The 129,228-nt window shown below is 36.1% G+C and overlaps 1 protein-coding gene, 1 long non-coding RNA gene and 1 pseudogene across 3 annotated transcripts; 1 reads left to right on the forward strand and 2 right to left on the reverse strand.

Moving 5' to 3' along the window:
- Nucleotides 1-24,216: 24,216 nt before the first annotated feature.
- Nucleotides 24,217-100,054, reverse strand: Pdcd6ip (programmed cell death 6 interacting protein). Of its 2 annotated transcripts, none has more exons than XM_005317339.4 (18): nucleotides 99,702-100,054; nucleotides 88,862-88,916; nucleotides 87,064-87,133; nucleotides 79,198-79,325; nucleotides 77,721-77,874; nucleotides 76,520-76,620; nucleotides 74,181-74,297; nucleotides 64,717-64,939; nucleotides 62,886-63,009; nucleotides 57,454-57,631; nucleotides 48,864-48,975; nucleotides 47,710-47,879; nucleotides 39,047-39,295; nucleotides 38,144-38,278; nucleotides 36,623-36,717; nucleotides 30,583-30,706; nucleotides 29,255-29,448; nucleotides 24,217-27,828 (listed from the first exon to the last, which is right to left on the reverse strand). In XM_005317339.4, exons 1-18 carry the CDS (start codon nucleotides 99,908-99,910, stop codon nucleotides 27,654-27,656), a joined length of 2,613 nt encoding a protein of 870 aa, XP_005317396.1. In that variant the 5' UTR covers nucleotides 99,911-100,054; the 3' UTR covers nucleotides 24,217-27,653. The 2 variants fall into 2 exon arrangements, with proteins under 2 accessions (XP_005317396.1, XP_005317395.1); XM_005317338.4 differs by having other exon boundaries at nucleotides 74,181-74,312.
- Nucleotides 100,055-100,090: 36 nt separating this feature from the next.
- LOC120891447 (uncharacterized) lies at nucleotides 100,091-103,720 on the forward strand. The gene is made up of 2 exons (XR_013434362.1): nucleotides 100,091-100,451; nucleotides 101,159-103,720. It is a non-coding gene; the product is annotated as an uncharacterized LOC120891447 (long non-coding RNA).
- A 20,043-nt stretch (nucleotides 103,721-123,763) lies between these two features.
- Nucleotides 123,764-123,952, reverse strand: LOC101970003 (mitochondrial import receptor subunit TOM5 homolog pseudogene; annotated as a pseudogene).
- Between the last annotated feature and the right edge of the window lie 5,276 nt (nucleotides 123,953-129,228).

Genomic DNA, 129,228 nt, shown 5'->3' on the forward strand with positions numbered 1-129,228 from the left:
CAGCAACACAGCTTGAGCAAGAGAGGAGCAACAGAAATGACTCCACATACTAGAAAGATACAGTAGAGTGAGGAAATTGAACAAATCACCCAGGAAGGCACTGGGGATATGATAATCTAGATCGCCTGGCACACAGCAGAGCAGTTCTTAAACATATGGGTCCATTCCTTGTCCATCTATTGATGATAGTCACTGCAAGAGAAGGCAAAGAGCAAGATGAATCCTCAGGGGAATTCACCATCCCCTGGAAGACGTTCAGTTGAGTTTAAGTAACCTCAGTGGCAGAGCAGGGAGGCTGGGACTTCAAACTCAATGGTCCTGGATGGGGAGAGGCCACTTTAATTTCCATCCTAAAGGCAAGATGCACGTAGGACAGCCTTCCAAACTCTGGAGACTTCTTAATCCCAAAGAGTCTTTACAGCTTCCATACCTACAGCTAAAAAATTAATTTGAGGAAGTGCCTGAAGTATTCCATCACCCTTTCCATCAGGCAGATAGTCTTCCAATGGGTCTGATGAGGAAAGAGGGCAACTCATCATTCCTTCCTTCAATAGATATTGAATGCCTACCATGTACCATGAAATGCAACAGGAGTTGATCAGTAAGCAAGACAAATGCATGCCTTCAAGCTACAGACATTTACCAGTCTTCATGTTAAGAACTTTTCAGCATTTGACAATTGACCACCCTCTTCTTGGATCATATCCCAAGGCTTCTACAGACAAAGCTCTCCTTGTTTTCTACCTACCTCTTGGGCCTCTCTTCTGCCCTGTTGCAACCTTGTTCTCCTCTTTTGGGTCCAAAACTCCATGCTATCATCTTACATTCTCTCTTGCTCTTCCTCTAGTCCAGGGGTCTGACCCTGGGGTAGGATTCTCAGAGGGAGGAGCCTTAATGAACTTGGGTGAAAAACAAGCTATATCTGCATTTTCATTTACCCTTTAGTGAAATTTAGCAATTTCTTCAATTATGAATGAAGACCAAAAAAAAGCACATAGGTATTAGCAGGAAGTATGACTTTGTCCCCAACAAAAATGCATGGTATCCTCATTCCACACAAGAGTTGTAGCAGAGGTCTAAAAATATACTTTCACCCTATTTTGAATGTAATTATTAGAACTGCTGCTGGGTATTAATGAATTAAGAAAGAATCATATATACTTTTATATCACAAATTAATTTTAATTTGGATGACTAAATTTCAGTGTAACCAGTTTCCACTGCTATCTCATGCGTTTTATTGTTCATAAGCCAGGGAATATTCTGTTTTCTCTGCCTTGATTCTTTGCATTCTCATAACCAGGCTTAAGATATAAGAACTATTATCAACCCATTTCACAGTTCAGGCTAATAATAGACACATCTGGGCTCCCAGAGCCCAGCACATACCCTGAAGCACAGTAGAGATCAGTAAATATAAGGCTGAACCAATCCGGCAAGAGCACATTCTTGATTCATAAAAGGGCTATAGCTGCAGAGTATACAACTCCTCAGATATGGGTCCCTGAAAAAGGGAGGAGACCCTGAGACTTCAGGAGGTAGTACCTGTGCCATTGTCTTCTCCCCTCCAGCCCACCTACCCTCTTTCCTTGAGCCATTTTGGGGAGCCACTCCAAATACATGCACCTGTAAGTCCTAATGCACCACTGGGATCTGAAAGATCACTGTAGTCTGGCGTGGTAGTGTCATGACTCGTGACTCGGGCTTTTCCCTCATTCAGATAACAAGGCATGGCCCGAGGAGTAGGCAGCACCCAGAGGAGTTGAGCTACACTCACCTATTCCTTTGTAATCCTACCCCTTGCCTTCTTCCCAATAAAAGGGTTCAGCACGTGCTCCTCGCTCTCTTTCCGTGGACCTCTAAAGTCAGAGGAGCCATCACAGGACCCAAAGAAAAAAGGTATTTCTCTGTCTCTGTGTGATTATTTCATGCCAGCCCTGTTCACCTGGAGTGACCTTAGTGTTTAGTCATGGAAGTGACAAGCCTCCTCTGTACCACTACCCAAAGAGAGCAAGAGGGAAGCCACAAAGAAGCAAGATGAGGAAATGTCTTCAGGCCTTTCCAACTAAGTGGCCTCTGTTTGCAGATTTTCTGAGACTCCAGACCAATCCTTAATGAGTTGGCAAGAAAAGATTTCTCATCCCAGCTTGCAGCTCCTGCCTGAATCAAAAAATGCTAAATGGCATCTCTCTGCTCCAAAGGGAAGGAGGGTCACGCTGGGCCTGCTGTGTTAGATAACACTTCAGCAAGCTGGGATTTGTGTGAACCTGGGTGTACCTTGCTGTCACTTGCTCTCATGGTAATTGGCCAAGATTCTCCAAGCCCTGTTCCTTGTGCTAATATCCTCACAGCGTGGCAGTACCAACAGCTTTATGCACTTTACCCAGTGTTGCCCACACATGTTCTTAGGGCTCTCCTCAACCATTAATTCAAAGTTCCTCCTGTCCACACAGACCACAGGGGGTAGGCCTGTCCTATTAACTGTCTCTCAGGCAAAACTGCTGTGTAGAAGTGATGGGTAGGCCATGCAGGAAAGGGCAGAAAGGTCTTCTCTGTTTTCTTTTAAAAAACTTACACAAAACAGTAATTTATCATTTATTCATTTATTGTTTAAAAATTTACTGAGCCATCCACTATGTGAAGTGCTTATAAGTGGTAGATCCACAGTGGTGAACAAATCAGATCTGGTCCCTGTTTGTTCCTGTGAAACTTACACACAAGTGGCATGTAATCAAGGAAAGACAAGCTGAAAGTAAAAGGATAAAGACTGATATTCTGTATATAGGGTAAAAATGGAAGTTCATAATCCGCTTGAATCAAATGTATGAAATATGATATGTCAAGAACTTTGTAATGTTTTGAACAACTAATAATTTTTAAAAGACTGATATTCTATTCAAATGAGTCTGAAAGCAAGTAGGAGTAACTACTCTCATATCTGACAAAGCAGACTTCAGTAAAAATTAACCAGAAGAGACAAAAATCACTTCATACTAGTAAAGAGAACAATCCAACAAGAAGATATAACAATAGTAAATATTTGTGTCTCAAAAGTTGGTGCACATATTTACATAAAACAAACCCTACTCAACATAAAGACTCAGAGAGATCCCAATACAATAATACCTGGCGATTTCAACACACCTCTCTCACCATTAGATAGGTCATCCAGACATAAAATCAACAAAGACTCTTCAGGCCTAAAAAAACTAATATTAAATGAAATGGGATATAGAATATTTTCATCGAATAACAGCTGAATTCATTTTCTCTTCAGCTGTTCATAGAACCCTCTGTTTTTGTTTTTTTGGGGCGGGGGGGGTTCAGTTTACATATGGTTGTTTCTGCAATGTGGGTGTTTTTAATTTGTTTTTGCTTTATGTGGTCAAATGCATCAATCTCATTTACTATGTCATCTGGGTTTATATAATTCTTAGAAAAGTCTTGCCCAAAAGTTAATAAATGGGTTGGCATCAAAATAAAAAGCTTCTGCACAGCAAAGGAAACAATTAAGAATATGAGTAGAGAACCTACAGGATGGAAAAAAATATTTGCTGGCTACTCTTTTGACACAGGAGTAATATCCAAAATATATAAAGAACTCAAAAAACTTAACACCACCCCCTACACACACACACACACACAAAATAACCAAATTAATAAATGGACAAATGAACTAAACAGACACTTCTCAAAAGAAAAAAATATAAATGGCCAACAAATATATTAAAAACTGTTCAACATAATTTGCAAGTAGGAAAATGTAAATCAAAATTACACTGAGATTTCATCTTACTTCAGTCAAAATCACTGAAATTAATTGTTTAAAATTAATTTTAAAGAGAGTAGCCACAAAAAAGCAAGATGGTTTGTATTCTTGTTGGAGAGAATATGGAGGGAAAAAGCATACTTTTACACTGTTGAGTTGTAAGTTAGTACAACTGCTGTGGAAATCATAGTGGAGGTTCCTCAAAAGACCAGGCATGGAGCAGTAATATACTGCTCCTCAGTATTTATCCTAAAGAATTAAAGACATCTGACTACAGTCATACATGCATACCCATATTTATAGCAGCACAATTTATAATAGTCAAACTATGGAACTAGCCTAGTTGTTCATCAATGGATGAACAGATAAAGAAAATGTGATATGTATACAAAATGAAGCTTTATTCATCCATAAAGATAAATGAAATGATGTCATTTGCAGGGAAATGGGTAGAACTTGAGAGCATTATGTTAAGCAAAATAAGACAAACTCAGAAGGTCAAGGGTGATATGTTTTCTCTCATATGTGGAAGCTAGAGATAAAAAAAAAAGTAAAGAAATGTGAGGGGGCAGGTCCTATGAAAATCAAAAGGATATCAGTACAGTCAAGGAAAGGGACCAGGAGAAAGGAGGAAGAGAGAGAAAGAAAAAATATTCAGGAATGCTATTATACAAATTACATCGTTATCTTGTGTGCCCATGTGAATACATAAGGAATCTCAATATTATGTACAACTGTAGTGCACCAATAAAAAAAAATAGAAAAATATTCAAAAAACAAAAAGTCTTGCCCAATTTGAGATTAAAGTAATTCCCTCATTTTCTACTATTTTATGACTCCATTTTTAACACTTAAATCTTTGGTCTATCTGGAAATTATTTTGGTGAAAGAAAAGAAATACAACCAAGTTTACTTCTTGTTTACTGTGAAATAAGTGAACCAGAGTTGTGTTCAGAAAAAAAAGCAACCCCCACCTCTGATTCTAGGACAAGAACCTGCTCCTGACTACAAGAAACAAACAGTCCACACTGGTCAGTACCCCTCTCTTCAGTACCAACCTTGAGAACCTACACACAAACTGTGAGTCTCAGTGCTTCTCCCACTGCGTTTAAGATAAAGGCCCAAAGCATGGGGCTGGGGTTATGGCTCAGTGGTAGAGCACTTGCCTAGCATGTGTGAGGCACTGGGTTCGATTCTCAGTACCACATATAAATAAATGAATAAAATAAATGTCCATCAACGTCTAAAAAATTTTTTTAAAAAAAAGATAAAGGCCCAAAGCAGACTGAAGATCCTGCCCTGATTTTCATCCCAGTCTGGCTGGGACCCCAGAGCATCCTAATAATAAGGATAAAATGCCTTATGGTTACTGAAATTCACTTTTTACCAGATTTTTGCATGTATTACTCATTTTTCAAAACTAAACCTTTCTATTAGCCCTAGAAAGCTTGCCTTACACAAGACACACACACACACATATACACACACACTACTATACATTTATGCATGTTCCCAGACCCCTTTTTCACACATTATACCACCAAAGCAGGAACCACACTCCACATTATGTAATTCACTTTTGCATAATTTCCCTGCTAGTCTACGAACAGATGTGCCTGATGCTTCTGCTATCCCTCCACTTAGAGCAGAGGGGCGTTGCATGAATGATTCCTGAGTAAGTGAAGAACTCCAACCCTTCTCCGTTAGTACTTTTCCAGTGCCAAGAATGGTAAAGTCCCCAAGAAGAATGTGATGTTCATAGCAGTGCTAAATGCAATGTCCAAAAAAAGAAAAATGCAAGTTATGAATGCTTAATTTGCAACAGAGCTTATATTCAGCCAGCCATTCTGGTATGCCATGGCATGGCAGATTTCTTACCAAAATGGAGTTCAAATTATTATCCTCCCTGTATGCATACTTCTTGTCAATGTGACTTTGCAGCTTCTCCCAACCAGAAGTGGAGTCCATGCTCTGACCCTTGGATATGACTTTAGGACTTTCTTTATCCATAAGAGTAGCAAAAGAAGCCACGTGGGGAAGTACACACTGGTAAGCCCAGTTACTCAGGAGACTGAGGCAGGAGAATCTCAAATTTGAGGCCAGCCTGGGCAATTTAGTGAGACCCTATCTCCTGCAGATGTAGTTCAGTGAGAACCCATTCCTGGATTCAATTCAGTACCACAGGGGAGGAAAAAGAAAACAAGAGTAGCCGGAGAGAGATTATGACAAATTCAAGCCCATACCTCAAGAATCCTTCTATGTTTTCTTGGAACTATATTCCACCATGTGAAAAGTCCAAGCTAGCCTTCTAGAGAATGGAAACACATGACCAAGGCACTCCCACTCTCCAGCTGACCCTTCAGGAAGCTTACAGCTTAAATGGCCAGCATCAGACTACAAAAAAAAAAAAAAAAAACAGAAGAATCACCCAGCTGATCCCAGTACAAATTGCCAACCCACAGAATTATGGTTTAAATACATTGAATTGGTTTTATTATGTTTTTGTTTTAAATCACTAAGTTACACAGCAAAAAACAATTGATAAAACTTATTATATTACATGGTTATACTTCCTCCTTATCAGAAAATATTCACTCCCCAGACCCTTACCACTATAATCTGCCCTACAATTCAGCAACAAGAAAGTTACTGTCAGGTCCAGCAGGGGTCTCCAGGACACGCTCTGTTTCTGTTGCCTAGCCTGTTTTGATTGATAAATGTCAGTAAAATATCATTTATTAAGTATTTTTGAAATCACCTCTGATCAAAGGGAGATGGCTAAGCCAATTATAGTGTATCAAAATATCATGAGGGGCTGAAGTTGTGGCTCAGTGGTAGAGCACTTGCCTAGCATGTGTGAGGCACTGGGTTTGATTCTCAGCACCACATATAAATAAATAAATAAAGGTTCATCAACAACTAAAAATTTTTAAAAATATATCATATGGATACTAAAAATAATTATATGAACTGTCAGTCCATAGAATCATGCCTACAAAATAAGCTAAAGGGAAAAGAATAGATCCCTGCAAAATGATAAGCACTTATTATAATGAAATGCCTATGTGAACATTGACAAAGATGAGGACTAAAATTATAATATCAAGAGCTTGGTGGGATTTTTTTTCTTGCATTTATTTTATTTTAATTCACAAAAAAAAAGAAAAACAACTATAATTTTTCCCAAGTAGAATGTAGTTGGAATTTTTCTTCTTGGAATTGAGATTACTTCAGAGTAAAGCCTTGATCTTGGGTATAAGGTATTACAAAAAAAAACGTGTTCCATTTCCTATAGGCAATATGTCCTAAATGTCAATATAAATTTCTATTTTTAAAGGCTAAAAAGTTGCAGAGTAAAAACAAACCGATGTGTTCTAGAATTGATCCTACTCATTTAAGCTAATATTCATTCACTTATGAATAATTTTGTTCAATCAGCTTTTCTCCCTCACCCCAGCATGGAAGAGGGTACTGTTTTGGTTTTTTGGTTTTTTGGTTTTTGGTTTTTTGTTGTTGTTGTTGTTGTTTTTGCTATATCAGCTCCCTTCAAATCAGCTAGATTCTGAAGCATAATCTAGCAGACAAGTATGGCAGACATAGATAACTACCCAATATCTGTTCTTCCCTTCTCTAGTCAGAGGACCCTGGCTTTTTTGTCTCAAGGTTGCAAGATGATAAGTTATATTTACCTTCCCAGGCTCCCTTGCAGCTAGTAATTTCATTTCCAGCCAATGAAACATAAGTGGAAATCTACTAGGTGGAAATCTACTCGGTGAGGCTTCCAGGAAAGCAATTGGTTGTCTGACAGAAAGAGACCAATCAGCAGACATGTGCCTATTACATTTGTCCATTCCCCTTCTTTTGGCCTGGAAGGAAAACAGATGCCTAATGGTGCCATGGCCAACTATGGGAATAAAAAGGTTAGCCACCACAAAACCAGAGGAACTGCTGGATCGGCCATGGAGCACTTTCCTATGGACTTCTTCTTTGGGGAGATAAACCTTTTACTTGTGTTAATCACAATATTGAGGCTTCTGTAACTTGAAACCAGACACTACTGTGATTGACCTAGCCAGGAGATGTGTCCTGAGAAACAAGGAATCAGGTAGGGAGAGTATGGGCAGAGAGACCAGGTCCATCTATTTATTGAAGAACTAGAAGAGAGGAAAGAAAGGCCAGAGAAAACTTGGCCCCAGATTATGGTTAGAGAAGCCACTTGGATATTCACATGAGAGAATATTGGGAGTGGCTGAGAGTAGAGCGGAGGAAAGGGTCTTTGAAAAGTATTAACTACAGTTCATGAGTCCTATTCCCTTACAGTTTAACAGAGTCATGAAATGAATGGAATTCTCAATGACTTCCAGCAGCTGGATTTTGCTCTCAAGTATGGGGGTCTCTGCAGAGACTGAACCTCGTGGAGACTCAAGACATACCACGGTCATGTAAGAATTAATTTGGGAAAGGTAGAAAGAACAGGTACAGGGGTTGCTGTAGTGCAAAGAGCAGAGACAAGGAGGACATCTGAGTTCAAGTGCTCATTCTTTCACAATCTACTGTGGAACACGAAGCAGGTACTTAGTGCTTTTCAAGGCCCCCTTTGTGAAAGGACAGAGAAGAGACAAACCAAATGTGCAGTAAGAACCCCAGGATTACAGTATTCCAAGAGTTACTGTTAAGAGAAGGATATCTGGATTCCTAGAAGAATATCACTCCCTTGCGTAGCTTTTACTTTTGACTTTGATTGGGAGGAATGTACAAGGAAAATTAGGTCCAATTCAATAAACAGTATTTTAATTCAACAAATATTGGTTGATAAGCTACTCTGAGTTAAGTGTTCAGATAAGCATGGATAAATACAGCCAAGAAATTCAGCCAAAACTCCTTAGCCAGACTCCTAAGCCCTTCAACATCTGGCCCTGTCTGGCTCCTTGGCCTTGCACCCCCTGGCTGCCCCCACACACTACCCACACACACCCTTGCTCTCGGCATCCAGAGCCACTCACAGTGGCCACAACCTCCTGGGATACTCAGTGCCTCCCTTGATCTGCTCCAGCTATACCCTCTGCCTGTTTGAGATGCTTTCCCTGCTTGATCTTGAAAACTCCTACACATTCCTCAGTACCCAAGCCAAGCATTTTCACAGGGTTAAAAAAAAAAAAAAAAGCAACCCTGAGACCTTTCCATTGGTAGTCAGCCTAGTTGCCTCCTGCTAAACTGTGATGCTCCCCTCATGGACGGGAATAATTTCACAGAATTTCAACATCAGTTGAGAACTCCCGTAAGTCAAAAACAAGGACACTCCAGAGCCACGCCTGAAGAGAGATCGAAACAAAGACACTATACAACAAGAGGCACCAAACCTCCCCCTCCACATCTCATGTGAGTCACTATTGCCTCTTTCTGGGGTATCTCTCTCCTACTCCATCCTCCCAGTCCCTGATCTACAGTGTTCAACTGGATACTATGACTATATAAGATGCTCACTTACTGAATTGCCCTACTTTATGAAGAAGCACAATCCAGAAGGAGCCCCATTTCATTATACACCCCCAACCACCAAACATGTGCCCCATCTTCTGATAAGCTCCTCCCAATTCCCTCTTGCCCAGATGCTCCATGGTTCTCAGTGGGGTGCATTATCCTTTGGTGCAGCAAGTTCAGAACCAGAACCCCACCCTTACTACAGGTAAATATTCCTGGTGGCCTTCAGTGGGTGGTCCGTGACAATCTCTTCCTCCTCCAAGTCAGCAGACCACAATCTACCTCTTACACATGTCCACAGTACTTGTGCAGAGGTCCAGCTTCCTCAGAACATTTTTGGAACAAAATTCTGCAGCAACACTTCCTACTCCGTCCTGCACTTTCTTTCACACTTAACCACTGAGCCACATCCCCAGCCCTTCTTATTTTTTATTTTGACAGGGTCTCATTAAGTTGCTTAGAGGCTCACTAAGTTGCTGAAGCTGGCCTTGAACTTGTGATCCTCCTGCTTCAGCCTCCCAAGCTGCTGGGATTACAGACAGGTGCCACCATGCTCGGCCCTCATATTGCACTTCCTAGGACACATATGTCTCCACCTCTCTCCCCTAAAACTGTTTACTCCCTGATGACAGAGTCCATGTCCTCTTGTCCTTGTAGCTCCAGCATCCAGCCTAGGGATCAGCACAGAGCAGGCCCACAAGATGTCTCTGTTAAATAAACACCCCAAGATACTACACCACAAAGTAGCATGGACAGTCTCTTGAGAATCTCAATGCCAAGCACCAAATGGCTCATCCCTCTTCCTCCTCCACAGCCTACATTCATGTGGATGTATTCTCAGCTACAGGATGGGAACATTAGAAAGTTGCCCTCCATCAGCACTTCATATGGCTTCTCAGTTTTGCCTTATGTGCTGTTCTTAAATTTGCAAAGTTGCCATTACCATTGATCAACCACTGAGGCCACCTCTGTGACTTGGACATCCCCTGGTGGTGCTCTGCCCCTTTATTGAAAGCAGAGGATTGCAACTACAGGCAAATAATGGGAACACGAGTTAATGAGCTGATAACACCAAGATCCTTCACCAGAGGGAAGAAAGGGAGAGCCCCAAGGTTTAAATCACCTCCATAAAACATCTACAAATAGGACACAGTGAGGCTGCTGGGAGCCCGTGGTTGCTGTTTAACATGCACAATTAGCATTTTTTTAGGAAGCAGCCTTTTGGAAATCAGTATGTCCTAAAGAGCACCATTTTATTCATTTTTCAGTTTAAACACATTGGCTCAAAGGCACACTCCATTTGTCCTGGCTCCTGCACCAACAAAACACTGTCTAGGACAGGAACGGTGGCAGCAAATGCAAAAGGCATTCTAGAAGAAACTGCAGCTGCTTTTACCAAGGAAAATGTGGTTTTTCTCAGCTTTACTGAATGAGAAGCAAATGGGTTTTGGGTTTTTTTTTTTTTTTTTGAGTGGTCATAAAAAAATAGAAGTTTTTTGGTTTGGGTTTGGGTTTTGTTTTTCCCCTACTTTCCAAGATGCTTCCCAAGGGTGGTGAGGGCAATACAAACGCCCCTCACTCACCAAAGCTTCACACTCCACTCACATGCTCTGCAGCGCCAACCCCACTGACTCCTGCTCCTGTCAGCAAGGAAACAAGGTCACAGACACATGCATAGGGAGGAAGGCACCCAACCTGGCTCTCTATAAAAAGAGAAAAGAGGCAGCCTTTCTTGTCATCTGCCTCTCCATAGTAGAGGGGAAGTTGAAATGTAACAAAATGTCCTTTTTTCCCAACGAAAATTAATTCTGCCAGCCACGGGAAGGGTCTTAAAACCAGATGCCACCTCTCAATGGTTTAAGGAACATGTGACCTGGAGAAACACCTCAATTTTGTTACCTGTAAAGTGAGGTTCTTTTAGCTGACCCCAACATCAAAGGGATGTTATAAGAAATATTTGTAAAATATCTTTTTAAATGCCTGTGGTTTCTCAGAGAAAAAGCTGGGGCATGAGATGAAACTAAAATAAAGTACGGGCACGTCCATAAATGAATGAAGCAAATTCTAGGACCACAAGCAGAAAACAGTCTTGCTGCTTAGAATTCCAGCACAGCCGGAACTGACCCTGGCTGAGGAAGCACTGGGGCCATTTGAAAAAAGAGTTGGAACCAAGCACTCACCCAGGCCTGAAATTTCCTACTTTGATAGTCACAGCAAGGACGGCCTCCAAGTTTCCTCCAAAAACCAGGAATGGAACTCCCAAATGGCCCAGCTCTCCCACTCTTGGGTATTTAACTAAAAGAACTAAAATCAGCACACTAAAGTAATAAAAGCCACTTCAATGTTTACAGCAGAACAATTCACAACAGCCAAATTATGGAACCAGCCCAGATGAATGGATTAAGAAATTGTGATACATATACATGATGGAGTTCTACACAGCCATAAAGAATGAAATTATGGCATTTGCTGGCAATTGGATGGAAATAGAGAACCGATTGCTAAATAAAATAAGCCAAACTCAGAAAATAAGGGGTCTAATATTTTCTCTCACATAAGGAAGCTAGAATAAAATAAGGGAAATAAGGCAGAGAGGGGGGATACACTATTATAAAGATATAGGGATGATCAGTAGAATAGAAGAAAGAGATAGGGAGGGAGGAGGGATTGGAAATGGGAGAAAACGTGGAATGACTTTAATAAAATAACTCACTGCATGTATAAATATACCACGTGAGCTGGGAATGTACATCTGTAATCCCAGCCACTCGGGATGCTGAGGCAGAAGACAGCCTCAGCAAAAGTGAGGCACTAAGCAACTCCGTGAGACCCTGTCTCTAAATAAAATACAAAATAGGGCTGGGGATGTGGCTCAGTGGTTGAGTACCCCTGAGTTCAATTCCCAATACCAAAAAAAAGTATATATATAATGTGAATTTCACCTTTATGTATATGTATAAAGCACCAATCAAAGATACATAAATAAATTAGTAAAAAAAAAAAAAAAGAAAGGAGAATAAGGAGGAGGAGAAGGGGAAGGGACTAAAATGATATAAATCAAATTCCACACATGTATGATTTTTTCAAAATGAACCAACAATTGTGTCTAACTATAATTATTTTTTTTTTGTACTAAGGATGCAGTTCTGGGTTCCAACTTACCAGTGGCTCCAACTTACCAGTGGCTCAATGGTTAAGCACTCCTGGTGCTTAACCATTGAACCACATCCCCAGCCATTTTATATTTTTCACTTTGAGACAGGGTCTCACTAAGTTACTTAGGGCTTCACTAAGTTGCTGAGGCTGGCTTTGAACTCATGATCCTCCTGCTTCAGCCTCCCGAGCCACTAGGATTCCAAGTGTGTACCACCATACCTGGCTCTGTGATACTCTTAAAAAAAAAACTGCCTCTTTAAAAGAAAACAAAACAAAAGGTGTACAGAAAAGGGCCAGTCCTCCTACCTCACTGCCACTGCCAGGACCCACACCCCACAGTGTTGCCCCACAGCTCCATCACGTACCACCATCTACTCCATTATCACTCTCCACTGCACCACTGCCACATTATCACTCCACCAACACCCACTATCATTCCATCAACCACACCAGCCTCACCTGACCATCACTTCATAACAAACAACAGCCACCCCACCACCCCACATCACCCCATCAACCCAGCAGCGACTCTCCACCACCACCCCACAACATTCCATCAACAACAACCATACCCACAACACTGCCCACCACCATCACCACCCATCTTCCCAACACTATGAGAACCAACCCTAACAGCACATCAACAACTCCACTGCCACCCCTGGCCATCATCACCACCACCACCACCCTGCCTATCACTCCACCTTCATCCCACCACCATCCCACGATATCCCACAACAACTTCAGGTATGCTGGTATCCCACCCCAGATGCCTGATCCCCAGTCCACCCCCAATCCCACCAGCACTCCACTACCGCCCCTACCACCACACCACAACTGTTCATCCACTATCCCATCCTCACCCCATCACCTGAGCACGGTCTCCTTGGACATAAGATCACTAGCCTACACTGACCAGTAAAGTCATGCAACCCTAATTTGTCATCAGAGAACACTTAACAAGTTGCCTAGGCCAATAACAGCAACAATAACAGCTCATAATTTTGAGTCACCACAATACACCAGGGATAAAGTGCTTTTTATGTACTAACTCATAATAATTTGATGCAGTGACATTATTGCACTTATTTTAAAAGTTGGAAACTGAAGCACAGAGAAACTAAGTAACTTGCTCAAGGCCTTGCAGCTAATACCTGTCCTCCCTGGGACTGAGCCCAGGCCATTCAGCTCCAGAGTCCATGCTCTTAACCAATTTGTCAAACTGTCATCTCACAAAATCAATCCTGGGCACCTTAATAAAGAGCATGTATTAAGATCAGCAGCCACTGGGGTGCTGGTGCCTGCAGTGAAGCAGATGCAGCAGCAACTCGTGCTCTTGGCTGCTAGCATTTGCCTGGCCCAGGCACACCACAGGCTCTAGGGACAAAGAAGCTCTTTCTCATAAGAAAAACTAGGCACCCTGCTAACTATGTATACTATCTGTTTTCTTAACTCACAATAATCTTGTGAGGTAGATTGTTCCCATTTCACATCTGAGCGAACAGAGGCTCAGAGAAAATCCACAATGTGCCTGGTAGGTTTGGCTGAAGGGACCCCACTCAGAGGAATCACATTTACCTAACACGTGCCCTGCATCCTGAGCAGCACAGATCCACAGCCTTTACAGCTGCTTCTCTCCTAGGGCCCCAGCATCCAGGATGGAGTCTATAAAAGAGCAGCTGTCAGTAGCAAGTTGTTGAATGAATGAGTCAATGAATGAATGAAACAACAATGCTCATAATTAAAATTGGAGGGAAAAAAATCCTTAAAGTTCAGAGAAATGGACAGTGTAACAAATGTTTATTTTAGAGCCACTGATAAGGTAGAACCCAGAACTGCATTTGGTGATAGGGACTCTGCCCCCATAAGCATTTTGCTGCATTTTCTCTAGCCTGACCTACTTCAGGGCAAGTGAGGGTGTGCAGAGCTATTCCTCCAAACAAATGATGCTGACTTGTAAAAGTGGCTGCTGCCCTTTGCAATTAGACACTCTTAAGACCTCTATTTTGTGCCCTGAAATATATCCAGTGACCTAAGTGCTGATGTGGCCAAAGGACTACAGAATGCATAAAGTCATTCCCATTAAAATCAACCCTAGGGGCAATGGCTCCATAACCCAAGAGGAAGGCCTGGCTAGGTCCTCAGAATTTTGTTATATGATCACAGTTTCTCTCCACCTAGAAAGTTCTGAACTCCCTCCTTCCTGCACCCACTGTACCTCTGCACACTACCCCCCTATTCACACACACAAACACAACATATCAGCTATGCTTCTATCTTGACAGAAGATCTATTCCTATCAGAATTACAGAGCAGGTGACCTTTCTGCTCTACAAGGTTTTGGACAAGATGGGGTAACAACAGCAAACAAACAGTGGACAGTAAACCCAGTGTTCTCCTCCAGTGCCTGGAGACTCCCTTTTTCATATCACGCCTTTTTGGATTCACAAGACAAGGATATTTCAGCTCCTGGCTGGGTATCAGCTACAGAGCCTCATCACTGGCCCCAATTACACTGCTAACAGTAAAGAAAACTTCAACAAATTTTAAAAGAGCTAAGAGAGAATAACAAAAATGCTGCTGTGCTCTTTTAAAACGTAAGTTGTGAAATACTTCCCTCTTGTGGTTAAGATTGAAATTGCGGTTCTTAATGGTAGGCTTTCCAATGTCCAGAGATTAATAATCGTTTCTGGGTCAAGAACCATATTGAGGGCTGGGGATGTGGCTCAAGCGGTAGCGCGCTCGCCTGGAATGCGTGCGGCCCGGGTTCGATCCTCAGCACCACATACCAACAAAGATGTTGTGTCCGCCAAGAACTAAAAAATAAATATTAAAAATTCTCTCTCTCTCTGACTCTCTCTCCTCTCTCACTCTCTCTTTAAAAAAAAAAAAAAAAAGAACCATATTGAGAGAGGATAGGAAAGGTAGCAGAATACAACAGTTACTAATATGGCATTATGTAAAAATGTGGATGTGTAACCGATGTGATTCTGCAATCTGTATTTGGGGTAAAAATGGGAGTTCATAACCCACTTGAATCTAATGTATGAAATATGATATGTCAAGAGCTTTGTAATGTTTTGAACAACCAATAAAAAAAAAGAACCATATTGAGGGGCTGGAGTTGTGGCTCAGTGGTAGAGCGCTTGCCTAACATGGTTCAATTCTCAGCACCACATATAAATAAATAAAGGGCCACTGACAACAAAAAAATTTTTTAAGTACCACAATGATAATAAGGAAAAGCATGTGAACCTTTTCCCTTATTTATAAGGTAAAACATAGAATTATAAATAATTTCAATTATATTTCAATTTGTGTATCCAGTTATTAAGTGAGGGCCATACAAATATGTAGTGGGTGTGGGTGTGAGAGTGTGGAAGGGGTTGTTTTTTGTTTTTGTTTTCTTGATTTGGTTTTGTTTTTTGTTTGTTTTGTTTTTTGCAGTGCTGAGAATGGAAGCAAGGACCTTGCACATGGTAGGAAAGTGCTCTACCACAGAGCTACACACACCCCCATCCCAGTATTTGCTTTTGTTGTTGTTGTTGTTGTTGTTGTTGAGGGACATGACACCTTTATTTATTTTTATGTGGTGCTGAGGAGCAAACTCAGTGCCTTACACATGCTAGGCAAGTGCTCTGCCACTGAGCTACACCCTCGACCCTAGTGTTTGCTTTTTTAATATAGCAAATAGCAAGACCTAGAGGCAAGTCTAATTACCATAAATTCAATGTATTGAGGAAGATAAATGAAATTTTAAGAAATGAGCGTCAATTATAATGTGATATGCAAATAGCTGGGAATCCTAGAAGTGATAAAGTCACAGGTTCTGGTAATACTACAAAAGTTAGTTCAGTGCCATGTATAACTGAAGGAAATTCTAAGTTTCAGTTAGAAATGAAGTGATCAGCCAGGTACAGTTGCTCCCTGCGGCTGGGGAGGCTGAGGCAGGAAGATCGCGAGTTCAAAGCCAGCCTCAGCAAAAGCGAGACATTAAACAACTCAGTGAGACCCTGTCTCTAAATAAAATACAAAATAGGGCTGGGGATGTGGCTCAGTGGTCAAGTGCCCCTGTGTTCAATCCCTGGTGCCAAAAAGAAATGAAGCACTCATCGTTTCCACTGATCTCCTGATTTCTGTCTGTGGGTCCCTTGGGGTTCGTGGAATCCAACTATTCTAATCCAGCTTCATCTGTGCATTGAGCCGTCTCTCCTCAGGAGGCAAGGATGTCATCAACTTCACAATATTTCACGGGGGGAAGTACCTTTGTTCTCTGCAGGGTGTGTGAGTCCAGTACACTGACTAAGGGGTCCCACCTCAGAAGACGCCACCGACAGCCAGCATGGGCGCTGACAAGTTGAAGGAGAAGCCGGTCCACAGAGCAAACCTCCGTCCTCTCACAGCCTCTGTGACAGGCGTGTCAGCAGGACTGAGGGAGCCACCGAAGGCTCCTCAGCCACGGACAAAGACCTTCACAGCGTGACAACCCAGGACCCTGGGCTGGAGGGCCTGGCCCCCTGTCCACAGGCTCTGAACTGCCACGCGGTTCTGCCTCCCTAAGGAGCGAAATCTGCCTCATCCCACCACATGGCTGCCCCGCTTAGAAGCTTCTGTCTTTTTATTGTGCACTGAGGTCTCCTACCTGCACTCCTTTCCCACCTCTGCAATACCCTGTATTTATTTGTCTGAAACACTCCGCGTCCAACCAGCACCCCCACCACCTTGCCCACTTCACGGCGCACGCGCACACCCCATCCACGGCAGGCACGGGAGGGGGCAGGCTCCTCATCCGAGGGGTCAATCTGGGAAGGTACGCTGCTACCCCACCCCAGATCCCACCCCAGATCCCACCCACAAACCCCCTCAGCCATTATCACCAACTGCAGATTCTCCCATGACTGAAAACTTAGCGAAGCTCTACCATGTCCGCCCCCCCATGCTCACAGTGGCCTCCTCAGGACCACCCCCCTCTGAGGCGGTGTACACCTGGCTCACCTAGCTGCCTCTCCAAGCAGGTCGCTCCACCAAGGGCAGCTGAGGGTGGGCCTTTACTGATTCAGGATCCATAACCCACCTCCCAGGAGTTTAGGAGACTCCTTCAGGACATGTGTGTTGAAATGTCTGCAGTTGTTGGCCTGAGTGGCAAGACCTAGGCTGGAGCTACCCAAAAAAAAAAAAAAAAATCAGCTGTTTTCTAGCTTCAGCTTCTAGTATCCATTCTTTACAGTGACAGGTTAGAAGTTGTAGGGAGGAGAGAGCGTCTGTCAGAGCTTGTCGTGAGGCTAGCCACCTGGCTTGTCAACACCTGTGCTGAAGCCCAGGTCTTGCTTGTGAAGTCCAGAGCACTCTGATGAAGAACTCTGAGCATCTCTCTCCATGCAGGCTAAGTGGAGACACCTTGCTGCAGCCCGCTGTGTGCTCATGGTGGCTGCAGCTCCCTGAAAGTCTGCCCTGGAGCACTGAGGAGCTGGGCTCAGCTAAGATGCCTCCTTCTGTCTTTGCACCTTGAAACCTCTTGGGCTTAACCTTTAGGATGTTACTGAGTTCTGCAATATCTCATCCACTAATCTGCTGCATCCCAGGAACAGGCCACAACAAGACTCAAATGCTCTTATCTAAGGATCAAATGAGAGTTTCATTTCCATCAAAACAGTTTCTTGTGTGTTCATTTCCACCATGTGAAAAATAGCTGTGACTTGAATGTGTTCCCCCAAAAGTTTACATGTTGGAAATCATCCCCAAATGCATGTTAATGGTATTTGGAAGTGGGGCCTTTGGGACATAATTAGAATTAGATGAAGTCATGAGGGTGGAGCCTCCAACATGGCACTAACAGCGTTAGAATGAGAGACACCCAATCTAGCACATTTGCTCTGTCTCACTATCTAATGCCCTCACGTTACAATCTAATGAATAAGCTTTCAGTCCTTTGGACTTCCCAGACTCTGAAAACATGAGGTACATAAATCTCTATTCCTTATAATACCCAGTCTGTAGTATTCAGTAATAGCAACTGAAGATGGTCTATACAACTGCCTCCCAATAACTGAGGCAACCCATTTACCTAGGTCTTATGTGGCATGACCAGGCCAGGGCCTTTGTAGCAATATTCTTGAATGCCACAATCCAGGCACTTCTCTCCCAAATATGTGGTACTTTTTGATGGAAATAAAAAGTGAATTGCTTCAGCATTGTGGAATAAGTGATTCACCTCCTCTCCATTCTGGTGACCCTCCCATCTGACCAGTGGGTGGAAACATTCAGACTATTCATTCAAACTCAATCTCTTTCCACAACCAACAGAAGCTTCTGAGAGACTGTGACTTCTACTCACCAGTTCTCAAGCAGGGTATGAATCCATCAGAATGAATGCAACTGCAGCAGCAGTAGACCACAAGTGCATATTCGCACAACATAAACATCTCTGCCATTCCAGAGATGGCCCAAATGCAATGGGTGGCATGACTTGAACCTCACCAATCTAGAGACCTTCTGTCAGAAGCAACAGGATGCAGAAACCTGAGCCCCAGCCCAACTGTTTGACAGCCATGTGACCTTGAAGGAGTAGCTCTTCTCTTTAAAATGAGTATGAATACAAGTAATACCAACTTTGTAAAGTTCTTGTCAAACCTAAACATTTTATTATTCAAAGACTTGCCACAGTGCTGACAATTAGTGCACGGTCAAGGTTGATCAAGTCATATGAACACAGTGGCTACCAGGATATCAATGAAATAGAGCAGCAGTTAACTACAGGGGAGAATTAGAGGTCAATAAAGATTGCAAAATATTACAGTCACATTTTTAAAATGCTCTAGAGACATTGAGTGGCAGACTGAACACTGCAGGACTATGAATCTGAATTAGAAGATTATTTCAAGATACTCCTCAGAATCAAGAAAAAGATTAAAATAATAGGTAAAGGTGCTGGGGTTGTGGCTTGGTGGCAGAGCACTTGCCTGGCACATGTGAGGCACTAGGTTCAATTCTCAGCATCACATAAATAAATAAATGAAGGTATTGTGTCCATCTACAACTAAAAATTTTTTTAAATAATAGGTGAATAGCTAACATTATGGAATGATTATTATACACTATCTACCCGATAATCTATGTCTCTACATAGAAAACTTAGAAAGATCTAGTATCTATAACAATAGAGATTCCAGAATCAAGAACACATTAGAGCTGGAATAAATTCTCCAAGCTTAATAAAAAGTTTCAGTATTTCTACCAAAACGTTTATCTGGACTTCTGATTTTACTGACCTGTGAAAAGCTTGGATGTCATCACTCCATTTTTCTCACAAGAAAAAAAGTTAAACAAATTGAAAATCAACAACTCTTAGATCCATCAGAAAACTGAAGTCACAGGTTAACAGACACAAAACTAAAGGAACATGAACGACCAACAATAAAAAAAATAAAAAAAAAAACTAAAGGAACAAGAAAATATGGAACTACTGAATTCTGGGAGCAAGAGCTACTGGAACCAAGATTGCGTCGGGGGGAGAGCTATAATGGATGAACTACTAAAAATTCACTGTGGACCACCTTAAGGGTGAAAAAACTCCAGCATCTGGATCTTAGGGAGTCCCTCACATTTTTATGATATTTACCCCCAGACAGCTTACCAGGTTCTCCTGATGAAGATTTGAAAAAAATTCTCTGAGCTTCCAATAGGGGAAGGTGAAAGTGACCACCTAAGTTGCTGCTATCTGCCTCAAAGGAAACTACCAGAGCCTCAATCAAGCATCAGGGAAGGGAAATCCAACTCCAGCCCTCTCCAGCCTTGCTGTCAACCTAAGCAGAAGACTTAATGCTAGGAAGCACTTTTGAAGGTCACAGCCCCTTTAAAGACTAAGACCTTGTCAAAAGATTATAGAACATTTCTGCCAACCCCACACCTCACTACCACAACAGAGCTTCTGAAAACGAAGGACTACATCTGGAATAACTGGAAGGTGCTTACAGAGTGTCCAGGGGAAACAAAGACACTACAGGAAACTGAAGTCTCAAACCCCATAGTTACACTGAACAGTAAACATAGAACACAGAATTTATGTACGTGATCCTAAAGACTTATCTGAGCTCCTTTTACCCAATATATCATATCTGTCTTTCAACAAAAAATAATGACAAGACATGCCAAAAGGCAAGAAGAGACAATGCAGGCAACAGAACAAAACCCACATACAGCAGAGACTGGAGAAATAATCAACCCAGAACTTCAAATAACTGTAATTAATGTGCTAAAAGTTCTAATATAAAAGTGAACATGCGGGGCTGGATTTGTGGCTCAGCGGTAGAGCGCTTGCCTAGCACATTCGAGGTCCTGGGTTCGACCCTCAGCATCACATAAAAAATAAATAAATAAAATACGGATATTATGACCAACTACAACTAAAAAATAAATTTAAAAAAAAGTAAAAGTGAACACGCAAGAACAGATGAGCAAATGTAAGCAGAGAGACAAAATTCCAAAAAAAATTAAAAATAAAACGGAAATGCCAGAAATCAAACACCCTTTTATAGAAATGAAGAATGCCTTTGATGGGCTCACTAGTAGAATAAATATGAATAAGGAAAACTCAGTGAGCTTTACGATAAGTCAATAGAAACTTTCCAAACTGAAACACAAAGAGGAAAAACTATGAAAAATTGGAATAAATTGTTTAAGAACCATGAAACAACAGCATTAACAAGTAAAATATGAAACACCAAAGGTAAAGAAAAAGAAGAAGAAATATTTTAAATAATAATGCATTAGAATTTATGGCAGACATAAAATCATAGATTCAGGAAGCTCAGAGAACACTAATCAAAATAAATACAGAATCAAAGGAAGATGAATAGAAGAAAGGGAATAGGAGTGGGAGGTGGGGAAGAAAAAGAAATTGATATTGACCAAAGTGTACTGTATGCCGTGTGCATGTATGAATATGTAACAAATGCCATCATTATGTATAATAATAATGCACCAATAAAAATGTGGAAAGTGAAAAATAAATAGAGAATTGGACAGGGTGGCACACCTGTAGTTCCAGCTATGTAGGAGACTGAGGCAGGAGGCCCACTTGAGCCCAGGAGTTCAAGTCCAAACTGGGTAACATAGCAAGACCAAAATAATCAAAATAAATATAGAAAAATCTATGTTTCAATGTTTTATAATCAAACTTAAAAAAAACTAAAGAGAAAAAAATTAAGGTTTTTTAGTTACAGATGGATACAATATCTTTATTTATTTTTACATGGTGCTGAAGATTGAACCCAGCGCCCCACACATATGAGGCAAGTGCTCTATCACTGAGCTACAGCCTCAGCCCTAAAGAGAAAATTACGAAAGAAGGCAGAGAAAATCCCACCCTACAGAGAAACAAGAATAAGAATTACATTGAAATTTTTTTCACAAGCCATACAAGCAAGAACAATGTGGAGTGAAATATTTAAGGTGCTGAAAGACAATAAACACAACCTAGAATTCTGCATTTGGTGAGATTATTCTTCACAATGAAGAAGAGGATCATAGACATAAATGTAAAACACAAAATTATAAAACTTCTAGAGGATAAAATAGGAGAAAACCTAGCATTAACAAGTTATTAATTATGTCCACACAAATTCGCTCAAGAATGTTAACAATTGTCAAAAACTGGAAGCAACCAAGATGAATGGATAATCAAACTGTGGTATACCCCATATACCCATAAAATGAAATATTAGCATCAAAAAAGAAATAGGCTATATCAAGCCATGAAAAGACAAGGAAGAAACTTCAAAACTAGAAACAATTAAAAAATCAACGGTTGAAAGAGTTGAGGAGGAGGAGGGAGGGCTGAATAGGTAAACACAGGGTTTTTTAGAACAATAAAACTATTCTGTATAATATTGAAATATTATATATTTGGCAAAACTCCATACAATGTACATCTTATAGAATGAATCTTAATGAGAACTATAGAGTCCAGTTAATAAAAATTAACTGTGTATTTGTTTATTAGTTGTAATCAATGAAATACACTAATGCAAGATGTTAACAAGAAAAACTGTAAAGGGGTGTGGCAGGAATATATGGGAATTCTGTGCTTTCTGCTCAATTTTCCTACAATTGCTCTAAGAAAAAGTCTGTTGATGTTTTAAAAGTTCATATATCATCAGGTAATTTTACTAGATTAAAATATTAATGTTAATGGTTAAAATTTCTGTTCATTACCTATATGGGGGAAAAAAAGATTTAGCAACAGACAACTCTTATACAACACCAGATCTACAAAATACCTGCCTTGTGCAGAGTCCCTCATTTCTACATGGTATTTCCATTCTGAAAATTCCAATAGTGAAGAAATGGATAAAAACCTTCTTTGAGAAGACAAAATATGAAGGAAGTGAATCTTCCTTTAGGAAGCAAATACTATTTCATTAAAGAGAATGATGAAGCTGATAGTTGGGCCTGTGTGTCCTTCCAGGAGTCACCACTGCAATGTAAATCTCTACACTTCTGTTGATGAGAAACCAGAGGATACATCCTATTCAGCACAACCCAGGGAGCAAAATGAGAAAACTATTTGTAAATATGGTTACATGGCAAAGGGAAATTAAGGTTCCAAATAGATTTAAAATTGCAAATTAGCTGACCTTAAAATAAGCAGATTGTTTTTGATTATGTAGCTGAGTCCAAGTGATCAAAAGTTCCCTTCTAAGTAGGAGAAAGAAAAAGGAGAAATAGAAAGATAGCAGCATGAGAAGGAAGGATATTAGGTGCTACAGAACTGATAGAAATACGATCCCTTACAGGCAGGAGTGCCAATGAGCAGAAAAGGTGGACAACTTGAATTTGCCTTGGATTACTGCATACAAAGGCAACACCAGGCAAGTAGGCAGGGACACTGGGAGGCAGTAGTCTGTGTCCTGTGGCTCATGGCCTGCAGCACGCTAGGGCCCTAGTTAAATTCAGTCTGCTCACAGGTAGTTCCTAAACCAATCCTGCCCTGCAGTAGTAAACACTGGTAAATTCTAAAGCAGCCCCACCTTGCAGGCTTCTTGGCCACTTTTGTTGGGGGCACAGCAGAACTCAAGTTCCAGGGAAGGTTCCTTGGGCGCCCACTATTCCTTCACCTCACTCCGAGTTCCAAAACCCCTCAGTGTGAACTCTCTATATTGTCCAAACTATATGCTAAACAAGTGAAAAGAAAAACTGATTTAACAATGCTCAATTGTTATATGTTAGAACAGACATAATAGGAACATCAGAATATTGATTCATTCCTAGAGATAGTTTGTTCAACAGATTTTAAAGATAAACATCATCAACACATATTTCTGATAAAAATTGTGTATACTTAACTACATAAGTTTTGTAATGTTGTGAACAACCAATAAAAAAATAAAATAAATAAAATAACTACATAATAATATATTTTCAAATATGACATTAAGATATGGGAGAAGGAAGAAAGAAAATGTTTTTTAAAATGAGTACATTTCACCATTTACCCCTTCCAATCAACTGAATATTATGGTAATTTTGCTGATCATTTCCAAAAATTAGACTAAAAAATGGCTCTTAAATACCTATCTGAAAGAATTGGGGTAAATTATAAGTAATAAAAAACATGGTCCACCCATGACAGTTAAATTATAGAGTTCACAACAATTAAAAAAAAAATTAAACAACATTGTCTTTGTTTTGAAGTCTCAAGTTTTAGTCAAAGTGGGTGTTTTTATTTCCCAGCCCAGCATTTATCAAAGAAACTATGGAACTATAAAGCTGAAGGATAAACACTTTAAATAAGAATTCATACTCCAAGGAAGTAAGAATCTTTCAACTTTTATTTCTACGATACATTCATCTGGAACCTTTTTGTTTCTTTACAATTTTCGCCCTAAGAGAAATGAATACAATAAAAATATAATCCAACCACCAGCAATGTTTTTAACCAGAAAAGAATCTGAAATCTCTGGTGTGATAATATAAGATTTTTTAAAAAATATAAACTTCATACCAGAAATAAAGCCTGAATATTCTCTTTCTTGAAAAATATAATTTCCTTCTTTGCTTTTCCATGTAAATCTTATAATCAACCACTTAGTTCTAAAGTCTATATTTAACCAGCAATTGTAACACTATAGCAGGTTTTTCCTGCCTTGTATCCTCCCTTATACTGAGAATCAACTAATTGCAGAAGTCTAAAAAAATGAGATGCCACTGGGCTTTAGCAAGACTATTCAAGGTATACCAATCATTTAAAAAAAAAAAAAATTTCATAGCAAACTGAAGCCTACTTAACAAATTATATTTTATCCTGTTTATGAAATTAGAAAATGTATACAAAGCACTTTTGCAAACTGTAAAGCTTTAATGGAAAACGTGTTTTAAAATTGGTTTTGATTAGAAAGGCTGCTGACTGGGATACAACATTAGGGACACCAGGCTCTGTGAAATCTGTTCTTTTTTTTGTTGTTGTTACTCCTCAGATTTGTCAGGGGTGGGGCCAATTATAAATTGCAAAGGTGATGGGGCATGGGTTCAGGGATAGCTTACAAAAATACTGCTTTGCAGTGATAAATGATATTTTTCTTGACTGAGTATAAAGACCAAGGGGCATAAGAATTAGATCTCTTTAAACCAATGTTTTGCACCAGACTGAAAAGTCAGGCCATCTGTCTCCAACCAGGAACAGGAAATAGAAGGAAGACAGTTTTACCCCTACTAGTTTCTCTGTGCAGAGCTTCACTGTTACAAGTATAATCCATTTTAAAACAGAATCCCAAAGCTAAACATAAATGGCTTGGGAATCACTCCTTTAGTTTAAGAATATAACAAAAAAGCCAAACTATTTACATGGGAACAACATACCTGAGCCACAGAGTGAAGCCCCCCCTACCTGTAAATATACAGCATTATCCATTGCTTTTTAGGGTATTTTGTGGAACACAGGAAGCTAAGCAGCAAATTTAAAAGTTTCATAATAAAAACCAATCTGAGTGAGGGCTTTCTTTATGTTTGCTAGAATGTAAAATACATATAAGAGAAGGCTTCTTTTCACATCACTTCAATGCAACTATATCAGCCTATGAAGACAAACCCAGCACTCAAGGGCTACAAAGACAGTTTTTTGAACCTAAACATGGGTGACAAAAAGAAAGTATATTTAAAAACCTAAAAGATGAGTGAACTGACAAGACAATGAGTTTGGGTCACTATATAAAAGAGGCTTTACTAACACAGCTGAGGAGTCAGGTGAGCAGAGAGAAGCGGCCACAAGGAGCCATGGAGGCTTCTTTCCTAGGGTTCCTACATCATCTTTCTGTGGCTATCTGGGAGCAGGCCCAGCTTTGCATACAGAATGGGCTAACTGCCCTTATATTCCTTGTGGCCCTCTGATGCATTTACCCTTTCCTTTAGTGCCCTCTTTCCCCAAGAGAATATTCAGGCCAATTTTGTTTTTTCCTTGTTTCTACATTATTAAGAATTATAAACTAGCAATTTGGGATATCACTAACTCTCACTGGGTGTCTTATGTTAGTATAAGATACCTCAAGTGGTAAAAATGTAGAACTTAAAAGCCATTTACAGAGGAGTAAAAAAAAAAAAAAACCCATCTCACACTTTGGCAAACCCATAAAATTTAAAGATCCATTATTAAAAAAAAAAAAAAAGCTATTTTTGCCAATGTTTAACTACTGGACTTTAACCCAATTTCAATATTCCATGTAATTGAAGGTCATTGAATTAACATGTCTTTCTGTTTTCTACATACAACAAAGATTCTTTAAAATACACATATATTTTTAAGCCAGTATACTCCCTTTTACAATCATACCTTCAGTCTAACATTCAAAATATAAACCTAAATAGTCAATGAAAACAACAGTGGACCAAGTGACAGTATCATTAAATGAAACAATAATGCAAGAAAAAGTCAGCATTAAAACTCAGAAAATAAACACAAATTTGCTGGAATTCTGTTTGTAACCTAGTGTGTTCAGAACAGCCCCCACTGTGATGTTGCCCAACTCACACCTTTCTTCTTTTCTCTTTCCATGGTGCATCTTCATTATTTTACTGAGGTTTATACAATGACTATCCTAACAGCAGAGGCTAATGCTAAATATATAGCCTATTTCAGAACTGGTACATGTTCCCAACAATTGTTTTGTGTTCCCTCCATATTATAAAATGGTCCAATCCTTCGGGAGAAGGGAGAAAAAAAAAAGGAAAGGGCTAAGTAAAATATATCCATACACACTGTGCATTAAATATTACTAGGTTAAGACACTAAGGTGGAAAAAAGCAATAGAGGGGTACAGTAAATTTTCTCCAAACAATTCTATTACATTTGACAGAACTGTCCATGACTTGTATTTATTTTAACCATGTTAAGGAAAAAAACTAAAAGAATTATTACCAGAATTTGCATCAATTTCTTGGAGAAGCTAACAATAAAACATTAAATAGATTTTTATATATAATACTTGTATATTTATTTGAAGAATCTTTGGTAACAATTGTGTTTCTTCCACATTATAGGACTTTTTAAACAAACGTCAAAAGTAATTTAATAATCAGTATATGAAAGATAAATTATGATACTATTCTTTCAGACTTCCTATAAAAACATCCTTGAACCTGACTAGTAATCTGCACTACTTGTGCACTTAAACACAGCATCTGTTTTAACTTGTGAACATACAAAATGAGAGACTAATACCAGAAAGAAATTAGACAATAATAAGAATCAATGACAAAACATAACAATGACAACTGTTCTTAAGTAATTTATTTTTAAATTATAAGATTTACAATGCCTTGATTACGTAAAATATCATAATGGAAATTAAACCAAATCAACAAACCAAAAGAGAAAGGAGATTTCCTTGAATATCAGTACTTAAACCATCTTTATAAGTATCTGATGTCCCAACTGCATCTTATGTAGAAAGTATACTAACTTCAAACGTTTCATTTGCAGGTTTAATTTCTCATTTTCAACTTTTATGAACTGTAATGTAACTTATTTCAAATCCTATTATACCTATTATTTATACTGCAATAGCAGCAAAATCTCACGTGTGCAATCAAATGTGGAACTGGGGCACAGCTTTTAGCTTTCAGCCACAGACAGAAATTATACACTGCATTCAGTACAGTAACATTATATTAACCGGAGCATAGAGTTTAGTATACTTATTGCAGGGTTGGTATTTCTCTCCCTCTGAACTGAACCAGCTGAGCTTCTGAGCAGACATTACTGCTGTGGATAGTAAGACTGCTGTGGGGGCTGAGGAAAGGGGTATGAAGGCTGCTGGGGTCCTGGGTATGGAGCCTGTCCAGGGCTCTGGTGATACACTGGTGGATATGGCATATTATACTGGCCGTATGCGTAAGGATTATAGCCCATGGGCATGGGCATTTGGCAATACCTGATGGGGAGAGGAAACAAAAAAAATGGGTTGGTAAATAAAACACTAGAAAATGAAACACACAATAATTATTCTAAGCCCACTTTTTTTTCATTTCCTTTTTTTTTTTTTAAGAAAGCCATTTTTTTCTATTTTTTTTTCCTGTATATTAGAGAACAACAGAAATAAAAAGGAATTGTTTCAAGGTACATGTTAAAGAAAAGCATTCTTGGGCTGGAGTTGTGGCTCAGTGGAAGAGTGCTTGCCTGGCATGTGTGAGGCCCTGGGTTTAATCCTCAGCACCGCATACATGCACATACATACATACATACATACATACATACATAAAAATAAAGGATCCATTGACAACTAAAAAATATTTTTAAAAAATAAAAGCAGGGCTGGGGTTGTGGCTCAGCAGTTGAGTGCTTGCCTAGCATGTGTGAGGAACTGGGTTCAAACCTCAGCACCACATAAAAATAAACAAAGGTGTTTGTAAAAGAGTTAAAATAAAATAAAATTTTTAAAAAAAGAAAAGCATTTTTATCCTGTTATTAAATAAAAGAATATCAAATATTTAATACTATTCAGAAAATAATACCATTAAAGGAAATAAGATCAAACATTCAACTATTATAAAAGGAATAAAAACAGAGTCCTTTCATTTTGATGTGGCAAAACTAATACTTTAACACATTTCTGGAGGATGGAGATGTAGCTCAGCAGTAGAAGCACTTGCCTAGAACACACAAAGTCCTGGGATCAGTCCCCAGTACCAGAAAAATATACATTCTTGTTCAACAAGAATCAATATTTACTATAATGGACAAATATTTACTATTTATAGTTTTTATAGTTTGAAGAGAGTGTACTTATTAAATAGAATTTAGACCATATTTTTTTAAAAGTAGTCAAGTGTCTGGATTTTTAAGATTAAGAAATTACCATAAGAGAGCAGCAATGTAGCTCAGTGGTAGAGAGCTTGCCTGGCATGTACTGGGTTCCATCCCCAACCCTCCCCCAACCAAAAAAAAAAGAAAGAAAAGAAACTGCCACAAAGAAGACTAACCTTTAAGTAAGTACATTCTTAACTATGTAAATTTCTACCTAATACTTTATTAAATTCCAAGATTTCAAAATACAGATATAACAAGGCCTCATTAGTCTTGCTCAGAAAAGGCACCTAAATAAAGGCAGCCAATTCAACACATACTGTATTTGACACAGAAGAGATATGTTTAATGTAACATGCAAAAAAAAGTATGAATTTTTAAAACCTAGAAAATTACTGAAAACTACTCAAATAAGTATCTGTGATGTTATTTTAATTTTTGGATAAGCTGCCTATTGTAGCTCATTCATTCATGACACCTCCATTTAGGAAGGTTAACCAGAGGTAGAAACAACATTAGCCACTTCAGTGTGATACATGATGCTACAGCCTTACCCAGGATATCCAGGATAGGTGGGGTAGGGTGGTCCCTGGGCCTGTGGAGGGGGAGCTGAGCCAGGGACTGGTGATGGAGCTGGGGCAGCAGTCCCAGTCCCCACTGGAGTTGGAGCTGGAGCAGTAGCAGAAGGAGTTCGATTTGCTGGAAGCACAGGAGGTGGAGGCCGGGCTGGTGGCTGGGGCTTAGCAGGCTATAAGAAAAAATAAGCACCGACTACAAAATGTTTCTTGTTTTTCTTAAACTGCTATTAATTAAAATAAATGAGAGCAAATGACAAATTCTAGCATCCAACCAAATATATGTCTAACTTCCACTCCTGACTTACTGACTCTAGAAATGTACCATAGGAGAAGAATAACTGTCCAATATGTGAAAACTCCACAGCCACTGCTCTTTTCTTGATAACTAATATTTCATCATTTACTATTCCCAACAATGTTTAGACATTTGAGGTAGAAAAAAAGCAGCATAAGTATGGTTTATTACTGTAAACTCCTTTCACTCCCCAAACTCTTTTTAGAAAAATCTGAAACATTGAAAACTTTAAAAAACAAAAGTATTTCAAAACAATCATATATCTACCAATGAAATTCAGTAGCTATTACCATATCTGCTTCATCTATAACTGCATCCAAATATTTACCTACATAACTGCAGAACCATTTGAATATAAATTGCAAACTTCATGATACCAGCCCTACAAATTTCAGCACTCAGTCCTAATAATGGTATTTTCCTACATAATCACAATTACATTTTCACCCTAAAAATATTAACAATTATTCCCCTATATCAACAAATATCCACTCTAGATTCAAGTGAGAAATTGGCTAAAATGTGCAATAATTATTCTGATGTCAGTATTCACCACAGAAAAGCTCTTATAGCTGTTTTTAGGAATCAAAATCATTCAAGGTCCATGAACTGTATCTGATTATAATGAATCTTTCAGCTCTTTTAATCTAGAATATACCCTCCCCTTTTTTTCTATTTTAGAAAAGACCAACTTAGTAGAATAATAAAATACTTCCAATTGTCCATTTTTTCTAAGTGGCACATTTTAGCTTCTTATTTAATCACTGTACTTACTGTCAACACAAATTTAGTTCTAAAGACTTGATTAGACTTAGCTTACACATTTTTTTTGGCAAGAACGCACAAGTGATGCCATGCTCTACACACTGCAAAACATCAGAAGTTAATCACCTGACACAGGTAGTGACCACTAGAATCCCTCCAAAGCAAAGTGTGTTTTATCATTTAGAGCAAACAGGTTGTCACTAATGTAAACCTTCTACTTTAAGAATATACTTGGCTTACTAACCGGCATGGTTCTTGGAGCTGGAGTTGGAGGAGCTGGTGCATGTCCTCCTGCTGGAGAGGACTGATATGCAGGTGTAGGAATTGAAGGAGCACTAGGTTCTCTAGCAATGCTTTGTTGCAAGTCCCTTATTAAAGACAAGAGTATTATAATTTAACACAAAGAAGAAATTTTAAAACCCACAAATAAAGTACCATGCATTTTCTCATTTTTCTTTTCTTCATATATGAAACAGAAAATGGTACCCAAACAGGGATGATATTTTAGAATATATGACATTTCTATTCTTGACTATAACAAAAATCTTCCTTCTACTTCCTATTATTTAATAAAATTAAATTAAATCATATTCTATTTCTGAAGACTAGGAAAAAATATAAACTTTTTAAGAAATCACACAGTCATGGCTCAGTAAACAATGTATTAAACCAGGCAAGCAGTCCTAAAAGACTGCCCACTCTCTAATAAGTTATTCAGGAAATGAAAACTCCTACCATAATCTATCCAAAAGTTATCAAAAACCACAACCAGGGGCTGGGGCTGGGGCTTAGTGGCAGAGCACTCGCCTAGCATGTGTGAGGCACTAGGTTCGACCCTCAGCACCACATAAAAATAAATAAATAAAGGTATTGTCCATCTACAACTAGAAAAAAAAAATTGGAGGGAAAAAAAAACCCACAACCATTCAGAGCTGCCTCATGAATATTTTAATCAGTGTATAATATCAATGTTTATATAGAAAATAAAACAACAGGTGTGAAAGCTAATGATGAAAATTTATAGATGAATAATTTCTAAAGATATTCAAAGAAATTTGACACTGGGATATTTTTATATTAAAAGACAACTCATGGGCTGGGGATGTGGCTCAAGAGGTAGCGCGCTCGCCTGGCATGCGTGCGGCCCAGGTTCAATCCTCAGCACCACATACCAACAAAGATGTTGTGTCCGCCAAGAACTAAAAAATAAATATTAAAAATTCTCCCTTTCCCCCCCCCCTCTCTCATTCTCTCTTTAAAAAAAAAAAAAAAAGACAACTCATGGGCTGGGGATATGGCTCAAGCGGTAACGCATTCGCCTGGCATGCATGGGGCGCTGGGTTCGATCCTCAGTACCACATAAAAATAAAAAAATAAAGATGTTGTGTCCACCGAAAACTAAAAAATAAATATTAAAAAATTCTCTCTCTCTCTTAAAAAAAAAAATGACAACTCATATCCTGGCACTAAAGTGAACTCACAAAAGATAAATTGTTGAAAAGACCATTTAAATATTATAAGAGCCAGGTGCAGTGGCGCAAACCTGTAATCCCAGAGACCCAGAAGATTTATACAGGAGGAATGAAAGTTTGAGGCTAGCCTCCTCAACAATTTAGCAAAGCCCTAAGCAATTTAGTGAGACCTTGTCTCAAAACAAAGGAGTTTGAGGGTAGTCAACTGAGGATGTGTCCCAGCGGGTAAAGCACCTCAGGGTTAAATCCCCAGCAATTCCCAAAAAGAAAAATTAGAAGAGAATTTCAAAATCTCCTCCTGAAATCTATCTGAAAAAACTCATTAAAACAATACCTAAGGAAAAAGTACTCTAGTAATACATGGTATCAATCAACCTCTCCCAGCACTGATCAACATACACAAACAAGCAAACACATGTCCCAAAGTGTTTGCAACAATACCTGCTGCCCAGATATAACAATTAACAGCCACCCTTCATATCTGTCACCCACACTTTCACCCTCAGAAAGAGCCCCATTTGGAAGATAAATTTGACACTGCAAACACAAAGAAAACTAATATACATTCCTTTAAAAAAAAAAACTACTTGACATAAGTAAACAGTTGCTTGGAAGATAAAGTAAAGTTTTTCATCAATATTAAAATTGTGAAAGGGGCCTGGGGTTATGGCTCAGTGGTAGAGCACACCCAGCATGTATGAGACCCTGGGTTCAATCCTCAGCACCACATATAAAAATAAAATGAAGGTATTATGTCCATCTACAACTAACGAAAATTTAAAAAATAAAATTGTGAAAGGTTGGATGATTTTGAAATATCTAAGAAATATGTGTATATTTTATAACATAAAATATAAAGCCCTAACACAAGACCTTTCTTTTCCTTTGATAAACACTAGAGATGATTGTAGCAAACAATACAATACAGCAAATGAGCCCAACCACTTACTAATGATGTAAATCAAAGCTAATAAATCATAAGATCAATAATAAAAAAGTAAAAATAAAATGATACCAGAATTTCTATTCCTGACATTAGTATTTAGACCCTTAATGAAAACAAAATATAGCTCAAAGTAAAACATTCTTTTTGTACTCTTTAAATTTCTGATAAAAGATTTCAATGAAAAGACATATTAAAAAATCAAAGTATCCAGCTAATAGAAATATAAAAAGGACGTATTAGTCATAAGGGAAATGAAAATTAAAACGACAATGCATTAACTCCACACACCCACCAGAATAGCTAATGGCAAAATATTTATCTTCTAAACCACTATTTACTTGCATTAAGTAGTGTTTTGTTGAGGTTTTGTTTTTTGTTTAAGGACTATATATCAGTTTTGTTTGAACAAGAACTCTTATATATTGCTAACAGAAATATAAATTAGAAAAACCACTTTGGAAAACTGGCAACATCAACTAAAGCTGAACATACACATACCCTATGACTCAGCAATTCAACTCCTAGATATGCATCCAACAGCACTGCATACACATGCTCACCAAAAGCCCATATCATCCAATATAGCAACTGTCCGGCACATGTGGCTATTAAACATTTGAAATGTGGCTAGCCTGACTGAAAATGTCCTTAAAGTTTAAGCTGAACTATACACTGCTTTTCTAAGACTTAGTGTGGGGGAAAAAAATAAAACATTCATAATTTTTACATTGATGATATATTTAAATTATAAATTGGATATACTCAGTTAAATACATTTTTGAAATTAATTTTACTTATTTCTTTAAAATTTGCTACTAGGAAATTTTACAATTTTAATTGCATATGTCACTGTATGATAAGTATTTTACCCTACAAAAATGTACCTTTATTTTATTTATCTTTTTTTGAGGGTGCTACAGATTGAACCCAGAGCTTTGCACATACTAGGTAAACGCTGTACCACTGAGCTACATCCCCAGCACTTTAAAAAAAAAAAAAAAAAAGACAGGGTCTTGCTAAACTGCCCCAGTGGCCTTCAGCTTGCAATCCTAAGTACCTGGGATTACAGGTATATGACACTGCATCTGGCTCTGAACTAGCTTTAATTAATTAACTAGTCCCAGACATTTGTTTCATAGTAAAACTGCTGTGTTCTACTATGCTAGTGCCAACACTATTATAATAGTTCAAAACTAGAAAACTACTCAAACACTGGTAACAATAGAATAATTTATAGTATATTCACACGATATATATATATAAATATATATATATATATGGATATAAGGGTAAAACAATCTACAAATACAACTGATGAATCTCACAAATACAATGTTGAGTAAAAGCCAATTACAAAGGAGTACATATGATTCTATTTACATAATGTATAGAAAGAAGAAAAAGTAATCCATGCTCTCCTAAGCAATAGAGGTTGTCCATTGGAGTAAATGCCTGAGTGATCGATTCTTGGGGTGCTGAGAATTTCCTATGTTATGAATGTAATCGCTGGCTACCTGGGTAATATCAATTTTTTTTTTAAAGAAAGAGGGAGAGAGAGTGAGAGAGAATTTTTTTTTTAATATTTATTTTTTAGTTCTCGGAGGACACAACATCTTTGTTGGTATGTGGTACTGAGGATCGAACCCGGGCCGCACGCATGCTAGGCGAGCGCTACCGCTTGAGCCACATCCCCAGCCCGGTAATATCAATTTGTAAAATGTACCTTACATGTACCTTTTCGGTGTACATATTTTATTCAATTAAAAAAAAACTTTTAACGAATTTAAGTCTTGGGTATCAACAAAATATTATTTTAACAAAATAAGCCCTCAGATTTTTTAAAAGCTTATGTTATTATATGGTATACTTTTATATCATTCATCTTTCAATCACTGAGCCAAAAACACTTGAAAAGTTTATGACCACCTCAGAACTGATTTTGTTTACAGTACAAATACAGAAATGCACGTGCATATAATAACAAATCTAGTTTTCAAACCAGAAATTTGAAACAAGAAATACTTGAAAATAGCCAGGCACAGTATACACTGTAATCTCAACTCAGAAGACTGATCACAAAGTTCAAGGACAGCCTCTACAATTCAGCAAGATCCCAAACAACATAGAAAGACCTAGTCTAAAAATAAAAAATAAAAAGGGCTGAGGATGTAGCATGATGGTAAAGCATCCCAGAGTTCAATCTTAAGTACCAAAAAAAGAAAGAAATATTTGAAAATATTTCTTCCAAAGAATACCCAAAGCTTCCCTGTGCATAAACAGACCAACTTAAATATTTCTTTTTTAAAAAAATATATCTTAGTTGTAGATGAACACGGTGCCTTTATTTATTTACTTTTATGTGGTGCTGAGAATTGAACCCAGTGCCTCGCATGTGCTAGACAAGCTCTCTACCACTGAGCTACACATCCGGCCCTTAAATATTTTTATTTTCTCCCTTCTTACACAAAAAGCATATTCTGTACTCTTATCCTGTATATTACTTCTTCCTACCTATTTATCTCAGAGATCTTCCCATATCAGTAAATTGAAGATATCCCCCTTTTTAAAATTATTTGCATAGTATTTTGCTGTAGAGATCATAGTTTTATTTATTTCACTAACCCTAGACACTTGATTAATTTCTATTCCTTTACTTGCTGTAAGCAATGCAGAAATAAGCTCATAAATATATCATTTCTAGTACATATAGCCTCAGAAGCTTCAAAACCAGAATAGCAAGATTAAAAGATTGTTTGAATCTATAATTCTGACCTTTACAATTAAATTACCCTATACAAAGATTGCACTATTCTGTACTCTCACAGCAATATATGAAATCTATTTCAACAAAGCACATTATCAAACTCAGATTTTTGCCAAGAAAAAATGTTACCCCAGAGTAATTTTAACTTTTATTTTATATTGGATAAATATTTAATTATAAGAGTAAAATGTATTCCCAGGTTTGCAAAATTTATGTTCACATCCTTTTCCTAGTTTCCTGGGTTTTTTTTCTTCTCATTAATTTAGGAGTTCTTTATAAATAAGGCAAATTTGTTTACTGACTGTGAATAAGTTTCAAATACTGTTTTCCCCCAGAGTTATATCTTGTCTTTGCTTATCAAGTTGCTGGATAGTCTTTTTTTTTCGTTTTTTTTTTTCAATTTTTTAATATTTATTTTTTAGTTTTCGGCGGACACATCTTTGTTTGTATGTGGTGCTGAGGATCAAACCTGGGCCGCACGCATGCCAGGCGAGCGCACTACCACTTGAGCCACATCCTCAGCCCAGGATAGTTGTTTTAATCCATGATATCTGTGTTCAAAATTTTCATATATCCTGTGACAATTTTTTGGTGAATATTCATCTATTAAGTTATGTTCAATTTTGTTCATTTTTTTTTTCTTTTTACCTTTGTATCAATGCTGGGCCAACTCTATTTGATTATTCAGCACAAAATAAGTCCTATGTATTAGCCCACTTTCTCAGTAGTCTCCTTCAGAAGGGTATTTTGCCGTTATTTTCTGAGCTGTTCACCCTGTCTTTTCCATGTTCTATATTTCCTGTCCTACATTAAGAAACCTATTTGCCACTTCAAGATAAACTTTCTATTCATTGGCACTTCCTAAAATCTGCCACACTGAATTGTTTTATTGTCACTTCTATGACCTTACTATACATTCCTACATTTAGTTTCTGATGGTTTTCATCCTTTCATCCCAGATTATGCAGCCATTGGCTTGGTGCTTTCTAAGGAGAAAAGAAGGGAAATTCCTATTTCACACTGCCAAGTTCACCCTAAATGTTTTTATAATATTTTTAAAACAAAATATTTTAAATAAATTTGATACACAAAACAAACTTACTTTAAGAGTTCATCTCTTTCTGTCTTCCGTGCAAACACTATGTCACTGCATTTGTTCTGGAACCTGACCAGGATTTCAGTCAACTCATTGTAAAACTATAAGTAAACAAGAAAACAAGTAATAAACAATAACAATTTTTTAATCTAGGGAGTAGCACCATCTAAAGCTAATTTGCCAAAGATGGTTCAAACTGAAGAACTGAATCCTCTGTACAAGACATATTCACAGCACTTATTAAGCCCAACAACCTAATCTTAAATATAACCTAAAACTTCATTAAAATATAAAAACAGTAAAATCATTTTTAAAGAACACCATCATAGAAATTTAAGTGGCAATAAGTTAAATTTCATGATTATGAACATGTTCCCAATTTCTAGAGAAAATTCTACTACTACATAATGAGGACACTAAAACTAGTTAAGAGGAAGGATTAAATGTATACATTCACTAGAGAAATGTAGGAATCATTTCAGATAATCTTCAAAGAATTTCTGAAGGCTCTCTGCTAAGTTTTCTCTGCTTATCTATTTGAACAAAGTGTTTAAGTCAAACTAAGATGGCATTTTACTATCCTCTGTTTGGAAGGCAATGTAATATTTTCCCTTTCTATTCAGAGGATTTTACATTATACCTTCTGTATCTCCTCAAGACCACTTTATTATATGATCTTTATGGAGTTGAGTATCAAAGGTTCTTATGCATATGAGAAATAAGTTATTGGGGATAAAAAATAAAATAAAAAAATTTAAAAAGGCACTTTCTTAAACTTAAGACATAAGGCAAAGAAGTACTTAAAATATATTCAGTAAGCCAAGCACAGTGGCATGCCTGTAATCTCAGCAAATCGGAAGGCTGAGTCAGGAGGACTACAAGTTTGAGACCAACCTCTGCAACTAAATAAGGCCCTAAGGACTTAGCAAGATCCTGTCTCAAAACAAAATATTAAAACAGCAATGGGGATATGGTTCAGTGGTTAAGTACCCCTAGGTTCAATCCCTGGCACCAAAAAAACATACACACACACACACACACACACACGCACGCACGCGCACACACACACGTGAACCACATACATATTTTAGCACATTGATGCTCGTCTGTGTCTGTGTGTGTGTGTGTATTTTTTTTTTTAAAGTGAGCACTCTGATAGTCAGGCAGATCACAACTCTACCCTCACCAAATCACCATCACAAAATATAAAAGCCTTGTCTCCATTTCACACCATAGACCAGAATTCATTATTCTGTTCCCTCATAATTCACTCAAAATGCTCAACATCCTAACCCTTAAAAAGATATTTTGACATCTCTGTACTAACTCCTGCTACCTAGAATGATTATATCATTTTTTCTGCCAGGTAAAATATACAATCCATTCTTCCAAATTCCAATGAAGGCATCAAAACTAGCAAATTCAAAGCAAAGAAATTTGGTCTAGCTAGAAATACCAATTAACTTCCCAAACTACACTTTCATATCTATACTTGTTAGCTATTGTTTCTTTTGTATTATTTCATACCTTTGTGCCTTCCTTCAAATTAGCTACAAGTTCAACGAAGTTGTCATATGCAGTAGCTAAATTCTTCAAAACCTCTTCTCTTAAGTTAGCTTCATTGTTAGATTGTTTCATTTTTGAAAATTCTTGGTGTGAGACCTTGTTAAAACAAAGATACATAGAATTTATAATTGCTTACAAAATTAATGTACTTTATGTTTAGATACCTTTTTCAGCCATAAAAAGCAGATATGATAATATATGCTTACAGAATTACTTGAAATATCTAATAATATTTGGTTTTGAGGTAGTAAAATGCTTTAAATCTTTTCTTAGGTAAAAATATCACAAATCCAAAGGATGTCAAAACATAACCAAAAATGATTATAGATTTCTATTAATACATATCACAAAAAAATTATTTTAACTTTTCAGATTATATATAAATATTCAAAAGTGAAAAAACATAGTTTAATGTTGTATATTAACTACTAAAAGAGCAAATATTCAAATCTTACTAAATAGTGCAAACTACTTATTTATAAATAAAAATTTTGACTAACTTCTAACATTTAGTTTGGGATTATTTACAAAGCCTGACTAATGTCTGTATGTATTAGTCATTTAATTGCAGGAATCAATAATTCCAACTAATTTTTATTTTTTCTCACATCTTTTAAAAATTTGGAAAAACCCAAAATATCTGATGCATCACAGCATTTCTAAATAGCATGTACCATCTTAGTAACAGAAGAATGGCTTTTTAAAATCATTGTGCCACATTAAATTTTACAAAATATAGATATAGTACATTCCACTCTGAAATTTGTTTCCAATTTCTTTTTCCTAAATGATTACAGGTATTGTGCATGGGTATCCTGTCTGTAATTTTTAAAACATATATCTTATTAAGTATACAAATTTTACCTGAATATTTTTTAGAAGTCCCTCCTGTTTCTTTAGGGATTCCTGAACCTTAGATGTAAGACCTCCATAGATTCGATCCAGTTCAGTAACAGAAAGAGCTTCTTCATTTATCACACCGTCTTGAGCCAGAGCTGTCAAAAACTTGCTTGTCATATCAAAATTCACTGACTTTAGGTCATTCTCAAGACTTTCTCTTTCCTTCTTTACTTCATCAAGATTTGTCAATAAGGATTTTAAGACATTTACAACCTAAATGATTTAAAAAAGACACTTTCATTTAATTGCCAAAGAAAGAAAAAAACAGCAGACAATGTCAGGAAGGAAACAATATACAAAGGTTAATTCATGGTCATCGAAAGATGATTTCTCAGAGAGTAAAGCATATATAAATTGAGCATCAAGTTTATTTAGATGTAATCATTATATACTTTCAGTGGCCTCCAGTTACAGAAACAGGGATAACAACAGTAGCAACCACTACAATGTAACTCCACACCTACTATGTGCCAGACACTATTAAATGTTTCACAAATATAATGTAACACATTTCTTATAATAGCCTATAGGGCATATATTTATTACCTCTATTCCGAAGGTAAAGAAATTGAAGCTCAGAAAAATTATTAGGATCAAGAGATAACATACTGAATCTTAAAGGCAACACCCCCACCAGCCACTAAGATGCAGAAAGCACAATTGTAAATCTTGAGGAACATGCCCTTGTAAAATGAAGGAAATACAAGCACAGGGAAATTGTGTAGCTCCACCCTGGCTCCACCTCTGGTCCAGCCTAATACAGCCCATCTATAAATATTGGACCCCTAGCCCAAACCTCTAGCCCGCATTCTCCCTTCAATGTGTATCTTCCTTCCTAAATAAACCTTTGTCTGACTCAAGCTGAAATTCCTTTCTGTCACATATACCAAGAACCCTGCTGGTCCTGAGCTGAGTACCCTCTCTCCTCCAGGAACTCCTTGGACCTTTCTCCAGACATAGTTCTTCTCCCATGAAAGGACTTTATGTGAAATTTGAGACCTAACTATGCCTAACTCCAAAACCAATCCTCCCTTCCGTCAGAGTACTGGAGATTGAACCCAGTGCCACACATGTACTAAGCAAATGTTCTACCACTGAGCTACATCCCAGCCTTTTTTTTTTTCCCCACCCCACTTCCTTTTTGACAGGATCTCACCAATGGCCCAGGCTGGCCTCCAGCTTGCATTCCTCCTGCCTCAACTCCCAAGTAGCTAGGATTATTGCTGCATGCCACACATCAGCAGCAAAACCCATCTCTTAACCACTCTATTCTACAGAGCCTCCCTGTAATGGCTTTGAGATAAGGTAAGATCTGACTTCATTAAGTAAAATACTCTATTTTGTCTACAGTGAGAGAGAGAAATATATAGAGACAGACATGAAGACAGAAACAGAGATATGAAAAAAGTATGCAAGGTGGATAAAGGGGTTGAGGCTGGGAAACAGCACACAACCAAGGAGACTATGTACCATATATTTATTTTATATGAGGAGGGGAAAGATGGTTACATATATGTCTTTCTATTATTAAGAGTTTTACCTCTTTTATTCAATCCAAGCAACCTCTAACTTGCATCCATATGATTCACTGTATTAACTGTGTTCTAATACCACTTTCAAGCTTCCCCTTTTTCTCATATCTTGCTCTCTTTGCTAGGACTCCAAGGAAGAACACCAACCACAAGCCCTCTATTCTGCTCACCTCAAGAATGCTCGCAGAAAGAAAATTAAGAAAAAGAAAAGGAAAATGCCCATGAACTCTATTTCCACTCTTTTCTTCTCACCAGCAATAATCCAACTCTAATGGATCTCTCCAACTGCCTATTACTGAGAATTCCTGTCCTCCTCTTCCTTCCACAGTCCCAGCTAACTCCCTGACACTAATATCCAGAGTAACATTCCTTTGTAAAGGACAAAGACCTGAGGAAAAGTCCAAGTCTTCTTCTAAATGCAGATGAACTTCTTTTGGGCCTCTGTTTACCACCCATATCTCCTAAGTATCCTAATCTTAAAAGTATTTAAGAAGAAAAAATAAGTTCAATTCTCAGCACCATAAGGGAAGAAAGGGGAGCAAAGAGGAGGCCAGGGGAAGAGAGGATGGCTGCAAAAGCATATATACAGTGTACTCATTTTGAGTGACAGAAAAGGGAAATTAGGATATAAATATACACACATGTGTGTGTGCATATATATGTATTTTTTGCAAAAAGAAAATCAACAAGGACAAATCAGAAATTAATAAATATGGTTACTTCTAGGGAATATATGAGAATGAAGTAGAAGGAACTAATAGAATCGAGATTCCTTTGCACGCACCTTGGAATCAACATTTTTACATATTCAAAATATAAAATTAAACCAAAACAATACAGAAACAAATGAACCTGATTATCAAAATGAAATGTAGTTACATATAAAAAAATATTTCAACTACAACTATCCTCCCTTAGTGGATACAATGGACTTAGTTATTACTATGTAACCCAGGACAGCTTGCTTCCTAGAAAACTCCCTTTTTGCATTTACAAAATAGGAATAGTACATAGTGCACATTCCAGGACCACTGTGAAGACCAAGATAATCCATATAAAGTGTTCAACATAATTTCTAACATAGGGTAAGTGTTTAACCATATTAATATAATTTTTAATTTATTAATTGAGTTTTATTATTTAATTCTATATATGTTGGGAACATATGGACTAAAGGGGCTTAGACATATAAGCATTCAGATATGGATAAAAGATTTGTTATGGGGCTGGGGTTGTGGCTCAGCAGTAGAGCACTCGCTTCACATGTGCAAGACCCTGGGTTCGATCCTCAGCACCACATAAAAATAAATAAGTGAAATAAAGGTATTTTGTCCATCTACAACTAAAAAATTAAAAAAATTGTATTCCCTGTCACTTTTATTTATTTATGGTTTTTAATTTGACTTAGTTTCTCCTGTGGTTGACTATTCCTTTAGTGAGATCCTCCCTTTGCTGGTTTTCACTCTTTTCTTTTCACTTCATCCTCATGGAATATTTTGTTGAGAATGATCTGATAGGCTTTCTAGTTGTGAACTCTTTTAATTTTTGTTTATGATGGAAGGTTTTAATTTCATCCTCAAATCTGAAACTTAATTTTGCTGGATATAAAATTCTTAGTTGAAATCCATTTTCTTTCAGTGCTTGAAATATATTATTCCAAGACCTTCTAGCTTTGAGGGTCTGGGTTGAGAAATCAGTTGAGATCTGAATTGGTTTCCCCTTATACATAATTTGATTTTTTTTCCTCTCCCGGCCTTAAAGATTTTATCTTTATTCTCTGTGTTAGTCATTCTCATTATAATGTATCTTGGTGTGGGTCTCCTGTAATTTTGTACATTTGGAACACTACTATCTTTAAACAGATGGTATACTTTTTTTAATATTTTAATATTTTTTTCAGTTGTCAATGGACCTTTATTTTATATGTTTATATGCGGTGCCGAGAATTGAAGCCAATGCCTCACATATGCTAGGCAGGGGCTCCACCACTGAGCCACCACCCCAGTCCCAGATGGTATACTCTTTTAGAATTATGGAAACTAAGATTCTCTCATCAAAGGATGGTCCAAAGTTGCTGTGGTAACACCCCAAAGTTAGCTAATCACAATAAGTAGTATGAGAAGATAAAATGGTTCAGGCAGATACAACTTCCTCTTCAGTGAAGAACTAACTATACACAGGACAACAGAAATGAGGGACTAGAACCCCTAAGGATTTAAGAACCACAAGTTCTCCTACCAGCTCTAGTTACAAAGAAAAGCTAACCTCCCAACTTACACCATTTTCTTACCAGAGCAGTAAGGAACAAACCAGTATTATTAAATAAGTTCTGTGCTATTTCAAAATGCTATGATTTAACGTCTCTAAAAGAAATGCCATTTTAAACAACTAATCTATAAATGAATTTTTTGGACAGCTACACAAAGATAGCAAGAGACCCCTTATATTAATATATTAATATACAGATCCTCTTTTTCTTTTTAATAATCGTTTATTTACACTAGTTTAAATATATTTCAAGTTGTATGACTTCTGGACTAACTTTAAGAGTGAATGATGTAGAAAATGAATAAAACTACTTTCACAAATAAATGACCATGATAACAAGAAAACTGCCACCTAAATTTTCTTATAAACTCAAATTTGAGACTTAAAATGTTACCACATCAAAGTATATAAATAATTGGAAACCTATGGTATCTATTTGTGTTTTATAAACACTTTCAATTAGTTTTTAACTTCAATTAAATGGATCACTTATATACTTTCTGAACGATTATGTGTTGAGTACTGTTCTAGATGCTACCAACAATCCTGCTGGGGATGTAGCTCAGTGCTAGGATATCTGCCTAGCAGGAGTATGTCCCTGGCTTGATTCCCAGCACTGCAAAATAATAAACAAATGGAGGGGAAGGATTTAAAACAAATACACAACAATAGAGTAATGTGGTAGACAGTTACAAAGATGGGGAAGATAAGCCATCTGAGATTAATGAAAAAGAGGTATTCATGAAAAGGGAAGCTCCCCCACCCCCACCCCAAGAAAATATAAATATAAACATCTTTTTTTTTTGTGGATATCTTTTTTTTTTTTTTAAATATAAACATCTTGAGGCAAGAACAAACTTGACAGGGTCAAAGGAAAGAAAAAAGGGCCAACTGTGTCTGAAGCACAGAAGACACAAAAGGCAGAGTGGAGGGAGATACGGTCAAACAGAACAGCAGGAATAAGATCACCTAGGGTGTCAATACTTCTGTTTCCAATCAGGGGCTGGAAAACGTTTTTGGGAAAGGGCCAAACAAAATATTTTTAGTTTAGCAGGTCACATTCAATGTTGCAGCTATTCAACTCTTGCATTTGTACATATGAACACAGCCATAGGTGATATGCAAATTAAGGAGCCTTGGCTACATTCCAACAAAAACTAATCTATGAATACTAAAGTCTGAATTTCATATAATGCCCACATCATGAAACATTTTTCTTTTAATCTTTTTCAACCATTTAAAAATGTAAAAACAAAACCAAGAGGCCTTCTTTATCTGGTCCTCTTTCTAGTTTGTTGTACAAAACTCTTTATGGCATTTAACAGTACCAAATAATTAGGGACATAAGAAATGCTCTCAATGAAATGTTCAACTTTACCTTTAGACCTCTCCATTTTATTCTCAGAAAAGGCAAACATAAGAATATCTCTACAATAACAGAAAAGCAGGAACCTGATTCAGTTTCCTGACACTAAAGCTAACAAAGAGGTAAAGACACCCCTTTATTAGAGACCACATGCTCAGATAGTTGCTGGCATGTAGTAGGCCTTCCATTCATTCTGAACACTTGTCTATAAGCTTTCTGATATGAAAAAAATCAAGATTAAAACCCATGTATACAGATTCTCTACTCATCTACAAGATGCCTTTGTGTGATTTAGGAAAAACAAAAATCCTCTCAGGGAAGGTGCACAGCTTTGGACAGTGCTCTTCATGCAATACTTCTCATGAAATGAAGGTTTTTTTAAATGCATCCCTCCATTACTCCTGGCCAATATTCTTATGCAGGGGGTTAAAATAAAAGATGCCCTTTACTCTGGCCAGGTTCAACTCCATGGTAGGGCCAAGGCTGTAAGATGGTTTCAGACTCCAGTGGATCAGAGACCCACAATCACAAGCAGTGGTCCAAAGTATTTAATGTAAGAACATTTAAATATAAACTACCAATAATCTGCACTTTTTTCAGAGTATCTCAATATTTAAAACTAGATGCCCAAAGTAAGATAATAAAGTAAGATAATAAGTAAGATAATAGATGCCCAAAGTAAGATAATAAATAAGATAATAGTAAGATAATAAAATAGCCTCACCAACAAGCTTCAATTTCTTAATAAAACATTTATGCTGTATCACTTCAGGAAAATCTAGCTTCAATAAAATAACTTCATACTAATTATAAAAGTTTTCTCCCCTGTGAAATACCACTAAAAATTAACAAAAGCATCCATTTTTATAATTTAATAATATATAAACAAATCAGTGCACATTAATTCTGATTTTGCTCAGCACAAATCATTTTTGCTTTTCTATTAAAAGTAGGAAAATCAAAGGACAAAAGCTGGATATATTCTGGGTCATATATGAGACACCAAAAAGAACAAGGAAGGGATACTTACAGATCTTTTTCTAAAATAGAAAGGTTATCAGAATTTATTGCTATTCCCTGGGTCCACAGTCTCTTTTGGGGGTTTTTTGTTATTCACAAATTAATCTTCTAGTCATTTCCTTTTTTTTTTTTTTTGCACAAAAATGTCACAATTACTTTATTTACAATAGTCAAAATGTGGAAAGAACACAAATATCTATCAATGTATTTAAAAAAAACATGGTATATTCATATAACAACCACTATACCACAGTGGTGGGGAGAAAAAAGTCAGACATATGCAACAATATGAGTCTCAAAGACATGAAGGAACATACATACACACCTACCTACCATGTGAATCTATTTATAAAAATTAAAAACAAAGACATGTGTATTTATAAAAAAATTAAATAAATATAGTTATAAAAATTAAATATATTTATAAAAAATTAAAAACAAAAACTATGTGTAGAGAGGTCACAACAATGATTGCCTCTGGGGATGGAAGCAAGGACCTTCTAATCTAACATCTGGTAAAGATCTGTTGAGTGCAATCATCTCGCTTGCCATTAAATTGAACTGATTGGTTTTAAACATCTCTTTCATCTTTTCTTGATCCTCTTTAGGAATGACAACTGGTTTCCCCATTTCTCCAGGACCTTCATGAGGTTTTTGTACTGGCTCTAGAACATCCCCAGCAGGAAGTCCTCTTTCCTTTTTCTCATCACATTTGTTGCATTCACTGAAGTAAAGCAGCAAGAACATATCCAAAAGTACCCAAATTAAGGAGGTGGCTAGGACCACCTTGCAATATGCAAATTTTCTCATGGCACTTTAAGTCAAATGCAAAATTTTAAACTATATATATATATAAATATACAAAGATCATGAAAATTATTCCAATCCAGTTTCATCAAAAATCACATTCACACCCCCAAAGCAGTTTTTCAAATGAATTAATATTCCAAATCCACATGTCCCACATTTCCTCGCTCTGTGTGCAGCAGCGGGTGCTCCTCCGGGCCGGCCCGGGCGGTCGCGGCGCGGTCCCGCGGGCCACAGCGCCGTCGCTACTGTGGGGCCTCCATCCGCTGCCGCAGGCTCCCCTGTCATTTCCTTTTTTTCTCCCCCATGTCAACCTAGGATCTAATTCCCTGTCTATCAGGTTTCCCCCTTAGAATCAGGTTCCTTGAATACGTAGCTTTCTCTTAAGGATGCTACCCAGCACCCTGGCTGATTTTTACCATACCTCTAGAAGCTACTCAGAACATACCCAATAACTCAGTCCTTCCAAGATCCTATATAAGTCCACTTTTCCTGCTTATTCACCCAGTTGTCATAATATGCCAAATTCTTAAGAAGCCTGCAAGAGTGGTGTTTCCAAATTGCTGAAAATGAAATCCTTGTAGCATATTTTCTATATTGTTCCTGTTGTATTTTTAAACTTTTACTCTTTGCTACAGTTATCTTTGTACACTGAACAATTTTCTACATTGAACCATAAATTGAGAGTAAAGGTTTTGTATGTTTTGTCCATTAATTTTTCAAAGTACCTATTATTACAGTACCTTACAGAATAAGTCTTGTTTGAATAAGTATATGAAATTATTCTATATAAAGACCAATTTGATAACTTCTAAAATCTACTACCCAGGAAACTCATCTTTTTACAGAAGTTTTGAGCAGTATTTCTTGCCCTTTGGCTTATTTTCCTATGTATTTTGGAGCCTCTATCTGATCCTAGTATATTACCCTATCTCATAGTGACCAGCCATTAAATTACATCTGCACTTTTTCCTCTTTTTAGGACTTTTCAACTCAGATACTCTACTATTGATTTTCTCCTTCCTATTATCATTAGAAATACAATGATAATGTTATCCACTTATTAACATGCACACAGAGCTAATCCCAGTGGAATATGATATAAAACAATATAAAATCATGCAAAAAACAAAGAATTGTTGGTCAGAAAAGTATCTAATCAAACTCAGTTGTTTTTGGTTTTTTTTTAAATTTTGTTTTCATTTCAGGCACGTTTCTATATTTCCAAGTCTCTCCCTTTTATAAAACCTGAAATAAATACTGTGACCATATGTAGTACCTAGAATTTAGTACCTAGATTATAAAAGGCATTTGATAAATGAAAAATATTACAGGAAATTAATATTAGAACAATAAACTGTCACACAATGTGTATATGGGTATAACTTTAAATATAATGACCCCAACTAACTCCTCTGTGTGTGTGTCTCTCTCTTTTTTTTTTTTTTTTTGTGATGCTGGGAATCAAATCCAGGGCCTTATTTATGCTAAGCAAGTACTGTGCCACTGAGCTATAGCTCAAATTTCTGCATTTTTTAAACTATGACAATAAGACATTATCAGTTCATTGTATATAATAGCTCAAACAGTTTTCTTAAGCAGATGACCACCCACAACAAAATGCACCCTCTCACCTCACTGCCCTGCATGGTCTTGGCTGGGTTAGCAGAGGGGATGGCAGCATTCAGCTCAGGCTCCGGCTTACACAGAAGAGCAATGATGTCACGATGAGACTGATAACGTTCTTTCACTTGCCCATCTGCTTGCACAGCTTTATCTAAAACTGTCCTGAAGTTGGTTCCCTCTGGGAAGCAGGGGGGAAAATTTCCAGAGCTCAGTAATGACTGTAACAGCAATGTTTATGAGGTGGCTGTACTTTTAGTTCTGGTCTTCAACTTTACTTATGCTCCTTTATGGCCCAAATTTACTAGATAATAAAAACTCAATTCCTATCAATCTTTGCATTTTTGTCTTTGGAAAACTGACAAAATCATTTGTAAAATCAAGGACACAGCTACATTTTAAAATATATTTGGTGATCAGTGTCTGCCAAATATAACTCAAGAATATACAAAGAAATCAACAAAAACAAATCACTCCAAATATTTGTATAACTTATTCAACTAGTATTCTCTCAAAGAAACAACCTGACTAGAAAGAATAACGTTTTTAGAAAAATTTCAATAGTATATAACATCTCTTTTGCAGAGAGAAATAAAACAAGTCTTGTTGAGTGGATGAAGACATCCACTCAACAAGCACAAAATCTTAATAATCAAAGTCTTATAAAGTATATTTTTTACTTCAAAGTAATTCTTAAAACTCATTTTTTCAGCATCCAGGATTCACTACCAAGAGAAAAAAAAACATCATCATACATATGAGTTCACACCATTTTAAAAGATACAGAGTTTGGAGAATTGACAGATCAGTTTAATTTTCACTTTATACCTTCTTAAGAATATGAACTTAGGCTGGGGTTGTAGCTCAGTGGTAGAGCGCTTGCCTACCATGTGTGAGGCACTGAGTTTGATCCTCAGCAACACATATAAGTAAAATAAAGATATTGTATCCATCTACAACTATAAAGAAAGAAAAAAAGAATCCAACCTTTTAACAGTGGGCATGGATTACATTTGTTACTTTTTACCTTTATCCTAAACTGAGGGGAAAAAAATCTGGTTTTACAAACTGTCAGTAAATATGAGCTTACAACTGAGTCCAACTTAAGCAAAAAGGTGGGTCCAAATTCAGAGTTTGAGTAAAGGTCATTTATACCCATTTTTACCTGCTCTTAAAGGCTTATAGAGTTCATTAGACGGTGTCCTTTGCCAGCGTTCCGTGAATTTTGCTCTTAAATCATTATCAGTTGCTTCTTCTTCATCCAAAAATCTTAATGACTTAAAAAAGAGGGAAAAAAATCAAGATATTATTTTCAGCATACAAATTTTAAAGCAATTTTAAAATAATCACCCCCACTATAAATGAGTTTAGTGAGACTGAAATACTCCTATACTTCTGAATAGAAATAAACTAGTTTTTGTTGTTGCAGAAAACCAAGGTATATGTTTAACAAAAAGTAACAAAGATTTAAGATTGTTAGCCGTTTTCTCATTAAAATAAAAAAAAAGAAAAAAACAAGAGATTACTTATATCCAAATACAAGACTACTTTAAAGAAAGTTTTACGGTTAAAATAAAGAAACAGAAGCCATAATAAAAACCTTTCAATTTCAGAAGCCATAAATAAAGCAAAGGGGAAAAGTGATTAACTACATGAAAATAAAAGACTTCCATCCCAGTACAAGAGACTGAACACTGTGTTTTTAACATATTTTTTAAAGTGTTCCTTTAATGTTTAGCTGAAAAGAAATACAAGGAAGTGCTAATTTATCAATGGACACAAATGCTAAAGTATCTCACTATCCCTGATGACTTAGGGCAGAGAACAACAAACTTTTCTGTCACACATCAGAAAGCAAATATTTTGGACTACATAGGTTACATACAATATGTCACTTATTCTTGTTTTACAATCCTCTGAAAAACAGCAAAAATCATCCTCCAAATAAAATCAAAATGAACCAAACAAAAATGGGCCAAAAATCGAAACTGGCCCACCATCTATGCTTTGCCAGATATGTAGTTCTTCACGACATAAAATAGGCACTGAACACAAAAGGAAGAAACACGGATAGGTGGAGTCAACAAAAGTGAGAGGTCAGATAAAAAGCACTCTCCTCCATCAAATCAGGACACTTCTAAACTCTCAGGAAATTAATTTCTAAAAAGCAAAACAGTCCAACAGAAGGAAACCTGACTGACCAGATTCTGGCTCTAAATAGAAAAGTGATACCACCTAAGAGTCTTAAATCAAAAGCCTACCCATCGGACTAGAAATCACACATCTTAATAGGAACTTCTGATTAGAACATTAGCCACAGAAAGAAGGGGGCAAAAAAAAACAAGTTTAAAGAGGAATCAGGTATATCAGTTATATCTCTGCAGCTTTTAGGTACCCATTAATGTCCTAATTTTATTATGTTTTTCATCTCTAGAAATTCTATTTGGCTCTTTTTCAGTGTTCTGCTTTTTTTTTTTTTAACAGCAAAATTAAACACAAATCCTATCTAAAAGAATTCACTTTAAACCCAGACCTCAAAGAATTCCCACCAGTTACAGCAAATGTGAATTCACAAATAAAAATCATTCAACACTAAATGTAATGTAGTATTTTGTAGTGAATCATGGAACAGAACATCAGTGAAAAACCAGTAAAATCTGAGTAATAATATTATGCCAATGCTTAATTTCTTAGTTGTAACAAATGTACCATGACTATGTAAGATTTTAACGTGGGAGGAACTGGGTGAAGAATATATAGGAACTCTGCACTGAATCTGTTAACTTTTCTGTAAATCTAACACTATCACAAAATAAGTAGTTTTTAAAATTACAAAATATAGACAAAAAGAAATTGAATGAGAAAACAATCCCTATTTAAAACAAATTACAAATCAGAGTCAAACTCATAAAGATTGGAGATACTAGCATAATAAAATGAAAGAACATAAAATATACTTAATATATTTTAAGAAATTAGAAATAAAGGTATAACATAGGAGAAAGAGACTAGGAAACACTAAAAAAGAGCCAAATAGAATTTCTAGAGATGAAAAACATAATAAAATTAGGACATTAATGGGTACCTAAAAAATGCATTCTCTTCAGTTATATCTCTGCAGCAACTGGAAGATTCTTAGACCAAAACAACTGTGAATGAAAGAAGCACAATGAAGCAAAGTGCACAAAGTGAGAGGTTAAGAGATATGGAAAATTAAGTGAAAAGATTCAACATACAAATAATCAGAGATCCAGAAAGTGAGAGAATAGGGGAAAAGCAATAGTCAAGGAAGTGAAAACTAAAACTAAACATTTTCCAGGATAGATAAAAGATATAACTCCTTCAATTCAGTGCACCCAATGAAATAGCAAGCAACTTTAAGGAAACTCAGACACATAATAATAAATTTCAAAGAAAAGATATAACAGTGTGTAACTTCAATGCCTCGTTCCAAAAAAAAAGGAATGAGCAACAATAAAACCAAAAAAAAAGCAAGAGAATGGAATGGGAAAAGAGGCTAGAGCAAAGAAAACCACAGAACTCTAAGTGAGACAAATATAAAATACAAACTATAGTAGAATGATTCTGAATGTATGGATATAAGCAGTTAATACAAATAGACTTAACCCTCCAGGTAGAGACAAAGATTTTCAAACTAAATTAGAAAGAAAAATACTGCTATGTGCTATTTACAAAACACATAACTATAGGTTGAGCATCCCTAATCCAAAAATCCAAAATCTGAAATGTTCCAAACTTTAAAACTTTTGAGCACCAACGTAATACCAGAAATGGAAAATTCCATAGCTGATTTCATGTAACAGGTCAAAATAAAAACACAGTCACACTAAAAATATTGTGTTGAATTGCCTTCAGGATGTGTACACATTACATATTAAACAGATGAATTTCACATTTAGACTTTGGTCCACTCCCCACAATATCTCTTTATATATGTGAATATTCCTAAATCCAAAAAATAAAAAATAAAAATAAAAACACTTTCAGATAAGAGATACTCAATCTGTGTAAGGACACACAAGTTAAAAGCCGGACAAAGACACTACAAAAAAACTAAAGACCAACATCCCTCACAATATAGTGTAAAATCTTTAACAATATACTATCAAACCAAATCCAGCAGCACATCAAAGATTATATACCATGACCAAGAAGGATATCCCAGGAATGCAAGATGGTTCACATCTGAAAATCAATTAATGTAATATATCATATTAGTAGAATGAAGACAAAAACGTTATGATCATCTTAAGAGATGCAGAAAAAAGTATTTGACAAAATCCATCACTCTTTCATGATAAAAAAACATTCCACAAACTACAAATAGAAAGGAACTTTCTCAACCTGATAAAGGCCATCTATGATAAAAACCCACAACTAACATCACACAGTCATGTTCCATATACCCATATTTTGGTCAATGACAGAATTACAATATACAATGGTAGTACCAGAAGGTTATTTCACCTAGTGATGTCCTAGCCATTTTAAGTTTGTGTAAGTAAATGCTATGATGTTTGCAAGATAACAGATTCACCTAGCAAGTATTTCTCAGAACATATCCCTGATATAAAGTGATACATGACTGTACTGAATAGTCAAACGCTAGAAGCTTTCCCCATAAGATCAGGAACAAGACCAGGATGTTCATTCTCAATATTCATAACTTGCCAGGGAAATTAGGCAAGAAAAATAAAAGGCATCCAAATTATTAAAGAAAAAGTAAAACTCTCTCTATAGTTGCACTTCACTCAACCTTACACACAGAAAATCCCAAAGATTCCACAAAATAATTATTAAAGACAATAAATGAATCCAATAAACTCAAAGATAAATTCCACATACGAAAATTTCTTGTATTTCTAGCAATGCACAATCAAAATAGGAAATTAAAACTAATAGCAACAAAAGGAATAAAATATTTAGAAATAAATTTAACCGAAGAGGTACAACATTTGTACACTGAAAACTATAAAACACTGATGAAAAAATTAACGACATTTTTATAAATGGAAAAATATCCTATGTTCATGAATTTCAAGATTTAATATTAAGGGGCCAGGGATATGGCTCAAGCGGTAGCGCGCTCGCCTGGCATGTGTGTGGCCCAGGTTTGATCCTTAGCATCACATACAAACAAAGATGTTGTGTCCGCTGAGAACTAAAAAATAAATATTAAAATATTCTCTTTCTCTCTCTCTCTCTCTCTCTCTCTCTTAAAAAAAAAAGATTTAATATTAAGACTGGCACTACTCTCCAAATTGATTTAAAGAATCAATGCAGCCAGGTGTGATAGCACACACCTGTAATCCCAGCAACTCAGAATGCTGAGGCAAGAGGATCCAAAGTTCAAAGCCAGCCTCAGCAACTCAGCAAGGCCCTAAGCAACTCAGCAAGACCCTGTCTCAAAAAAAAAAAAAAAAAAGGATGAGAACGTGGCTCAATTTAAGCACCCCTGTGTTCAAAAAATAAAATAAAAAGATTAAATGCAATCCTTATCAAAGTTCCAATCTTATTTTCCATAGAACAAGTCGATCCTAAAATTCATTTGGAATTGCAGAAATACCCAAATAGAGAAAACAATCTTTAAAAAGAGCAAAGTTGTACAATTTAAGATTCTCTCCCCCCATTTCAAAAAATACAACAAAACTACAATAATAAAACAATATGGCACAGGCTTAGACATATCAAGTGATTTTCCATAAAGGTGCCTAGGCCATTCTCTTCAATAAATGATGCTAGAACAGAATAACTATATGCAAAATATGATGTTGGACATTTACCTCACGTCACCATTCAAGATTTATTTCAAAACTTAGCAAACACCTAAACAGAAAAGCTAAAACCATGAGACTCTTAGAAGACCACATTAATGGTAAGTCTTCATGACTTTCAATTTTTTTCAATGGAATCCTAAATATAACACCAAAAACACAAGGAACAAAGGGACACTAGATAAACTGTACTTCATCAAAACTGAAAACTTTTCCGCATCAAAGAATAGTACCCAAAGACAGAAAAGACAATCCACAGAATAAAAGAAGGTACCTGTTAATCATACAGCTGATAAGGTCTAGCATCCAAACATGTGGATATAAAATTCACTATTAACTTCTATAAAGTATATGATTGAGCGGCTTTTAGTACATTTAAAAGTATGTTAAAGAATTCTTACAATTCAACAAAAAGACAACCCAATTTTTTAAAAAGGTCAAAGGTGAATAGACATTTTTCCAAAGATATACAAAGGGCAAATAATCACAGGGAAAGATGACCAATATCATTAACCATTAGGAAAACACAAATCAAAGCCACAATGAATATGTGAAAGCATGACCAATGTGATTGTGCAACCTGTATACTGCATACTCAGAAAAATGAGAAATTATATCCCATCTGATTCAATGTATGATATGTCAAGGTCATTGTACTGTCATGTGTAACTAATTAAAACAAATTTTAAAAAATAATTTTTAAAAAAAGCCACAATGAGATACTTCATACACATTAGGTCAACTATAATTTTTTTTCTTAAGAAAATTATGATTGGCAAGGATGTGGACAAACTGGAACATTTACGTACTGCTGGTAAAAATGTAAAATGGTGCAGCTATTTGGGAGAGTGTTTAGCAGTTCCTCAAAAAATGAGACCATATGACCCGCTACTCTGCTCCCAGGTGTATATACCCAAGAGAAATGAAAAGTAGTGGTTAGATAAAAACGTATCTTCATATAACAGTACTATTCAAAATAGATAAAAAAGTGGCAACAATTTAAACATTCATCAATTGAGGAATGGACTAACAAAATATGGTATATCCACACAATGGAATATTATAAGGCCATAAAAAGAAATGAAATATTAACACATGCTATAATGTGGATGAACCTTGAAAACATTATGCTAAGTAAAAAAGAGCCAAACTCAAAAAAAGGGCCAAATATTGTAGGATTCCATTTATATGAAATGTCCAAAACAGGCAAATCCACAGGCAGAAATGGAATTAGTGTGGTTGCCAAAGGCAGAGAGAAAGGGAAAAAGAGAGGTGACTGCAAATTCTCTGGGAGGAAGAAAAATGTTCTGGAATTAGGTATCAATTTTCACAGAACATTGTGAATGTACTAAAAGCCACTCAATTGTACACTTTAAAAGAGTTTAATAGTGAATTTTATGTTATATGAATTTAAACTAAAAAATAAAACAGAAAAACGAATATGGATGTAAAATAGAGGCTTTATTTTTTTTTTAAACAGAACCAATAAGGCATCTTGGAAATAAAAGATCAAATAAATCAAACACGTACACACACACACACACACACACACACACAAAGACAATGGCTGAAGAACCAAAAAACTCAGCTGATTTGTCCCTTAATGAATTAGAAGAATGACCTGAGATAGTCTCTCTGAAAGAACAACACAAAGAGAAAAAATAAAATATACAGTAAGGTCCAGAACCATCACCATCAGTCTACCAGGAACTCATAAGGAAATAATGGAAGGGATGGGGAAAAAGGAATCTAAAGAAATAGAACCCCCAAACAGGAATCTAATGTGTAAAGAACTCAACAGGTCCCAAACATGATATATTATTTACAAAAGAAAAAATAGGTAAACACTTCACCAAATTTTTGAAATTAAGATTAAACAAAATGATTAAAAGCTACCACTGACAAAAACAACTCAAATCAAGTACCAGCTTTACAACTTACTTCACAACTTATAGCTTACTTAAAATGAGACTCTAGGAGTACAAATGGCAAATAGTAACCCTAAGTCATTAGGCAGTTAGAAATGTCAAGATAAATAAAAGCACTTCGTTTTTATAGACAACAGACATACAATATACACCAATGTCTGTATAAGATAAACTTTTTTCACACAGTATTTTTTAAGGAGATGCTTCTTACAACTAATATATATTTCATCAGGCAATGTCCTTATCAAAAAAAAAAAAACTTGTTACAGAATCAAACACATCTTCCAATAAATGACATCTCAAAATCAAGAAAATACAATACTATTTAATATTTATATAATTACTAAGTAGCAGACATGTGTGTTATCCCACTTTACAACTCTACAGGCTATTACTATTATTATTACTATTTTCTAGGTGAGTCAGCTGATACATGAAGATGTTAAACACTTTGCCCAGAGTCACAGCTAGATATAAGAGGTAAGAATCAAATCCAAATATAATTCCACACTGAGACTTTAACCACTGACTGAACTATGTGTAAATTATGAAGTATCAAATAAAAATTTATTCTTATAACTTCTATTTACTAAATGCTCCTGGAATGCTTTCTATTTGACTCATCATGTCTGCTATTTTTCAGGGTTTGTCTGCCCCACACACAATCTAATAATTTTTCTTGATGCCATCACTTACATGTGATTTCTAACAACTCTTCACTTTCTTTTCCCTATGTCTACCTGCTATTTCTAGTGTCCATTCAATTGCAACACAAGATGACAGCTTGCTTGGCCCACAAATCAGCAGTACTGAAAGGACTATAAGGTATTATGATTATAAAGTCTATAACCTCTTTTAAAGGACATGTAAATGACTGGAAACCTGATTAAGATTAAGATTTTGATTCAGTAAATCTGGAGTGAGGCCTGAGCTCAACACAGTAATGATCTAATACTAAAATATGTAAACACTCAATTTACTTGAATTTTTCAGATTACTAACTCTGTCTACATAGATAAGGTAGGTGATGACTTAATAATTAATGTAGAATCCCTCATGAATAGCAGCCTTCCAGAGTTGATAATGCAGTAAGTTTCCATCCTAAGCTTTTTCAAAAGTTGATTTGCACTGGAAAAATGAATAACAACCATCACTACCATCAACAGTTATAAATGCAATACTATCATCAGAATAGTAACATAACAGTAATAACAACTATAATTTATTAAGCACATTCTGTGTGTCTCTGAGGGCAGGCATTTCACCGTTTTAATTTTATCTTTTAGGTAATCCTGGGAGGTAAACAGTCTCATCTACAAGATCCATACTGTTATTATAAGTATTCTAAGTATTTAAATGCTCTGCCTCTCTCCCAATGTACTTGGAAATTATGTAAATGTAATATCCTCTGAAAGTTAAATGAAAAAATCAAAATATCAAGAACTGATAAGAGAGGTCACCTAAAGAGAGGATTCCAAAACTGGCCAGACCTTATAATTAGTTTCAAAGTATCTAGAGCTAAAGAAAGAAAATGTATCAATTAGGGAAAAAGATGAAGACACCATAAAAAATTTACATTGGTAAACAGTAGGCTTTAGTTTAAAAAAAAAACTTTACAAAATGTTTTATTCCTGTTAATAAAATTCCATCTTTACTGGTAAATAAACGTAGAAGTTTTATAAAACATTTGATGGCCTAACTTCCTTTGTCTGACTCCATATTCCTCAAGAAACCTGATCTGCCTAAATAGAAATGAAATAATTAATTACAAAGACTTCAGTTTGTGTGATAGTGATTCGTACAGCATACATTAGTCATATGAGTTTTATTAACATGCATTTATTTGCTCTTAAGGTAAGAATGAACTCATTCAACCAGGATTCCCCTTGAGAGTTAGGAGCAAGCCTTGGCACCACAGTAAATTCTGGGGCCAAGATGATGAGTATTATCCTATGAAACCTTCCAGGCCTCATTTCTGTTGAACACCAAGAGATCAAGTTTTTATTCGAAAAGTAAATCTTTTAAAACATACCTCATCTAAAATTTCTCTATTTCTTTGTAGTAGTTCAGGTAGTTCTTTGATCAACTGATCAACAGTCTGGATACCACCCTGTTCAATTACTGATGTGGACTTAGTTAATATAGATTGAGGTACAGTATCTCCAGACACATCTTCAATTGCTGCTGGAAGATTAAGGGAAGCTAACACACTGAAAAAAATAAAATATTATGTCATGTTTAAGTCTAAACCACTTTTAAAATCTTAATTGCCTATATCCAAATCAATGGCAATAAAGTTAGCATCTAAAAAATGCAGATAATCCCAACTAACAGAAAAATAAAGCAAAGGATAAAGGAAAAGACAGATTTTTTAAGACAAAATCATTACAAAATTAAGTTATTTAAGTTCATAGTTCACAAGTATAAGCCAAGAAGAAAAATTATGACAGCATTAAGATATCTAATATATTAGTTCAAGACTAGCTTCAGCAATTTAGAGGCCCTAAGCAACTGAGCAAGAGACCCTGTCTCAAAATGAAAAATTTTTAAAAAGGGTTAGGGATGTGGTTCATTAGTTAAGCACCCCTGGGTACAATCCCTGGTACCCCTACCAAAAAAAAAAAAATTTTTTTTCTTTAAAAAAGCAGTCTTTTATGACACTTTTGATGGTAACACTGTCACTAACAAACCAGAAATAATAATAGCTAAATTTGATATTATTTAAGCAAAATATCAATAGAAGAATAGGAAAGCTAAGTATTAATTACAGTATTAATTAATTTACCTATTCTCAGCTTTGTGGTGCAATAACAATTTTTCACTTACTTCCTTTACATGATAGGAATGGGGGACTTACCCCTTCCTACTATTCATAAAGACAAAAAGCAAATAACATGATATAATGTAATAAACTGCTCAGAAAACAAGTTCTATATAAACTCAGGGTGCCTCTTATCATATGGAAGAGGAAATTATTGTTGCATTCTTGCGAGATAAAGAAAAATGATGTCAAATTCTATGCATTCATCAAAATGATAAATCAAGACTAGGTCAAGTCTAGGATAATATGCTCTCCATCACATATATCTACCAAAGGCCTTGTCTCCAAAATATATAAAGAACTCTTTAAAGATAATTAAGAAGGAAAAACTGAATTTAAAAAAGGAGCCAAATGACTGGTGTGGAGCTCAGTAGAAGAGCACTTAAGCTAGATGCACAAGGCCTAGGTTCCATCTCCAGCATCATAAAAATAAAAAGGAATCTGATGTTTCAACTGACCACTTCATAAAAGATATATAAATAGCTACTGAACACATGAAAAGTTGCTTACTATCATTGGTAATTAGAGAATGCAAATTAAACTTCAATGAGATATGGCTACATATACACTAGAATGGCTAATATTAAAAAGTTTAAGTGTTGGTGAGGATACAGAGCAACTACATTTTTCACAATGGTGCAGGTAGAATGTAAAATGAAAAACCCACTTTGGAAAACAATCTGGCAATCTCATATAAAGTTAAACAAATTCAAACTATAAAACTCCAACTCAAGGGGCTGGGGCTGAAACTCAGTGGTAGAGCACTTGAATTTTAATTGTGAGGCATTGGGTTTGATCCTCAGCATCACATAAAAATAAATAAATAAAGATATTGTATCCATCTACAACTAAAAAAATTTTAAAACTCCAACTCAAATGTCACTTCTAGGGCTAGGGATGTAGGTCAGTGGTAGAGCACTTTCCTAGCATGTGCAAGACCCTGAGTTCAATCCCCAGCACTGGAAAGAAGGCAGGAAGGAGGGAGAGTCTACTACTCAGTATTTACAAAAGAAAACTAAAACATGTCCACATGAAGATTTGTGTAAGAATGCGAAGCAACTGAAATGTTTTATCAACAGGCAAAAATTAACTAAAAAAAAATTAACAAACTACTATATGACTATAAAACACTATTCAGACAAAAAAAATCAAACTGATACACATGAAAATACAGACGAATCTCAATAGCAAACTGAACAAAAGAAGTCAAGTAGAGAATATACTGTACATACTGAAAGTACTACATATTATACAACTGTAGCAATACTATACTGTGCATAATGTAATGAATTATATTCATATTAAACTATATAAAGAGTAAAACCAAAAAAAAAAAAAAGAGTAAAACCTATAGTTACAGGGAGCACATGATCAGTGACCCAGGACCAGAGGAAGCGGGAAGGAAGGGAAGAGGCATAAGAGAATTTTAGGGTAATAGAAATATTTCCAGTCTCAATCTTAGGGGTAGTTACACGGACACAGAGGTTTACCAAAACTAACTGAACTATACACTTAAAAATAGGTGTATTTTATTATGTACAAATTATACCCGACTTTTTCTTAGAGCATTATGTTACACATAGTAGCTGGGCTCATTCTGACAAAATCATATATGCATGAAATTTTATTTCAGTTCTCATTCGTTATCCTTCCTCTCCCTATTATTCTTCCTCTACTTATCTTTCTTCCACTCATTTAGTTATTTTTGATTGGTTCTTCCTACTTATACATAAAGGTAAAATGTCATGGCATATTTCTATGTGCACGTGATTTTATAAAATTCATTCTCTCCTTTCTCAACCCTCCTCCTTTTTTGTCTTTTACTCCACTGATCTTCCAACTTTATGATCTCTGATCCTCCACTCCTTCTTTCCCTTACTTTTCTCTAGATTTTATACATAGGAGAGAAAACATTCAACCCTTGGTTTTCTGAGACTAGCTTACCTCACTTAGCGTGATGTACTCCTTTTCCATCCATTTACCAGAATGCCATAATTTCATTCTTTTTTATATAAGCTGAGAAAAACTCCATTGTGTATATACCACATGTTCTGTATCCATTCACCTACTGATGGGTAACTGAGCTGATTCCATATTTGGCTACTGTGAACTGTGCTGCTACATACATTGAGGTGGCCATATCACTATAGTATGCTGATTTTAGTTCTTTTGGAAAAAAAACAAGGAATGAGATAGCTGGGTCATATGGTGGTTTTATTCCTGGTTTTTTTGTTTTGTTTTGTTTTTTGAGGAATCTCATGCTGCTTTTTAGAGTGGTTATACTAATCTGCAGTCCCATCAACAACATACAAGTATACCTTTTCCCCACATCCTTGCCAGCATTTATAATTATTTGTAGTCTTGAAAACTGCCATTCTAACTATAATGAGATGAAATCTTTGTGTAATTTTGATTTCCATCTCCTATATTGCTAGAGATGTTGAACATTTTTTCATTTATTTGTTAGCCATTTGTGTTTCTTTTGAGAAGTATCTATTTGGGGTTTTTGCCCATTTATTGACTAGGTTATTTGGTTTGTTGTTGTTGTTTTTAGTTCTTTACATGCTCTAGTTAATAATCTCCTGTCAGATGAGCAGCTAGCAAAGATTTTTGCCATTGTATAGACTCTCTTCACACTCTTAATTATTTCCTTTGCTGTGCAGAAGCTTTTTGATATAACGGCATCCACTTATCGATACTTGGTTTTGTTTCTTGAGATTTTAGGGGACTTGTTAAGTAAGGAAGACAGTGCCAGCACCAATATTATGATGAATTGGTCCTATGTTTTCTTCCAGCAGTTGCAAGATTTCTGGTCTAATACCTAAGTCTTTGATCCATTTTGATTTTACTTTTGTGTAGTGTGAGAAATAGGATCTAGTTTCATTTTTCTAATATGGATATCCAGTCTTCCTAGAACCATTTGTTAAAAAGACATATTTTTGGCATCTTTGTCAAAATCAGATGGCTGTAAGTATATCAGTTTGTCTATGTGTTTTCTATTCTATTTCTTTGATCTTCGTGTCTGTTTTGATGCCAATACCATGCTGTGTTTGTGACTGTAGTTCTGCAGCATAATTTGAGATTAAGTATTGTGATGCCTCCTGCATTGCTCCTCTTGTTCAATATTGCTTTGGCTATTCTGAGTCTCTTATTCTTCTGAATGAATTTAAGCACTGTTTTTCCTAATTCTGTGAAGAATGTTATCGGTAATCTGATGGGGAGTACAGTGAATCCACATATTGCTTTTGGTATATGGTCATTTTGACAATACTAATTCTGCCTATCCAACAATATGGGAGGTCTTTCCATCTTCTTAGTTCTTCAATTTTTTTCTTAAGTGTTCTATAATTTTCACTGAAGAGAACTTTAACCTCTTTGGTTAGATCAACTTCAATTATTTTGTTGGTTTTGGTTTTTTAAGTTTTTATTTTGTTTTGTTCTGTTTTTTAGGTTACTATGAATAAAATGGTTTTCAAAATTTCCTTTTCATCAGAATCACTGATGGAGGACAAGAAAGTCATTGATTTATGAGTGATGATCTTATTTTTAGTTCTCGTCAGACACAACATCTTTGTTGGTATGTGGTGCTGAGGATCGAACCCTGGCCGCACGCATGCCAGGCGAGCGCGCTACCGCTTGAGCCACATCCCCAGCCCTGAGTGATGATCTTATATCCTGCTATTTGTTGAATTTGTGGATCAGCTCTAGAAGTTTTCTGGAGTAGTTTTTTGGGTCTTCTAGATATAGGATCATGTCATCAGGAAACAAAGATAGTCTGACTTCTTTTCCTATTGGTATCCTTTTAGTTTCCTTCTCTTGCCTGATTGCTATAGCTAGTGTTTCAAGAACTATATTGAATAGAATGGTGAGAGGGGACATTTTTGTTTTGTTCCTCATTTTAGAGAAATGCTTTCAGTTTTTCTCCATTCAGTATGATGTTGTCTCTGGGTTTGTCATATATAGCCTTTATAAAGTTGAGGTAATTTCCTTTTATCCCTAGCTTCTCCACCATTTTAAACAAAAATGGATGCTGGATTTTAGCAAAAGTCTTTTATCCATCTGTTGAGATGGTCAAATGATTCTTGTCTTTAAATATATTTAAGAGGTGAATAACATTTATTGATTTGCACATGCTGAATCAACCTTGCATCCCTGGGATGAAACCCACTTAATCATGGTATATTATCTTCTTGATTTTATACCTAAATTTTTTTAATAAATGAATTATTTTGTCTTTAATCCACCAGAAACAACAATTGGTTTAGAATACTTAATGTACCATATATCACAGAGTTTACTGCTACTTCCCATTACCCTCAAATAAATCTTTCTTAAAATGCAAGCAAGGAGTCAAATGTTCTCACCTCATATCTATAATTAAATTTCTTCTAACTATAATTTATTTGCTAGGGCTTAAAACAATGTCTGCAAGAAGTCTTATAGATTGTGTGTGTATGTGTGAGAGAGAGTGAGAGAGAGAGAGTGTGTGTGTATAAGTATGTGTTTATCTACATCTGCTGAATCATATAGACTTTGACATTTTGTTCCAAGTTCAGAAAAACTAAATGTTCATAAACTATTTATTCAAAGAACCACCATGGGAAACTTTAGAGGCTAATTTATATAAGTTAAGCTCTACCTACCCATTTGCCAAGGTGGTGGCTTCTCTCATTTGAGCAATTGATCTATTAACTAAATCAGCTTTCCTCTGATTAAATGCAGCCAAAGACTGTTGCACTGACACAGGAACCATCTTCTCAAACAGATCTAAAATTATAAATGGACATTTCAACAAAATTTTAGCACAAAAATTCAAACTTTAGAGATAACTGTTCATAACTTCTAATATTCACACAGTTTAGAAACATTTAAAGGTCAAAACTAAATCATGAATTGCAGATGTAGCTCAGTGGTTAAATAAATAAATAAGTAAATAAATACTAGAAGTATAATGATGAGAAATTTTTTTAATATCTTTTAGTTACAGATGGATGCAATATCTTTATTTTGTTTATTCATTTTTATGTGGTGCTGAGGATCGAACTCAGTGCCTCACATATGCAAGGCAAGCACTCTGCCACTGAGCCACAACCCCAACCCCATGATGAGAATTTTTAGATCACTATATACAAGATCGGTGGCAATAATGAAAGTTTCTATTTTTTTTTAATGTTGCTGGAGATCAAACTCCAGGCCTCACACATGCTAGGCCTCACACATGCTGAGCTACATCCCTAACCCACAAAGCTTTCCTTCTTGAACTCTATTTTATTTAACTTTTGAGATACGTTGTCATTGAGTAAGAAAGATCTTTGGTTAACATTGCTCATTTATGGATTAAATTGTGCAAGCCACAGTGCCAGGTTCAATTCCAGTTCCACCACTTCCTCGCCATGTGACCTTGGGGAAATGAAAACTCTGTCCATCAGTATCCTTACTGGTAAAATGGAGATATTAATAGTACCCATCTCATGGGTCTATTCTGAGAAATAAATGAACTAATCTTTATAAAATCCTTGAGTCCCTGGCATAGGGCAAATATTTTGTATTTGCTAAAATAATAACTCTTTTTCAGAAACTTAGAATATTATCTCTGGGATCTTAGCTAGATCCATCAAATACATATTACATATATTAATGATAAACAAAGATATTATAACATTTATTTATCTAACACAAATATGACTCCATAAATCTACATTTAAAGAAATAACTATGTCTGCTGGGGATGCAATTTAATAGTACAGCATTTGCCTAGCAAGTGTGAGTCCCTGGATTCAATTCCCAGTACCATTAAAAAAAAAAAAAAAAATTACATGTTTATTTTTATCTGTTTACTTTTTAAGTGCTTGTTTAAAATCTTAATCATTCAAACAGTTTCAAGCTTTCTGACTGTTGTATATTTTATGTATGCTTTAACATTTATTTTCCATCTTAAAATGCCATTTAAGCTAGGCACAGTGGAGCATACCCTGCAATCCCAGCTACTCTGGAGGCTTAAGCAGGAGGATCACAAGTTCGAGGCCAGCCTCAGAAACTTACCAAGACCCTGTTTCAAAATGAAAACTACAAAGGGCTGGGGTGGGAAGGGGTTGGGGGTGTAGCTCAGTGGTAGAGTGCTTGCCTCGCTTGTGGAAGGCACTGGGTTTGATTCTCAGCACCAAATAAAAATTTTAAAAAAGTATTGTGTCCATATACAACTAAGAAAGTATTTTTAAAGGACAGGGGGGCCCACTGGGGATGTAGCTCAGTGTAAGAAGAGCTCCCCTGGGTTCAACTCTAGTACCACCTGGGGGAAAAAAAAAAACACTAAAAATACAATACTTAATTTTTATTCTCACATTCACTTCAAACAATATGCATGCAAATGTATCAAAATACTACAGCAATTATGTGATTTTTAGTTAAAAATAATACAGATTAAACTGGAGAAAAGATGAAAAAGATTAATGTGCTCATGAGTATCAAACATACCAGTAAACTTCTGGCTGATGGGGACATTGACTGGGGTAGATTTCACAAGTGTGGCTTTGCCAATAGGATCTAGATCTTTAAGGTCTGGAACACGATCATGATAAATGAAGTCATTATCCTTCTTTGCTGCAGTAAGGGCACGGCTGATTTTGTCAGAAAAATCCTTTACGTTGACATATTCATCATAGCGAGATGCCACTGTCTTAATCAATTCCGCTGCATGCTAAAAAGAAAAACGACCAAAAAAAGAAACATTTTCTTTCTCTACATAGCATTGATTTATTTTTTTCATTTCTTAATTGGTTCATTTTAACTGTACTTAATAGCTGGATTCATGGTTACATATTCTTAAATGCATACAACATAATAATTGAACCATTACCACGCCTAGCATTGGTTTAAAATAAAAACTTTAATTTGAGGGCTTTACATTTCCAGCATTATGGGTAACAGAATAACCTGGAAATTCTCCCATCACCAAATACCCAAAAATTTAAGAATAATATATACTAAAAATCCCCTTTACACACATGGGTAAATTACCAAGATAGTAAAAGAAATCCAATGGTCAATCAAGATAAACTGACATTGAGAAAGGCTGAGTATTGAATTATGTCTATGAACCCAAAGAATTCACACATAAATTGTACTAATACCCCTCACAGAAACCTAAGACATGAATCTTGAAACCATACAAGTGTGAGATTCACCTCCATCACGGCCCCTCACATGAAGGAAGGAACTCTCAGTAAAAGGAGAAATCAGGAAAAAAGTAAACAGATACACAGAAAAATACTATGTCATTTCAACATCAATAAGAAAAAAAATTTTAAAAAAGGTTTGGCCTTGGGTTGGGGTTGTAGCTCAGTGGTATGGCGCTTGCCTTGCATGCATGAGGCAACTGAATTCAATACTCAACACCACATAAAAAAATATGTAAATACAATAAAAAATATTTTTAATAAAAAAGGTTTGGCCTTTTCTTTTTAAGATGAATAAATGTCTCACACAAATTTAAGGCTCAAACTATATTATTTAGGTGGCAAAAATACAGCAATGTCAGATAAAACAGCCAGTAAAGCCAAAAACACAAAAAGAGATAAATTCAGCACATGTTTTAATATTTGCCAATTTGCCAGACAGATACAAAACTTCTTAAATTTTGCATGTAAAAACCTCTCACTATATAAGCAATTTTTTTAAGGGTGGGGGGTAACAGGGGATTTAAGCTTTACCACTGAGCTACATAACCAGCCCTTTCTATTTTTTTATTTATATATGATAACAGAATGCATTACAATTCTTATTACATATATAGAACACAAATTTTCATTTCTCTGGTTGTATACATAGAATATTCACACCAATTTGTCTCTTCATACCTGTACTTTGGATAATAATGATCATCACATTCCACCATCATTAACTGCCCCATGCCCCTTCCCTTCCAACCTCTCTGTCCTATCTAGAGTTCATCTATTCCTCTCCCTATACCACTATGAATCAGCCTCTTTATATCAAAGAAAACGCTGAGCATTTGGTTTTTTGGGACTGGCTAACTTCACTTAGCATTATCTTCTCTAACTCCATCCATTTACCTATAAATCATATGATTTTATTCTCTTTTACTGCAGAGTAATATGCCATTGTGTATATATGCCACATTTTTTTATCCATTCATTTATTAAAGGGCATCTAGGTTGGTTTCTTCTCAGCAAAAGAAACAATCTGTGAGGTGAATAGAAAGCCCACATCTTTGGAGCAAATCTTTACCCCTCACACCTAAGACAGAGCAATAATCTCTAGGGTATATAAAGAACTCAAAAAGCTAAACACCAAAAAAATAAGTAACCCAATCAATAAATGGGCCAAGGACCTGAAGAGACTTTTCTCAGAAGATGATGTACAATCAATCAACAAATACATGAAAAAATGTTTATCATCTCTAGCAATTAGAGAAATGCAAATTAAAACCACTCTATGATTTCATCTCACTCCAGTCAGAATAGCAGCTATTATTCATACAAACAATAAGTATTGGCGAGGATGTAAGGAAAAAGGTACACTCACACACTGTTGGTGGGACTGCAAATTGGTGCAGCCAATATGGAAAGCAGTATGGAGATTTCTTGGAAAATTGGGAATGGAAACACCATGGGACCCAGCTGTCCCTCTCCTCGGTCTATACCCAAAGGACTTAAAAACAGCATTCAACAGGGACACAGCCACATCAATGTTTATAGCAGCACAATTCACAGCAGCCCTTTCCATTTTTTACTTTGCTTTTTGTTTGTCTGTTTTGAGACTGACCTCAAACTTACAATCCTCCTATCTCAGCCTCCCAGGTTGCTGGGATTACACATATGCAGTACAGCACCCAGCACTACATTAGTAATTATAACAAGACATTGCTAGATCTATCCATGTCAAAGTAAAATTCTAAACTCCTTTCTCAGCAACAGCTGGACCAAGTACATAAAAAATATTTAAGATCATACAAGAGTTGAACAACACAATTAATGAGTTTGATTTTGCAGACATGAAGTACCCTGGGCTCCACAATCAGAGAATATATAATACTTTAACACATTAAAAAAAAAAAAACAGCTATGTAAAACAATCAGATAAGGAGACAGAGCGAATCTAAACTGCCAAAATCACAAGAATACAAAAATAGGCTAGTAGATTTCATACTAGCAATCTACTTATTCCATTCTCTAGAGCAATAAACTTAAATTAAAAATCAAATATCTCCATAGGATGTTGAAAAAAGTGTTTGCATATATTCAATATTTACTATAATTTGGATAAGTGTCCCCATAGGTTAAAGGCTTGATCCCCAGCCCATAATCCTACTGGGAAGTAGTAGAAACTTTAAGAGGTAAAGCGGGAGATCTTCTAGTCATTAGGGGCATGTCTTTGAAGGGAATAATGGAATGCAGACCCCTTTCTCTTCCTCTACTCACATCCCAATCAAAGGTTTTGCCATGTGCTGCCACCATATGCTGCCTCATATGCTGCAACAGGGCCCACAAATCATGTGCTGAAACCTCCAAAACTGTAAGCCAAAGTAAAACTTTTCTGTTTATAAAGCTGATTCTCTCACATATTTTTAACAGAAAGCTGACTAGCACTATATCCTTATTATTTTTTAATCTCAGTAAAATAGAAATATACAGTTCCTTAATATAATAAAAATCTTAACCCCAAAGTTGATATCATACTTAGTAGAAAAATATAACATCCCTAGAGCAAATGAAGATTATCAGTATCATTACAACCACAAACATGTCAAAACAACAGTGTGATCAGAGGTAGATAATTTAGAACATGAAAAAATATATATTATTTACAAGTGACATATTTATATACAAAAAAACTTTTAAAAATCAACTGAATTCTAAATAATGAGGAAGTTAGCTTAGATACAAAATTAATATAGCAGGGCTGGGGTTGTGGTTCAGTGGTAGAGCACTTGTCTATCATGTGTGAAGGACTAGGTTTAATCCCCAGCACCACACACACACACACATATATATATATATATATAAACAAATAAACAAATAAATAAATAAATGTATTGTTTCCATCTACAACTAAAAAAGAAAACAAAAATATTTTTAAAAATCAATATAACAAATACACGTAAATAATCATCAATTGAATAGGTAGCAGAAGAAATAGATCCACTGCCACTAGCAACAAAAATACAAAATATACAATAACAAATTTTGGACATATGTAAGATCAATATGAAACTGTAAAGAAATAAAGATAAACAAAATAAAATCTGTAACTGAAAAATAGGAAATTGCACAAACTTAAAAATCATATTATAAATTTGCACTACCTAAGAACAAATTACTTTAACCAAATCTGAAAACAATGAGAAGATAAAAAAACAACTGCCAGCTTATGAAAAGCAACCAGGATGTCACGGAAAAAATGGGATGCTGAGGGACATCAAGCCAAGAGAGTTACTAGGAGCAAAAGGCAGCTTAATCAAAAGAACAGGATTGCTAGGGAAAGTAGAAAATAGAAAAGACTGAAAAGCAAAGAAGGGAGAAGAAAAGGCAGTGAGCACTGAGAAAATGCCAGCAAAATACAAACTTAAAAGTAGATGCATCAAACTGAAAAGCAGTAGGAAGCACAGGTACATAAAAGGCCAGGTTTTTAGGACCAGAGAAGCAGGGCTACAGAGAGAGCCTTTCCACAATGATGCCTGGAAAAATACTCAGGTCCATTCCCAACCCAGGAACCTCCTCTAAATCAATATCCTTTAAACACAAAGGTAACTAACTTATCCACCTGAACACAAAAAACAACCATAGAAAAGAATGAATATGAAAAGCATAATTTTCAAATACATAATGAAAACTCACCAAACATTGCCACAAAGTAGATGAAAACAGCATGCTAAAAAACTAAAATAGGCTTAAGGACTTAAGGATGCAATCACAGTACTAAAAGAACACAAAGTATGAACAGAGGACCATATGGCCCTGACAACAGTGGGTGATGGATAGTAAGAAAATGTGAAATGGGAACTGACAGAAATCAGGGAAGAAAGTGAACAAAAATACAAATTCCTTTAAGAAAGAAAGACTGAAAACATTTACATAAGAAGCAAAAGGCAGAGGAGACATCACAAAAATCATAATAAGAAATACATAAGCACATGCCTGTAATCCCAGCAGCTTCGGAGACTGAGGCAGAAGGATCCAATATATGAAGCCAGCCCCAGCAACTTAGCCAGGTACTAAGCAACTTAGTGAGATCCTGTCTCAAAATAAAAAATAAAGCCAGGCACCCGAGCACCTCAGGAGGTAAAGGCAGGAGGATTGCGAGTTCAAAGTCAGCCTCAGCAACTTAGGCCCCAAGCAACTCAGTGAGGCCCTGTCTCTAAATAAAATATAAAAAGGGACTAAGGATGTGGCTTAGTGGCTAAGTATCCCTGGGTTCAATCCCCAATACCACAGATAGATCTACAGATAAAATAGGGCTGGGGATGTGGCTAGGTGGTAAATGCCCCAAGTTCAATCACTAGTTAAAAAAAAAAAGAATAAGAATAATCAACATGCAGTTGAGAGAAGGCTACTTACTACAAATTAGATCTAAGAGATGTATCAATTAAATGCAATCTGAGGCTTCTGTATGAATCCTGATTTGAATAAGCCAAGACCCCATAAGAAAAACAATCAAGGAAGACTAAACTAGATTGGAATAATATCGAATTGTGAATATAATTAATATATTAACATTGAAGTAGGACAGAATAAAAATAGGTAAAAAGAAGACATAAAAGAAGGAAAAGTAAATAAGATTTTAATTCAAAAGTTTCACATACCTTTCCAAGCATGTCACTCCCTAAGCCAGTCTCCTTTATAGGCCTAGTACTCCTAAGATTCCTGGAAAATCTGTAAATCTACCTGCACAATGTTAATTAACTCCCAAATAAATAAATTAAGCAAAGAGAGAGATGATATCTTCAGAAACTTATTATCTAAGGGATTTCCCAGCACCATCTACTGATCAGATGAAGAAGACCATATAAGCATAAGGATAGATTAAACAGACTATCTTGAGATCACTGGACTGATACCATTCCTACATACCTTCCTACCTACCCCTTACCAAGTTTCCTTTAAAAGAAGAGCCAGGAACCCCCAAACCATGTCTCTCACTCTCAAGATGGCCTACATTCCCCTTGAATACCTATTCCTTGCTTTATCCCTAATGGTACTTCTCTCTTTTTTAATATTTATTTATTTACTTTAGTTAGGTGGACACAATATCTTCATTTTATTTTTATGTGGTGCTGAGGATCGAACCCAGTGCCTCCCATATGCTAGGCGAGTGCTCTAACTCTGAGCCACAACCACAGCCCAGTACTTCTCTCTTAAAACTGCCTCCATTCTTCCTTGAATATGTATTCACTTCCTAAATAAAATTCTGTCTATGCCTTTGATGGGCACATGCTGAAATTCTTTAATGCTGAATTAAATGCCAAGAATCCTGATGTCAAGTTCCCCCTTCTCTCAGAGAATTCAGGCACCCCACTTCAGAAACACCTCTTCTTCCATGACATCATTAATTTTGCTAGAAAATGGCATTGTACTGTGGTTTCAATTTTTTTGATCTTCAGCTATTACAGATACATATTAAGGTGCTTACAGGTAAAATGTATGTGACATAGCTATAAAATATCACAAAAAGATAAGAGTGGGGAGATGAAATAGATGAAACACAAAACAGCAAATACCGACAGTTATTAAAGCTATGTAATGGATATTTAATGGTTTATATTTATATGCTTGAAATTTCCCACAATAAACAATTTACATAAAAAGGTAAAATAATTCCAAAAAACTCAGGCAACAAAAACAGGAAATTTTAAAAAATAAAAGATGAAAATACCTAACACATAAGTATAAATAACTAAAATGGTATGAATCTGAGTCAATGAAACAGAATGAAAAATTCAGAAACAAATCTAAATATATGTGGTAGGTTTAATATGTGATAAAGTGAGAATCTCAAAATCAATGAGGTGAAGGAAGTCATTATAACAAATGGTTTGAGGACAATTAGGTAGCCGTTAGTAAAAAAGAGAAAAACTGAATTCATATATCATATATGAGGATAAACGTCACTGAATCAATGATTCGAAGATAATATATATATTACAGATGTATTTGTACTTTGATATCAGCAATCCTATTCCTAGGAATTTAACATATACCTGCTGCTATAGACTGAACTACATGACCCAAAATTCCTATATCAAAGGCCCCATCTTTAACGTACACTATTTGTAAATGGGGCCTTTGAGCTATAACTAAATGAGGTCTTTAGAGTGGGACCTTCATATGGGATACTAATTCATATAGAAGAGATGCCAGAAATATTTGCTTCTATTTCAAACAAAAAATACTGAAAAGATTAAATAAGAAACTAATGAAAATTACCCACGGGGTAGTGGTAAAAAAGGGAACAGGACAAAGGAAAAGGGCTACAGTTGAAGTGGATGCCTTTATATATACCTAGTTTTTCTCAATTTTGATTTTAAACAATGTCAAGCCCATAAAAAATTTAAAGAACAGAATAACAAATAACAATATGCCCTTTATCTAGATTCAGATATTGTTACCATTTTGCCATATTTGTCTTATCTCTTACTTTCCTATATTATGTGCATGTTCATGAACTTTATTCTTTTTCTGCAGAGTCATATGAAACTAAAGTTCAGATGTCATGACCCCTCATCCCAAAACACCTCAGCCTAGATCACCTAAAAAAGGACAATCTCCTTAATATCTGTAGTTTATTATTTTAACTAATAAAAAAGTATTATCTATATGAAATCAGATTTGTCATCTTGCTAAATCCCTCATTAATGAGTTAAATAAATCCGACATATAAATAATCTTAAGGAATCTTGTTTATATATCTTCATATCTATATGTTTTTATATCTTTTTGAAAATTATACATTGGTAGCTTGAAAATTCTACCAAGAAAGAGAACCTTCAAATAATGCCAAATAAACTGCATTATCTAAGGGGTACAATTCATGAGCTGTATTAAGCCCAGATACAACCATTCTGGGTTCAAGAAGTAATTCAAAACAGCAATTTTGTCTTTACTACCACTTTACTTATTATTTTGATTTTCCTGGCTGTGGCTTTGTTTTTGTTTCTGGCTTGTACACAATGAATAGGTTACTCCCCTTTGTTAGTAGCAATGACTAGAAACTTGGTTTAATGGTTTAACCATCTAATAATCTGTCAGTATCATTCAGTACTCCACAAAGTAAGAAGATAGAAAAAATATGTTTTGTTGCTCAACTTTCTTTGTTCTGTTTGCCTATTTGTGAGTTCAAATTGATTTTTTTTAATATTTTATTTTTAGTTGTAGTTGGACACAATACTTTTGTTTATTTTTATGTGGTGCTGAGGATCAAACTCAGGGCCTACCACGTTCTAGGTGAGTACCCTACCGCTGAGCCACAACCCCAGCCCTCAAATTGATTTTTTAAATATTCTATGCCTACTAGAATAAGGAACTGCCAGGGACTGGTATTAACAGTCTGTGTTAACATTTGACCTATAACTAAAGCTGTAAAACTTAAGTTATAAACTCTGTATCTACAACCGAGAAATGTCTTCATTTTATTTCACTGTACAAATTTGACATTTTCATTTTTACAGTATTTAAAAATTAGGTTAACATTTCAAAATACATCTTCTCTGACTAGTTTATAGAACCTCAACCCTTTAAATTTAATAATCCTAGAATTCTCAGGGAAAAAAAAGAAATTAAACTTCTAATAACTTAAATATGCTAGCCTTTGGGGGAATCCTTCCAACAGAAATTCTTTGCTCAGAAGCTGTTTTATGTAAGAAAATAAGTTATTGTAATGAGAGTGAATCCCTAAACAAATCAGAAACATTTAAAAATTTGGGTTTATCGGTTTTATCAGTATGGGTTTATCTTCTTACGAAAAGAGTAATCTAAACATCAGTTCCACAGTATCTTCTAATATCCAATCAATATTAGAATTCCCCTTACAATCCTATATTTTCCATTTACAAAAACACGAAACATAAACAATTCATTTATATAGCTCTTGCCCCTGCTACAAAGTTGCCCCAGATGTCACTGCAAGTTTCTGGCAACTCTAATGCCAACACTATGGATACAATTGCCATGAAGGTACTCTGCTGTTTACAAGATTTGTTATATGTGTGCATAACACTGTTCTCAAGTTTAGACCACAAGTTATGTCCTACATATCTTCCTGAAGTACTATAATCAATTTAGACTATTTTTGCATTAAAATAAACATGCGGGACTAGGGTTGTGGCTCAATGGTAAAGTGCTCACCTAGTATGTGTGAGGTATGAGTTCAATTCTCAGCACTGCATATTAATTAATTAATTAAAGGTCCATCGACAAAATACATATTTTTTTAAAATAATTAAGAAATATGGGTAGGGGCTGGGGATGTGGCTCTAGCGGTAGCGCGCTCGCCTGGCATGCGTGAGACCCAGGTTCAATCCTCAGCACCACATACAAAAACAAAGATGTTGTGTCTGCCGATAACTAAATAAATATTTAAAAATTTCTCTCTCTCTCTCTCTCTCTCTCTCTCTCTCTCTCTCTCTCTCTCTCTCTGTCTCTCTCTCTCTCTCTCTCTCTTTAAAAAAAAAGAAAGAAAGAAATATGGGTAAATAAAAGAATTGAAGGTAAATTTCATATGAATTTTTTGGGCAAAATATGACATGCAAAAAACATTCTGACCACATCAAAAAACATGCAATAGGTAAAGCCTGACAACAGAAACAATCACTTATCTCGGCTGATAGAGGCAATGAATGGGAAAATTTAATAAGTAAACCTGGGGGTCTCACTAGGAAAAAAAAAAAAGGACAATGGAGTTTTATCTATCACCAAGAAACTCACCTGTAACCTTGCAATCTCTTCCCCAAATTTCTTCTGCTGTTTAGCCAAGATAGACTGGTGGTACTCAGCGTTGGCCTGCATGATACAGTGCTTTGCAGCCAAGACAGGGAACACCTCCTGGAAATAAAAATACTGACCAGGGGAAAGTCCAACCAAACAAACCATCACAGACAACATGGGATGCAGGAAGAAAAAGGAAAAGGAGACAGAATTAGCATCACCCCATTAATGGTTTAGAGATAGGTTAGTCATTAGGTATAAACAGAGAAGACCACATGAATTTGCAAGGACTAAAGGCTATAAATTCAATTTTTTCTTCCAATTAAAATTACTGTTGGTTCTTTATTTTAAGTGTTAACCAAAGCCAATTTAGGTTTTTACAATTCTCTTTGAGCCATGAAGTCAGCATTGTGTTTACAAGGAAGAAAGGAGAGCATGCATTAGAAAAAGAAGTAGCATGTATAGTCACAGAAGAATACCAAGCACAGGGCTTTAGAAGCTTTCTTATAAGCCCTTACCCAGCCCTTGGAGTTGACTAAATCACCATTACTCACATATACTAATGAAACTGTTCTATAGCTGACTGTTTCATCATGTTTAAAAGACAAAAGACAGTAAAGTAAGTTCTTACTTAAATTCATATGCTAAGAGACTTCTTAATAGATTATTTTAGACATATAAAATGATTTAGTGGTACACAAACACATATCAGTACCATATAAAAAACACATCAAAGACATACAAATACACTAAGTTAATGACTAATGATAAAGTGGTGTTACTTTGCCCTTGTTTTTAAAGTAATTCCAGTCAAAATCAATTTTAAAAAATCTAAAGACATGACCCAGAAAAGCCATGATATTGGTAGTGGCTCCTCCAAACAACCAAATCCTAACTTGCAAATTGCTTTTAGAAAGTACATGATATTAAAAAATCTAAGAAATATACTAGACAATCACTGTCTAGACAAAAATATAAGAGAATCAAAAACTGAATTACTACCTTGAATGTTTTCCTGTCTCCCAGTGAATAATTTCCTAGCTTCCTGGATCACTACTTGCAGATATTCCAGTTTTATAACTAGAATATGAAAATACCTTATGAGCTTTATTAGAAAAAGTGAAAATTAAAGACATCTAAATCTCAAAGTGTATTCATGCCAGTCAGTACTCAAGGTAAGGCTGGAGTAAAACTTGGTACTTAAACAGGAGATTTTCAAGGAATACCAGGAATGCTGCAGAAGTAGTTTCCAAGTCTTTGTAGGTGACATTCTTCTCTCCATGACAGGACTGAACTAATGGCCCAACAGGATGTAACGGTACACTGTGCAGCTGAACATGAGGTCTTTCAGATGAAAAAAAGGTGAGAGGAGATCCCAATTCTCTTTTAAGAGTTAATCTACTAATACCCAAGAGTCCTGGGCAAATTTCTACTAGGCTCTTGGTGTATTTTAAATTCCCAGGAATATTCATCTTAATTCCTTATTACTTGTTTCTGACTACTGGGTACTGTTGATACACTTATGTGAATTTTAAGCTTACCCCAAAGCTAATATAATTTACTAAGATTCTGAATATGACTTAAAAATTCATTAACAAATATCATCTGCTACCACAGAGATGAAACTAATCCTTGAATATTTATGAAGTAGTTGAAACATAATTCACTTTTTAAACTATTCCAACACTTTGTTAACACTCTAATTATCAGCTTTATCATTTACAAATGATCATCTCTGAACAGTCTTTCAAACTGCCATTTCAAAAAAGTTTACATTAAAACATAATACTTCCTGTGTTATGTGGTTTAGATGGTTGCTTTTCTTTAGCTGTCCATTAGCAGCCCAATTTTCTATACCTGCTGGCAAAACTTAATTCTAATCAAAGTATCAGATGAATTTGTTATGTTTTCTTTTCCTTTTTTTTCTTTATGTCTGTTTTTGCGCTTTAAGACTCATCTCTAAGAAAACAGGACAATAATTAAAAATGTGAATAATCAACATGCTCAAGTATTCATGCTAGCACCAAATTACCAATGATTCATAATGACACAATGCCTTGAGTTGATAAAAATCACTGAAGATAGATGGTCAAAGTTTTCCAGAAAGAGTTTTAGCTTGGAAAAACAAGTTTAGTAAAAAATAAAGACAAAGGCATCCCCTAAATACAAAATTATTCATGCATCTTAAATTCAAAAAAAAATTTTTCTATAAATAGTCTTCAAATGCTCCTATTAAAATTTCTCATTTCTTTATAATACGTAATTTTCAACTTGCTGCTTGTACACAAAATTATTTCCACATGCAAAATAACCAAGTGATTATAAAAACAGTAACTGACCTTAGGGAGAGTATCTTTGTACTGACACTGTTTGAAAGCATCACCAAAATAATCTGCAGCCTGATTAGCCAATTTAGCTATGATGGCATCTTTCATTTTATCTGGAATAAAATATTAAACTGACAGTTATAATTACAATAAATGAGAGAATCTGATAGATGACTCAGTGCCTAGTTTATACATATATACATATATATATATATTATATATATATATATATAATATATATATATATATGTCCTCATTGATGAAATTACATCTTCTGCATGAAACTTAATTATCTACAGGCAAATCCAAAGACTGAAAACAGTTTAATGATTGCCAACAACTGGAACAAAGGGAAAAAGAAGTGTTTCTTTTTTGGGTGATAATAATCTAAAGTAAAATAGTGTCAAAGTTTCAGTAATCTTTGAATATACTAAAAAACAATGAACTGTAAAGCTCAAAAGGGTGAGTTTGGAATATAAGAATTCTATCTCAGAATAAGCTTTTACTTAAAAAGAAAATTATTCTAGTTCATATCTCTTCCACATGATAATTGCTCTCATTTTCAATTTCTCTACACTTAAATATTGAACCAATCTCTCATACCAAATACATATGTCTTACAAGAATTATTCTTATTCTTTTATTCACAAAGGACTTTGCCTAGATGGCTTTTTCTTGTCACTTAAGTCTAATTTAAACAGGACCTCCTCAAAGACACCCTTCTTGATGAAGAGATCTAAAATTAGCATGACTTGCCTTACGTCCCTATCACAGAGTCAGGCCACGTGCCACTATCACATCATCTACTCTTATTTCCTCCGAAATTACCTTGACTACTTAATTTCTTATTATCTCCCCGCACACTAAAATGTAAGATTCTTACAAAAAGAAGCCTTATTTGTCTGCTAATAATCTAGAGATTAGGACAATGATGGCACACAACAAGTACCCAAAAAACATTTGAATGTTTGACATATTACAAATAAACATATGTATTACTCCAAAATTTAGTGTTTTAAAATAATAGCCTTCAAATGCTGCCTACACTCTTGTAGTAAAGGTTCAAAAGAGGAAGAGATGAAAATTTTAATAATCCATGCACCGAGTTCAAAAAAAGAAAGCCTATACAGAACATCTTCTAATCACCTTATAAATTTAAAAGCCTATCACTTCTTTTCACATGCCAACAAAATGAAAGAAAATTTGCAATTACCTCTTGTAGCTTTTAAAAAAAAAACTTCTTGGGCTTGTGCCAGCATAATAAGGCTAAGGGTCCCAACAGTATCTGGAGATATGTCCACGGTGGGCTCTCGATTTAAGGCAGATAAAACCGTCTCTTTAATATGTAAAAAGGCACCACTAGCAAACTAGATAGGGAAGGAAAATAAATTTCTTTCAAATCCATAGGAAATCAACAAGATGTAATTTTCTACTGTGATACACAAAACATATTCCAAATGTTAACTCAGTAAACAGTTACTATACTGTGCAAGACTAATCTAAAACTTCTGACTCAAAGACAACACAGATGTATTTCCAAAACTCTAGAGTAACAAATAATTTAACAAAAAATAAAAGTAAATTCCAAGGAAAAAAATAAATTACTGACAAAAACTGATTAGGCTTACTTTTAGATATAGTTCTTTGAAACAACCTAAGAAAAGAAGGAGGGACTACAACATTATTAAAATGTTTCAAAATTGTAATGCTCTTCTCTTGGTCCCAAATTCATCTTTCAAGTAAGAACCAGCACGTATGTCTAGTCCTATAAGGAATAGCTTTACTATCCACTATCAATCATCTTTGTTTGGCCTTCAGAGCTCCCTAGTGAGGTGTTCCCCTTTTAAATTTTTATCCTGATTCTATCTTGTTGAGGTTGATACTAAAATAACTTTACTTTTACAAAATAAATTATACTGAGAAAAAGAAACCAGTCAGTCTAGAATTTAAAAGTAAGTTAGATATGTAGGCTTCCCAAAGATAACTCAAAGTTAACTGTATTAAAATGAATATCACATTATAGTTAGTCATAAAGTGTTATAAAAATTGAATATCTACAAGGATTAATCAGCTGGCCTTATTTAGTAAACCAACAGAATCACAATTCTATGGAACTAGAGGTCTAGAATGGTGAAAGAGCTCTCCTACAGGCACATAATGGCTTCTGGCTAGCAAGTGGCCTAGACAAGGAGCTAAGTTCTTTTTCCATCATTGATTATAACCTAAAATATAGGTATAGCCATTCCATGTCTGACCACATTTAAATATAACCTCTCCACAAGTCTCAAAATTAAACTTCTATTTTCTTGCCAAAAACTAATTATCATGATACCAGTGAAAATGTAGGTGTTTCACTCTAAGAAAACATACAAAACTAACGTACAAATGTTTTAAATGAAGTCACTTATTTAATGGATTTCATTCCATACACTCATTTCTGTTCAGTCAATATTTACTGAGCCTCTATTACGTGCCAGGCACTGTGCTAGGTCCTGGGTACACAATAGTGGGGAAAAATAAAACTGGTCTATAATGTTTTAACTAAGAATTTCAATAACAAGAATCAAATCATTTAAAAAGTGCAATACTTTTCAAGAAAACACTTGTTTACAAAGAAGCATCTATAAATTTAAATGTAAATTATTTTCAATTTAATGCAACTTTTATGTAGTAACTACTTTTCTGCATACCTGGTAATGCTTAGCAGCGATTTTCAATCCTTCATCATTATCCAGGTTCTGTTCTGCTGCAATCTGGCTAGCTAAGGCTGCACAATTGAACAACACACAGCTCTTTTCATATCCTAAGCTTGCAAGAGCTGTAAAAAATTAAGAAAGAAAAATGTATCAGGTTTTTTTCCTAAAGGAAATAAATGTTTCAAAGCAAAATACTATTACCTCTATTCCAGTAGCTCTCACAAGAAAAAAATTCCAGACCTGTTTTCTAACCTATTTCAAGCTGACCTGCTAAGCACTTATTTCCACAAAAATACGCCCATAATCAAAAACTCAAAAGGTGGGCTGGGGTTGTGGCTCAGAGGTAGAGCCTAGCATGCATGAGGCATGGGTTCGATCCTCAGCACCACATAAAAATAAAATAAAGGGGTTGTGTCTACCTACAACTAAAAAATAAATATTAAAAAAAATCAAAAGATCAATAAATTATTCTTTCCTTCCTTTTACTTACACATGTTTATTATAGTCAGGTTCAAAATGTAAGAATCATTCTCGATGTTAATTCTCACCTAACTTTTTAAATCCAAACAGATTCTTCCATTTTTCCATCTTCTCACAAAATTATATCCTCCCACCACATTTAAACCAGTTCTTCATTACTACAAAGTGGAGTCAATGCAAGCACCTCCTAGCTGGCCTTCCATTCCTCACTCTTTCATGTCAATACATTTCTCAAAGGGTTAGCAGATTCCTTTGGCTGAAATAAAACTCTGATCAAGAACCCATATACCTCCTATCCATTAGCATAGCTGCTATTTGAAAAAAAAAAGAAAGAAAATAACAAGTGCTACGGGTACAGAAATTGGAACTCTTGTACACTGCTGGTGGGAATGCAAAATGCTGTAGCTACTGTGAAAAACAGTATGGTGGGACCTCAAAAAATTAAAGCCAGACAGATTAAAGCATGCCTGTAATCCCGCTATTCAGAAATTGAGGCAGGAGGATGATCATAAAATGAAAGTCAACCTTGGCAATTTAGTAAAACCCGTCTCAAAATGAAAAGTAAAAAGTGTTGAGGATGTAGCTCAGTGGTAAAATACCCCTAGGTTCAATTGTAAATACCAGAAAAAGAAAAAAAAAAATCTTAATAGAACTACCATATGATCCAGAAATTCCATTTTTAGGTACATGCTCAAAAGAACTATAAGCAGAGTCTCAAACACATATTTGCACACGCTTGTTCATAGTCAAAAGGTAAAAGAAACCCAAGTGTACACTGACTGACAAATGAACAAAATGCAGTATACACATGCAAGTAAATATTATTCCTTTAAAATAAGGAAATCAAATACCACAAAATGGATGACTCTGGAAGACATTATATTATGCTAAGTAAAATCAGTCATTCACAAAAAGACAAATATTGTACAACTCCACTTACATGAAGTTCTCAGAGTAGCCAATGCACAGAAACAGAAAGCAGATGTAGTTACCATGGAGGGGATAGGAGGCTGTTGTTTAAATGTGTTCAGCATTTCAGATTTGCAAGATAAAAAGGTTCTGAAGATCTGTTTCACAACAATGTGGCTACACCTAACACTATTGAACTGTACACTTAATGATCAGCATAATAAATTTCATTTGGTTTTACTTTTATAAGGTACCTACAGTACTAAAATACAAAGAAAGAAAGCAGAATAGTGATTACCAGGGGCTAGTTGGGAGGGAAGAATGGGAATTTATTATTTAATGGGTACAGAGTTTCAGTTTATAAGATGAAAAAGTTCTAGAAATAGGTGGTGGTAATAATGCAAAATAATGCGAATATCCTTAATATAACTTAACTACACCTATTTAAATGGTTTAGATGGTAATTTATGTATATTTTATCATAATTAAAAATAATTTTTAGAAAAAGAATCTGCAATAGCTCTCTATGACCTGTAGAATTCATTAACAGCATATTTAAGGTCTTGCATCACATGCCAGGCATTGACTGCCAGGCAAAATAATCAGAAAACATCTTACAAAAATCACTAGACAAACCATCTAGAAGAACCCAAACAAACAACACTACAGTTGTTTTTTTATGCTACAGAGTGTTGTCATAAAGTAAATCAGTAAATCCCTTCTTGTTACAATCTCTTAGTAATCTCTCATTTAATAATGGCCAGTTTTCAACTTGATTCCAAACCAATTCTATCTTCCTCACTGAAAAATTTGGCAGTCATACATACCAACTACTCCAACGTACTTTCATAAATAGGTACATGAAAAATCTAGTATAACATGACTATAGAATCATATGAAAGCCTACAGAGAAACAGAAGATTAAAGTAACTGAAAAACTGAGCCCAGCATAAACAATGATAATTCTAGTAATAAAAGGTAATATTCTAAAGACTGCAATTAACAACCTTAAAGAGTTCCAAATAACAGTATTTCCATAAAACAAGATTTTTTTTTTTTTTTGGTACCCGGGATTGAACCCAGGGATATGTAACCACTGAGCCACATCCTCAGCCCTTTTATATATATAACATAGAGACAGGGTCCCCTCAAGTTCCTTAGGGCCTCACTAAATTGCTGAAGCTGGTTTTGAATTTGTAATCCTCCTACCTCAGCCTCCTAAGCTGCTGGGATTACAGGTGTGCACCACAGTGGCAAGATCTTATTTTTTAAAAGTCAGTGACTAATAAAAGGTGCCTAGAAATTAAAAACTTGATTATATGTTTTCAAAAGTATTAGAAAGTAATATCTGGTGAGTTTCCAAAAAAGTGGAAAATTAAAGAAATTAAGAATATAAGAATTATGAGTGAATAACTCAAACAACCAACATACAACTAATAAAGCATTCCAAAGAGAAAAGTGGGTGAATAAAAGGGAAAATGATCAAAGAAAATTTCACAGAGCTTAAGAAAAATACTAGTATTTCAACTAAAAGAGCCAACAATAAGTGCCACACTCAAAACTTTAATGAGATTCTAAACACAAAGAACAAAAGGAAAACTGTAAAAATCTTCCCAAAAGAAAAGAAACGGGTCACCTATAAAACTTTTCAACAACAACTCTGGATAACAAAAAGCAAGGAACAATGCCTTCAAGTTCTAAAGAAATATAACTTAAATTAATTTGACTACTTTATATTGTGCTCAGTATGGGTAGAAAGGAGAGAACAAGGAACAACCTGGTAAAGCAAAGACATAAATAAGGTAAAAAAGAACAAACTCATGCTATAAAACCTTTAGCTTTTACTGAGTGAGGTGAAAGGTTGACAGTTTCTAACAGAATCACTCAGCCCACATGTGGGAAATAGACTACAGGGATTCAACAGACTGGAGAATAGCTGCTACAGCAAAATGCTGAGAGCTGATGGAGGCTCAGGCCAGAACAGCAACAATATTAGTGAGAAGGGTGGGCTGGGACTGGGGCTCAGAGGAAGAGCACTTGCCTAGCATGTGAGGCACTAGGTTCGATCCTCAGCACCACAGAAATATAAAATAAAAGGTATTGTGTCCACTTACAACTAAAAAATAAATAAATAAATGTTTGGGGGGAAAAAAAGATGGTAAGAAGTGACTGGAATTTGAATACACTTTAAAGTAAAATCTGAGCCTTTCCTGATGAATCAATTAGATGTGAAGAATGAAGCGAAACATAGTCAAAGATGACTTGTTTTTACCTAAGCGTCTAAGTGCCAGAATTTCAAACCAAATTCATGTAATGACAGAATATAGACATTTTCCAGAAGAGATTCAGAAAGTCGACCTTTTCTTGGAAAGTTACTTAGGAATATATCCAAGCAAAAGAGGAAGACATAATATACAGAAAACAATGGTTTTAACCTAGGGGAGCAGTGACAGTTCAGGAAGACAACTATGCAATATCTTTGGAGAACCAACTGTCCAAATTCAAGCAAGAAAACACAAAAGACCATGAAAAGAATCTCTTTTCTGGAGAAATAGGAAAAAGCATTAGGACATTTTGGAAAATTTGGGGAATATTATAAAAGCATAGAATGTGTGGCAGTGGAAGAGCAATTAAAACCTCTAAATCACACACTCACACACACACACACACACACACACACACACACAAAGCAGCTGAGCAAGAAGGCGCACACCTGTTAATCTCAGCCACACTGGATCCTCCTACAAGGCAGGAGGATCACCAAGTTCAAGAACAGCTCTGCAACTTAGCAAGACCCTGTCTCAAAACAAAAAGTAAGAAGAGAGATGTAACTCAGTGGTTAAGTCACCCTTAGGTTCCGCGCGCGCGTGTGTGTGTGTGTGTGTGTGTGTTGTGTCTGAGAGAAAGAGAGAGAGAAAGAGAGAGAGAGAGTGTCACACAGAGCAATAATGAAAGTCATGATTTAAATAAAAAGCAACTGGTTGGTCTACTATGTGACAGAAAATCGGAGGGCTTCAAAAATAAATGAAATATGTTCCAAGCAACAGATAAAAGTAAACTATTTATATAGATATATATGCCAGTCTACTACATTCCCATATTATCTCAGACTGAATTCTTTTTTTTTTTTAACAATTTCTCATGTCTGAGAGATTTTGAGAACTTTTTGGTTCTTATAATTATATTTATATTATAATTATATTTTCCTTTATGATTTCTTCTATCACATCTAAACTTAAACCAGGTATTCTTGTAAATATTTAGCACTTCTTTCTTCAAAGAGCAATTTTTTTCTTAATATTCAACTCTTATTTTTCACGTGATTGCTCCTTTTTCACTAAGTTTTTCAAAATGAGTAACTTACCTATAAATATTCTAACATTTAAACACTTGTTTAAAATTAATTTAAAACCCGACCTCCTAGAGTTAACCAGTTAATTTTAGAGTATTTTCACAAACAGGTACACATATGTTCACATGCAACTTTTCACAAACTGGATACTACACCATACTTGAATTGCCTGGAATGCACAAGTCCAAAGAGAAGGAATCACACTGGATTCTATATGAAGTATGTCCCAAGCAGCCCAACTCAGAGGATCCAAGGTTGTGCAAAGCACCAACTCTGATCTGTAACAGGCTTTTTATTTAATATTCCGTGGCTTTAAATGTCAACAAATATATACATTTGCATTATTGTGTTTAGTCTTCTAAAACTGCACAATGTTTTTTAATACTTTTAGTTGTAGATGGACACAATAACTTCATTTATTTTCTTATGTGGTGCTGAGGATCAAACCCAGTAATCAAACCCACACATTAGGCAAGCACACTACCACTGAGCTACAACCCCAGTCCTAAAATTGTGTAAGATTTTAATAATAGGTAACAAGACATTACTGAAAGACATTTAATTTTCAATTCTTGCCACTAGAAATGCCTTAATTAACCACTTCCTGCTTTATTTATGCTCTTAATTTTTTTGCTTTTCACTTCTAGGAATTTGATTCATCGCTCAACTTATCTTACTCAAGAATCTCCTAGTCTCCTGTCATCTGCTCTTATTCTAACAATTTGCTTAAATCACAACAGCACTAACTTTCTTTTCTTCACTTTGCCTCCCTTATGGCATAATGCTCCCTTGGTCCCTAGATCTTTCCTTCAACTTTTCATAACTGAGCAACTCATATTTGCTGAATTAACTTCCTCACCTCTTATCCACCTCTCAAACTGACGAAATTTGGCTTTCTTTAGCATGCACCTAGTAAAACCTTTCTCTCTGCCAAATTCAGTTAACTTCTCCAATCCCACTTACTTCTGCCACAATAACTTAATGCTTCAACCTTGATGATCACCAGAGTCACCTCAAGATATATTCAAAAACTCTAATTCCAGTACACCAACTTAAAATCTCCTATCACATCTGGCAATCTGTATCTTCATCTTTCAAGATATCCTTGTTTCTTTAACATTCCCCAGCAATTCTAATATGCAGTCAGGTTTGGGAACAACTGAACTATTTCACCTTTGAAATGCTTCCAGAATTCCCTTTCTTGTCTCTATTCTTTACTGGTTCCTCCAATATCTGAAAGCTTTTTCTCAACCTCATTCCCAGAACCTCTTCCTTTATTTCCCCTGAAGACCAAATTCCCTAGCACTGGCTTTCATACTTTTCTATTATCTGCCAAAGGGGATAAATTATTAGCACCTAATGACAACTGTTCCCAAATCTACATCTCTTTTGAGCTTTAAATCTATTGTTTACAAATGCAAGAGAAATTTCTACCCAGAAATAACAGAAAATTCAACCTTTCTAATAAAAGGAATAAATACCAATATGTGAAACCAAATTATAAATCTCAGCATCAACCCAATAAGACTTTAAAAAGTCAATCTTTGTAATTACTAAATCAGCAATAATAGTGCTTTTCCTCATTGATCTATTGGGGAATTCAGTAATATAATAAAGTAAGCCCCTCCAACAATGCCTGGGTATAGTAAATGCTCAATAAACATAAGCTATTAATATACAATAGGGGAAGGCTGGGAGTGTGGCTCAGTGGTAGAGCACTTGCCTAGCATGTGTGAGGTACTTGGTTCTATCCTCAGCACCACATAAAAAAAATAAATAAAATTAAGTTATTAAAATATACATATGAATGTAAACAACACATAATATATATACAATACATAATAATACATACATATATAAATACATAAACAATAGGGTAAAGTACCACCAATTCAGGACTATAATGTTTGCAATTCTTCATAATTTATTTTCCAATATTATCACTCTTCATAATCCCCAATTCACCTTATGGTTTTGAGCAATAGCCTTAATTATTATAGTATGTATTATATATAATATATATTATTTTACATATTTCCATCTCCTCACCTGTAAGTATATGCCTTATAGATACCTTACATTAAGATAGTTATATAATATCCAATATGTAAATATATGAGCATATATAATAATATCTTTTAAGATACTTAGTATTTACTATATCTTATACAATGAGTATATACCAAAGCACTTTAAATACATATGCCATGTTAGGTATATATATTTGGTTATAAATATCATTTTCTGGGGATGAAGCTAAAAATATAGCTCAGTGGTACAAAATATATATAAACATTATGTGATGTGTGCATGTATCGTGTTACATCTTTTATTACTCGCTGCAGCTAATATTTATTGAGCATTGTCCCAAAGGCTCTGCATGTTTTCATTCTTTTAAGCCACATAAGAACTCAATGAGATAAATAATATTAGCCTCACTTTACTGATGAGGAAATTAAGACACAGAGACAAAACCTTGCCTGAGCTGGCAGATCAAAAAGCCTTCACCTTCTGACCTTTGGTTATGATGTTGTACTTGTAATATTATTTTTTACCTGGAAAAACAAATTCATCCTTTAAGATCTAATTTAAACATTGTTGCTTTAAATAGGTAAAATTAACTTCTTCCTTATCTATGGTCCCAATTTGTGCACAGGATGATAAACAGTCATTTCTCATTTAACAACAGGATACATTCTGAAAAATGACTCATTAAATGATTTCACTGTTGTATGAGCATCATACTTACACCCACTAAGACAGCTACAACATCACTAGGAGGCATAATCTTATGGGACTACCATCACACATACAGTCTTTCATGGACAAAAATATCACTATGCAATATACATTATATATTGGTAGTACATACAGAATGATCAACTATCTTCCCAATCAGACTGAATGCAACTATCTTATCCATTTTCATAACTAGGACAGTGCCTGGCAAGGCAAAGGCTCTACAAATATTATGTAATTGCACTTGAAGTTTAGAAGAAAATGACATGTAAAAAACTTTAGTATTTAACAAAGAGTCATTAGGAGACAATTTTAAAAGCCTAAAACAATACAAAAATAGTTAGGACAAGTTTCCTATCATTTCTATTAAAACTACATACCCAATTTTACAGATCCTCCAAAAAGTGAACCTTTATCGAAAGCATCCTTCCAGGTAAATGTTAAACAGATCTGGACAGAATGGGAAAAGATAGAAAATTATTTTGTCATCATAGATTTCATTAAATATTAAATCTCTTTTTTTGGTACCAGAGATTGAACCCAGAGGCACTTAACCACTGAGCCACATTCCCAGTCCTTTTTAGTTTTGGGGACAGGGTTTAAGTTGCTTAGGGCGTTGGTAGGTTGCTGAGGTTGGTTTTGAACTTGCAATCCTACTGCCTTAGCCTCCTGAGTTGCTGGAATTAGAGATGTGCACCATCCACCTAGCTCTTAAGTATCTTTTGAAGAAAAATCCACAATGAAGAAAAGGACAAAAGTTCAACCTGTCTAAAACATTATCTCCTTATAACCAACCCAATTTCTTTTCCCCCTCTGGACAATAATTTTCTTTAAAGTAAAGTACTGGCACTAGGTTATTTCAAAATGGTCATTCTATATCAGTAATCATAAACACTATCATTCATCTTCATAAACACACAATGAGTTAACAGAACAAGCACTACATGTTTGTCAAACAAACAAAGATAAACAAAGGCAATAAAGTAAGTACTACAGGTTTTCCAGGAGATAAAATTAAACACAACTATTACAAAAGTAGGAAAATGGTTTCTCAAGAGGATGGGATGATATTTTACTTTTTGATCTGAGTGCTTGTTAAATAAGCATGCACACTTTGTGAAATTCAAACTATACATATGATTCATCCTCTTCTCTGTAGAGCACTACACCTAAAATTTTACTTGGTGGAAAACTACATCTATCTCTGCTTCTAAACTAAGTGTAACAGTTATGAAGGTTAAAAAGAACTTAGTCTCATTTAAATTATTTATTACAACCTAATAAAAAAGTTAACTCTGGATTAGGTAAACCTTCAAACATACAGAAAAATAAAAAGAATAACATAATGAATTTGCATGTACCCATCAGCAGCTTTAGCTTTTTACTCTTTTTAGTTCATCTCCTCCCTAACTCCTCCTCCTACCACCACCACCCATTCACACACACTTTTCTTCCTGGAATATTTTAAAACAAAATCTCAATACCTAATTATTTCACCTGTAAAAACTTAAATACAAGGACGTTTAAAGTACTTTTCTTATACTGTTTTAAAATTCAGAAATATCCCAAAGGGACAGGGAATATAGCTCAGTGGTATACCACTTGCCTGGCATATATACCTGGGTTCAATTCCCAACACCACCAAAAGAAAAAAAAGTACCACAAAGTTTAAAACTTTTATAAAACTATAAGAAATTACAAACATTTTAAATTTCCAACAACTAGACTTTAAGAGAAAATAAAGCTGACATGTTTGTAATGTAATATCAATCATAACAGCCATTGCAACTTTTTTATGCAATTGTAATTTGGGCTAATAATTTTTAAGGAACTAAGACCAATACTTTCTGAATTACATAGCTTACTTCTTAATCCTGTAAAAGGGGAAGGACACAGAATATTAAATCAATCAATAAACAGTTCTTCTTTTTATATAAAATGAACTCCACTGCTCTACATGAGCCTCAGAAGTGACGGGGGAACTACATGAATCAAATTTCAGGAGTCTTGAGAAGCACATACGTTCAGATCAGACAAATCTAAATACTTCTAGTTTATATAAAACCAGCTAAACATAGTAAGGAGGTATCATTGATCTCAATAAAATGATACCATAGGTGGAAGGAAATGGGTAATTTGCCATTACCACACAACTTTAAAACAAAATTAATGGCTTACCTGATTTTCAGAAAATGGGAATTTGGGTTCAATGGAACAAATCTGATCATAATATCTAAAAAATAGAGCAAAGTTAATAATTAGCAGAGGTAAACATGACATACATTTATATAAACACAAGTGATTTAAAAGTATACAAAAATTCATGTTTATGCCAGGCGTGACAGCTCACACGTAATTCTAGCAACTTGGGAGACTGAGGCAGGAGGATCACAAGCTTGAGGCTAGCTTCAGCAACTTAGTGAGAATGTTTCTAAATTTTAAAAAGGAATAGGGATATAGCTCAGTGGTAAAACACCCCTAAGTTTTATCCTCAGTACCACCAAAAAAAAAAAAAAAGAAAGAAAGAAAGAAAAAGATTCATGCTGACTTTAGTAGCCCACAAATTCAATTCAATCAGTTATTTTAAGTTTCATGAACATCCTCTCAATGTGTAAACCAGGAGCTAAAATATACAAAATGAAAAACTGTGAGAAAAAAACGATACCTACCACCACAGACAATATTTATCAATTATTATTGCCTAGAAATTAACTAACATCTTCCCAAGAAACTATGTATTTCTTAAAATACTCTTTTTTTATTAAGATACTTAAGTTTATACCCATTGGACAAATTACTGTCTCTGGCAAAGTGATTAAAAATAGGTTTACAAACTCTCAAAATGTTTTAGGTATGTCCACTTCTTTAGGTTATGTCACCACTACCATACAGCTCATCAAAGTTCACACAGTTCATCTCTTTCAGGGAAACTTATCTAGAAGTTTCCTAAACAACTCCCATTTCCTTTCTCATTTTTTCCTAACTATTCCAGCATCAAGAATGATAAATAAACATAAAGCAGTCCTCTCCCCTTGACAGAGTGAGCTTTTAGCCAACAAGTCTGAGAAGAAAGAGAGTTAAACCCAAGCTTTCTAAATGGCCTCTAATCTTTCTTCCTTCATTTATTCTCTTCTATCTTTCCATGCCTTCATGGACACAATCTTTCCAGTGGTTATTTCTCGGGGTGAATTTTCAGGAGGTAAGCAAATAGGAGAGGCAAGCAACATGTCTAAAACAAAGCTTTTGATTAGCATGGCCACAAGTTAGATTACAAACAGGAAAAACTGGGCAATTAAGTAAAAACATTTAAAGATTGGAGCCAAGTTTCTTTCTGTCAGAAAAAAAATTATAAATATGTGAAGAGAAAAGGCTAAAATTAATTCTGTGGGTTTGAACTGGATTGGAGATACCAACGAGAACTCTTTTTTTTTTTTTTTTGTGGTATTGAGCTACATACCTAGCCCTTTTTATTTTTTATTTTTAGAGTCTTAAGTTGCTGAGGCCCTTGCTAAATTAGCTGAGGCTGCCCTCAAACTTGTAATCCTCCTGCCTCAGCAACTGAGTCACTAGGATTACAGGCATGCACCACCACGCCCAGCTGTGAGCTTTTTTTTTTTTTAATTTTTTTTTTTTTTGGTTGTACATAGACAGAATACTTTTATTTTATTTACTTATGTTTATGTGGTGCTCCTGAGGATCAAACCCAGTGCCTCACGCATACTAGGCAAGCGCTCTGCCACCAAGTTACAGCCCAGGCCACTTGAACTTATTTTTTAATATCACTGAGATACAAGAACATATAAAATTGTCTATGTATTTCCAAAATATATATGCTGAGGACCTAGAAGCAATTATACCTCCCAATAGCAATAATCTAGTACCCAAATAATATCCCACATTAAAAGGAGCCACTGCTCATTAAAGAAATAACTGATTCCAGAGCAGAGACTGAGAAAATTCAAGAGTCAAAAAACTAAACTTGCTATGCCAAAAAGTGCTGAATTACTCACAAAATGATGGGGACATCTTTCAAAAAACACAATTTTAAGGGACTCCTAATAGTCAAGTTTAGAATAGTTTAAATAAAATAAGTAACAGTAACAAATCATAATCCACTGAAAAAATAAGAAAACTATTCTGAAGTAAATAAATAGATGAATACAGAATAGAGGTCTACCTTACTGTATAATGCCAACTAATAAATCTAGAAAAAATGATGGAGTTAAAGGAAAAAAAAAATCACCATTTGGCATCTTTCAGAGCAATATCTGATTCTGGTAAGATTCATCAATGGATACTAAAAATAATGAAAGTTTCATGAGAAATAGGGTAGCATACAGTCTCAAAGTAGCTCTCTACAAAATACTTATTAATTACAGTATAATCATTAACTGTAAAGTCAATGAATCTGGCAAACACCATCCTAGTGAAGTGATAAAAACTAATACTACCATCAAGAGGACACGACAACATCACATATCATCGAGAAATATGACACAAGACCCTTTTGTGGACTTCCTATCCCTATTGTGGACATTCTACAAAGCAACAAAACTATATTCTTCAAAAATGTCAAGGTCATGAAAGACAAAACTAAGAAACTATTCCAGATTGAAGGAGACTAAATACCCTAGATAAGCTCCTGTATCTATAAAAAAAAAAAAAATGGGAAAATCAGCAAAATGTGAATGAAATTTGTAGTTTAAATAGTAATATTGAACTAGTGCCAATTTCCCGATTTTGAAAGTTCAAAGAGTTATGTTACGTAGGATAGTATCCTTATACTTAGGAAATAAACTTCAAAAGTTTTAAGTACTGAAACCCTTTAATGGAATCCCTTATACTTAAAAGTGCATTCAAAGTTTCTGACAAGGTCTTGAATTATCTGCCCATCATGCTTATCATGCCTTATCTCAGGATATTTGTTTCATAATCAAGTCACTAAAACATACACCCTCCTGTCTCAGGACCTTCACACACTTTTTCATCTGTACCTGAAAACATTCTTCTTCCCATTTCCCACTTTTTCTGTCTAGATTAATGTGCCTTCAAAAGAAGACTTCATGCATTCATTCCATGTATCTAACACTTCTAGGACATGAGAATTCAGCAATAAACATTTTTAAAATCTTTGCCTCTGTGGAAGTTTTAAAGGGAAAGACAAAATAAATATGTTAAATATATATACACATACATACATATACGTGTGTGTATCTATGTGGTATAGTGCTAAGTGCTATGGAGAGATAAAGAGGTAAGAGGGTGTTATGGTTTAGATATTAGGTGTTCCTCAAAAGTGCCTGTGTGAGAAATGCAAGAAAGTTTATGGGTGAATGATTATGAGAGTTTTAAATAATCAATGTATTAATCCCCAGATAGATCAACTGGGTGGTAACTGTAGACAGGCAAGTGTGGCTGGAGGAGGTAGGTCCTTGGGGAATGCCTTTGGAGTATTTTGTACTTGTAGAATGGAGCTAACGCTCCTTCTCTCCTCCAGTCCCTCATTCTCTCCCCCTCCCCCAACCCTCTCCCCCAACCCCCTCCCTCCCTCTCCCTCCTTCTAGGGTGCCAGGATCTGTTCTGAAATGTCTTCTTCCACCACACCCATCTGCTCTGATGTTCTCCCTCATCTAGGGCCCAGGGCAATGGAGCCAGGCCACCATGATCTGAAACCATGAGTCCCAAATAAATCTTTCCTCCTATAAAATTGTTCTTGTCAGGTCATTTAGTCACAGCAACAACAACAACAAAAAAAAAAATTGACTAAAACAGAGGTATAAAGTATATGTAATGGAGTGAGGTGAAAAAGCTACTGTTTTAAGAAAGTAGTCATTTGACTACATAACTTTAAAAAAAAAAAAACAGCATGAATAAAGGCCTGAAGAAAGTGATACAGTGAGTCAAGAAAATAAGAAAGTAAGTCTAAGGAAAAGCAAATCCAAGACCCTGGGACAAGAGTGTGCCTGAGAATGTACCTGGCATGATAAAAAGGCCAAGAGGGCCACCAGAGAGCAAGCACGGAAGAAAATAATAGATGAACTCAAAAGAAGTAATGATGTTTGGAGTACAACTGTAAAACTTTTAGCTTTTACTATATGCAGTAAGAGGATGAACCATTAGAGGGTTTGAACAAAAGAGTAGCATGATCAAGTTTATTTTCATAAGAGTCACCATGACTATTATGTAGAAATCTGACTGCTAGTACGCAAAAGCAGTAGAGAGGTCAGATAGTAAGCTACTGCAGCTACCCAATCAAGAAATGATGCTAAAACATGGCGGTGGCAAAAGTTAATAAAAATCAGTCAATCTAATCCCCTTTTTTTAAATATTTAATTTTTGGTTGTAGATGGACACAATACCTTTATTTAATTTTATATGGTGCTAAGGATTGAACCCAGGGCCTCAGATGTGCTAGGTGAGCACTCTACCTCTGAGCCACAACCCCAGCCACAACCTAATCCCTTTTTAAAACTAGTTCCCACAGACCGGGAATATGGCTCAATGGTACAACTCTTGCCTAGCATGCAAGAGGCTCTGGGTTCAATTTCCAGCTCCACAAAAACAAAAACCAAATTAATAAATTAGTTCCCCTTCCATTTATAATCTCTTAAACCCTAAACATTTCCTTCATAGATTTCTCACAGTTTATATTATTTGTGAGATTATGTTTATGTGGGATTACTATTATATCTTTTCTCTTGAACAATTCTAAATTCCATGAGAGCAGATGCCAGGTACATTTGCTCAGTTTTGTTGCTAGTCCCAAGCAAATGAATTAATAAAATGCAAAGTCCCTGAAAAAAATAAACCTAGGATTAAGATTCTCTGTTTTGAGAATGAACAAGAGCTACCAAAGTATAAGCCCATAAAAAAAGAATAGCAGGTAACAATGGACTGAGTCAAGAAAGTACCTAACAATGTGCCTGGCAGAGCAAAGAGACCAACATGACTACAGAGTAAGGTTTGGCAAACTTGTTTTGCCAAAGAAAAAGCAAAATCATTTTTTTTTTTTTACTTTAGACAGTATCCGCCCAGTACCTTTTTTACCTATGTTGGGCTACCTCAGATGCTAAGTGTTCTAGGTACACAGCTGTTCAACTGCCATCAGCTAGAGACATTCTCCAAAGGAAAAGTACCCAGTCTGTTAGAGGGGAACCATGAAGAAAGGAAGGAGTGGCCAACACGATCAGTTTCATTCTCTGCTCCAACAGCACCCAAATTTGAGCATTCTCTTCTCTCCTCCAAGAGAAACAGACATTTTAACTTGGCTACCTGACACAGCTGGCTGGAAGCAAGGTAATTTTCTGAGTTATCAATTCCCAGATTAAGATTCCAAATTTCAGGGCTGGGATTGTGGCTCAGCAGTAGAACGCTCGCCTCGCATGTGCAAGGCCCTGGGATCAATCCTCAGCACCACATAAAAATAAATAAATAAAAGTTATTGTGTACAACTACAACTAAAAAATAAATAATAATAAAAATTCTTAAAAAAAAAAAAGAATTCCACTATTCAATGCCAAGCCACTGCCAAACAGAGCACTCAATGTGTGGGTGGCACTACAGCAATGCTTGGTAGCAATCAAGGACAGAATGAAGATCAAGCAAAAACCCCAGCTAGGTCTCTAAGGCTTTCAGTGTTAGACCACTGGAGTGGAACCCAACAAAAGCTACCTAGCTGGAAAGGCCTTATTTTGCTGACCACTACTATAAAGTAAACAGGGAAGGAAGTAGCAGAAAATGAAGATATTTGCTCTGCGAAGAAGAGAAGAAAGAGGAAGAAGAAAAAGAAGTAGAAGAAGGAAGCAGAAAGGACAGTTATTGGAAATCAACAATGTCTGGCCAGTATGGAGCAAACCCCAACAAAACAAAAGAGATCAACTAAGGCTTTGCAAAAGGAAACAGTGGTTGCTACCTGCGGTTATTACAGGCAAAACACTGCTCCTAAAGAAACAAATACAATAAGCTACTCCTTTGATATAATTCCTCTATATATCAACCCATCATGGTTCAGCCTACATCTCAGTATCAGAGTCCCTAGAAAGGGAACCCAGAGAAATCTACCACACACTTTTCCTTATCATTTTAATGGGCTTTTCCCTACCAGCCTAGAATACATATCTCACAAAGTAGACCTAGGCTGTAAGTTGTCCCTAAGTAGGAAGGTGGAAAACCAGTATGCTAAGCCAGGAAGGTGACCAAAAATATATATATATATATATAATATATAATTTAAAATGTGATATAAATAATAATAATAAATAATGCTAAGAATTTTATCTTTATAGTTTACTTTAGAAATAATTAAAATTTTTTAAATGTTTATTTTTTAGTTGTAGACACAATACCTTTATTGTGGTGCCAATACTTTTATATGGTGCTTAGGATTGAACCCAGTGCCTCACACAGGCTAAAGACGAGCACTCTACCTCTGAGCCACAACCCCAGCCCCAGAAATAATTTAATTTGAAACACTTATTTAAAATTTAAAAACCAAAACAAATGGTATGATGCCACAATATGCAGAACTCAAGTCTTCAAGTCTTGAAGTCGTTTTTTTTTTTTTAAAGAGAGAGTGAGAGAGGAAAGAGAGAGAGAGAGAATTTTTAATATTTATTTTCTAGTTCTCGGTGGACACAACATCTATGTTGGTATGTGGTGCTGAGGATCGAACCCGGGCCGCATGCATGTCAGGCAAGCGCGCTACCGCTTGAGCCACATCCCCAGCCCAAGTCTTGAAGTCTTGACAACCCTGAGTTTAAATTCCAACCATGAGTTTTAATTCCATTTCTTAGAGGTATGACCATGAACAAGTTATTCAACCTCTCTAAAGTAAAGATAATTAATATCTCCCTTATATGTGAGGAACAAATAAAATAATACAAACAAAATGTTGAAATAGTGCCTGGGTAAATAATATGTATGTGATAAATGCAGCTATAAGTTATTACAACTATGTAAAAGTAGTTTTATATGCAATCCACTATTCTATAAAACTCATGCACTTCAAAGCAAATGTATCACAGCTTAATTTACAAATCTCATAGGGAGGGCTGGGAGTGTGGCTTAATGGTAATGCTCAGCATGGGAAGAGCTTTGGGTTCAATCCCAGCAACACACACACAAACACCAAAAAAAAAAAAACACAAAAACCCTCATGGGGGGAGAAAACTAGGAAATAAATACATTTCTTTGAAAATAACAAAAATGGAAATAGTTGAAATTACCATCAGAAGTTCTAGTTTTAAAAAAAGTTTTAAGAGAAAGATATAAGGATTAAGAAACACCAATCCACATTAGCCAAATTCCTATAACTCTATACAGCTCACCTCTGTATTAGGGCTATGTACTTCTGACCAGCAACTAGAGGGAGAAACAAGAGACCAGAGAAACTAAGCTGGAATTATGAACTAGAGTTTACAGAACCTTCCTGAATCTTATTTTCATACTTCATTCTTCACCCAATTTATCATCTGAAAAATCATTAATGAAGCACTGCTGCAGCAGAATATGAGTAGAAAGCAAACAGAGAGTCAGGTCCTTAGCCAGCTTCCATCATAAAGTCAATATAAGAGTTTAAACCTTTTGGATAAATCAAAGGGTTATACCCAATGATAAGATAGTCCTGATAGGCTACTTTATAGGCCAGTAACATATAAGTAGAATGTTGTGAGGCGGGTTCCAGATGCTCTCTTCCTCCATTCTACTGTCTGGAACTTGGGTATACTTGTCATCTTGGACTATAAGAACCAGAACCATACTCTAGCTTTTACAGAGGCGAAAGCTGGAAGGAGTCTAAGCTCCAGTGAACTCCACAGAACTACCACCCCTTGACTACCACAACTACCTACCTGCCAACTTTTTAGACAAGAATAAAATCTTAGGGCTGGAGTTGCGGCTCAGCAGTAGAGTGCTCACCTAGCTCATATGAGGCACTGGGATCGATCCTCAGCACCACATATAAATAAATCAAATAAAGGTATTGTGTACACTTACAACTAAAAAAAAAGCTTTAAAAAAAGAATAAAATCTTAATTTAATTCACTGATAATTTGGGATCCCCCACATAAAGTTGAACCTAAACCTTATACAGGTGCCATTTGCAGATTCCCAACCTCCATTCACACTGATCAAATTTTAGAAAGCTGATGGCAGACTTTTTCATGGAAGGAAACAGGAAGCTTTCTTTCTAAAGAAACTTATCACCACAAAGTTTGTGGTGAAATGCTGAAATGTGCAGCTTCCAAAATAAAAGTAAAGCAAAACAGCAGCGTTCCCATGTGATCACCATACAGTTCAACATTTTCAAGGCTGTTCTACTCAATTTTTAATAAAAATCATTTTATAAAGGATAAAGTTCCTTTAATATAAATGATTTTTAAGTAAGCATGCTTATTAATATTGTACAAATAAATGTTTATCTTACAACATTTAATCCAGCATCTACAAGTCAAGTATATCATTGGAGTTTTGTATGTGGAGCTGTGTACCAGCCCTTATTAAGCTATCTTCTACTCTTTAGGAATTAGTTTAAAACTTCTTTTTCAAAGTTCATTAGTTTAAAAGTTCATTAGGCTAAAAAGTAAATGTTCAGTTTACACAATTATCAAAAATAATCATAAAAATGAGATATTCTGCTTAATTTGAATATCTCACAACTGTTTGATTCAAAACTATCTTATTTTACAGTGTATATACCCATAGAATTTTTGTACACATCTCCATTAAATATTTTAGCAGCCTGGAAAAAGTTTATCAACTTACCCTAATTCCACAAAAAAGGGCAAAAAGGGCAAAAAAAAAAAAAGTTAAAAACCTTAATAGCTGCAGTAGGAGAGGACCATACAAAGGTAACTAAAGAAACACAGTTTCAAGGAAAAAGTCTCTGCAATAGCTCCACTACCTAAGAACAGTTTCCACATACATGCCTGGTTGGAAAACAAAGAATCCCAAGTTCAAAGATAGCCTCAGCAACTCAGTGAGGCCCTAAATAAGTTAGCAAGACCCTGTCTCAAAAAATAAAAAGGGCCGCAGATGGGGCTAAGTGATTAAACACCCCTGGGTTCAATCCCTAGTACCAAAAAAGGAATAAACAAATGTTTTTTTAAAGTTCCTACCAGCATCCTATCTGAAGCATTATCCAATATCCTCCTTTGTCAGTCTTAAAATCCTGTGCCAACTGCCCCTGAAGACACCAAGTTCCTTCACCACTGGAACCAAACCTAGTCAACAAGGTTTTTACAGGTTCATTATACCACAAGTATGCTTTATTAATAATACTAATTGGGGCTGGAGTTGTAGCTCAGCGGTAGAGTGCTCACCTAGCATGTTCGAGGCACTGGGTTCCATCCTCAGCACCACATAAAAATAAATAAAGAAAATAAAGGTAACGTGTCCAACTACAACTAAAAATATATATATTTTAAAAAAATACTAATTGAAAATCCTCATTAAATCTACATGTAAAAACAACTTTGAAGATTTTTTAAAATAGGTTAATTCTAGAAAAATGGCCTAAGTATTCCTAGGTTAACTTTAAAACTGTTTAAGTTGCTGTGTGCGTTGGTGCACCCTGTAATCCCAGCAACTGGGGAGGCTGAGGTAGGAGGATGGCAAGTTACAGGCCAGCCTCAGCAACTTAGGGAGGCCCTAAGCAATGTAGCAAAATTCCTGCCTCAAAATAAAATATAAAAAAAGGGCTGGGGATGTGGCTCAGTGGTGAAGCATCCCTAGGTTCAATCCCCATAACAAAAAAAATGTGTTTATGCTAAGCATCAGACTAATGATTCTTACAGTCCAACAGTCTTGGCTCTAAAATTGACAGCAAGTAGTCATAATCTCTGAGCAATCTGTTTAATATCTCCTCCTTTGAGGAACCAACCCTTCCTCTGTCCAAACTTTTGCTTTGATCTATGAGGGATGGAAAAGTTAAACCAGCTGTTTAACCCAAAAGTCATTAAATTAGCCTATTTCCCACCACCTATTTCCCAAAAAGGGGTACAAACAGAACAAATAAACGGCCTCCATGGACTTTCAACAGAGCTAGGAGAAAGTCTACTGAGTGTTATGATTATTACATTTACTATAAGAGCTGCTACTGGGCCATCTCTCTCTAAGAAGACAGCATCATAGAGACAGATGATCTCCAGTGATGTCTAAACATAATGAATACATTTAGACATTTCAATTACCAGAGTCTTTTCTTAACTTAGGCTGGTTAAACCTGGATTTCTGCTATTCTACTACTTGCACCCTAATATACTTCCTCTTCTCCTGTGAAACGAGAATGTTAGAGGAAATGAGATCATAAAGTGCCACAAAAATGCTGTCATGGTTAACGTAAAATACCAAAAAAAAAAAAGAACCTTTTTTAAATACAGAATGAGGTCAATATGCATTTGCTAAAATAACAACTTATTCCATTACTGTGCATACCTGTTTGTAAACAGATTTTAAAACATACTTTGAATGTTCCATTGTGTCACTCAAGTTTTACTTCAAATAACTGTAGCTCCTAACTTCTAGAATTATTCATCCGTCGTTTAATAACTTTGAATTTAAGACTGCCCACTTCAAGTGAACCACGTAATGAGTAATAAACAGACACTTGCTCCAAGTGTCCCGATTCCCCCACTTCCCTCAAGCAACTACTATTATGAAACCTAAATGTGGATCAAAAAGTCATAAGACAGTGACAGGAAAACAGGGGGAGAAGGAAGTCTTCAGTCTGAGACATCAAAAAGTGAAAACTAGTTGAGTAAAGGTGACAAGAGAAATCAGTACGTGGCAGACTATTCCTCCCAAGTATCCAGCCTTGGCAACCAAAGGGCAGGGTTACCTCCGGGCCGCGGGGCCGGTGGAGCTCACCAGGAAAGAATGCAGACCACACCTACGCTCCTGCCCAAGCTGGGGCGGGGCGGTTCGGCCTGGGCCACCGGCTCCGGAGAGTGAGGAAGGAAGGAGGCGGCTACACTCAAAACCTGACTTCAACACCCGCCCCCGCCCCCGGCCCCGCGCCCACCTCAGGAGCGTTTCCAGCGCTCCCTCGTGCTTGTCCAGCGGGCGGCCGAGGGCGGCTCGGCGCAGCTTGCTGAGCTCCTCCGCGGCGCGGCAGTACTGGGCCTGCTCCTCTCCGCCACTCGGGTACGTCTGCTGGATGAACTTCACCAGCGGCTTGGCCAAGTCCACCTCCGAGGTCTTTTTCAGCTGCACCGAGATGAACGTTGCCATAATGACCACCCGGCCGCCGTTCGGGCCAAAAAGACGGCGGGACAGTGATGAGGGCCGAGGCGCGCCGGACACCGGGCGGCGGACGAGCGGACCGACGGGCTGACGGACGTTCGGTCGGCCGGCGCTCCGAGTCTGTCCACTTCCGGGAGCTCCGGCGCAGGCGCACTCTGAGAGACGCGCGCGCCGCACGCGGTCACGTGAAGGAGTTGCCGCGGCGTCACTCACCTGGTTCCCGCTGCGCGGTGGGTTCCTGGCTTAATCTTAAGTTATGGAGGTCTCCCCTTTTTCTTTACTGTCTGGACGGGTGGACTGGACACTTTCACGTAAGAATAACTACTGTTCCACTCCCTGGTGAAGTACGCCTGCTGTACTTACAGCTGCGAGGCTTTTCAATTACCTGCCCAAGACCTTGCAGCCTCCAGGTTATTTTGACCAATGATATTTCATTGAGCCACTGTTGACGGCCTGCTGTGTACATATTCTTGAGTGTACAGGCAACCTGAGTAAATAAGATTCCTGCTTTTTTGCAGTTTACAGTCAGGTAAGGACACTGACGGTAAGGTAAAATATCATAATGATAAAAGGGGAGTTGGTTGCGGGAGCTTGAAATTTAGGATATGTGGTCCCTTGGAAGAATCAGACTTAAATGAGAAAAAAGGCTTTCTTTACAAAGGTGAACTTAAAAAGACTCTTGCAAAGTTCCCACCCTAACTTGGGATATGAAAGAATTCCACTGCTCTTCTTAAGCCCACCCTCCCCCACTGTAGTAGTGTAGCCCAGTGGTTCTCAGACAAGTGATTGTGCACTTGAAGGGACATTTAGCAATAATTAGAGACATTTTTAGTTGCAACTAGCAACTAACAGGTAGAGTTCAGAGATGCTACTAAACATCCTATAATGCACAGGATAGTCCCCACAACAAAGCTTATCTGGCCTAAAACATCAATACTAAGGGTGAGGGTCTCTTGAAAAGCATACTGTTATGAACAAGTTCCAAATTTTGAGAAATATACTGCTGGGGTTATAGTCTGATCCATTTGGAAACGGTAAATTGTTCCAAAGAATGAATGAAGGCTTGTCTTGAGAAGTTAGAAGAAAGCATTGTTGGAGAGCTATCACTGCCTAAGAATAAAGGGAGAGAAGTAAGGAATGGGATAGACCAATGAGGATTGACTTTCTTGAGAACTTTTCCATTAAAGTAAGGAGAAAGTCATTGTAATTTTCTTTGTTGGCCAATCCTCATTAAAGGAAAAGTAAAGGAACAAGACAACAAAGAATGTGAATGACCTCATACTCAGACCTCTGCTGATCCCATGGGAAGAAGCTACATGCTAGGAACTCTATCCAGAGGTTCCAAGTTGTGACCAGCAGCTATATGATTAGAGAAACACACAAGTGAGGAGCAAGTTTAGGTGTAAAACTAAGGGATTTAATGTAAGTTGGTATGTCTGGTAATGTTACAGTCCTCCTACCTCCCATGTACCTTCATCCATTCACCCTTCCCTGATCTTCACCTTGTTATCCTCAACTCTCTTTGTTTTGTGTCTTAAGGCTGAAGAGATAAGGATGTGGCTCAGACCTTAGATCATTGTGTAATGCATTCTCAAGCCCAAGTAGTTTTATTTTTTAATATTTATTTTTTAGTTGTTGAGCACAATACCTTTATTTTATTTATTTTTTTTAATGTGGTGCTGAAGATCGAACCCAGGGCCCCTGCACATTCTAGGTGAGCACTCTACCGCTGAGCCACAATCCCAGCCCCTAAAAAAAACAGCACTATTTTGGCTATTGAGCCAATAGGTTTGCCCAAGATATCAAACTCACCTTTTTGCTGTTTTGAGAGAATTTTTGAAAGTCATCTCTCTTTCCCTAGATGTTGATGAAGAAACATATCTCTGTATGTCAGGGTTCTTGTACACAATAGAAATGAACCATGAATAGTTTGAGTAGGAGAAACTTTTTAGTAAAGCACATCAGGGAGTTCAGAGAATCAAGCTTTAGACCCGCACAGCTGAATATACCATGTTACAGACTGCTTCAGAGAATACATCTCTGCTGCCCCATAGAGCACAAACACTCCACTGCGAAAGGTTGCTGGGCCCTAAAGGTTTGTACCTGAACCTCTGCAACTGCTGCTTCTGGAGATAGTACTTCCATCTTGGCCAGAAGGGTTTCTGCATGGCTCTTGGAATCTTCATGTCACTGGATTCCACAGAGCTGCAATAGAGTCTTGGAAACAGAATTTCTGAATTCCATTTTGAAGGAAGTAAGGACTTCATCTGATGAGATGGAGAATTGCATATTGGAAAGGTTTTCAAAGAAGACTTGCTGCCATAAATAGTACATGTATCAAAAAAAAAAGAAAGAAAGAAAAAGTGCATGTATCCTCTCTACACTGGGAGTTGTGGTCAGCCATCTTGTAGTATTGATGGAGAATTAGCCTAATGATGAAACTGACATACCAGAACTGAGAAAGGACAGTGGGAAGAAACCGAGTGCTTATATGCCTGCTTCTCAATGGTGAATTTGAGAGGAGGGGGATGTTAATGAGATTAAACCCAGAGACACTTTACAACTGAACTACATCCCCAGCCCTTTATTTTTTGAGACAGGATCTCTGGGCTGCGGTTGTAGCTCAGTAGTAGACCACTTTCCTATCATATGTGAGGCACTGGGTTCAATTCTCAGCACCGCATATAAATAAATAAAAAATAAAGGTTCATCAACAACTAAAAAATATATATTTTTAAAAAAGATAGGGTCTCACTAAGTTTCTTAGAGCATTGCTAAGCTGCTGAGGCTGGCCTCAAACTTGTGATCTTTCTGCCTCAGCCTCCCAAGCCACTGGAATTATAGTTGTGTGCACCACTACACCTGGCTTTCCCCTTTGTGTGTGTGTGTGTGTGTGTGTGTGTGTGTGTGTGTATGGTGCTGGGGATTGAACCCATGGCATTTGGCATGCTAATTAAGCAGTCTACCAACTGAGCTACATCCCCAGTCCTGCCCTTTTTATTTTTTGAGACAGGGTCTCCCTAAGTTGCTGAGGCTGGCCACTGGGATTATAGGTATGCATCACTATGCCCAACTGAATTAAAACTGGTTATAATTATAACTGGTTATAAGAAAGATGGAAAGCTGCTCTAGTCCACACAGACCTCAGTCTCTAAACCTCTGCCCCAAAAGGTGTCACCATTGAAACACAGAATGTTGGCTATAATCAAGACCTTTGACAAGATGGAGCTATTAAAACTTTATTGCTGTTAAGTCTGTGGTTCCAAAGTTTACTAACACAAAGGGCTCTTCTTCCTAAAGACACACCTGTTATACTAAAATAAACTTGGTAGGAGTTGAACTAGAAACCTGTTCCTCGGCCAATGATGTTAAATCCGGGTAAGCAGTCCAAGCTCCCTTCTCCTTTGTGTTGAATTTCTCCTGCGTAACTCCTGGTGTCTTTTGCTGCCATCTCAGGTCAGGACCACTCCACTCCCCCTGAAGTGCCATAGTAACATTGACCTTCCTAAAGGAGTAGTTGGATCTCAATAACTTCCTTTCCAGAAGGCTCCTTCATCTTTGGGAAAAATCTTTTTCTCTCAACAAGCTTCAAGCTCTTGAACTCACTGTAACAAAGGACTTGATGAAAAGAGCCATGTTGTCAACTCCCTTCCCTATTTGCTCTACATCTTCCTAATTAAAAGGGATCCCTCAGTATGTCTTCCAAAACAAAGGTGATCTCCACTAGCAGGGATGCTGCTGACACCTGTAAATGGTAGTTTCTCTGCTAATAAAAATTTGAATTACTGCCTTGCTGAATTCTACCTTGTTTATTTTATGGAAAAATGAGATTTTACCACACATGCTATTTTGGCGGGGGGGGGGGGGGGTACTGAGGATTTAATCCAAGAATGCTTTACTACTGAGTCACATCCACAGCCCTTTTTTGTTTTTTGAGATAGGGTCTCACTAAGTTTCCTAGGGCTTTACTAACTTGCTGAGGCTGGCCTCAAACTTGCAATCCTCCTTCCTCAGCCTCCATCTGTAATCCCCAATCGCTGGGATTACAGGTGTGCACCACCATACCCAGCCACATATGCTATCTTCTTTTTTTTTTTAATATTTCTTTAGTTGTAGATGGACACAATACCTTTATTTTATTTATTTTTATGTGGTGCTAAGGATCAAACCCAGTGCCTCACACACACTGGCCAACCACTCCACCACTGAGCCATAACCCCAGACCCTACACTTGCTGCCTTAAAAACCGTTTTCTTATAATAAGGCAGTTCAGTCAACTGGATAAGAATGTCTAGAATGCATCTGCCAGAATTTGAGTTCTTTTTTATTTTTATTTTCTTTTCTCATTCAGAATTGGAACTCTTATCATTGTATGCTGTATGATTCTGGGCTATTTACTCAATATCTCCAAGCCTTATGTTTAGCAACAATGTGTCACATACAAGGAATCATAATAAAAGTGATTCTAACTTCATCAACACTTGAAGGAAGAAGAAAGTTATGTCTTTGTTGGCCATTGTGGCCTGTAATCCAGCAACTTGGGACTTCTGGTTATAGTGGAACTGGGTATTTCAGACCAACCCAACCACCAAACACAAACAGAATATTAAATAAAACTAAAAAATAATAAGATAGGCAAGCATGCAAGAGAGGACATGAGTGTAGAAAGGTCAGCATATTATTCAAGTCACTTTTTTCCTAGGCATTTGCTAGTCTGAAAGAGTGGCAGAAAGGCTGAACTTGTGAAATATTTCCAGAACTAAAAGAATAAAAGTTAGAATTCACAACCTAGTGAAGGTAGAGTACCCTAGTAAACCATCTCTGGCTTTAGACTAGCTTCTCAAAGGGTTGCACCCTAGAATTATAAATGAATTTAAAGTAAAGCAACCTTCACACAGATTGCCACTAGTTTAAAATTACTTGGTAGGCCCAAAATCTCAAACCCTGAATTAATGATCCTAGATTGCTAGTAATCCCAGGAGCCTGGCAGAAGCAAATACAAGTCTTTGGAGGGAGATAATAACATCTTAAAGTTTAATTATTTATACAACTAATTTTTGAAATACATTGTTTAGCAATCAAGTGTAATTAGTCATATGCTATGTCAAGAAAACATGAATAAGAATATAATAACTGACATTAAACACAGTCCTGAAGGCCACAAATATTGGAATTATCAAAGACAAATAGTTAAAAAACTATATTTGCCATGTTAAAAAGAGACAAAATTTTCAACTGAAAACTATAAATATTGTCATGGCAGCTGGGTGCAGTGGTACACTCGTGTAATCCTGGTGACTTAGGAAACTGGGGCAGAAGGATCACAAGTTGAAGGCCAACCCAAGAAACTTAGCAAGACCATGTCTCAAGATATAAAGGGCTAGGGTGTAAGTCAGTGGTAGAGCACCCCTGAGTCCAATCCCCAGCACCACAAAAAAAAAGCAACATAACACTTTAAACAGAAACCAGATAACATTTGATAATAGAACAATACTATAGACCAAATTTAGGATTTGTGAATGGGTTTCCCAGCAGATAGCAAACTGGAAGATATGTTGGAAACATAATCATAAAACATTGACACTTCTGGGAATTATATTTGCATATATAATAATATAAACACTGAGTATTGATTTGAACAACTATTGTAAATATACTGAGAAGATCAAGGATAGTAGGGAAGAAATTGGCAATGCAAAAGAGAGAAACTCTCATCTGCCATAATATGAAGTTGATAAATAATATCTAAAAGTAATATATAATATTTATATATGTAAGTACAAGAAGAGGCAGCTAAGAGTAATAAAATAGTTGCTTCAAGAGAGGAGTAAAAAAAGGAGGAATAAGGAAGGGAAATGCTGTATTTTATCATAACTTTTTCAGTACTGCTTGACTTTTTAAAAATGTGTATGTATTACGTTAGTAAAATTTAAATTAAAAACAAAATAAAGCCATAGGGCTGAATGAGATCATAAAATAGGCAGAGAAAAGAAGAACTAATATCTGAGCCCAGGATGGCGCCAATCTTTCAGGGTCAGATGAATGAAGAGGAGAAAAAGAAATGGAGCAGCCCAGACCATAGGAGGAAAACAAGAGAATCGTATCCTAGAAGCTAAGCAGTGACAAAATTCCCAAAAGAAGAGAATGACCAACCATGCTTCTATGGTGAAATTTGACCATTAAAATTGGTATCATCGGGGCTGGGGTTGTAGCTCAGTGGCAAAGCGCTTGCCTAGCACTGGGTTCAATGCTTAGCACCACATAACAATAAATAAAGACATGCTCTTCATCTGCAATTACAAAAAAAAAATGTTTTTAATTGGTATCATCAAGGATGGCCTTCAAGAGCAATTTTAGTGACATGAAAATCAGATGTAAGATCCAAGCGAGCCTGTCAGGCTGAAAAGTGAGGATGATTAGAATAGCAACTCTCTGGTTATAGAAGATGAATGGTATTCTCATATTGAGAGGATTTGGGACTGAGGAGGGGAGAACAAAATGCTGTGGCTAGAAGCCAGTGAGGCAGAGGAGCAATGTTCCAATTGAGGGTCTTGCACTGAAGCTGGAACAGAGGAGATGAAGCAAAAGATTTGCAAGGACATGATCTCCTCCTATGGAACTTTCTCATCTATGAGGAGCCACTGCAGTTATCTTAAAGAAATTGGACAGTGTATGAAGATTGGACATCACATGTACATGCATGATATGAAGAACCTGGTTATAGTTTCTCTTCCTATCTGCAAATGAATAGGCCCAGAATGTTGTAAGAGACTCTGATTGAATGGACATAAAAATAATACTTGTTTAAAACAAGTTAGGCTATGGTAACCAAACTTTATAGCTAAAATGCACAACTATTTGGAAAGTATGAAAAGATATCTTGTAATTATAGTATGCCCTTATGTTTATGATACTTGATCTCTGTGAATGTTGATATTGTAAACAGCACCAAACTTTGTTTTATTAATTATAAAGAGATTATGTCTGAAATGGCACTGTCTTGTCAGTCACTTCTGTTTACATTTTTAGTTCTGTCCAGAGTGTATTTGTGAAGAGTCCCTTACAATTATGTCTTATGAAGTCAGTACCCAACCACAATTACAGTTAATCACACAACTATTAGTCTATATTTTTAATAAACATACCAATTAAGAAAAAAAAAGAGAAAAGGTTTTGTCTTGGTAAATGTGAACTTTTTTTTCCCCCAAAGGGTATTCGACCACTGAGCCACATCCCCATCTCCATTTTGTATTTTATTTAGAGACAAGGTCTCACTGAGTTGCTCAGTGCCTTGGTTTTACAGGCTTTGAACTCGAGATCCTTCTGCCTCAGCCTTCTGAGCTACTGGGATTATAGCCATATGCCACCACACCCGGCTGTTGTGAACTTTTGTTTATGGTTTCAAATGAAAACATTTGAATGTTGATGGGAAAGACCTATTACTGTTATTATGATATAGGCCAGATACATGATTTTCTTTTAAAGAGAGAGAGAGTTTTAATATTTTTTTATTTTTTAGTTTTCGGCAGACACAACATCTTTGTGTGTATGTGGTGCTGAGGATAGAACCCGGGCCACACGCGTGCCAGGCGAGTGCGCTACTGCTTGAGCCGCATCCCCAGCCCCAGATACATGATTTATATCCATATATTCATAAGGTAAATTCTGTTGGGTCGATCAGCATCTATCAACTCCAAAAGCAATAAAGCATAGTTGCTAAACATCTTAAAGAAAGAATTGTTACTTGTCATTCTCTGCAGCACACAACACACAAACATTTCTTTAATGAATGAACACTGCTCAAGTAGTTGTATTTGCTCTGCCAATATAAGCTCCATAATCAGTCAACCCAGAATTTAAACTTAATTATAAAGCTTCTAAATCTTTTTAATGTTTTGTTTTGTTTTGTTTTGTTTTATATCAGGGATTGAACCTAGGGGCACTTAGCCACTGAGCCATATCTCCAGCCCTTTGTATTTTTTGAGACAGGGTCTCACCAAGTTGTTTAAGGCCTTGCTAAATTTCTGAGACTGGCTTTTAACTTGCAATCCTCCTGCCTTAGCCTTCCAAGTCACGGGGATTACAGGTATACACTGTAACTGCACCTGGCAAAAGTTTTTAAATCTCTTTAGAGAAATATATTATTGCTTATATTAAAATATAAGCCTCAAAAATATGAAGCAAACCAGGAAAGTATATTTAACATGAAACAGATTTAAGCAATCATTTATGTTGTTGAAGGAGGTATAAAGCCTCAAAAATATGAAGCAAACCAGGAAAGTATATTTAACATGAAACAGATTTAAGCAATCATTTATGTTGTTGAAGGAGGTATAACATCAGATTCTTTGAAGAATTGAATTAGAATTATTGCAATATAATTCTTTCAAAATTAGAATTATTATAAGCCAAGTTGCAATAACAAACAAAGGTTATAATCAAAGATGTCGCAGAGTTCCAGCAGAGAAGATGCAGTTCAACAAGTTACAGGAGCTTTGAAGTGAACCATTTCAATCTAGCTCCAGATAGAATTGTGAAAATGGTTTGACCAAGTGTGTGGTCCCTAGACCTTCCTCATTTCTTGAACTCGTTTTCTAAGGATTGTCAGTTACCCTGGCCTATCTTCTTCAAAATTAACGAGAAAATGCAATGGTGGTATTATGAAATTATCCCCAAAGATACCCTTAATTCCAGTATCATGGTAGCCTCAGGGCAACCTTCCCAGGCTACAGACAAAGAATGCACCCTTGCTGAGTTTAAATAAGCTCTGTTATTCTCCCTGAAAGAAAAAGACTTGACTGGTTTCTAGCCTTTATGTTTTGCTTTTTCACCCCAGATTTGTGTTTATTGAAAGCCTAGCTTCCTGCTCAAGTAATGTAGTTAGAAATTGACATGGATCTGGTAGAGGAGGTGGTACAGGGAAGGATGACTCTTGTTCGCTATAGACAAGAAGATAATCTCATACCAACTAAATTGGGTATATCTTTGGACAACTTATTTAGAATCCTCTGTCCCTAAATAATGAAACCTGTCCTTTGTAAAACTATGAGTCACCATGACTGTCATTCTGACTAACATTTTATGTTGCAATGCCAGGGAGGAATGAATATTACATTTTCAATCTCATACATTATAGCTAGTGTATCCAGGTTTAATTACTGAAAGGGATTATAGAAGGCACTAAGTTACTAAAGTGCAGTGGAATACAAGACCACCTGTAAACATTGTGGGTATGGGTCTGATGTCTGAAACTGCTATAGCTATCTTGTGTCCATAAGGAAAGTGATAAGGGAAATTTTTGTTGAATTTGGAGTTATGTGCATTGAATTGCTCGATGCATAACCCTGATCCTGCAATACAACAAGAAACCCCAGAAGAAGGAACCAGACATTCCAATACTTCTACCATATGCTATTGGTCTCACAGTGCAACCTTGGTATAACGTGTAAAGATGCTGCACCACGCATGGACAACAGGAGGCAAGCATGGGGGCTGTCTTAGAGACTGGCTACCACACAAGTTCTGCAGTCAAGAATTTGAATCCTGAGCTCTGTGGGTCACTTGATATCACTTGCTTTAGTTTATACATATACAAAATGAAATAATACTAAGTAAAGCAAATTTAAAAATAATAATAGTATCTATTGGATTAAAATATCTAATATACTTTTAAAGTTTATAATATATTTAATATACTTATGGGTGAATTACAGAACATCCAACATTTGCTTTAAAAAAATGGGAGAGTGGAGGAAAGAATGGTGACAGATCGGGGCTGGGGATGTGGCTCAAGCGGTAGCGCGCTCGCCTGGCATGCGTGCGGCCCAGGTTTGATCCTCAGCACCACATACAAACAAAGATGTTGTGTCTGCCAAGAACTGAAAAATAAATATTAAAAAATTCTCTCTCTCACCTCTTTCTCTTTAAAAAAAGAAAAAAAAAGAATGGTGACAGATCAAACAACATATTGTTAAAAAAATATTGGTGATGTTTGAGAGCAGGTGATGCATATGTGGAGAGTGTTCTAGCTCTTTATTTCTTACGTTTGAAAATTTCCATAATAAAAAGTTATGTAATTCCTTATATAAAATGTTCTTAGCAGTACCTGGAACAGTAAGCACTAAAAGAATGTTCGTTATTACTTTTTCAGTGCTGAGGATCAAACCTAGGACTTCTTGCATGATGAGCAAGCGCTCTACCACTAAGCTATAGCCCCAGCCCATATAATTCTTTTTTTAATTGTTTTTTTAGTTGTAGTTGGACTCAATACCTTGATTTCACTTATTTATTTTTATGTGGTGCTGAGGATCGAAACCAGGGTCTCACACTTTCGAGGCAAGCACTCTACCGCTGAGCCACAACCCCAGCCCCCAGCCCATATAATTCTTGACTAGATAAGTTAACAATATTTAATTTTAAATTATCAATACATATGGGTGTAATGGTACTTGCCTGTAATCCCAGCAACTTGGGAGACTAAGGCAGGAAGATCAAAATTTCAAAGCCAGCCTGGGCAATTTAGTGGGACCCTGTCTTAAAATAAAATAATAAAAAGGGCTGGGGATGCAGCTCAGTGGAAGAGTGCCTCTGGGTTCAATCTCCAGTACCACATAAACTGATAAATAAATAAATATCAATTTAACTATAATCATCTTTCTACCAATACCCAGGTAATCTTTGTAACTGCAAAAATGCAGATAAAATTCTCTATCTTGTATGTCATACATCATATGATCCACAAGAGGGAGTATGGGAGCCAATGTTCAGAAACACAAGTAACTTAAATTTTCTATTACCAAGAATGAGAGTTCACTGAGCTGTTGCCACAGAGTTAACAATCCCCTGAGATCAGCATTCTCTCCTCCTTCCTCCAACAGAAAGGTCAACAATATTTCTAAACAGAATCTTCCAGTGTGAGAGGGCAGGGTGAGCTGACTTGGTAATGTTGATGCAGGGAAGATTTACAATGCTTTTGTGGGCCTAATGGAGTGACCTGTGTTTAGCTTCCTTGCAGTGCCAGGGAAAAGGAACGGACTCTAAGAAGCAATTGGAGCAAGACTCGACGACAGAATTCAGAGGACACCTAAAGTCATTCCTGACCAAAATAGCTCTTTATTTTTATTCTGATGCCTGTGATTTCTCTCATTAAGGAGATTTGCCCCCTTAGCAGTTGGCCATGCTTAAAATGCACTTAATCCCTAGATGAAAAGAAAAAGAAGTCTTGGGATTGGGGTTGTGGCTCAGTGGTAGCACACTTGTCTGGAACATGTGAGGCACACTGGGTTCGATCCTCAGAACCACATAAAAAATAAATAAAATAAAGGTATTGTTTCCATCTACAACTAAAAAATATTAAAAAAAAAAAAAAAAGAATTCTTTACTCTCTACCCTCCCAAGGTTTTCAGGTGACTCAGCAGAAGTATCAAGAAAAAAGTAGGAGCTGGGGTTGTGGCTCAAGTGATAGAGTGTTCGCTTAGCACCTGTGAGGCACTGGGTTTGATCCTCAGCACCACATAAAAATAAAATAAAGATATTGTGTCCACCTAAAACTAAAAAATAAATATTAAAAAAAAAGAAAAAAAATAAAGGGTTGGTCACAAGAAGGCAGTCCTGGGAAGAGCCCAAAGGAGACACTGCCAATTTCAGACTGCCCCAGAGTGAGTGTGAGTGATCATACTGAGAGACACTGCCTCATCTTTATAATCAAGGACTCCATTGCATTAATTTTTAGCTTTGTGGCCCATTTTTGATGGAAGCTTTATGAAATAAATCTGAAAATTATAGCCATTAAAATTTCTTTAATGTCCCATAAATTCTTTTAAAAACTGCCTCAGATTTGACATAATCACATTAATTAAACATGCTCTAGAATAGAGGGTAAGTTTTTACTCTTCCTTAAATAAGCATGGTCATTTAAAGAATATAGAATGATGTATTATAATCACTGTAAGGGACAGCAGTGAAAAACTAGGAAAACGACATAGCTTTTACTTAGATTTCTGGGGATATGTCAATTCAATTTAATGAATAACTCAGTTACTTAATGAGCTCACCTTAGACAGAAGTGTATACGATCTTTAAACTTCTTCAGTATCTCAAAAAAAGATATAATTTATTATTGAAATGAAATTTATATAACATAAAGTTCACTATTTTAAGGGTGCCAACAGTGGTGTTTGGTATATTCACAACTTGGGCAATCATCATTACTCTCTAATTCCAGAATGTTTAAATCTCCTCAAAATGAAATTCCACACCTTTGAACCATCTCTCTCAATTCCCTTTTCTGCTATTCTTTCCCTGTCAAACACTAAACTACTGTTTCTCGCTATAGATTTGAGTGGACATTTCATATAAATGCAATCATACAATATGTGATCTTAAAAATAACAACTTACTATATAATTCACACACTTAAAGTATACAATTCAACAATTTTTAATAAATGTGCAATCATCATTGCAAACAATTTTAGAACATTTTCATCACCCCCTAAAAAGCCCTGTAGTTTTTAGCTACCACTCTCTGATCCTTCCACTCCTCCCCAGCCCTGAACAATGAGTAATCAGCTTTCTGGCCAGGCAGTGGCACACGCTTGTAATCTCAGGAGGATGGTAAATTCAAAGCCAGCCTCAGCAACTTTTTTTTTTTTTTAGTTGTAGTTGAAACAATATCTTTATTTTATTTTTATATTTATTTTTTAGTTATAGGTGGACACAACATCTTTATTTTATATTTATGTGGTGCTGAGGATCCAACCCAGTGCCTCATGCATGTGAGGCTAGTGCTCTACCTTTGGAGCCACAATCCCAGCCCCTCTTTATTTTGTTTTTATGTGGTGCTGAGGATTGAACCCAGGGTCCCTCACATGCTAGGTAGGTGAGCACTCTACCACTGAGCCACAACCCCAGCCCCACAGCCTCAGCAACTTAATAAGGTCCTAAGGAACTTAGTGAGACCTTGTCTCAAAATAAAAGATTAAAGAAAGGGGCTGGGAATGTGGCTCAATGGTTAAGCACCCTTGGGTTCAATCCCCAGGAATAAAAATTTAAAAATAACAATTAGCTTTCTATAGACAGAAATGTCTCTTCTGGACATTTCATATAAACAGAAGCATACAATATGTGGTCTTTTGTGACTAGCTCATATTTTCAGCACTTGTTAATATCTGACATTTTGATTTTAACCATCCTAGTACATGTGAAGTAGTATCTTGTGGTTTGAATTTGCATTTTCCTAATGACTGATTTTGCTGAACATTTTTTCATGTACCATTGACCATTTGTATATCTACACTTAAGGAGCTCGTTTTCTCCAATTTTCTTCCTTTCTTTTCCTTCCTGATTCCTTTGACAACTTTTTTTTAATATTTATTTTTTAGTTGTAGTTGGACATAGTACCTTTATTTTATTTATTTTTATGTGGTGCTGAGGATCGAACCCAGGGCCTCACACGTGCTAGGTGAGTGCTCTACCACTGAGCCACAATCCCAGCCCCCTTTGATAACTTAATAAATTGCTTTACTTCATTTGTAAGGTGCTATTCCAGCCTGAAGACTTCTGGTTTCTATTTTTGAGATCTGGAAGTTTCTCTTTCTAAATTATACTCTGGAAAAATTCCTGGTCATTTTGGGACTCTCCTACTCACTATGAAAACAAAAACATTTTAAACTGAAAACATTATCTGCCTAATGGGGTTTAAGTAAAATGTAACTGGTAAAACCAGAGGCTCCTTTTATTAAAAGAAGTGATGCATGATTACAGCAATTCTAAGGAAAAGGATTCAAATTTACATCCATCAATCATGGTATAGGTGTGCCTCTGACATGTTTTCACATGTCTTAGGCATATTTTACATGTGCACATCATTTCATGCTCACTCCACCCATCCCAGAGACTGTAGAATCAAGGTCTGTTTCAGGTATAACTGTGATTTGGATAAGGGACAGAAGTGGGAGTACATATGAATTTGCAAATGCCAAGACCCACTATCTCATTTACCTGCCTCCTTTATTTTTAAGATTAACCAGTAATAATATGACTATTTAATGACTCTGTCAAAAAGAACCTGGAACATTGCTTAGTCTGTTCTCTTGCTTCAGGGACAGATCTGCACCTGATTCAACTGAGAAATTAATCCTTAGGCAATAACATTCCAACTACCCTTGGTAATTCTTTGCATTGGGACCCATCCCTAAAAGACAAATTCTCCTTGTGCCCTTGTGCCAACCCAGAACTTACTTAGGTTAGAAAACAAGACAGGGGCTGGGGATGTGGCTCAAGCGGTAGCATGCTCGCCTGGCAAGCATGCGGCCCAGGTTCAATCCTCAGCACCACATACAAACAAAGATGTTGTGTCCGCTGAAAACTAAAAAAATAAATAATTTTTTTAAAAAAGAAAACAAGACAGGACATAAGTAAACAAAAATATTAATGACTCATAAAGGAAAATTAGAATGAGCAAAAGAAAAAAAATGATTTTTGGTTTGGGGGTTTTTATTGTTCTGTTGTTCTGTTGTTTTGTTTTGTTGTACCAGGGATTGAACCTAGTGTGTTTAACCCCTGAGCCACATCCCTAGCTCTTTTTATTTTTTATTTTGAGACAGGGTCTCACTAAGTTGCTAAGGGCCTCATTAAGTTGCTGAGGTTGGCTTTGAACTTGTGATCATCTTGCCTCAGCCTCCCAAACCACTGGGATTAAAGGCATGTACTACTGCACCCAGCTGAGAATAATTTTTGAAATGAGAACAGGATTTTTAATTTTTAAAATTATTTATTTACTTATTGGTACTGAGGATTGAATTCAGGAGCATTCTATCACTGAGTTACATCCCCAGCCCTTTTTAAATTTGTTACTTTGAAACAGGGTCTTTCTGAGTTGCCCAGGTTGATCTCAAATTTGTGATCTTCCTGCCTCAGCCTCCTGAGTTGCTGATGTGTGCCACCATGACTGGCAAGAATAAGGTTTTCTCAAAAGTTAGATAATTGAATTTTCTGTTAATTATGGTACATTAACCACATTTATTTCTCTTCTACACCCTGAAACCTCACCAAATAATTATAGTTGAATTTTAAATAGCTTTATTGAGGTACACTTGACATGTAATAAACTTTCAAAGTGTACCATTTTGTAAGTACATGGGTGTATATACACAATATACCACTATATATCTATCTTTTGGAAATGACAAAAGTCTCCTTTTACCCTTTTGTAACATTGCCTTCCAGCTCTTTCCTACCCTCTCCAAGATAACCACTGCCCTGCTCTCTGGTCAATATATATTAATTTATACTTAGAATTTTGTGAAAATTAAATCATAAGTCTATAATCTTTTATGCCCTGCTTCTTTGACTCAGCATAATTATTTTAGATGTACACATGGTAGAGCATATCAACAATCCACTCTTTTTCATTGTGGAGTAATATTTCATAGTATGGATTTACTATACTCTGTTTATCCATTATTTGTTGGTAGATATTTGTGTTATTTACATGTTTTGCAATTACATAAGGTTTCTGTGCACATTTTTATAGAAATCTTTGTTATGTACTTTCTTTGAATATATACTTTCATCTCCCCTGATGGACTGGGATGGCAGGACCATATGGAAGGTATGTGTTTGACTTCTAAGAAATTACCTAGTTAGTTTGGAGAAAGTTAATAATACCAAGATGAAATCATTCTTATCAGACCCAGACAAAATTCAAGCTGAGAAATAATGAAGTGTGAGGGATAATACCTGCTGTTTCAGATAAGTAGTTTTTCAAGGATATTCTAACGACCCACAAGAAATTCCTTCTCATTGTACAAGCACCCCATGCTTTTACATGCTTCACACATATGCACAGATTTAACAAAGTCTATCTTTAACATTCTTAAAGACTACAACAATTTAGACAAGATGCTTTTTTAAAAAAATTTTTTTGTAGTTGTAGATGGACAGCATACCTTTATTTTATTTGTTTATTTTTATATGGTGCTGAGGATCAAACCCAGTGCCTTATATATGCGAGGCAAGCACTCTGCCACTGAGCTACAGCCCCAGCCCTAGACAAGATGCTTTTGACAGAACAATTGCCCAGTAATAGCACTTCTACCGATGAACTGACACCAACTCCTGAGTGGGGTTTCCAAAACCAAGAACCCTGTATCCATGTAACTTATGTAAAATTTTCTTTTTGTCTTTAGAAACATTTGCTTCAGCCTCCTTGAATATGTCCATAATTCACAGTGGCATGGGTATTCCCAGTGCAATGTTCTGTCATTCCCAAACAAATATTTATTCTTTGGAAAATCTCTGATTGTTAATTAGATTGACAGTTTCTAAAGTGGATATTATACTTCACATTACCAGAAGTGCAGGAAAATCTTGCTTTCTTCACTTTGTTGCTAATAGTTAGCATTGTTAGTCTTTTATCCATTTTGATAGGTGTGCCTGCTAATTCATTTTTATTTTAATTTTCTTAAGAACTAATGATATTGAGCATCTTTTCATTAACATATCTTCTTTGATGAACTGTTCACAGATTTTGCCCATATTTTAATTGTGGTGTTTAATTGTTCACAACAAATTCTAGATATAACCTTTAATTATAATTGTACTTTGCAAATATTTTATTTGAATCTGTGGTTTGGGTTTCCATTCTTTTAACAGTGTTTTATTTTGTTTTGTTTTGTTTTGTTTCTTGTGTGTTTTTGTGTGGTACTGGGCATCTAAACTAGGGCTTTATTCATGCTAGGTCATTTTACTCAGGCTCATACCACTGAGACCTATCCCCAATCTTTTTAATTTTTAATTTTGAGACAGGGAGCCAGGTATGGTGGTGCATGCCTATAATCCCAGTGACTGCGCAGGCTAAGGCAGGAGGAGTGCAAATTGGAGGCCAGTCTCAGCAAGTAAGCAAGGCCCTCTGCAATTTAGTGAGACTCTGTTTCAAGATTAAAAAAAGAAGAAGGAGGAGGAGGAGGAGGAGGAGGAAGAGGAGGAGGAGAGAAAGAAGGAAGGAAGGAAGGAAGGAAGGAAGGAAGAAAGAAAGAAAGAAAGAAAGAAAGAAAGAAAGAAAGAAAGAAAGAAAGAAAGAAAGAAAGAAAGAAAGAAAGAAAGAAAGAAAGAAAGAAAGAAAGAGACAGAGAGAAAAGAAAAGTCTGGAGATATAGCTTGGTGATAAGTTACCCTGGCTTCGATCTCCAGTACCCACCCACTCACCCAAATTTTCTTTTGAGACAGGGTCTCGCTAAATTGCCCAGGCTGCTCTCCAATTTGTAATCCTACTGCCTCAGCCTCTTGAGTAGCTGGGATTACCCACCCATTTGTTTTGGAATTATTTCTGCATGATTGTTTACTTATGTTAACCTTAACAACATGGCCCTTAGAAACCTAAAATTAGTAATAAAAATATACCCTAAATACTACCTCTAAGACTATCTTAGCTATTCTAGACATTTGTCAACATCACTTGTCTGAACTGGCCTAATTCTAAGCTTTTAAAATGGACATTTAGTAAATATTTCAGAACTTGTCAGATATTCTTTTTTTCTCCATGGCAGTGTTTCTCAACCTTGACTGCACATGAGAATCATTAAGGAATCTTCTAGAATTCCATTCACTAGGCCACATCTCAGACCAGTTATACTACCATGTTTGGAGGTGGTAACCTGTTGGTATTGTTAAAACTCCCTTAGTGGGGCTGGGTTTGTGGCTCAGTGGTAGAGAGTTTGCCTAGCATGCATGAGGCACTGGGTTCAATCCTCAGCACCACATTAAAAAAAAATGGGATAGAGATATTGGGTATCTACCTACAACTAAAAAGTAAATATGGAAAAAAAAAAAAAAGCTCCCTTAGTGATTTCAGTGTGCTGCCAAGGTTGAGAACTACTGCTCTGTGGAAAATCACAATGAACAGCGCTCAGATACTGCCACATTGGTCATACTGATGGTATCTTAAGTAACCTTAAATAATCTCATCTCTCCACAGGACATGGTGGTGCATGCTTATAATGCTAGCGGCTAGGGAAGCTGAGGTAGGAGGATCTGGAAATTCAAAGCCAGCCTTCGCAAATTAGAGAGGCACAAAGCAACTTAGCAAGACCCTTTCTCTAATTAAATACACATATATTAACGGGCTGGTGCTGTGGCCCATTGGTAATGCACTTACTTGCCTGGCCAGTGTGAGGCACTGGGTTTGATTCTCAGCATTGCATACAAATAAATAAAAATAAAGGTCTATCAGCAACTAAAAAAAAGATTTTAAAAAATTATTTCACCTGACTTTCTACCTTCACAGAAGAGATATATAATTGTGAAGTGCTTTAACTATCAATGCTGGGATAATTTGTTATGGCCATTGTTGGGGATGAGCTATAAATTTTGCGTTGTTCTTGATCAAAAGTTGCTACCATTTATAGATGAATTATCAGCACCTAATTGGTATTATTGGAAACTTCAAAATTCATCAATACCTTGGTTATGTTTTATTTACCATGTTAAGTAAGAAGAGTAATAAAGTAATAACTGGAAAAAAACACAATTTGCAGTCAGTGCGTATATCTTTCAATATACGTACCTTAGGGAAGTAGGCTGGGAGTGTATCTCAGTGGTTAGAATGCTTGTCTAGTGTTCATGAGATTCTGGGTTCAATTTTCAACACCACAAAGGGGGGGTGGCAATAAAATGTATATCAGGAACCTTTACATGCTAATTTAAAAAATCAAAGAAAAATGGAATAAATGGAGAGACAATCCATTTTCACAAATAAGAAAACTCAATATTGTCAAGATATCAGTTTTCCCATTCTGACCTAGAGAGTCAACATAAACCTAATCAAAACTTTAACATGTTTTGTGTGGAAATCAACAAATTAACTGTAAAATTTATATGGAGAGCCAAATGAGCCTGAATAACCAATACAATATTAGAGAAGAGCAAATTTGGAAAACGGACACTACTCAAATTCAAGAACTACTATAAGGGGACTGGGTTGTGGCTCAGAGGTAGAGAGCTCACCTACCATGCATGAGGCACAGGGTTCGATCCTCAGCACCCCGTAAAAAGAAAACAAAGATATTGTGTCCACTATAACTAAAAATAATTATATTTTTTTTAAATAAAGAACTACTATAAGGACTAGGAATGCAATTCCATGCCTAACTTGCCCTGGGTTCAATCTTTAGCAGAAATAAATAAATAAATAGAAAAATGCATTTTTATCAAGTTACAGTAACCAAACCAAAATAGTTACTGTGTGGTTTTGGCAAAAGAAAAGACAAACAGATTGATAGCTGAATAAACATCCCAGAAATAGAGCCACATAAATACAGTCAACTAGTCTGTTGAAGAAGCAAGGTTAATATAAGGGAGAAAGCGTCTTTTCAACAAATGATGCTGGAACAACTGGATATCAAAATACAAAAAAAAAAAAAAAAAAAAAAAAAAAAACCTAGGCAGACTTTAACCCATAACAGAAAAATGACTCAAACTGGACTACACCACTAAAAATAAAACACAAAACTATAAAACTCTTAAAGGGTAGCATAGGAGAAAATCCAGATGACCTTGGGGTATCATGATGACATTTTAGATATGACACCAAAGAAATGTTCTATGAAGAGAAAAAATTGATAAGCTGGATTTTACTAAAACTTCTGTGAAACACACTGTCGAGAAAGTGAAACGTCAAACCACAGATTGGGAGAAAATATTTGCAAAAGCCATCTGACAGTCAGGTAAAGTGGTGCATGTCTGTAATCCCAGCAGCTCAGGAGGCTGAAGCAGGACAGCAAGTTCAAGCCCAGTCTCAGCAACATAGCAAGACACTAAGCAACTTAGTGAGATTCTGCCTCAAAATATTAAATAAAAAGGAATAGGGATAAAAAGAAAGAAAGAAAGAAAGAAGCCATCTGTCAGAGCACTGTTACTCAAACTATACAAAGTATCCTTAAAACTCCACAATAATAAAAGAACAATAGGGATTTAAGGAAATTTGATAGCAAGAAAACAGATAACCCAATTCAAAATGGGAAAGGATGTGAATAGACATTTCTCTAAAGAGGACATACAAGCAACCAGCAAATATTTCAAAAATGGCTCAACATCCTCAGGAAAATGCAAATCAGCAATATGAGGAAATATTATGTTACACCTTAGAATATTATCAAAACATTAAAATTAAATATTGGTGAAAATGCACGGAAAAGAGAATTCTTGTGCAATGTTAATGGGAATGTAAATTAATGCAACCATTATGAAAAACAGTATGGGGCTTCTCCAGAAAATAGAACTACATATGGCCCAACAATTTCTCTTTTGGGTATATATTCAAAGGAAATAATATCTAAAAAATAATCTTCATTCTCATACTTATTGTAGCATTTTAATAAATATATAGTACCAACCTCAGAACTCATGGATAGATGACTGTATAAAGAAAATGTGATACATATATTACAATGTAACATGTAAACATGTATATCTGCATACAACATGGAATATTATTCAGCCCTGTTTTTTTGCAAAATAGGGATGAACTTGGAAGATATTATGCTAAGTGAAATAAGCCAGGCACAGAAAGATAAATACTGCATGACCTCATGTATATGTGGGATCTAAAAAAAAATCATAGAAAAGATTAGAATGTTGTTTTCCAGAGGCTGATGGTAGGCAAGGGGAATAGGGAAATGTTGGTCAAAGGATACAAAGATTCAGTTATACAGAATGAATAAATTTTGGAGATCTAATATGCAGCTTAGTGACTACAGTTAATAATAATTATACTTAAAGTTTGCTAAGAAAGTAAGTCTTAAATTTGTTAAGATATCTTAAAAACAAAACAAAAATAATTGAATGGAGGGTCTGGGGCTGTGTCTCAGTGGTAGTGCACTTGCCTGGCATGTGTGAGGCACTGGGTTTGATTCTCAACACCACATAAAAATAAATAAATAAAATAAAGGTCTATTAATAACTAAAAAAATTTTTTAAAAACCAAAACTGAGTAGAAAGTAGGCCTTAAGTAACTATTTAAATTTTTCTAAGAAAGTAGATTTTAAATGATCTCACAAAACAAAAAGGTAACTATGTGAAGAGACTGAATACATTTAATTAGCTTGATAGTCATTTCACATTGAGTATGTATGTCAAAAAATCACATTGGATACCTTAAATACACACAATTTTTATTTGTCATTTGTACCTCAATTAATCTGGGGGACATGGACAAAAGATCTGAATAGACACTCAGCTCAGTGGTAGAGCACTTGCCTAGCATGTGTGAGGGCCTGGGTTTGATTCTCAGCACCACATACAAATAAATAAAATAAAGGTCCATTGACAACTAAAAAAATATTTTAAAAAATAACAATAAGACAAACAGCTGGGAATGTAACTCAGTGGTAGAGTGCCTGCCTAGCATATGTGAGGCCCTGGGTTCAATCCCCAGCACTGCTAAATAAATGAAAAAATAAACAAATAAGATAAACACAGATGTCAAATAAACATTTGAAAAGATTCTTCACATCATATGTCATTAGGGAACAGCAGATTAAAACAAGATAATAATATTTATTACAAAGGTCAAAGCACTGATAATACCACATGCTGACAAAGATGTGGAGCAACAGATATTTTCATTCATTGTAAAATGAGACAGCCTCTTTGAAAGACATTCTGGCAGTTTCTTGGAAAATTTAACATATTTTTAGAAAACTATCCAGTAATTGTGGTCCTTGGTATTTACCCAAAGGAGATAAAAACTTAAGTCTACACAATGCCTACACAATCATGTTTATAACTGCTTTATTCAAAATTACCAAAACTTGGGGCAGGGGTTGTGGCTCAGTAGCAGAGTGCTTGCCTCACACATGTGAAGAACTGGGTTTGATCCTCAGCACCACATAAAAATAAACAAACAAATTAAAGATATTGTGTCCGTGTATAACTAAAAAATATTTTTAGAAAAGAAAAAGTAATGCCATTTGGAAAAAAAAATTACCAAAACTTGAAAACAACCAAGGTGTTCTTTAGGTGAATGGATGAGCAGTGAACTGTGATACATCCACAAGATGGAATAGTATTCAGCATTAACAAGAATGAACTATCATGCCATGAAAAGACACAGAGGAACCTCAAGTACACAGTAAGTGAAAGAAGTCAATCTGAAAAGGCTACAGGCTCATGATTCCAACTATATGACATTTTAGAAAAGGCAAAATCTTGGAGCCAGTAAACAACAACAAACAAAGAAGTAAAAAGTCAGCAATTGCCAGGGGTTAGCAGGAAAGAATGATGGGTAGGTGACGCACATAATATTTTTAAAGCTCTGAAACTGTTCTGTATGGTACCATAGTGTAGATAAATGTCATTATACATTTGTTAAACCATAGAGTGTTCCATACTATGAGTGAACCCTAATATATAACTATGGTTTGGGGATGACAATGATTTATAAATGTAGGTTTATTTATTCTCTCTCTCTGCTGAGAGCTGGTGATAGATAGGGAGGTTGTTAATATGTAGGGTAGTAGATATCTGGGAATTCTCTAGTTTTTGTTCAATTTTTTAGTAAACCTAAAACTTCTCTAATAAATAAATAGATAAATAGTTGATTTGTTTTGTTTTGTTTTGCTTACCAGCATCTCCACAACCTCCTCACCCAGACCTTGCTGGTCAATGAGTACCAAAGTTGTACAGCATGCTGCCTACACAAAATAATACTACATAACATAGTTGAAATTTGCTAAGAAAATAGATCATAAATGTTTTCAGCACACACATACACACACACACGTAACTATGTAAGGTGTCTTGGGTAATCATTTTGTAATGTATACATATATCAAAATGTCTTGTATACTGTAAGTACATACAATTTTTATTAATTATATTTCAAAAAAGCTCAATTCCTTTTAAAAGGGTTGGGGATGAAGGGCAGCAAATATGACTGAGTCTCCCCACTGAAGCGTTTCTTTCCTATTGAGGGAACAGGTTTCTACATCAGTCTTTTTAATGAAGGATCGCCTGAACATAAAGCTACATGTCATTCATAAGGCCAGTTTTCAAGTGGCTTGCTCAAATGGCACACCTGGCTGATATATTTACAATCTTCACTTGTTTTCACACGACATGTAATTTTTAATATCAAGGATATAATCTTTCAAGAAAATCATATTGAAAAGATCAAGTGTTGAGAATTCAGTACTTTCTCTTTTTTTTCTTAATTGTTATGTTTATTGAAAATACAGACTAGTGGCCCTGTGATTAAGTGTCATTGTGGTTGGGTGCTGACTTCAGAAGACATAATTGAAAGGGACTCTTCACAAATACACTCTGAACAGAAGTAAAAAAATGTACACAGAAGTGACTGACAAGACAGTGCCATTTCAGACATGATCCCTTATAATTAATAAAAATGGAGTCTGATGCTATTTACAATTATACCAGCATTCACGGAGGCCAAGTATGACAGGCAGAGGGCACATTATGGCTACAAACATCTTCTCGTACTTCTCAGTTGTATATTTTAGCTATGAAGGCCAGTTAACCATAGCCCAACTTGTTCTTAAAAAGTAGAATGTCGGGCTGGGGATGTGGCTCAAGCGGTAGCGCACTCGCCTGCCATGCGTGCGGCCCAGGTTTGATCCTCAGCACCACATACAAACAAAGATGTTGTGTCCGCCGAAAACTAAAAAAAATAAATATTAAAATTCTCTAAAAAAAATTTTAAAAAAAAGTAGAATGTCTATGTCCATTAAATCAAAGAGTCTCTTACACCATTCTGGACCCATTCATCTGCAGATAGGAGGGAAAATTGTAATCGGGTTCTTTATCTCATGCATGTGATGCCCAATCTTCATATGCTGTCCAGTTCCTTTAAGATAAGTGGAGTGACTCACTGCAGGGTCTCATAGATGAGGAAGTTCCATAAGGAGAAGATCATGTCCTTGTACATCTTCTTCTTCATCTCCTTCGGATCCAGCTTCAGCTCCAGGCTCTTGATCCTGAGCAGGCGCTTTGTCTCATCAGCTTCCAGCTGCAACATCCTGTTCTCCTCTCCTCCAAATTCAAGTCTTTCTTAATAATAAATGATTCTCTGTACACATTACAGACATAAATAGATCACAAACTATAGATTTTATTTATAAAACACATGTAGAAGTTATACCTGAACATGAATAAATTCAGGGCAGGAAGGTAAGGTTGTGCACACCAATAATCATAGCTACTCAAGAGGTTGAAGCAGAAAGATTGAAAGTTTGAGGCTAGCCTGAGTGAGCAACATAGCTTGATTTTTATCTCAAAATAAAAAATTAAATATAAGGACTGGGCCCAGTACCTTGGGAGGCTGAGGCAGGAGGATCACAAGTTTGAGACTAACCTCAACAATTTAGTGATACCCTAAGCAACTTAGTGAGAACCCATCTCAAAATAAAAAGGGCTGGAGGCTGGACACAGGGGTGCATGCCTATAATCCCAGCAGCTTGGGAGGCTGAGACAAGAGGATCACAAGTTCAAAGCCAGCCTCAGCAACGTCGAGGTGCTAAGCAAGTCAGTGAGACCCTATCTCTAAATAAAAGACACAATAGGTCTGGGGATGTGGCTCAGTGGTTGAGTGCCCCTGAGTTCAATCCCCAGTACCCCCCCCCAAAAAAATTAAATAAATAAATAAAATAAAAAGGGCTGGAGAGGTAGCTTAATGGTATGGCATTCCTGGGTTCAATCTGTACCCACCCCCATCCTGCCACAAACAAACAAGAAGACAGGCCAAATTTCTTTTTACTTTCTTTCCTTTCTTTTTCTTTTCTTTATTCTCAGTGCTGGAGCTCAATCCCAGGGTCTCACACATGATAGGCAAGTGCCCTATCACTGAACTAATTCCCCAGCCCTTAATGATATTTATTATTCTGAATTTTCCACACTTTCAACAGCATCTCTAATATCACATACTAAAAATTATTTTACTCATCTGTTTCATATGGAGTAGAATTCTGTTAAGTCAAACGTGTTTTTTTTAAAGACTTTTTTTGTTTGTTTTTTTCTTTTTAATACCTTTATTTCACTTATTTATTTTTATGTGATGCTGAGGCTCAAACCCAGGGTCTTGCACGTGCAAGGCGAACGCTCTACCACTGAGCCACAACCCCAGCCCCAAGTCAATCATTTTAATGGGACTTTATTATCCAGGACAAGGTAAGGTAGTTTTCTTCATTGGCACTCTGAAGATATCTTCCCTGTTTTAGCAACCAACATGACATCTGAATGGGATTCCCACTCTCTAGCCTCATGAGTCATAAAAGGCTACATGGGGAGTGGGCAAAACTCAAAATGACGTTTCCCATCAAAGTATTATGCAGCGTACATAATTTGATTCCATTTTGTAAAAACTAACACAAAATTGAAACATTAAAAACAATAGGTAGGGCTGGGGTTGTTGGTCAGTGTTAGAGCACTTGCCTAGCAAGTGCAAGGCACTGGGTTTGATTCTCAGCATTGCATGCAAATAAATAAATAAAAGAAAGGTACATCAACAACTAAAAAAAAAAAAAATTTAAATAGTTAACCAGGGCGGGGTTGTGGCTCAGAAGTAGAGCGCTAGCCTAGCCTGCATGGGGCACTGGGTTCAATCCTCAGCACCATATAAAGTAAAAATACAGACATTGTGTCCACCTATAGCTAAAAAATAAATATTTTAAAAAGTTTTTTTTTTTTAAATAGCTAACCACTTGCTGCATGGTGCCAGACTTTCAGGAATGGAAATGTATGAAGTTCAATGGTAGAGTGCATACTTAGCATGCACCACACCCTGGGTATGATCCAAACAGAACAAGAAAAAAAAATGATAAGTTAATGCTTGCCAGAATTCCAGAACATAGATATCATCATTTCCATTTGATAGATAAAGAAATCAGCACAAAAGTCTTAATTATCTTGTCCAACACCGTATTGAATGTCCCTGGACTATTTCCCTAATTTCATTTGCCTTCTCCTTCAAACTTTGTATTTGGAAATATACTATGCTCTCTAACACCCAGCATAGAAAACCCACTTCAAGACCTTTCTGATCACGAAGTTGGGAGCATGCCATCTCCATCTCCACAAGATAGTATAATAATTGCATGAATATGTGACATGTGATCTCATACTGTACTATAACTTTTCGTGTCTTATCACATCAAGCAGTTCAAACTTCTTGTGTGGGTATGGACTGTATCGTACACATAATCATTTAAAGGTGTTTTAATAGACCAAATAATCATATAAGTGCTGTTCAATGCATATCGAAAAATGAATTCCCAGGTTATCTGTCCAACAAAATGGAATACCGTGTATCCTTAGTTTGGGTTTTTCCAGAAGAAGAATCTGAGACAAAGTTACAAGTGGAAGAGATTTATTAAGGAAGTGCTACTGGGGCAGATTAGTAAGGGAATGAGGGAAATGGAATAAGGAAAAGGAGATAAACAAACAAGTGTATACATTTACATAAATTTCTAGAGTTGGTCTGATTCTGAAGAGAGCTGTGGAGCAAAAGTTACATCCCTGAGTTCATCCAGTCTTAAAGAGAGAGCTGGGCTTTTGTATGCCCTGACCAGTCAGTGGCTGGCTACCAGCTGTCTTGGAGGATGTGAGCTCCCAGGCATCTCCAACCTTCCAACTGGAGATGATTCTATCCAAAGTTGCAAGGCAATCCTTCAAAGCAGGTTGGCAGTGTAGACTGAGGAGATTCTGAGGGTGTCTGAGCAGAGTTCCAGTGTACACAATGCACCTGGCAACAGTTTTTTGAGGATTTCTTTGATTCATTCTGATCAATGTGATCCTGTTGACCCTTGTATTTGTGTCTGTTTTTCTTTTCTTCATTTTTGGTCTGTTGGCTAATTTACAACCTACTGGTTTGTGTTGGTTTATACAAAACATAACAAAACTTAAAAAGAAAATATTCTTAAACCAAAATACCAGAAAATCCAAAGATTTGTATCTAAAAAAAAGGAAACCATAAAAGTCCTGGATGAAGGCTTATGGCTGCTTTGGGAAGTAGGAGTTTGAGAAGGTTAAATGGCTCTACAGAAGGAAATGGAAAGAATTTTTTTTTCTCTCTTGGTTTGTTTTTTCTATTTTGCGAGGGCAAACACAGAGGAAAGAGGAGTGAGTACAGAAACAAGGGATGCAGCCAAATGACTGCTGAGAACAAGAGTATCTGATGTTTGATTTTAAGATGCTTATGTGGCCCCACCTCCCTAAACATACATTGTACCACCTACTCAAAACCTCCAGTAAATAGGAGTTGGTTTGGTATGAAAACTGAGGAACGGAATGAAGACAGAGTAAAGATCAAATTGCTGATTGCAGAACAAGAATTCAGTCTGAGCCAGAGGACCATGAGACCATGACTCCACAGGGAATACACAGCAGTCTTGGCCAAGGCACTGGGTTTCCTTCTCCCCAAGGCGTGGAATAGGAACACACAAGCCAGTTTATCTAGATCCATCTGATAACTAGGGAAGCTAAAGAGCTTCATACCTTTGAGATGTTTTATAAAATAACATACAATCATATGGGAGAAGATACATGAGTTGAGGAAAAAAACACAAAACAAAGAAGAGACAAAGACAAAACTAGAACTTGAGAGTTCAGATTCCTAGTCCAGCCTATACATGATTGTTCCCAATAGCAATTTGCAGTGGTAAAGGCCAAGTCGCTGACCAAGTCTGGGGCTTTTCTGAAAACTTTAATAATAAACAGAGCATCTAAAAAATGAGTTCATTTAAATCTTTTTCTGTGTCATAGCTGTCTGAGAAGCTGTTCTCCTATTCACATGGCTCAAATCCAAGCTGCTCTATGAACTTGGTAAAACTGCTGGCTAAAATTTCCTTTTCCATGATGCATTAAATTTCTTCCACAATATGCTTTTAAATTTTTGAAGAATTGATTTATTTATTTTCATACTGGGGACTGAATCCAGGGGTGCTATACTCCCAGTCCCCACCACCCATTTTTTAAGTATTTTCTCCAGTAGATGGATACAATGTTTTTATTTTATTTTTATGTGATGCTGAGGATGGAACCCAGTACTTCACATGTGCCAGGCAAGCGCTCTGATGACTGAGTCACAACCCTAGCCCACTCCCAGTCTTTTATTTTGAGACAGGGTCTCATCAAGTTGCTGAGTCTGGCCTTGAACTTGCGATCCTTCAGCCTCATTCTCTTATTGGGATTACAGGTGAGTGCCCCCAGACCCAGCCTCTCTATTCTTTTCTTTTTTTTTTTTTTAATACAAAATTTTCTTTTGTTTTTGTTTTTGGTATTGGGGATTGAACCTAGAGATGCTTTATCACTGAGCCATAACCCCAGCCCTTTTATTATTTATTTAAATACAAGTTCTCACTGAGTTGCTTAGGGCCTTGCTAAATTGCTACAACTGACCTCAATCTTGCTTCTTCTTCTTTTTCTGTTTACTTGTTTGTTTGGTCTCTAACTTGCAATCCTTTTGTCTCAGCCTCATTGAATCACTGGGACTAGGATTATAGGTTTGTGCCACCAGGCCTGGCCTTTTTTTTTTCTTTTTCTTTTTCTTTTTAAGACTTTTGGTATGACAGCAAAGAGGACTGTTCAAGACCTGAAAACTTTTAGAATGGTGAAGAGCAATTCCTAAGACCAGAGTAGTTACTATATGTATACTATGGAAGAAAGAAGGCTTTGGGGTTTTTTAAAAACGTCAATTAGTTCTCTGTGATTAGGGATGAAGATCAGAGATACAATGGGATTTATAATCCATATTTTTGGCAAAAGGAGGTTACTGAAGACTTTTGAGTAAAGGAGTAACTTTAGATTTTTTTTCACTTTATTTTTACTTGTAGATGGACACAATACCTTTATTTTATATGTTTATTTTTATGTGATGCTGAGGACCGAATCCAGTGCCTCACACATGATTAGGCATGTGATCTACCACTGAGCTCCAGCCCCAGGTCCAGCCCATAACATTAGATCTTGAATGGGAAATTTCACTGGTTGCAAAAGTACAGAACAGTCAAAGGGAAGTCAGTTTTCTTAGTCTGGGTCTCTGTTACAAAATAACATAGGCTTAAACAATAGACATTTATTTCCCAAAGTTACAAAGACAGGAAAGCCTAAAGTTAGAGTGTCAGTAAGGTTAGGTTATGGTAAAGGTGATCTTCCTATAGTTGTCAGCTTTATTGCTGCAAAGATATGGGTGAAGAAGAGATGGGTACAGGCTGAGGCTGTGGCTGTGGCTGTGGCTATAGCTCAGTGGCAAAGGGCTTACCCAGTGTATGTGAGCACTGGGTTTAATCCTTAGCACCA

Source organism: Ictidomys tridecemlineatus, chromosome 2 (genome assembly GCF_052094955.1).
Source record: "Ictidomys tridecemlineatus isolate mIctTri1 chromosome 2, mIctTri1.hap1, whole genome shotgun sequence".
Lineage (NCBI taxonomy): Eukaryota > Metazoa > Chordata > Mammalia > Rodentia > Sciuridae > Ictidomys > Ictidomys tridecemlineatus.

Excerpts from the sequence above, each read along its gene's own strand:
- Pdcd6ip (XM_005317338.4), bottom strand. The coding sequence starts at position 99,910 with ATGGCAACGTTCATCTCGGTGCAGCTGAAAAAGACCTCGGAGGTGGAC. Across the intron at positions 48,976-57,453 it reads ATAGAGAAATTTTAGATGAG|TCATTAAGATTTTTGGATGA; the intron begins GTATGTTTTAAA and ends CTCTTTTTTAAG. Across the intron at positions 47,880-48,863 it reads CTATAAGCCTTTAAGAGCAG|AGGGAACCAACTTCAGGACA; the intron begins GTAAAAATGGGT and ends CCTGCTTCCCAG.